General features: G+C 40.7%; 14 protein-coding genes across 19 annotated transcripts in view; 3 read left to right on the top strand and 11 right to left on the bottom strand.

Annotated features, from left to right (window-relative positions):
- Window positions 1-4,447: 4,447 nt before the first annotated feature.
- LOC111230096 (CD27 antigen-like) lies at window positions 4,448-10,771 on the top strand. Its single transcript, XM_022756677.1, has 8 exons — window positions 4,448-4,493; window positions 4,902-5,043; window positions 5,128-5,253; window positions 7,618-7,764; window positions 8,212-8,265; window positions 10,195-10,245; window positions 10,348-10,449; window positions 10,632-10,771. Exons 2-8 carry the CDS (start codon window positions 4,902-4,904, stop codon window positions 10,739-10,741), a joined length of 732 nt encoding a protein of 243 aa, XP_022612398.1. The 5' UTR covers window positions 4,448-4,493; the 3' UTR covers window positions 10,742-10,771.
- A 551-nt stretch (window positions 10,772-11,322) lies between these two features.
- On the bottom strand, window positions 11,323-17,401 carry LOC111230080 (tumor necrosis factor receptor superfamily member 5-like). Of its 2 annotated transcripts, XM_022756655.1 has the most exons (11): window positions 17,291-17,399; window positions 17,044-17,113; window positions 16,812-16,863; window positions 16,346-16,456; window positions 16,000-16,149; window positions 13,950-14,046; window positions 13,686-13,720; window positions 12,621-12,737; window positions 12,365-12,387; window positions 12,156-12,261; window positions 11,325-11,941 (listed from the first exon to the last, which is right to left on the bottom strand). In XM_022756655.1, the coding sequence occupies exons 2-11, from the start codon at window positions 17,110-17,112 to the stop codon at window positions 11,670-11,672; spliced, it is 1,032 nt and encodes a 343-aa protein (XP_022612376.1). In that variant the 5' UTR covers window position 17,113; window positions 17,291-17,399; the 3' UTR covers window positions 11,325-11,669. The 2 variants fall into 2 exon arrangements, with proteins under 2 accessions (XP_022612377.1, XP_022612376.1); XM_022756656.1 differs by lacking the exon at window positions 16,000-16,149 and having other exon boundaries at window positions 11,323-11,941; window positions 17,291-17,401.
- A 1,321-nt stretch (window positions 17,402-18,722) lies between these two features.
- iffo1 (intermediate filament family orphan 1) lies at window positions 18,723-30,684 on the bottom strand. Its single transcript, XM_022756604.1, has 9 exons — window positions 29,699-30,684; window positions 26,880-26,940; window positions 26,283-26,378; window positions 25,604-25,744; window positions 25,276-25,460; window positions 25,041-25,167; window positions 23,514-23,603; window positions 22,942-23,072; window positions 18,723-22,183 (listed from the first exon to the last, which is right to left on the bottom strand). The coding sequence occupies exons 1-9, from the start codon at window positions 30,682-30,684 to the stop codon at window positions 22,084-22,086; spliced, it is 1,917 nt and encodes a 638-aa protein (XP_022612325.1). The 3' UTR covers window positions 18,723-22,083.
- Window positions 30,685-30,891: 207 nt separating this feature from the next.
- LOC111230023 (opsin-5-like) lies at window positions 30,892-36,768 on the bottom strand. Its single transcript, XM_022756552.1, has 9 exons — window positions 36,648-36,768; window positions 35,485-35,635; window positions 35,172-35,311; window positions 34,641-34,779; window positions 34,361-34,475; window positions 33,038-33,118; window positions 32,428-32,956; window positions 32,127-32,326; window positions 30,892-30,960 (listed from the first exon to the last, which is right to left on the bottom strand). Exons 1-9 carry the CDS (start codon window positions 36,766-36,768, stop codon window positions 30,892-30,894), a joined length of 1,545 nt encoding a protein of 514 aa, XP_022612273.1.
- A 1,964-nt stretch (window positions 36,769-38,732) lies between these two features.
- On the bottom strand, window positions 38,733-43,604 carry gapdh (glyceraldehyde-3-phosphate dehydrogenase). The gene is made up of 12 exons (XM_022756659.1): window positions 43,542-43,604; window positions 43,008-43,053; window positions 41,516-41,615; window positions 41,164-41,270; window positions 40,917-41,007; window positions 40,667-40,782; window positions 40,328-40,409; window positions 40,003-40,154; window positions 39,805-39,883; window positions 39,430-39,513; window positions 39,246-39,343; window positions 38,733-39,156 (listed from the first exon to the last, which is right to left on the bottom strand). Exons 2-12 carry the CDS (start codon window positions 43,028-43,030, stop codon window positions 39,087-39,089), a joined length of 1,002 nt encoding a protein of 333 aa, XP_022612380.1. The 5' UTR covers window positions 43,031-43,053; window positions 43,542-43,604; the 3' UTR covers window positions 38,733-39,086.
- Window positions 43,605-46,515: 2,911 nt separating this feature from the next.
- Window positions 46,516-48,473, bottom strand: LOC111230107 (C-type natriuretic peptide 1). The gene is made up of 3 exons (XM_022756691.1): window positions 48,369-48,473; window positions 47,519-47,683; window positions 46,516-47,302 (listed from the first exon to the last, which is right to left on the bottom strand). The coding sequence occupies exons 2-3, from the start codon at window positions 47,615-47,617 to the stop codon at window positions 47,006-47,008; spliced, it is 396 nt and encodes a 131-aa protein (XP_022612412.1). The 5' UTR covers window positions 47,618-47,683; window positions 48,369-48,473; the 3' UTR covers window positions 46,516-47,005.
- Window positions 48,474-50,117: 1,644 nt separating this feature from the next.
- ncapd2 (non-SMC condensin I complex subunit D2) lies at window positions 50,118-70,615 on the bottom strand. Its single transcript, XM_022756567.1, has 32 exons — window positions 70,539-70,615; window positions 69,687-69,806; window positions 69,520-69,595; window positions 69,376-69,434; window positions 69,106-69,281; window positions 68,453-68,598; window positions 66,938-67,065; window positions 66,707-66,830; window positions 66,424-66,571; window positions 65,095-65,292; window positions 64,881-65,015; window positions 64,716-64,803; window positions 63,388-63,595; window positions 63,134-63,252; window positions 61,939-62,139; window positions 61,632-61,806; window positions 61,078-61,162; window positions 60,744-60,880; window positions 58,731-58,863; window positions 57,973-58,048; window positions 57,646-57,861; window positions 57,322-57,482; window positions 56,061-56,172; window positions 55,777-55,900; window positions 55,215-55,370; window positions 52,857-53,034; window positions 52,668-52,762; window positions 52,400-52,480; window positions 51,645-51,828; window positions 51,387-51,552; window positions 51,162-51,281; window positions 50,118-50,350 (listed from the first exon to the last, which is right to left on the bottom strand). Exons 2-32 carry the CDS (start codon window positions 69,802-69,804, stop codon window positions 50,268-50,270), a joined length of 4,206 nt encoding a protein of 1,401 aa, XP_022612288.1. The 5' UTR covers window positions 69,805-69,806; window positions 70,539-70,615; the 3' UTR covers window positions 50,118-50,267.
- Window positions 70,616-71,276: 661 nt separating this feature from the next.
- On the bottom strand, window positions 71,277-75,515 carry ing4 (inhibitor of growth family member 4). Of its 2 annotated transcripts, none has more exons than XM_022756668.1 (8): window positions 75,474-75,515; window positions 74,927-74,998; window positions 73,915-74,081; window positions 73,653-73,767; window positions 73,424-73,550; window positions 73,168-73,312; window positions 71,701-71,762; window positions 71,277-71,568 (listed from the first exon to the last, which is right to left on the bottom strand). In XM_022756668.1, the coding sequence occupies exons 1-8, from the start codon at window positions 75,508-75,510 to the stop codon at window positions 71,529-71,531; spliced, it is 765 nt and encodes a 254-aa protein (XP_022612389.1). In that variant the 5' UTR covers window positions 75,511-75,515; the 3' UTR covers window positions 71,277-71,528. The 2 variants fall into 2 exon arrangements, with proteins under 2 accessions (XP_022612389.1, XP_022612390.1); XM_022756669.1 differs by having other exon boundaries at window positions 73,424-73,535.
- Window positions 75,516-76,195: 680 nt separating this feature from the next.
- On the bottom strand, window positions 76,196-82,888 carry nop2 (NOP2 nucleolar protein). The gene is made up of 16 exons (XM_022756598.1): window positions 82,794-82,888; window positions 81,577-81,704; window positions 81,416-81,458; window positions 81,270-81,334; window positions 80,502-80,857; window positions 80,078-80,297; window positions 79,760-79,959; window positions 79,465-79,554; window positions 78,844-78,931; window positions 78,589-78,729; window positions 77,981-78,120; window positions 77,792-77,881; window positions 77,558-77,680; window positions 77,300-77,397; window positions 77,056-77,192; window positions 76,196-76,953 (listed from the first exon to the last, which is right to left on the bottom strand). The coding sequence occupies exons 2-16, from the start codon at window positions 81,680-81,682 to the stop codon at window positions 76,514-76,516; spliced, it is 2,337 nt and encodes a 778-aa protein (XP_022612319.1). The 5' UTR covers window positions 81,683-81,704; window positions 82,794-82,888; the 3' UTR covers window positions 76,196-76,513.
- A 500-nt stretch (window positions 82,889-83,388) lies between these two features.
- emg1 (EMG1, N1-specific pseudouridine methyltransferase) lies at window positions 83,389-84,980 on the top strand. The gene is made up of 5 exons (XM_022756678.1): window positions 83,389-83,557; window positions 83,699-83,800; window positions 84,058-84,199; window positions 84,346-84,551; window positions 84,634-84,980. The coding sequence occupies exons 1-5, from the start codon at window positions 83,408-83,410 to the stop codon at window positions 84,745-84,747; spliced, it is 714 nt and encodes a 237-aa protein (XP_022612399.1). The 5' UTR covers window positions 83,389-83,407; the 3' UTR covers window positions 84,748-84,980.
- A 132-nt stretch (window positions 84,981-85,112) lies between these two features.
- On the bottom strand, window positions 85,113-87,481 carry LOC111230022 (histone H1-like). The gene is made up of 3 exons (XM_022756551.1): window positions 87,241-87,481; window positions 86,120-86,418; window positions 85,113-85,821 (listed from the first exon to the last, which is right to left on the bottom strand). The coding sequence occupies exons 1-3, from the start codon at window positions 87,479-87,481 to the stop codon at window positions 85,270-85,272; spliced, it is 1,092 nt and encodes a 363-aa protein (XP_022612272.1). The 3' UTR covers window positions 85,113-85,269.
- Window positions 87,482-87,889: 408 nt separating this feature from the next.
- Window positions 87,890-94,752, bottom strand: LOC111230045 (kell blood group glycoprotein-like). 2 transcript variants are annotated; one of them, XM_022756596.1, is made up of 18 exons: window positions 94,659-94,752; window positions 92,812-93,112; window positions 92,423-92,722; window positions 92,192-92,313; window positions 91,407-91,565; window positions 91,223-91,294; window positions 90,931-91,119; window positions 90,671-90,831; window positions 90,448-90,565; window positions 90,250-90,348; window positions 90,051-90,149; window positions 89,883-89,960; window positions 89,588-89,694; window positions 89,419-89,508; window positions 89,003-89,070; window positions 88,684-88,844; window positions 88,502-88,591; window positions 87,890-88,415 (listed from the first exon to the last, which is right to left on the bottom strand). In XM_022756596.1, the coding sequence occupies exons 1-18, from the start codon at window positions 94,683-94,685 to the stop codon at window positions 88,269-88,271; spliced, it is 2,388 nt and encodes a 795-aa protein (XP_022612317.1). In that variant the 5' UTR covers window positions 94,686-94,752; the 3' UTR covers window positions 87,890-88,268. The 2 variants fall into 2 exon arrangements, with proteins under 2 accessions (XP_022612317.1, XP_022612318.1); XM_022756597.1 differs by having other exon boundaries at window positions 90,250-90,345.
- A 671-nt stretch (window positions 94,753-95,423) lies between these two features.
- zyx (zyxin) lies at window positions 95,424-113,003 on the bottom strand. Of its 3 annotated transcripts, none has more exons than XM_022756607.1 (10): window positions 112,787-113,003; window positions 105,233-105,468; window positions 102,804-103,066; window positions 101,792-101,887; window positions 100,371-100,934; window positions 99,961-100,102; window positions 99,016-99,185; window positions 98,429-98,607; window positions 97,768-97,888; window positions 95,424-97,674 (listed from the first exon to the last, which is right to left on the bottom strand). In XM_022756607.1, the coding sequence occupies exons 2-10, from the start codon at window positions 105,453-105,455 to the stop codon at window positions 97,561-97,563; spliced, it is 1,872 nt and encodes a 623-aa protein (XP_022612328.1). In that variant the 5' UTR covers window positions 105,456-105,468; window positions 112,787-113,003; the 3' UTR covers window positions 95,424-97,560. The 3 variants fall into 3 exon arrangements, with proteins under 3 accessions (XP_022612328.1, XP_022612329.1, XP_022612330.1); XM_022756608.1 differs by lacking the exon at window positions 112,787-113,003 and adding an exon at window positions 112,255-112,357; XM_022756609.1 differs by lacking the exon at window positions 112,787-113,003 and adding an exon at window positions 111,623-111,641.
- A 15,582-nt stretch (window positions 113,004-128,585) lies between these two features.
- The window catches only part of LOC111230020, a 15,005-nt gene continuing 5,914 nt past the window's right edge, over window positions 128,586-137,676 (top strand). The window contains exons 1-5 of the mRNA XM_022756550.1: window positions 128,586-128,811; window positions 131,372-131,409; window positions 134,969-135,071; window positions 136,681-136,905; window positions 137,099-137,239. Coding sequence (XP_022612271.1) covers window positions 128,586-128,811; window positions 131,372-131,409; window positions 134,969-135,071; window positions 136,681-136,905; window positions 137,099-137,239 — 733 coding nt within the window. The remainder of the gene's footprint in view (window positions 128,812-131,371; window positions 131,410-134,968; window positions 135,072-136,680; window positions 136,906-137,098; window positions 137,240-137,676) is intronic.

Below are 137,676 nucleotides of genomic sequence, written 5' to 3'. Positions count from 1 at the left end.
GGGCGCCTTTAAGTCTGCAGGTGACCCAGAAGTGCATAGTGCTCCTTATCCCAACACTACTAACACTACCCTAGATTTACATTCATTTATCATTACTTAATGACAAACAGGCATAAAAGTAGTAAACGGTGTAACTGAATAGGAGAAAACATTACATTTATATAATTAGAATTAAGATTCAATTCAATGTTATTTGTATTGCGCCAAATCATGACGTACAGTAGCCCTACATTATTCCAAGGCACTGAAAACGTCAAGACATTACAATATTATAGAGAGAACCCCAACAATTCACACCATGAGTTCTTGGCGCCAGTAGAGAGGATGCACTCAATTGTAACAGGAAGAGATATCCACAGAACCGGTCTGAGGGTTGGCGGGGGGTTGAGAGGAGAGAATTAAGGAAGAGGGAGGAAGGGGGTGGAGAGGGGGTAAAAGACGAGGAACAGCTGTAGGCTACATACCGCTGTATTCAAACACTAGCGAACTGGTTGTTATAATGGTAATAATAGAGATTATTATGTGTGTACTGCTACTACTACTACTACTACTACTAATAATAATAATAATAATAATAATAATAAGATTAATAATAACAATAATAATAATAATAATAATAATAGTATAATTAAGAATGATGATGGTGAGTGTTGAGTAGTAGTAGCAGATCTGGAGAGAAACATACAGTAGTGGTTACAAACATACAGTAGTATGTAGTATAGTGTGATATAAGTGCATGGGGCATGGGGCATGGGGAGGTATCATATCTATCGTATCTTTAAAATACAAAGGAGCTTGGTCATGAAGGGCTTTGCATGTACGGAGAAGGATTTGGGATTTTACAAGGAGCCAATGCAGAAAAGCTAACACGGGGAGACATATGATCTCTAATTCTAATTCCCTTTTTCTAGTGCTTGCGCTGCAGCATTTTGGATCAACAGGAGGCTTTTCACAGAGTTATTGGGACATCCTAATTATAAGGTATCACAGTAGTCCAGTCTAGTGGTAACACAAACATGGACAAGTTTTTTCAGTATCCTTTTGAGACAGGATGTTTCTAATATTCACAGTATTGTGGAGGCAATATTAATATTGCTATCATTGTACGTTGTTGTTCTTTTCTTCTGTGCTCTTTCTTGCTCTCTCGCTCTCTCTTTCTCTCTCTCTCTCTCCAACCCAACCGGTCGAGGCAGATGGCCGCCCACCCTTTGTGCAGTTCTGCTCGAGGTTTCTGCCTCTTAAAAGGAAGTTTTTCCTTGCCATTGTCGCCTTGTGCTTGCTCTCGGTGGGAATTGTTGGGTCTCCGTAAATAATATTATAATATGTTATGTGTAATATTATATATGTTGTGAATTGGCGCTATACAAATAAAAATTGACTTGACTTGACTTGAAGGGGGAAGAAGGCTATTGATTTATGTGAGAGGGTCAATAATGACTCGAGGGTTCCTCACAGTAACTGTATGATGAAGACTAACTTTTGTGAACATGGAAGAGTCATTAACATGAACAAACTGGAATCCATTGATAAAAACCAGCCTAGTGTAGCTCTTTTAACCCCAATGACATGTTCCAGTCTCTGCAATAAAATCTTGTGATTGATGTTGTCGAATACAGCAGTAAGATCTAGCATGACAAGTATACAGATGAATCCATGGTCTGAGGCCATGAGCAGATCGTTGGTAACTTTCACCAGTGCTGTTTCCGTTCTTTGGTGTTCTCTAAATCATGATTGAAAATCTTCAAACATACTGTTTCTATGCAAATAATTACATAATTATTTTTGCCACAGCCTTTTCAAGGATTTTAGAAATGGGGTATAAAGTAAATTAAAAAAGGAAATATAATAAAGGGTTGGACATGGTAGTTGGCTAAAACATCTGGATCAATTAAGGCTGTTTAATTAGAGATTTAATTGCTGCAACCTTAAAAGCCTGCTAATGATGACCATAAATAACCTTTTAAGGAAGGAGAAGGAATTTTCCATTAATTAAACTTAATTTCAAATCTTAAACTTAAAATCATTTATTTGTCCATTTAAGGGCATTTCACAATCTAGGCCACCAGGCCACCAGAGAACAAGTTGATTTTCAACTGTAAAAGATTCAGAATGAATCTTAGTCACAAAAAAAAAAAAAAAAAAAAGGCTAATCTATATCAAGATCGTTCATGTTGCAAACTACTATGAACCAATATGTGGTTATGATAGTTTTTAAAATATCAATATTGGTATCTGCCTCAAGAATCCAGCATTGGTCAGACTATGGTCATAAAACATAGTCCCACTTTAGTTTATACTTTAGTGGTGCAAAATTATTATAATTATTATTATTATAATTAGATGTCAAATTGAGGATGATCTGATGTAATCAGTCATAGATTAGGGATAAGCACTGAATAGAAATAATAGTTCTGTATGCATTAATTTTCCACTGAACAATCTGTTTTATTCACAAAATTTCATAATAAATGAAATTAATTAATCAACTCCTGAGTAAACCCCTTAATTAGAAAATTAATTAATTAGACAGAATAAAGTGTTTTGGGTTCATAGTGAAAATTTCCCATATCTTTCAGGTTTGTAGCACAGAGTGAGCGCAGGCAATGAAGTAAGTAGTAATTACTGACATCATAATAAAAACAGGTAATAAATAAGATACATTTTAAAAAGAGGTTGGAGTGAGACTTTATTCAGCAATCCAGCAGAGTGTAGCCTCATGACTTTTCCTGCTACAGTACATGAAAGAGCTCAGTCAGCAGAGCTCGACAAGTACTTCCTCAGAAAAACCACATCCTTCCTTTTCAATGAGCAAACAAAAAAAACGTGTCTTCATCTCTCTACTCCTCCTCACTCTCTTTCTGTGTCAAATCCCTACATTGGCACATTTTGTATACAGACACTTAAAGTAGGTCTTCTCATATGTGCACGTGCAAACACTCATTTCACACCAAGTTTCACACAGTATTTTAGGCCAGCAGTGAGGACTGGAAGGCCCAGCTCTAAGTCGGCGGATAAATTTAGTGTTTCTAGCCACATGAAAATAGTTTTGTTTAATTACCTGTTTACTTCATCACAACACCACCAACAGGTTCCTGGCAAAGAACCTCTTGAACTTCTAATCAAACGTACTAATCCTTACGGTCAAGCAACATTTATAGTGAAACCTCATGATAAGCATGACCAGGTTTGCTCTAAGTCAGTTAAGAGTGATTTTGTTGCTCAGTCATCTCTCTTCCAGTCATCACTGTACTCTGTTTGAGTGTTGCTGCTTGCGAAGAGCAAACATGGGGCCTCTGAGGCAGCCCCTTTAAGTCGCTACTTCTTCAGTCTTAGTCCCCGCTTCACAGTTGACAGGAGGTCACGTGTTGTGGTCTGGTTTCTGTGAAAACTGAGCTGAGGCAGAGACTAACACATTGGTGAGTGGATACAATATGACAGCTGAATGGTGGCACTTCAGCCTCTCAGTCCTCTTAATATAAGATGGGAATGTTGCAGAAGCCGTTATGGTTAAAACAAACAAACAAACAAAAAAACTAAATTAAACTAAAAAAAAAAAAATAAAGACACTGGCAAGTCAACTTAAAAAAGTATCCACAAGATTTAGCGTGTTTGTGTTTGGGAAAGACCTGCACACAAATGCAAGTTTTTAGTTTTTGCTACTTAAGTCAAAAAGTTGTCACTCCTACAAAGTTTGCACTGGAATTTCTCAGAAACTCACTTATTGCTTCTCTTGACAATAGTTTGGTGTAATTCAAATTCAAATTACATGACTTAACCATCAGAAGAGGTGTAACTGTGTGCGTTTTATGTCAGATAATAAAAGCATTAATTTTACCTCTCCTTTTTCTCACTACATCTGAGAGCAGAAATATCAGATTGTTTACGTTACATTTGATATTTTCACACTCATGATGACTAATGTCACTTTTTAATAAGGAATTTTGATCTTATCTGTGTATTTGGTATTGTTAAAAGCAATACTCCTGTGTGTCATAGAGTTGTTTCTTGGAATAATGTTTATCTTCGCGACAGCTCTGTGTAACAGCAACAGAATGTTTTGGAGTTAAATGAGTGGCATATGATATTTTACTAAAATGACCTTGTCATCCAACTCTGAGAAGGAGAGGAGGAGAGAAAGAGAGAGAGAGAGAGAGAGAGAGAGAGAGAGTGTGTATTAGAAGCTTTGGAGACAAAAGATTGATTTTGGATGAAACGAGAGAGAGAGATGGTGCCTGTGGAAAAAAGTGGAGGCTGGAGGAGGGCATGTTTTTGTGCACCGAGCCAAGGGGGGGTCGCGGCAGACAGGATGAGACAGACAGGATGAGAAAGCGGGACAGAGAGTATTCAAAGACACCACCGTCTAAGTGTTTCTTTCACATTGAGTCATCACTCATCATTTTATGAATAATCCCCTGACATACTTCTGGTCCACTGTTCAGTCTTCTACTCAGAGGGTCCCAGGTCACATCTCGTCTCACTGATACTCGTCTGCTGTAAGTACTGTAGCTAGACATTTTCAGCTATAGCTGTTGGTCAGACCTTCAGTGTCCTATCATGATGAATGTCAGTAGATTCATATAGTAATGTTCCTGTAATCTCACTTGCAGTTGGCTTTAAAGTCTGTAGAGTGTTTGGATTACTATAAGGCAAAATTTCTGGATCTACTATAAATATGTTATATATTTTTCAAATCTGAAATGTGTTTATTTAATTATGAATTAAGTGTCTATCATACTGTAAAGCACTACTGATGTCAACTTTTTCACCCAGTCTCTGTTGGTGTTATATGTGACTGTATCTGCCTAAATAATTGTTTTCCTCCTCCTCCTCCTCTTCCTCCTCCTCTTCCTTCTGCTCATCCTCCTCCCTCTCTTTTTTCTTCCTCGTTTCCTTTTTCCTAGATGCAGCCACTTTGTTATATTGCCTTTACTGCCCTGTGCAGTCTGTCTTTCCTCTCCTCTGTGCTTTCCATACACTGCAACACGACACAATATCCCTGGCCGATGAAAGAAGCCAAGTTTTGCTGTAAAAAGTGTCCGCCAGGTACGGTGATTTCCTTTCATCTCGTTACATTTTATAGTTTTAATGCAGACAGGTTATAACTGTGATCTTCTGTGTGTATTCTAGGTCAACGAATGGTTCGGCGTTCAGAAAACTCTTGTGACATTGAGTGTACCCTGTGCATAGGGGACCGATACAGTGACTCTGACAATGTGGATCCGAGTTGCAGTATTTGCACAACCTGCCTAAAATGTGAGTAATTTTAGAGCTTTTGTCTTGGGGTGGGGAGGGGGTACATGTGAGACCTGAGCTGTGTGACAGTTGCATTTAAATTTAGACCTGTAACAGGGACGGTCTTGGTAACAGCAATGATATTAATACAGTTTATATGATATTGTATTGTACAGCCACTGGTCACAGAGATCCAGGAATGCTTTAAAGGTATACAGATATACAGGCAGAAGAAGAGTTCTGGAAATCTTAAGAAATAGAGCTGAATCACAGGCAGATGGCATGTGGACTGGTTGTGATATGACCTAAATGTCTTTGACACACAATACTATAAAAAACATGTGTGTCTGTCTTTTGAGGATCATATGTGAGTGATTCATCGCTTCTCAACTCTATCTGTACATCATTATTTCAGAGAAGTTTGCCCATAGAAACCTCATATGCAAGGGGGATTTCCCTTTCTGTGTATCATGGTGGGATATAGTCAGAAAGAGATGAAAGAGAGGAGGGGAGGGTCTGAGAAACCCTCTATGAACCAGCTCAGGGGGGTTTAGAAGGGTGGGCTTCTGAAGCAGACATTCATGTTGACATGATAGCATCAGCAGCGCAGCCCACCAACAGTGGTAAGAACAGGAGGAGGCTGAAAAAATAGACCATCATCAAGCTGGTGGAAAAAAAAGAAAAACACAGAAAAGTGGTAAACATCGGAAAGAGCAGCAGACACAAAAGACATGTGTTATTACTCAGGTCTCTGCCCTGCTACAGGTGAGCAAACAGGCGGTTATGCTTATTTCTAAATGTCACTGTGGAAAACATAGAAGAGAGAACACACAGAAGTGAGAGAAAGTCTGAATTATGGGTGCATGAATGTTTTAGCATTTACTTGACTTACTGACTTTTAATCTTTACTTATTGTAACCAAAGGGCGGGCAATTTTCAATCCAGTGCTAACAGTGCAACTGTAAGCAGACCTTTAAAATCTGTCAATACATGCAGAAACCTTTGTTAGCTACCTTTGAACCCCTTATAGCACAGATATTTAGAATCTGGGGGGATGAGGGTGGGTGTTCAAAATGTCAAAAGCACATGCAGAGGCTTCGAGCTGATTAAAGGCTATGGAAAGTAATTCAGGTGGAAGTGATTCAACCCACACAAAAATCTCACACATGTATGCAATACAAGAATTTTTGTTTTTTCCAGTTGTCCTTTGGTCTTTGTCTGGGAGTTATCATTTGCAAGGATTTGGATGTGCAAACGGAGTTTCACATGCCACTTTATTACTAATATTTTCCCATACAATATCATTTTCAGTCCTCAAATCCTTTCAAATGACATCAGTTTCCTCCTCGGTTATATCTATTGATCTGAATCAGGCATCAGCCATAAACTTTATGCTTGTTTCTATCTTTTTCCAAGGGCTTGCATAGCCAGTGATAACACAATGTAGGAATCTTAGAATAAATGCAGTTTGAAGACTTGTATTATAGTGGATTACCATGGGACAGCAGAGTGAAGTAGTGAGTGGAGTAACAACCTGCTCAAACCCACCAACTCAACCCTGCTGAGGAGCAACAGAGTAAGAATCCCTGCCAGCTCCAGATTCCCCCGACTGACTGCTCTGTGGTGAACTGTGACCTCTGGCCTCCCAGTGAGGACAACAAGCTAAAAGAATATCAGTATACATTGCCAAATTCACTTCACCTGCAGCTTTTTTTTTTTTCTTGATAATCTGTTGGTGTTGCTTGTGAGGACATTTGGTTTCCAGCATTGGGAAACAGTCCAGTATAGCAAAGGCCAGAAGTCTGTGTCTGAGATTATGATTGATTTTGTACCAGTTCTTTTAGTGACAGTATATACTCTGTACATACTTCAGTTAATGTAAAAAAAAATTAAACTACTAAGATATGAAGTCTCTCTGAACTATGACCCGAAATGACGTAAAATTATAATTATGATTTTGACTGTTTTAGTTTTAACATTTTCAAACATTTGTTTTATGAAAATAAATGTGAAGTGATGACTATAAAAGATTCAATGAAACTCATAAGTAGTTTTCTGTTAGCTAATTTGTTGATCACATTGAACTATGCTCGTTAAAGCATCCTGTTAGGAAGAAACTGTTTAATCAAAATGAAATACTGCTTTCACTGAGACATAACAGTTGTGTCTGTCTCTAAAGTGATAATATAACCGTCTTATGACTAAAACTAGAAACCTTACCTGCCATGCCCAGTTTGTGAGTCATTTCACATTTTCTGATTTTTGTCATATTTGAAAGACAACCTTTGTCTCTGTGTTTGTGTCACACTCATAAGCATACTCAGAGTTATGATTATACTTCTTATAACGACAGCTGTTTTTTTAAATTTTGTTTTGTTTTTACAGCAAACATGGAGTACAAGTCACGCTGTAATGCCAGTCATAATGCTGTGTGCAGATGTAAAGCTGGCTACAGATGCGAAGACCAATCCTGCACCCAGTGTATGCCAATGCCTGAAACCACCACACCCACACTCCCTCCATCCACAATAAGTAAGATATGCCCACATTTCACATAGACCTGTTGAAATAGTGAAAAATTGTGTTAAAAATTGGTTTTAACACTTTGTGCATTAAAGACCCAGTTTTCCTCAAGTTAAATTGCATTACATTTGGAAGCTACCATTTGATTAACATCTGATTCACTCTGCATAAAACATACCATTTCTATCAATCTGGACATTCAAATCCATTTTTGTGGACATTTGTAAATACAAACTGTAAATGTGTGGAAAACACTGGGAAATTAACACCAGGATGAAAGGCTATCATAGAAATAACCATATTACCATGAATTATAACCTTTACTGTCATGTTTGAAAGACAACCTTTGCGTATGCGTGTGTTCGTCAGTAACACAAACATAAACAAAGGTTATGATTATACTTCTCATATTGACAACTGTTTTTTTGTTGTTTTTTTTTTATTTTGTTTTTATAGCAAACATGGAGAACAAGTCACGCAGGTCAACTACACTCCCTCTATCCACTACAAGTAAGACACCATTTCTGTCAATCTGCACATTCAAATCAGTTTTCATACACATGTTTGAAAAAGACAAACTCTAAATATAAAAACGTGAAAAATAACATTTTGGATTAGATGATCAAATAAATTCTATATATAGTAAAGGAAACTCTAGGAAATGAAGTTTACAACAGCATGAAAGGTTACCATAGAAGTAACAATGTGACAATAAATAGTTTCATTAAACCCTCTGGTTCAGCATTTGTTGCACCACAACCACTCACTCTGGGGTGTGGTCAGAAGTGTGGTCTCTTGCATTCATAACTTCATCTCACTCCGATGTGAGTGTGCAGGTTGAACCGGTAACCAAAGAAGGGCAGCAAAACCACAATTTTCAGCTAGTGTTATGTATGAATTGTGCACCTTTGAAAGGCTTTGGTTTAAATGAGATAAACAGACAGAAATAGATCTCTAGATTTTATCGTGATGTGACAAGATTATCCTGCTTATCACAGCTACTATTACTTGAGAGATGATAATGACTGTAGACCTAATGTAACTATATAAATTATTTTTGGTTATTTCATTCGAAAACGTGGCGACTCAGATGTTCAAAAGACTATTTTCTGAAAACAAGATGATGAGTGCATATAGTGGAAACAAGACATACTGTCAGAATGAGATTCATATATGATGCAAACAAGATCTATATCACAAACTTATTTCATTGGATGTCTATCAGCCAATCACAATGTTTCATATCACCTAAAATGGACTGCAGTAGAGCCACACCCCCTTCCTCAGCAAGCGTGGCCAACTGTGAAGCAAGGAGTTAGCAGAAGGAACATTTTAATGACATAATTTGTGTTTAAACTGTGTTTAAAGTAAGCATGAGTTGTTATATTACTTGTACATCAAAATGGCATAGGAAAAATTCATATAGCTGAATAGGGAAATACTGTTTCTATTTGATTTAGTAATGATACAATCAGCATCCAATTGATTATGTACACAGAATATTCAACTCAGGGGGCTCTGAACATAGTGCTTTTTGGAGATACTTGAGAAATGTTTTATTTAATTTTTGATAAATAATTTTGTTAAAATAATACAGAATATATATGCAATGTGTTTTAAAGCATTACTGTTGAAAAATGCTCTCAAGACTATTAAAAAATATCACATGATAAAGCATTTTAATAATTTCTATTATTGCTGATGATTTATGAGCTCATATAAGTTATTTTTTTGTGTTTGAAACATAATTAGGTTCTGAACAGGTTAAAGGACAGTGGAGTCAGCTGTCAGAGTTACCATGCAGATTTAGACAGTGTAATAGATGATAATAGAGGATGACTTTTGCACACATAATATTTTGCTCCATCTGTTCTATCATTTGGCACTACAGTGGCTCCATAAAAAGGGGTCATGGTTCTGTAAGGGTCCCAGAATTCCTAGTTATGCCCCTGTTCATCACACTGCTTGACCACAGCTATTAATTGTGTCATAGAAGAAAAAAAACCACAAGAACTGTCTGCAAGCTTGGCAATGTGTTGTAGTACTACACAGAATACTGCAACCATGGCAATAAGTTGTAGCACTTCAGACTCTAATGTAACTATAGCAACATACTACAGCATTCCAGAATGTCTGTTCAGCTGAAACAGTTACATGCTGACATAGCTACTAAAAATAATACAAACAGTCATGTTGATAACCTCCTCACATGCTGTCCCCTCAGTTAGTGACTGTTTGTTTACACTGTAGTATCCATGGAGTACGGTCGTGCACACAAGGTGACACAAGTTAATAATAAATCATGCTATGCGATTGTAAATCCTGATCAGAGTGATAAAAACAAGGGACCTTTATCTCCGACTAATCTGAACCATGAACAGATGAACTATTGATGCCCACACTGAGCTCATAATTCTTTTTTCAATCATTTCCTTTCAGCCTCCACACCCGAAGCCATCACACCATTGACACCACATAAGCCACTCAGAGGTAAAGTCAGCTAATGATTCTGCGCCTATGAAAGGATTGAACTCTCCCACCTGTGGGTGTTTATACATTTTCCAAAAATGTCTCTCTCACACATTCTCACAGATACAGTGTGGTTCCTGGTGATAATTGCCCTCCTGTGTATGGGTATTGCACTTGCTCTTGCAACAAAAATCAAGCCCTTCCTGCATTGGCTCACCAAGCATGGTAACTATATTATTGTTAGAAAACTGATAACCCTTCAGCAATATACCAATACGGGAAGTATATTGAGCATAGCACTTTTATCATTTTATAATGATGCATGAATGTATGTTTTTAATATCTAAAGTGAGTACTACCTCATATTTCAATCTCATTTCTTCAAAAATCTCTCTATTGTTGTACAGGCTACTTTTTGTCTGAGAAACAACCACTATCACAATGCTCTGTGGACGAGGATGTATCCAAGCCTGTTCAGGAAGTCTGCGGGAAATGCGACCAACCTATTGATGTGTGAGCTAGCGACCAGCCGGGTGTGTAGCCCGAACTTGGATGAGCAAGAATTTTATAGGCGGACAGTTAGTGACACATAGTCGATGCAAAATATCTTTATTTGCTTTGGATGTGTATAACTAATGGGGCCAAACATCACGCCAGTCCGTGCTGTCGAATGGGACCACAGAGGACGTAGTTTATGTTTCAAGTTTCAACTAATACGGTTTCTTGAGAGGAAATATGACTGTTTGACATCTGTGACGTTGATATGATAAATTGATGATAAAAAGTGTATAAAAACATGGAGAAAAAGAAAGTGGAAGAAAGTGAAAATACTGAGTGGGACACTGCAACTTGCAGGAGTAAGAAATTGTGCACTGTGTTGCTAAAAGATGGTATGTACTATGGTACACAAAGGTTAAAGATATTTCACATCTTTACATTTGTATGTATATATAATGTATATATAAATTCAATTTTTTTCTGCAGTTATTTAGAGTATACATATCCATATACATGAATGTTTTGTAATAATTTACATACATTTGTACTTAGTTTTTTTTTTCAAAATAAATTTTTATTGTAAATAAAAAGCCTAATATTTATTCAAAACATTAAACATTCAGGTCTAATACTTTAGAAAGATGACAGAGCTTATCAGAGAGTATTTACAGGATTTATTAAATTAAAACTTAGAAAATAAATCACCTTCCAGCTGTTCATCACGAAGTAAAGTTTCTGGTGCTTACCAACCACAAGTTTTCCCAGAACCTGCAGGAAATAAAGTTACCATAGAGCACTGCAATCCTTCACAGTTTGCCAGCAGAAGATGAAATGTGCTCCGCGTTCATTTGTAGTTTGACAGTTTTATGATTCCTTCCTTTAAAAGGATGTGTTTAGGGTCATAGTCATAACCACCAACACAAATCCCCTGGGAATTTTGCTATGTATCATAGCTCCTCCTCTTTGGACATGTGGCAGTCCTTCCCCTGCTCTTGGGAGGGGAAGAAAATGCTGTCAATCTCTCCACTCCTCTCCTCCTCGGAGAGATGAATACTGGGAGAGGAGGTGGGATGACACACAGGACAGTCTCTTTCGTCTTCTTCTTCACTTCCCACTGTCTCAGCTGCCTTCCCACCTTCAATGGTCGCACCAACTTGCCCTGTAAACTGGCTGAGCAAGCTGAAGATGACCGTCCCTGGATTGTGGACATGGACTGAACCTACAGAGACATTAACAAGTAAAGAGTGCACATAGAGGAATGTTTTAGTTGACCTGCAGAGGTGCATTAATATATAGTTTACAGAGTAGGTACAACTCAGACTCATAACAGTAACCCAGCTGCATCTTTTACTTTTATTTTAATTTTCTTAATGACCCAAAAAATGAGTCAACTCTTTTCTTCACATGAAAGTTTTCATTTCACTCATCAGTACCCAGATTGGCTGCTGAGAGAGACGGTGGCTGCTGCTTTGCACAGAATGAGTCTCTGGGGAACTGATGACTTGACTCCTTTGACTTGTGAGAAGCATCTTGCTTTCCCTAAAGAAGAACATGGCCATCAGTTTGCAGAAAACAAAGGAGAAATTATACCATATATGTAAATACACAATAGAATGAGTACCATGATCCTTTAGACACTTACCTCATTACAAATCTTTGCAATAGCTGAAAAAGAATAGATTAAGTAATGAGTAATGGCAATTGATTTCTTTACACATGTCCATCAATGATGACTCAACATGTATATGATTTACATAGGAAATAAGAGCTGATGACAAATCTCTAATAACAGTCATACACTTTTTACATAAAATGTTTTTTGTTTCCAAGAAGTGATGCAACCAAAAAAGTTTGACTGAGACACCAGACAACGATCCTGGATGTAAACGCCATCTTACCTTGCTTGAAACATGTTTCATCTCCTTGGTGACAGACACAGAAAAGGATCACAAGGGCAAGACATCCCATAATAGCCAGTGGACCCAAAATGGCTGCCAGCTGACTGCTCATGGCATCTGAGAGAAAGAAACAAGATTTCAGAGTCTATAGTCACATTCACAACTCTGTGAGGCTTATGTACAGCAGTGATTTTAGCTCCATGCTAATATTTTCACAACGACAATGCTAACATGCGGATATAAAACAGGTTTGCCAGTGTTGTTTAGCCTGTCTTCATGCTAACATATTCTAATTCGCAAGGCAGGTCATCAGTCTTGCATGTATTTGACCATATGGACAAATTAGACTTTTGACCTCAAGATGGCGCTAGAGGCGAAGTCTGAGGATCACCAAAACATTACAAAGATTCTAAGCTGAACATGAATATTGAGAAACAGCAAGTTCAAACAGGGGCAGCAGTAGCACCAGCTAGCGGTGGCACTTCCTGTGGAACTTCCTGTGGCAACCTCAGTTGCCACTGACATCGCTGCAGGAGATTGCTGAGGAAATGCCAACATCTGCTTGTTTGCGGCATCTGCTAGTGAGATGCTGAAGTTTATAACACACACATATATTATATTCTGGCTGACAGGGTGAGCAAAAATATTGTTTTAGTTATATAGTTGCCACTTGTACATAATATTATTTCAAAAGCTGACTAGAGACTAGACCATGATTTAATGCAGGATAGTTGAATAGCTTTCACTTTAAGCAGTGGGATGTGGTTTGCAGGGCTTGTACATGTGGTTTGACACAGCATTGTTAAATTGCATTGCCTCTAGTAGAGAGTGATAGCATGCTGTGTTCGTCAACTTGCTGCTAGCACTATAGAAGAAAAGTCAAGGGATCAGCAAAGTCAGCAGCATTCATCTTGTAGGACTGTGAATGTCTGTGCAAAATTTCATGGCAAAACTCTGTAGTAGCTGACCTGGTAGACTGACTGACCCACATTCCCATCCATAGAGCCATGCTGCTAGCATGGTATGCTCACATACACTTTTTTCCCCACACTCATACACACTCACCTGCACTGGGTGTCGGTGGGACTGACTGCTGGCATCTGTGTGAGATACAGGTGCAGTGTTAAGTTAGTTGAGTAACTCAAATATGGAACAAAGACAGTCTTTGATGTTTGCACCAAATGCTAAAATAATCTTAATGTAAGGCACTGCGACTTTGAGAGCATTTTAAGTCATCCAGGTTTTGAGAGTCATGTGAATCTAGAGTTTTAAAACTCCACTCCATGAGGTATTTATTATGTACTGTATCTCAGGAAATCAACAACTCACTCAGAAAATTGGCAGGGTTTGGCAGAAGTGATGGTATGTCCAGAGGAAACTGAGGAAGGCGTCTGCTTATCATTTCCTGGGGTCGGCGCTGTTGCCACTGGAAAACAAAAATGTCACAGGTTTGGTTTCAGATTTCAAAGGACAACCAAAAAACTGACACATCTTGGCATTGGTAACACCTTAGCAGTAACAGATCATACACAGGCACATGAGAAAAGTCTACGGGTGTGGGAGAGAGTCATCAGCTTTATTTGTTATTGTAATGATGCCAGTTTAAGACAGATAAAATTCAAACAATTAGGAGTGATCTGAGAGTTTAAAAGGGGGAAATGTGTTAGAATTGATAGCAGAGCAAGTACCATGTACAGTATGAGGCAGAAAAAAATGTGTGTTTTTTGTGCTGCAGAGAGATATCACCATGCACAAACATCATGGCTTATCATCCTGTTTTGAGGTACTGGCACTTGAGGATTTCCATTTTGTAAGTCTTAATACTTTGCACTTATAATTCTACATCACTACATTTTAGAGGGCCGTTTTGTTTTCATTTTAGCTGAATACAGCTGGATTTACCATTGTAGTTATTTTGCAAATTTGAATTTTACCTTCATCAGTCATATATTTGAATAACATGAGAAGTTGTGAACAGAACATATCATTCATATACCGTCACCAAGTAAAGTTATAATATGTAACTTGTATGTAACTATGAAACAGGGGTAAGCAGTCTCAGCTCTCAACCCTTCCCTGTCGTCTCGTGTCTTCTGTATAGCACTGACGAAACACTGACACTTAAAATCCTCCTCCAGTATAAGACTTTTTATGTTGAGCTCTTTAGCTCTGCAATTCATTTGAGAGACCTCTCCAGTAGCCTGTTGAACCACTTCTATTCTGGAAAGGAGCTGCAGGACATCTGGCCTAAAATCCATTTATAAACTGCTTAGTAAAATTACAGCTGCAGAGCTGATGGACTGTAGATCATTTATTTATGATTTATTAGAACTTATAATTGCAGGTGACTGACCAACATTTACTAATGGCTCAATAGAAATTGAGCAACCCAAGGCACGTTAGTCACACTAATATTTATAACTGCAAACCTGATGATATTTATAACTCTGTTGTTACTGAATGGAAACACACAGCCATGTTATTACCACATCATTTTATTTAAACAGGGCACACTGATGCAAGAGAGTCCTTATTCAAACAACAGACTGGGAACTTCTTCACTTAAAAATGCGATAAACACAGCTCTAACTATCAACATTTCACATTTTTTGTTCTATGCTCTCTACATCTATAGTCAAACTCTAATCAAAGATTATAAATGGATTCTGGTCCACATGTCCTGCAGTCTCATTTCCAACAGCCCCCTGTAATGACTTACAGAGCTCACTCAAAAGACCAGCAAAGTGTTGTGCTAGAGGAAGATTTTCCACAATCTGGCAACCCAAAAGTTGGTTTACAACTGATCTATAAAGCATTAGTAAATTATGGTTAAACCATCAAAAAAAGCCATTAATTACAGCTTATAAACCTTTAATAAATGGTGCCTTATCAGTGAGAATCTACTCAATCTGCATGTTACCCATGAATGTAACTGATATGAAAGCATGACATTTCTTTCATAGCTCTACAGTTTGGGAGACTTTCAATGTTTCATTCTTTCTTGATACCAGTGTTAACGATGTACATATTCATCTGACAGGGACCTTTCATCAGAACAAATACATTACTTTTGATATTTGATTAGATTTTCCTGTTAACACTTTCTAATGTTTACTTAACTGGAACTTAATGAAGGACTATTAGTAGTAATGGTTTATTTTCACATTGTGCTGCCCCCTAAAGTCAGAGTGGAGCACTGACAACATGTTTATTGCCGTCACGTGTAAATAACTGATGTATAGTCTTTGGTATCATTGTTGGTCATTCTCTTACAGTCAGTGAAATCCCCAGAAGGATATTTTGTTTATGGTGAGGCCCCCGGTTGGTTGAGCCCCGTCTAATCTCTAATCTGAGTTGAGTGACTGCACTGTTTAATTACCATTTCGGGGTGTTTCCGGGATCTTGACACAGGATCTACAGTTGCCTACAGTTGAGTATCGGACCTTGTCATTGCACTTGAAACCAGCCTCACAGACGCATTTTAAATCAGATGTGCTGGTGCAGTTCTCAACCACTTTAAGATGATAATCTGAGACGCAGGAAAACAGTGACAATTTTAGTTAGTTTAAGCAAAAGTTCATTTCAAAAAAATGCAGAGAGATCAGTGTTGTTATTAATATATTTTCACTTTATTATAGAAACCCATAGATCACTGCCATCATTCCAGTCCTGACAGGGACGGATGAAACCGTTAAGTTAGTAGAAATGACTCATAGTTTCTTTACCTGATCTGCAGTCTCCGAAGCAGCGATGGCAGCTGTCTTCACTGTTCCTGTCATTTGTGAAGCTGCCAGCAGGACAGGGCTCACACTCGGTACAAGACTTCTGAAACTCACCTGACAGAGCAGAAAGAAACAAATGAGATGAGAAGAATCGGATGACAAGAGAAGCAGAAACAGCCCGCTCTTCTAGGCTGCATATCAATGAAGGATGTGGTCATATGGCACAAACTAAGTGTGCAGCGTGCGTCATTTGTCATCAAGAGACGTGCAAAGAAAAAAAAAAGAAGAAAAAAAACAGGCAGAGTAAGAAATATAAATACTGTATGTCTCAGTGCCTCATAGTCATTTCCAAATACTAGTCATTGCTGATTCATTCATTGCAATCAGTGTGTCAAAGCCAGACATGGAACATATAGAAAAAAGATACAGAAATAAAAGAAGTTCATGACAGACCACACGATTTTCTTACCTGCAGAGCACATTTTACACTTTTTGTCGGTGACTAAAGTAGACCTCTCAGCCTGCGAATACATTAACACAAATAGACATGAACCACTAGGATAATTCGCACAGGTCATGTTTATACATTTGAACCTTTGAGTTATTTCTTCTACTTGAAAAGCAAAGAACCCCTAGGATTTGATTTTTCGGTAAGATTACACAATGATTTTAGATGAACTGAAGAGAAAGGGCATTGTTACCAGCGGAGAGGTGAGCACCACCTGTGCATACAACATCAAGACAATCACGAGGTATTGCACAAGTCCCATTCTATCGAGAAAAACATGGTAAACATGAAAATAAATTGCAGATATGAAACACCAGTTTGGAAGGAAGGGCACGTTCTGTAATGTTTGCAGCGCCAACAAAACTTCACATGATAAATCAGGTTACATTTAAATAATGTGTAAATTTACAAAAAAAAAAAAAAAACGAAACAATTATTACCTTCAATGTGATCCGTCTTTTGTTCTCCTCCTATTGTTTTGTTAACTTCCTTAAGTTGTGACTCTCTCTCTCTCTCTCTCTCTCTGTCTTCTCATTCACTCTGCCCATCCTCTGTGTCACTGTTTCCTTACCTGGTTACATCTTCCTGTCTTCCTGTCTCCCCCGCCTACTGAGCTCTACCAATCTGCTGCTGTCCTGTTTACACCTTCAGCTCTCACACACAGGACCCATCCGCACTCTGACTAATGTTTCTGCATCAAAGCCTCATCACTTTCCATGCAAACTGTCAGATATGACGAAGAATGAAGAGAAAGACAGAAATGTTCTCACTTAAGTGAACTTGTGTCAACAACAGGATGGAGGAGTAGATCTTTTTGATAGCGGCGGTTACAAATTTCCTGATCTGCAGTCACTATATATTTTCAGTCATATTTGACTAGTTTTCTTAGATTTCCTACAGATCGTAATTGTTTCCTTACACAATTTTTTAGTAGAATCTGAAGGCCGATTAAAGGGTTAGTTCACTCAATTTAAAACCAACGCCTATAGTGGTATCTGGTCTGGTAAAAGAAGTATTCAGATCCTTTTTGTAAATAAAAGTATTTATGCAGTTATGTAAAAATATATTATATCACAAGTAAAAGTCCTCGACTTAAAATCCTACTTGAGGTAAAGTACTATTAATTGCAACTGCTAATAAAAGTATTATCTGCTAAATGTACTTAAAGTAGCAGTGTAATGGCAGGAGGTGATTAATTGGGGGGAGGAAAGAAGAAAAAAAGTTTTGCTGCACAAATGTCAAAACGTGGGCTTTGTAGTTCTTTATACTATCCTAAAGCCTCTTGGGCAAAACTGTCAATTAGAATACATTAGCTAAAAGAAAGACAGGACAGTAATGCTATATAACTTGCTATCACAGGATATGTACAATGTATTTAGAGCACAATGAGAATTTAAAAGACACCTGGGGAAAAAAAAAAAAAAAAAAAAAAATGCTTTTAGTCCCATTTCGACTGGGGTAGTGGTGTACTTCAGCCTATTGTGGCCAAAATGAGTACTACAAAAACAAACTTTTTTTTTTTTTTTTCTTTTAAACTTGCCTCTACTTTTTTTTACTTCCATAGCTATTTTTGCCATTTCTGCCTTTTATTGTGAAAGTCTTAGTAGAGCGAGACAGGAAACGCGGGGGTGGGGGGGGTGACATGCAGTAGAGGGCCTGAATTTGGAACCTGGGCCTTGATATGTGGTTCACCTTACCAAGGCACCAGTATGTTTTTTTTCATTTTTTTTTGTCACCACAAAGAAATTACATTCCTGTCCACTTTTTTGTAATTTGGATTAGCTGACTTTTAGAGGGAGACTGGCTTTTAAGGAATTGCCACATATGTATGTTGCGTCTTACAAACAATCACACATTATCTTGTTGCTCAGTTGCATCTTTTATTCTTTCAGTCTCTCTTGACACATTACATACTGTTGCTCTGCAGTGAAGCTTTTTTAGCCAAAATTGCTTTGTCTTGATGTTTAAAGCTGTGAAGTCGCACATCTGGAGTATTCGATCAATACTCAGGATTATCATCAAATTGTTGTGTGATGCCAAATATGTTCAAAAATAAGAAGTGAAAAACCAAAAATAAAAAAAAAAAAACACTAACCACCGTACATCCTTTGAAAAGCTACGTAGGGCAATCAGGTCAATGTATCTTAATTGAAAGCATTTCAGGTGTGTGACTATGGACATTCTTCTTTGCAGTCTTTAAACACAAGTATATATTCAAAGCTATAATTTCCTTTATACATATAATATCAAAGCCATCATACAGTCATTTTGCTAAAGCATTTGCATTTCAGTAGTTCAATTTTTTTTTTTTTACTTGAGTTATTTTTAAATTGACTTTACTTGGCAACCACATACACTCATAAAGAAAGCCACTATGGAAAAAAAGAGCTCCATTGTCATCTGATTTATATAGTTACTTGTTGAGGTGTAATTGTCAAAAGACCGCTCAGTCTCAGATTTAACTTAAAGTTAAACAGAGGCGATACCAAATCGGACTTATGTTTTCTACTTCTTCATGTTGTACATTTGCCACAGTAAAAGTCTTTAAAAACACTCACTGTACAGACATAACACTCAAAAACATACACACTGGCACATGCATACATAGAGACTCACTCAGTGCATGAAAGTAAAACTATACAAAAGGGAAATGGTGTTTTATGTCGCACACAATATATCGCTGACGTCCTCGTCCTGTATTCAAACTGTAGTGAAACACTGAAATCAGCATCCAGCTGATTCCACAAAGCCACACATGCATCCTCCTGTTTTTATTACTGTAACCAAGTGTTGAAGTGTGAGTCGCAGCAGAAGCAGAGGAAATATAGTTCACCTGGTTCAACCACACATAAGAAACTACAGCCAGGACTATATTTAGACAGTGTCTGATAACAGTGATGTTTGATAGGGGGTGTTCCCCATTACAGTGACAGTTTCCAGCAGTATCCTCACACAGCAGTATGTCTGAGTTAAACTTGATTTTGAAATGTGCCCAGGAAAACATTAAAGTAAAAATGAGGTATGTGTTCATGTTAATTTATTATTCTAGTACCCCACCTGCAATATGTCAAAGATGAGGAAATATGAAGAGAAGAAATATAGTTCTCCATTTCCAGTGTTGACATTTTTTTGATACATGTTTTACAAGTAATAGTGCTGATTGTTTCATATAGTAAATTTCTGCTTTGCTCTTCCTTTCTATGTGCAAACGTTTATAGGCTCAAAAATAGGTTTAGTTATATACATCAAGCACCTTGGTGAAATAGCTTCAGCAGCTATATTTAGTCAGTTTTTTTTTTAGCAAGTTCCTGTTGATTCATAATATGACCACGTTCATTTAATTTTTGGCACTAACCGGCTAAACATCTTTTTGTTCTTTCACTATCCTTAAAATGATTCATCATGCAGCTCTGCTCTAACAATATAGGACCTTCACTCTAAACTAAGCATTACTGCTGAAAATAAAACTAATCATTAACAGCTCCTACCTGACACTTGGCTGTCGGTGCACTACAACACACAGTACTTTTCTTGTCTGTAGAGCAAAGCTGGCTCCAGATCAGCCTGTATGTTTCACTGCACTGGACAAAACAAACATGCTTCCCTCCGACACCGACAAGATCTTTCACTACTACTGTTGGTTTCTCATGCAGCACCATTTAAAGACAATACAAACCTCAGACAGACAGTCTTATCTGTGATGTCCAATGCATTTAACATGTTATTGTTTTCTTATGAAATGCTCTAATTGACAACATTTGTCTTCCAAGTTTCCTTCAAAATTCTTCATCTGGCTCAGCTATGTTATGTTGTTATTGTTCATTTTCAACATTTCCACTGAGAATTTGATGAGGGTGCTTATCATAGGATGGATTTCTCTGTGGATGAGGGTTGCAATGTTGGTGTGCTTTGCTCTTCCTAAGACAGACACCGTAATGATGCCAGTACTTACTGCCAATGCTGTAAGTGCTGCTGAAATGTATTACCTCCGCCAAGAAGGTAAGGTTTTCACCTGTGTCTGTTTATTTCTGCCAGGGTATGAATTTGAATTTTATTCTCTAAAGTCTGGTGTGTGTTGTTTGACACTGACCTCGGCGGAGATCTGCGCTCTCTGAATGCCATTCTATGTTTTAACTGTGTTGGAAACATTGTGACATGATGAGCTATTTTTGGCCATTTGTTCAAAAGGTTTAATGCCACATTTACCTCTAGGTCAGCCAGGAAATGCAAAGTACATCAGCAATAGACAACATGGTCAAACTGAATCCAGGTAGTTTACCTGAATGGGACCACAATCATGTCATTAGACCAACAAGATCAAAACTCTTTCAATATCATACCCAACAACACTGGCTAGAGGGACAAGGCATGTTGGTATGCAGAGACACAACTCAGCTGCTCAAGTTTATACACAGTTAATGTTTTGGTTATTTTTATAAATTTTTCCACATTATGTTTCACTAAATAAAGCACAGATGTTATGACTTATTGATGACTTATAGATGACTTTAGCTTCACTTTGCCCACAGTTTAATCCGTTTGTACTACAGATACAATGCAAGCTAATCTGCAGCCGCAAGGCAGTAAAATGCTGAATCGTGACATCGTATCAGACTTTAAAGACTCATCATTATCAATATCAAACCCATATTTGACGCTCATCAATGCCAGGTCAAGCTACCACCACTGCAGTGTTACACTGAAATGAATCTGCTTGCTGCTTTTGTTTAAGTTGGTAAGTGAATATAAATTCCAGGACTATTTTGTGGATTTGGCTCTAAAGCTGTCAGAGTTATTGTATGATATACAGTTATTTAAATGTGCTAGATAATTGTAAGATGAAGATGCCCAGGTTAACAAGTGTTTTGTTGGTGAGTGTGTAGTGAAAAAGTCATGCTATGCCTCTTTTTTTTTTGCAGCTTACAGCACTGCCCTGCCTCACTGCATCAGAGGGACACAGGCCGACTGACTCACAGTAAATTCCCCATCTTCAAGCGTCATCCAGCTCTACTACTCAACCACAGCTTCAGTGCTCAGAGCCTCCTCGGACCACAGCTGATTTTCGTGGACAGCGCAAGAAATGATGATATGAGTCAGTAAATGAGGAGGTTCAAATGTAAACATGGTGTTGCCATAGTTACGGGTGTATATTGCGTTGGTGTGGTACTGTATAGCTGGGTGCAGCGGAGGTCACATGCCCTCAAGCTTCCGTTGCTGCCGGGTTGAGGAGGTGTCAAGATCTCCCAGCACTCGAGGAAGAAGGCGGAGACGACGAAGACTTGTCGTTTTCCCTCTGGTCGCTCTCGTCGGAGGACACAGGTGCTGCAGGGTTACTGTGACAGACGGATACAGAGACGCGTGTTGGATAATGGGAGAAATGCGAAACAGTTCTGTCACTTGGTACGAGAAAATAACACTTTATTTTACAGGTCGCATAGTTTCCTATAAGTTTGATTTTATATTATAAATTCTTAGGAAGGGTCATTAGTAAAAATCACAGGGAGATGGAGACAGTGTTCAGCTGGTATATTTTCAATTAGTTGACGAACTCAACACAACTAACTAGAAACAAGCAGAGCTGTGCCTCTATTTTAGCAACAGTAGTATAATCAGCAGCGAGTCACATGCTTCTTTGTAGGAAAGGCAACACTTTATTTTAGCTTCCCCCTATTCAGAATTTATAAACAGCATATGAACAATTAAATGGTTTATAACACACTGTAGGCTGATATAAATGTTAACGTATTTGTACAGCTATAACCCCTCCTGTGGACACCCATTGGTGGCGGCTGGTGTATAAAGAGATAATAACACGGCTGTAATAACATAAAATATGTCCTGATAGTAGAAGGTATAATTGCTGACAAATACTGTAAATTAATAAACACTTAAATGATCTCCTTACCTCTACGCTACAGTTTGTTAAACAATTTATTTCATGTTTGCATACTGCAGAGAAATGCTGTGTGATGACTTTAAGTGTTACACTAGGGCTAGGAAACTACAGGGTAAAATAAACTGTTACCAAAAGGAGAAAATGAGAGTCAGAGAGATAAAGTAGACTGAAAGCCAGTGTGTGTATGTGCGTTACCTGTCTCCACTCTGTGTGATGAGTCTCCTGCAGGTCTCCATCTGAACGTCCAGGCCTCTCTTCATCGAGCACATCTCCATGTACTCGTGCAGGTGTCGGTTCATGTCACTCTTTGCTGTGGCCAGTTCCAGCTGGAGTCAGAAACGTACCAAATGGTAAATCACAAACACGACTCATATGCTCGTGCTGTTGATCTGGGACACCGTTACAAAATGTTGCATGGCTCGTTTTGAGAAAACTTGTAACTGAATAAAATGCATATGGCTGAAAAACACTCCTAAAGAATAACTAAAGCATTCACTAAAGCTACATTACGCATTATAGAAAGATTAAAAAAACAGAATAAATACATCTTGTAAATCATCTTACACAATGTTGCAGTATCACAAAACCTTACACACATGCACAAAGCTGGCACATTGCAATCTGAATATACAGTGCAAAGAACACGAGAAAAGAGTCGAGACAATAAAAAGAAAGAACAAAGTAGCATGTGACATCAGTGAAGCATGTATGAGCACACAACCAACTTGACATATTTCAAAGTACGAAATATTAAATAACTGTCTGACCTCAATCTGGTCAATTGTCTCTTGGTATTCCTTCTCCCGGGACTTAAACAGACATTCTGTGTCGTTAATCACCTTTTCCAGAGTGTCCTCCTGGTAGAGAGGTAGAGAGAGAAGAAAGACATTTTCAGTATGTTGTTATTTGCGGTTGGATTAAGTTTGGTCGGAGATGCGTGGCAGCAAAAAGAACGTATTTGTGTGTTAATCATCCAACAATCAGACACAAAGAGAATGAGGCTGCTGTTAAAGCACACAGCTGGCTTTCTGCTCCCATCAGCTCAAATTTCACTGACTAATGCAGCTCTTCCCTCTGAAGGGGCAGCAGACTGTTCAAACAAACACACAGCCGCTGAATGAAAACAAATACCTACATGCATTTCTTGGAAACAAACACACTGTACACCAATATGGGCCGGACATCGCATCTGTCTGAGTGTGTGCGCAGTGTTTTGTCCTGAAATGGCCCTCTCCCAGCAGAGCAGTGAAGGTCAGGGGACTGGGCTGCGAGAGAGCTCATCAACTCCACTCGTGAACCAACAGTATCAACAGACATGCACATGCCATCTGAAGGATGGCAACTGAGAAGAAAGCAGAAGCTGAACACGCAGATTTTATTTTCTCAGCGTCCCTCGCCCAGTGAATTACAGTGAAAACAGAACTGACTAATAAGATAGTATAATAAAATAACATAACATAATACAGGAGTAACTGTAAAATGAAGTCATGCAATCCAATACAACCTCACATGTACAAAAACATGAAAAATCAAACCTCTTTGATAATGTCAAGAGGTTTGATTCTTCCAAAGTTGGGCATTATAAGCTTCACAGTTTATGTTACAAGGCAGTTTTGAATCGCAATACTTTTTCTTTACTGTAGTAACCGGTGTGTGTGCAGGACCCAAATACAGCACACAGTTCAACAAAAGCACTTTGTAATGACCTTTATTTTTTACCTAGGCAGAAACTGGAGCTGGCAGGTAAATCCAAAAAAAACGGTTAAGAAATCTTGCCGGAGGCTCGGGCTGAACGAGCCAGCACAGGATCACTCAGACAAAGGCCAAAGCCACAAAAGCAGTTCTCGGGGTCAGGGACAGAAGGCTGACGTGATTACCAGGGTTCAGACGAGAAAGGCAAGTCGGGGACAAACAGGTTCGGCAAATGGGAATCAGTCCCTAGAAATGCTGGAGAGTCTTGCATGGAGAAAAAGCAAACAACAATGTGGCAAAGAAATGACTGGAAGGCTGATGTTTGTGTACTGGGTGAGTGTAATCAGGAGCAGCTGTGTGACCAGGTGAAAGGAATTGGCTTGATGAGGTGGGCGTGGCTAATGCAAGGAGGTGCAGGAGAACAAGGCGAATGGAAAACGACTGACTGGGAGCCAGATGACAGGGAAAGCTGAAGTGAGGTGGGTGACCTGAGATGCAGAACTGTGACATACGGTGTGGCTAAGTATAGATCTACGTCCAGTCATTACAATCAGAGCGTAAAAAAAGGCACTGAAATGACTTGCTATGTAGCTACAGCCTACCTCTCCTGGTGGGTGGGTGGGGTCAGGAGGCAGAGTGCATCCTGGGAAGTCCTCCCAAAGAAGCAGCGTTTCTTCAGTCTCCTCCCAGGCCAGACTGTCACAGTCATCCTCAAACTCACATTCACGCCTAGAATAAAAGTACAAACGCACACACATTGAGAAGTAATTAGTGTAAAGTGCAGGACTGAAGGACATGTCTGCTACACCCATCACATTTCAAAGTCAAACCACTCACAGTTGGTTCAGCATCCTCTGCATCTCCTCATTGATCTGATTGGCCGATGAGCCACAGTGGTCCTCGTCTTTGACCAAGCCGCCGTCACTTTCGGAGGTGCTGACGGGTTCGTCAACCTCGCTCCCATTAAATGACAGAGGGGTTTGTTTCCGGCGGCAGTTTAAGGATGACTGGTTGTTAGGAACCTATAGGGACGTATTCAGGATTGATCATTATCAATAAACAGGACAAACTTTCACAGCAAGCGATTCAGCGGACTTGATGAACACGTGAAAAATAAAAGAAGCAAGAGATGAGAACATAAACTGGTCAGTTGTAGTCCTTGTACCTGATACATCTGGATCACATCTTCACAGTTCCTCTGCTGAGCCACGTCACACAGACGAGCAGTGATATCGATCCTGCGGCAGATGTCCATGTCCACCTTCATGGCTTTCTCCTGGATCTTACTGTCCAGCTCTGACAAGTTCTGCAGAGAGGATGGAGGATGGAGCAGACAGTGGATATAGCACCCTTAATAAAGGATTTCTAATTTGTAAAGAATTGCTTAATTATAGTTAATTACTTATTTACTAATGTTTTATCATCCCTTAATAGAGGGTCACGTGTTTCTTTTTTTCTAATAAGCCATCAAGTCTAACGTTGGAGATGTTGATAGCTGCTAATAAATGGATTTAGGTCCATCTAGTTTCCAGAAGGTGAGTGGTCACACTGTCCTTTGGAGTGGTCTCTCTGATTAAATAAAAAGCCTACATGACTGACTCTTTGTAGGCTAAGAGTTTTGTTTTGATATGTTACACTCAAACCATTAATTGCAACTTATAAACACTTAATCTAGCGCCTCATTAGAAAGTGGTAACAAATAGTTAGCATCAAATTCATTTACTATTTAATGTGTTTCCTTTGAGAAATGTATGCTACAGTGCATCTGTTGGGACAGTTGATTGCTGCTACAAGCTGAAAGTCTTTATGATGGTATATGAGTGTGTGGGCTGTTCCGTGCTCACATTGCTCATGAGACCTTTGAAGAGAACCAGCTCTGCCTTCAGCTGCTGAACTCTGAGAGCCAGTTCATCCTGACAGCCTTCACTCTCCTGCAGGTCCTGCAGATACAAAGGAAGCCAAAAATGTAAGCACTAATTGCAAAAACGCACAGAGATGTCCTGACACAGCTCTCTCATTACTGGAAATTACAGCCTAGATTATGCAGGCGGGGGTCATCAACAAAAATAAAAGCCTTTACTTCATCTGCAAAGCGCACAGAAACATTGTAAATCCTAAATGCATAATCTCCTCTGGGGAGCTCTACATTTATCTGATGGCATCATAATTCTCTCTTCGCCCTGTTAACTTATTCATATGTGCCTCAACCCTGGTATGGCCCTCCTCAGTCTCAAATGGTGTTTTGTTGCTTGCGGTCTCCTGTTGATGTGACACTGCCTGCGAAATGGGGTCAGGTACAGATTCCTGGCAGTGGTACACGTGCACTCGAGTCTTTGATGTTTTGCTGTCAATTCTGAAGTCTGAACTTTACTTTCCCACACGCTTCAGTGTTGGTCTGCAGCCGTGTCTACCTACATACACATACACATAGAGGATGTTACCTCTTGTAGGTCTGCAATCTTCTGTTGCAGATCCATCCTCATAGTGTATTCCTCTTCCCATCTAAGAGACACAGACACGGAGAGGAAGAAGAGAAGAAGTAAACCATTAACAGACAGAACTAGCAGAGCAGACACACATTACATATACACATTAGTAGCTTGATTAGTATGAGGAATGTGACTGAGTATTTGGCCTCATGTACACCTGCTCAATTACGATGCATCTTCTGTACCTGTTAAACCTGCTGACGACCTGGTGAGAGCACAGGGACCATGCATGATTGTACAGAAGCAGCGTTCGCAAAAGCTCCAGCCAAAGTAGCTGCATTAGACATTAAACTGACAATGACACCTTCCCCTGAAATATAAAAATGTAATTTTGAAGCCACCATCAAGTAGGAACCAACTTCACAGGGTTGACGATTTGACCCCCCAGCTCCTCCTGTCCACATGTCTGAGTGTCCTCGAGCAAGGCCCCTAATCCCCGAGTTGCTCTTACAGGTTAGGCAAGTGCATGGGAGCTTGCATCTGGTGTGTGAGCATGTGAATAAACAAATTGCACAGTGTCTCAGATTCACACCTGTTACCAGGTGCTGGGGGTTTTGCATTCTACATGCATGAAAACTAGCAACTGACTTTAAATCTGGCTGAGTGACGGCTGAGAGAAGTGACAAAAAACATGTGAATGTGTTGAAGCGAGATCATATCAGGATCCAATCCAGATTCAAGCTGCATGTAACAGCAGGTTGTAAATGGGGCCAGTAAAAAGGAGAAGTGTGAGTGATCCACTGATTCACTGATGAATTGCCCGTTTGATGAATTGTGTGACACTATGATATTGCTCAGATGATTGGCCCATGAATCCGATATTTAATACATTTAAAAGCCTGAGCACAGATCCGTGTATGTGATCTCAGATTCTGTCACTTCACATAACACATGTGCCCTGGGGAAATCCACTCGCTGCAGAGACTGCAGCCTCTTTAATAAATGCTGTTTGAAATGCAGAATGCTGCGGCACATGGAGACCTATAGGGAATACTAAATCTGAAAGAATCTGAGTCATGAAACAGGAGTTGTTGTTGCCGTAGAGGATGCTTGTTTGATCAGTAAGGTGAGAGCGTGCAGAAAGTGCTTCCTTCTGCCAGCCAAGCCCCCATCCACCCAGCAGTTACAGCTTGCAGTGCATGCTGCATTGCAGATGCAGTGTGGAGTGTAGAGAGAGGGGGGTGCGCAGTGGGGGAGAGGAGAAACAGAGAGCATGAGAGTAGCAGAGGAAGCGTTCACTGTGTGGGACTGTGTCCGGTTTATGTGAGAAAAAGAACATGACATTGAGAGTGTGGTGGGCAGAGAGAGGGGCAGTGAAGGGTGGGGGGTGGGGTGAAGCAGGTGAAGGGGGAAGGAGAAAACTTATCCTTGACTAAAAGACGAAAGGTGGAATGGTAGATCTCGCACGCATGGGTGTACAAGCAGTAAAACAACAATGTCAACTTTCTGCACGATAAGGCCCCGAAATCATCCTCTCCCAAGTCTCTACATACAATCTTAATGTGTCTGATGTCACACACTCTTGCGAAGTCAGGGTCGTCCCTCTCCCTCATTCACAAAGAGCCCACTTCACTGTGGTCATCCTCCCCTCTGTGAAGAATGCATGGCTGCTCATTTGGAGATAATATGAGGGAATTCAGTGTTGAATGTGCTGGGACATGAGGCCCATTGTAGCTGACTCAGGACAGAAAAGACGTAATCCTATTACATAAATACTGTATGTAAATGTAAATATATCCTTCTGATCGGCTGCTGTCATCAGGTGACACACTGCTGTAAAATCGGTACACTGACTGTGAATAAGCGAGTGTGGGCTCAGGAAAATTTGGTTGGAGATGTCACATGATCCTAGGGCAACATTATTTTCATCATCGGTTAATCTGCCATTTATTTTCTTGATTAATCGATCGGTCGGATTTGTCTATGAAAAGTCAGAAGATGATAAAAAATAAATAAATAAACCCATCATAACTTCCCGCAGCCCAAGGTGACATTTTCAAATCACTTCTTTTTTTTTTCCATATGACAAAGAACGACAGCAAAAATGTAACATTTCAGAAGTTGGGACCAGTGAATGTTTGGTGTTTCTGATTTACAAAACAACTGAAACAGTCCATCGGTAATAAAACAACTGTGGTGAGTGGACTTACCATTTGTTTACTTAAACGTAGGATTTACAGCTGACAATCACAAATACCCATATATCCTGTTAAAGCATCATAGTGTTTCTTTCATTATTCACACAATGGCCAATAATGAAAGCCTCCAGGATTTGTCTGTAAGTGATATCATCATTCATTTCTTTCATTTTAAGACACATGAAAAAAATCTGCTGTACAGTCACCATGAGCTCTACTCCAGGATGGATTTTCCCTAATATTCCTGTAAACTAAACCACCCAAGGGTGAGTCAACTCTCTAGGGAGCGTCATGAGTGAACATTTGTGCCACAGACTGATCCTGACACGTCCCTGCCAAGCTTTGACCTTCATTCTTCTTTATATTTAGCCTGTGACGTGTTAATTTTTTGGGTGTATTTGTAGCAGCAGCACCTGCTTCTCTGGTCAGACATGAAGTGGATGCAGGGTCAGGCTGGAGGTGATGGATGGAGAGGCTTTGTGCTGACTCTGCTCCTGTTGGAGACAGCTGGTCTGCAGCTGCTTTACAGCTCTGCTCACTCCTCCAAAGTAGATCATTAATAGAACTACATTCCCATGCTCAGGCCCTGTAGGCCTCTTATAAGTGTAATAAAACATGTTTTATTCCATTTACCTGCGTTTATACTCGTCTCTCTCCCTCTTCACTTTGGCCAGGACATTATACAGGGCTCTTATCTCGGGGGTGATGGTATCGATCTGGACCCCAACTCCATCCGGGTGCACCCAGGACACTCCTGGGCTGGTCAGACGCTCCGCACCGGGGCCAAATTTGCGGGTGTGGTTGTAGGACCAGATGGTGCCCGGAAGGAACCGTGGAGGAGGGTTGGTGGAGATGCCCGGGCCTGCACTGTTATTGGGGGCAGTTTTAGAGCCAGGGGAGTCCACACAGGGAGAGGACTGGCTGATGGTGATGACTGGGTTACTGGTATTTGTTTGGGTTGAACTGGTGTTTTCAGAAGCTGCAGGTGGGGGAGCTGATGTGAGCGGTGGTGGGAACAGTGTTGTAGGCCTCCTGGCTGAGTTGTTGGTGTTATGGAAGGGGAGGGAACCCGGCCTGAGCGGTATCGTACCAACAAATCCGGTCTGCACACCTGCTTCCTGGGTATGCGCCCTGTTGTCACAACATCCTCCTTGACAGCCCTTGTTGGCATCCAGCGCCTGTTGCAGCTGCTTCTCTAAAATCTTATTTCTGCGCTCTAATTCGTGCACTTTGGCCAAAAAGCATCGGAACCTCAGATTGAGAGTCTTGAGGACGCTGATGTTGGATCCTAAGTCGTTTCTTAGTGCCATGGCTGCGGGGGGATGCGGTACGGCGCGGTGCTGATAGTGGCTGCTGTGGTTGTGGTGGAGGTAAGGTGAGGTCTGCGAGGGTGCGGTGAAGTCAGGCCCCGGCTGATCGGGCCCTTGGCCAGCCTGCTCACCTAGCAGAAAGGACGCTGGGTCTGCTCCACCGAAAACGGCGTCGGGCAGGAGGGCTGAGGGAGAATCCGGGTGTCCGGGCGTTTGGTTCTGCTGTGGATGCTGTTGGAGATGCGCGTTGGCCAACAACAAAGGATTCATGCTATGGTATGGAAAACTAAAGCGCTGCAGATCTGGCATGAACACGGACGGGAATTTTCTTGCTCCAACAGAATACAATGAATGGATAAATAATAAATGGCAGTTAAAGACCAGAAAGACGTGCGCGCAAAACGCCAGTAGTCAGCTGCTTATGTAACCGTTTCTAAATAAGAATCTTATCCTTAAAGCTGAGGTCTTAACGTCGGCTGATGGATCGGTGCCCTCTGACGGTCCGCAACAAAACATTCAGAAGCGACTCTTGATGGGATGCGAGGAAGCGGCAACGCTGGCTCTGCGCCTCGGCGAGATGTTCTGCTAAAATAAACGCAATTAAGCGAAGAAAAAGACGCAGAGCGCGAGTGAATAACAAAGAAATCCAGTGTCACCGCGTCACTGAAGTTCTGGCAACAAGATGTGACCGCAGGCAGGAGCAAGTGCTGCGGGATTGGAAGAGCACGGCTACCGTAAAGACGCGACTAGAGGAGCTCTGATCCGTTAACTGTTTGTTCTCCGTGGATTCGCCTGTAGGTTAACAGTCAGGATTATTACCGTAGTGTTTTCCTTAGGTTTGAACAAGAAATAATGCAGATGTGGATGATGGGAGAAAGTGGGAGCCAAGCGTGTATGATAAACACTTATTCAAATACAATCTTAAAATGCACAATGACAAACTGGACTGGAGCCAAGGCTGGATTAGGCAACGACCTTCCCCCGCCACTGAGCGCAGAAACCATTGGACCCAGAGGGTTCTTGTATTACACCACACTGGGCTGTTGTTCTGCTTTTAGCTGAACTGTAGTTTAAGGTTTAAGCCATGTTTAGACCTGTGCTGTCTAGGTCAAAGTCACATGATCATTCTCAGAAACTGTACCTGTGGTTTAATCTGGACCTGGCCACTGTGTCCTGTAGGAGCCGCCTAAAGTCCAGTAGAGGTCCCTGTTACTGAGGTTTAACTCCCAGACACGAGAATTAACTGAGGTTTAAGTTAATAAAACTCAGTATGAGGACAGATTTACAAGAGCTCAAATCATTTTATTAATTTATAAAATGTTAAATCTTCCATCGTGTATGTTATAAAAACTGGCAACTGTATCTACAATTAAAGGTGTCACTTGTTCCTCAGTGCATATTTGATGCCAGGAACAGAGTTACTGGGCATTTGACAAACATGACATAATATAAATAAGTCCAGAAACAACAATATTCATATATGTTTTGTGCCTGCGCTGCTTAGAGAGCTAAACTTTGTCACACAGTTCTCAATTTAAGGTATTTATTTCATTCATATGGTTGACAGCTTGGTAACATATAATAGACAAGTAGGCGTGCTGGAGGTTAGAGTGCAGGAGTCTAAACTTGATTTTTGTACTGAACCTGTAACCCGTACTAGTAGAAAATATTGGTTGCGTTTTTTATAAATAACAACATCTATCTATCTATCTATCTATCTATCAGACAGTGCTGAATGTTGACCCTGTTACATCTCTTCCCGTCTTCTTCCATGTGTCCAAGGAGGCAAAGTCCAGCAGATCAGCCCCCACTGATCTATCATCAACACAGGAGCCTGATCTGCCTCCACTACTGCTCCCTTGGCTCTTCACACTTTTGTTTCTCCTTCCTACAGACATAGAGTTGCTCCTCTTCCTCCTCCAGCCCTGGCAATAGGAGATGATGATGCTCCCTTAAAAGAGAAGAGAGAAAAGCAAGAGACTTAAAACTGGCAAAGCCTAAACATCTGAAACTTGTGACATTACGTAAGTTAAGTTTACTAATGGTCCTTACTTTCATATAAACTCTCCTTCCTCCTTTGCACTCGTCTCCTCTCTGCCTTCTCTCGACCAAACACCAGCACATAGACGTCGTCCCTGAACTCCCTGTTCATGATCTGGTAAATTAGAGGATTGATCATGCAGTGGGACTTGGCAAACATAGCTGGGATCAAAGTGACTACAGGTGGCAGACAGGAGCGCGGCTGCGGGACCCTGGTCATTGACTCAGCTTCCTCGCCAAGTGTGGAGCTGGACGTGCTGCCATTCAGGCCCGAGTTGGGATTCACGTCGGCCACATGATCCCATAATTCCTCAGGGTTGTAATGTGTTAGTCTATAATATTCTGTGGCTGTCCAGTTGAGCAGCGAGGGGACGTCCAGGATCTTCGGAGAGTTTGAAGCCATGGCAGTGGACTCCTCTACCGCAGTCTGTACAGTGCTTTCTGCCTCTTGGTCATCTCTGGGGATGAGGGCGGAGATGAGAGACACAGTGGCGTAGGGCATCCAGGCCAGGAGGAAGGTGCTGCACACCACCGCAGCCATCTGGAATAAACACGCAGTTTATTCTTTGCTTCAGGACGTGTATCAGGAAATGAAAAAACAAAGATCCTCACTAGGCCCTACCTTTGCAAGTCTGAGGTCTTTGCTGGTGTGACTGACAGAGGAGGACGGTATAGATGCTAAGGTGCGATTTGATCTGTAGACCTGAAAACAGAAGCACATTTATTTAGGAATATGCACCTTGTTTCATGTTAACTTTACATGGAATATGACCCATGTGACTGTTTTCCAGCAGCAGTTTTCCATTAAATTCAACTATTTCTTACAACTTTCAAAGACCTCCTTCATATCATTAGTTGTGGTGCATATTCCTCCGGGAAAAAAAAAATTGGATTAATCAAATGATCACAAATCAAATACACAGTGTATCTGGGGCCTTTAGGTCCACAGCGTCTTTTTTTGTTACCATCACAAGGAGGTGCCAGAGTTGCAATTTTCATATTCTACACACAGTGGCTTTACATACACTGAAGTTTTAGAACAGCCCCAGTTTCCAGTTAACTGATAAAAGTTCAGGTCACCAAAAACTAAAACATCATGTCAATTTAAGAGTTGTATTTCATTTTTTTTATTAACCTTTCTTTATTCACTGACAGGCAACCTCTCTTTTATGGGAAAGCACTGATCATATTCACAATGTTACCACACATTCACACCTGGAAGCTGCCCAGCAGTGTTGGAGACAGTTGGATAAGTGCTGCTGTTTCACTTTTTCCACCCAGATTTAATCCTGCTAGTATGGGGATCAAACAAGCGAACTTCCGATCTCAGGCTTGCTCCCCTGACTTTTAGGCCACCACTGCCCCAATTGTAAAAGTTTTAGGGATCGAGTAACGGTTTTACAACTTTCAGTTTCTCTGCAGAAATGGAAAAGGGCAGTTAGCAAAGGAAGACAGACTGGTTGGTCAGGGGTTTAACCAACAGCAAGAAAATGACCCAAAACATTAGAAAAACAAAAAAACAAACAGACAGTGGCTTCACATGATGGAAGAACATCACAGTCTCCAGACGTAAACCCCATGGAGCTGGTCTGGGATGATGAAGCAAACTAAAAGTGCAACACATTAGTGGGGACTTCTGCAACAGTGTCAGGATGAGCTTCCTGAACAATATTTTGATTTCCACTGTAGAAAGAACAACTCAAGTGTGTTCAGTTGCCGGATAAGTCAAAAATTCAAATTCATCAAATTTTGTTAAATAAAAAGATTTAATGACTGCTTCTTTTTAAAATGTCCATTACTTTGAGACATCAGACTATGTACATTTCAATAACAACTGGAAAAATTGAGGTGTTCTAAAACTTTTGACCAATAATATTTGTGTTTAATACATTAGACAAAGTAACGACAGAATACTTGTGGGTCAGGACGCGGCAGCTGTGCTCACCGTCAGCAGGATGGCCAAATATGAAGTGAAGATGGTGAGCATGGGAAATCCCAAGCACAAAGCCAGGATGAGGAAGATGTAGAGTCTGTCTTTTGGAGACACCCTCATTCTCCACCTTGAAATAGTGATACAGGCAGACTAGTTATCGCTCACATGTTTGTCTGCAAATGTTTGACAAATACAAATCTGGAAACACACACACAACACAACACAGATTTCTGCAGACAAATAAAGACAAAATAGGGCACCAAGCAGTGCAGTAAATTAAACCAAGGATTACCAGTCAATGGTGCAGCTGGTCCCATAAGGTTCTGGTCCGTAGCTCCCAAAGCCCAATGCAGGCAGAGAGGCCCAGAACAATGTGTAAACCCACACCAGAGCTATGGACAGCGATGCATGGCGCCTCTCGATCCATTGACCTACAGAAGCAAGATGCGTGCAAGCCACTTATTGAACTTTTCTTGCGACTACCCAAGCGATGTGTGCATGTGTGAGCATAATGTGCACTTAACCTCGGGGGAAGTCTTGACATTTCACTTAACAATTTTCTTGAAGCAACGTCAGATATAATTGGTCTTTTAGTGTTACGTAAGCAATCACTAAGAGACTCTTAAATCAATAAACTCTTCAAATCAATACGCTTGTAAAATAAAAGGAGGGTCTCCTACAGACTCATGCCATGGAGGTAGCCCGAGGTTTGTGTAAAAAGCTGTGTAACCTTGGAAGCAAGACACAAAATGTATCCAGGAGGAGTCAGATGGGTTCAGAGTGCACTTGTGTGTGTGTAGATTGAGAAGATCTCAAGACTTGCCATATCTTAAGCAGCAGATCTTTAGGCAGCGGTCCAGAGAGATGAGACAGGTGGTGAGCAGAGAGCCGATGCCAAACACAAAGCCCTGTATGCCGTACAGAAGGCACCCTGTCTCCCCAAACACCCAGGCATGACACAGGCTGACAGAGGGAGAGAAGGCTTTTAGTCCCCCTGCTTAATGGATCATCACCTTCTGTCCCTGACAAATGGCTGTTGTGTGTGTGTCTGTATGTTGTTGTAGCATCATACACAGTGTCAGCCCTCTGACTTTATGCCTCGGCCCTACAGTGGTTGAAACTGAGGAATTTCTTACCTGGAAGTGATGAAAAATGGTGCTCCCAAGAGGCTGAAACCAAAATCACAGAGAGCCAGGTTGATGGTCATGAGCTCTGGAGGTCTGAGCTTCTTTTTTTTCCTACAATAGACTAACAGCACCGTGCCATTCCCCAGCACAGATGTGACACCTGGGAAAAAGAGGGAAACGGGGAATGACAACAGAGAACAAGAGGATTCAGCTTTTCAAGTGAAGTAAAAGGAAAACAGGGACCGTCGTAAAAGTGAGGGAAGGAACAGAGGTCATTTTTATTCATCGTATCACAGTATCTTAGGCTTCGGGATCGGTGCACAATTATTCAGTTTCTTCTACATCACGCGCTGAAGGTCTAGCTGAACACTTCATCAACACGAAGCCCGACATAAACACATGAACAGGACTGACAGAGCAGAGCAGAGAGAGCATTTCTCTGTTGTTCAGCTAGACCTGCACTGTTCAGCTTTTAATGAAACTACTGCACAAAAAGAAAACTTGTATTATGTTATGATGTCCTCTTCCTTCTGAACATCCACAGCCTTGTTTGGCACATTTTTCCTCTATGAATCTTTTGCACCGCCCCACATTTATATGCGTATTTGCACACAATACAAAGTTGTACTGAATAGTATGGGCACAATTGTGACATATGCACTTTACATTTTAATAGGGGCCAATATAAACTTTAATATTTTAATACTTTAACCACTTGAGACCTATTATTCATCTGTAAGAAGCTTCAATTAAACATTATATCCATTCATTCTGACAGTGTGACATGCTCTGATTATTGTTGTTCCCTCACTTTATTGTAGCTGTATATTAATAATAAAAAGACATGAATATATACTGATTGATAATAACGATACGATTCATTCAGATACTAGACTCTTGTGGCTGTACTTTATATCAATGCTCTGTGACTTGTTGGAATCACGTTACATTCAGCCTGGAATGGCAAATTAATTAATTCCCAATTATACCAAATTGGAAATTTGGGATCTTGACTAACATTCAAAATACATTTCAGTGTGATTGATCATTGCTTGTCCTCAAAGCATGGGTTTGCATATGGACAAGAGTGGATCACCTCTTTTCACAAAACTGAACCAGACAATGACACAGCGATCGAAGCATCCTCTGAAAGTGTCTTAAACAATGTTTACCTGTGAAGGTAAGGAAAATAGCGACGGCCAGGTCTGCAGAGGGGGACAGCTGGGAGAGGAACAGCGGCTGGATGGACGAGGGCTCAAACCAGGAGCCCCTGTGTGAGCCATTCCCTTCCATGGATGTGCTGCGCTGACTCACAGTGGCATGCAGTGAGGAGAGTCTGCTTGTCAAACTTCAAAGAGCCGCTGATGACATGAAAACAGTTTTAATCACGTCTCTGCTCTTCATGTGCACACAACAATAACAGTAGGGCAGAAACCCCATTTAAACATCCAGCTTCAGAGAATCTCTCGTGCAGTTCAGTATCAATACACGTCTTCTGACAAAACATAACCACTCACACAACTGATCAAAACAGATCAAACACATCGTGTCTCATCATCTTTCCCCCCCGCCGGCCGTCAGTGAAGTTGTTTCGTCATTCTCAGCTTCATGGTGAAAATCTGACATTTCTTCAAATGTTATTTAGCTTTTCATTGGTTGTACATGTTTCAGGGTTATAACAGGGGGAGTGTGTTAAAGATAAATAAATAAGTAAAACAAAAAATGCTTGCTGTTGATGTTGCATAACGTGTGGTCATAGGGGAAACAACAGTGAATCTCCCCTCAATCATTTGCCCCTGCAGAAGAAGGGGTCAACAGAGGGATGAACTCAAAGAGAAAAAGATGGATGGAAAAAGTCAAAACAAAACAGAGAGGAAAAAATAACAATTCACTCAAACTAGAAGCGAAAAGCTTGTTTCAAAAAGCTGTTTTTTAATCCTTCACTTCCCTTTTCTTTCTCCATCCAAGATGCACATATGCAAACACATACCTGCAGGAAAACATCTGACACTAAAACATCTCTACTCACCTTCCTCTCTCTGTTGGTCAGTCGCCTCTGATGATCTCTCAGCTGGTCTTCAAAGATCTTCTCTTACATATATTTTTATTTTTTCATAAAATCTTAATCTTAACCCTTCCTCCGTAAATCCATTTGGAATTTCTCTGGAGAGCTGCAGAGAAAATTCGCTGTCAACAATCTGGCTTAGAAATGATCAGCGAGAGGCATGCAAACCGAGTGTGAACTGTGTGTGTGTGTGTGTGTGTGTGTGTGTGCGTGTGGGCCAGAAAGAAAGAGAGAGCAACAGAGAGGGAGGAGGCTATTGGAGGGTCTTTAACCTCTGTCTCTCCTTTTATCCAAGCCATCCACTGTCTTTCTTTTTAATCCACTGAATCCATATTATCCCCGTCGTCCGTCACTGGGGTCCATTTGTTTTTTCTTATATGTATCATGACCCATTCTCCAGCACTTTTACTGTGGTGCTCATTGAGAACAGGGACCTCAATTTTGAAGCTTAAAACAAGGGCAGAGGCAACGAAATGACTGTGATTATTATAAGATATGCATGCTGCAAAGTGAAATCTGGTGTCTGATCAATTTAATACTGATTTAAAAAATCACCTTGCTGATATCTTAATCAATTTGATTTGTTATTGTAGGCTGTGGTCTCATTTATATTAACAGCCTTTTTTTTTTTTCTTTTTCTCTTGAACTGCCATTCACACCTCAACATCCCAACACTTAGGTACCATATTAATTCACAAGATCTCTGTTACAGAAAAAACAGATGGGTGAGTGAGCAAAACTGCAAGAACAACTTGCTAAATGAATTTGCCACACACTTTCATTTTGTGAGAGCTAATCGCCTGCAGGCAAAAGCCTCAAATTGAATTGTAATAGTAGGTTGTTATCAAGTTGTATTAACTATGCTACGCTTCTCTCAGCCACCCAGATGGGCCAGGTATCGATCACGACCAAAGAGATCTCCAAAAATCATGCGACCGTTTTATAAAAGCCATGCGGTTCTGCAAGAATCGATGTGAGCGAACCTGCAGATACTATCCCCCACATTTCCTCCTTGTTAAAAGTCCAGGCAATTAAGAACTGTCAGTGTATTCCCACAGGAGGAAATCGATCAATGGACAGAGACCTCTTGTAAGTGTTTGTAGAAGTCAGTGACATATCATCATGAATCCCACTGGAGGGGTGTTGATGTACATTTGTTCTGTGCAGTGACAAAAGAGGAAAGGACGGCGTGTATCTCACAAACAGAGGACTTTATTCCACCTCTGACTGCAGCACCTCAGTACTACAGACAGACAAAGACTCTCACACCTTCACTCCATCTCACACAAGAACAGAACTGGGAATTTAACAAATAAAAAAAGTAATTGGTCACCAATTAAAATCTTTTCATTTGCTCTCTGTGGAACCTTTCCTCAGACATATAGTGGGAGGGGGGTTGGGGTGGGGGTGGGGGGGGTGTCGACTATCAGATGGAACCAGACAGAGTTTAAGATAATACAATGTCTTATTGTAAATTTGTAACTCTGGATTCAGGAAGATGTGGGTGATGTGGCATAGTGCAGTGACGGTTGATTGACCGGTAGCTTTACTCCTTGGAGGCCATGTGGGCCATCAGGTCGCAGACACGGTTGCTGTAGCCGAACTCGTTGTCGTACCTGGTGAAGGAGCAAGACAAAAAAGGAGTCGGTATGTATCAATGGAAACAAATATGAGGATATGAAAGTAACCCATGCCGAAGGCGTACCATGTGACCAGCTTGACAAAGTGCTCGTTGAGGGCAATGCCAGCGCCAGCATCAAAGATGGAGGAGTGAGTGTCACCGTTGAAGTCTGTGGACACAACCTGGGGGGGGGGGCAGAGTGCCATGTTAAAAAGTAAACTGATCGACAAATCACTTTAAAGATAAATGAGATAAATCAAGAATATACCTGGTGCTCTGTGTATCCCAGAATGCCCTTCATGGGTCCCTCAGCTGCGGCCTTCACAACCTTCTTGATGTCGTCGTATTTGGCCTGAGGGGAGAAGAGAAGAGGTTTTAATTTGCATTCTAGAGGCTTCTACTGAAGATGTAGGGCTAAATCTTTAAAAACAAGTCACAAATATGTCAATTCTCTTTTTCTTAATTAGTGAAGTACTGTAGATTTTACCGAAAGTAATTCAAACAGGAGGAAAGAGAGAACTTGTTCAGGACTATTTTCAGAGGCAGTTAAACAGTTTCACAGGATTTGTTGACAGTAAGAAAAATACTGATTATCAACAGACTTGAGACATATTATAAATGCTTCTGTTGCACTGTCACTCACGGGTTTCTCCAGACGGACTGTCAGGTCAACCACTGACACGTTGGGGGTGGGGACACGGAAGGCCATGCCAGTCAGCTTGCTGTAAAATATGAGCATACAGCAGAGATCAAAAACTTAATTCACTGGATTTACTGCAAGCCCTTATCACACAGAGATAAAGTATATATCTGCAGCACAATCATGTTTTTTGGCACTGACCCGTTGAGCTCGGGGATGACCTTGCCGACAGCTTTGGCAGCACCAGTTGAAGCGGGGATGATGTTCTGGCTGGCGCCACGGCCGTCCCTCCACAGCTTGCCGGAGGGGCCATCCACAGTCTTCTGGGTGGCAGTGATGGCATGAACTGTGCTCTGATGGACAAAGGCACAGAGAGGAAGAGAACAGAGGATGATTAAATAAAGCTTAACACCCCCTCCCCTCCTCTAACTTTGTGAAATCATGTTGGTGTTTTGGACTGTGTAAATCCGGTTTTAGGAGCTGCTTAGTGTTTTGCTGCTAGATTGTTCTCAGTTTTAATCCTCACCATCAGACCCTCAATGATGCCGAATTTGTCATTGATGACCTTGGCCAGGGGAGCCAGGCAGTTGGTTGTGCAGGAAGCGTTGCTATGGAGAAATTAAGAAACAGCATTAGTAAGATGAGGATTTTCAAAATGAAAGACAATGTCTCAAAATGGTTTTGTATGACGAATACAAGTTCAGCCAATTTTTTTGTTCATCATTAGCAGATGTACATAGAGTGAAACACTTCATAATAAAGCAATAGGTTCAAACTACAGTCTTCAGTTTTAATGTTGGTCATTTTAACCCACTTAAATTTGCGTAAACCAAACAAACGGTCTAAGATACTTTCTGATTCTTACCTGACAACCTGGAGGGACTTGTCGTACTTCTCGTGGTTGACACCCATGACAAACATGGGAGCATCAGCGCTGGGTGCAGAGATGATGACTTTCTTGGCACCGCCCTTCAAGTGAGCCTGAAATGTTTTGTTGAAATCCAATTAAAATCTGCATCGTTTGGTTGCCAACTGCACATCACACACATCACAGTCTCAGAGGTAATAAGACAGTATTATATGTCGAAGAGTATGCGACAGGACTGAGTACGTACAGAGGCCTTCTCGATGGTGGTGAAGACACCAGTGGACTCAACCACATAGTGGGCACCAGCATCACCCCATTTGATGTGGGTAGGGTCCCTCCTGCAAAAAAGTGGGAGAAAAGGAGTGTTAGTGTCACAATAGATGCTTATTCAGTTCTTCCTTTTGTGCATATTTGTGAAATTGGATTGAAAGTGACATGCTTCACTGTATTAAAAGCCTGGATAGTTTTATACAAAAGACGCCAATTTAACGTACTCGTGGAAGACTGTGATCTTATGTCCATCGATGACCAGCTTGTCACCCTCAACCTTGACCTCACCGTGGAAGCGGCCGTGGGTAGAGTCATACTTGAACATGTAGACCTAAAGAACAGATGAGAAGACAAGATGAGGAGGGGAATTCCTGAGACAGCTGCCACCCAAATCATTACAGCTGACAAGTGTGCATAAACACAAGATAAATTTGTCAAATTAATGCATTAATTCCTAATCTGGACAGAAAAAACATGAACAAATAATTTACACAGCATTTAAAGTCCATGATATCCCTAAATTATATTGATTTCAAATCCCAATGCCTTTTATTTCAAATGATCTTCTTGACTCACCATGTACTCCAGGTCAATGAAAGGGTCATTGATTGCCACAATCTCCACCTTCTTGGAGTGGAAAGCAGCACGGGTCACCAGACGACCAATGCGGCCGAATCTGAAAATGAACAGTGTTGTTTCTTAGTCTGGCCTCTAGATGGTGGTATGACACCACATAACTCTGACCAAAGTCATGGGATGATGTGATCAGAGACATGCCGCTGAGTTACTGTGAAAAATTGAGCCTCAGATGCTTATTAAGTGAACATAATCAAGTTTGAAAATCAATCATTATTATGTGAAATTGGATTTTTAACACTTCAAGCCTCAGCATGGCCTATTTAGATTATGGTTCTGTCTTTTTCCCCCTTTGTGCGGGATACATAAAACCTCCCCAGGAGACCTGAAACCACAGCCACAGAAAGGCCAGGGTTCAGGAGGAGGGGCCGAGGGAGGTGTGTGTTGCAGAGCTTATGGCTGTATAGCTCTCGCTCTCCTCTCTTCGGGGCTAAAGTCGAAAATGAACCTCTAATGTGGTAATGCTAGTGACGGCAGTGCACTGTTTGATCAGTGGCTCAGTTACTTTTTAACCACGGGTCCAAAATCCTGGCACAGATACACTCTGTCCTTAGACATTGGGGGAGGAGGAGGAGGAAGAGGGGCGGAGGGATAAAGAACACATCCACGAGGCAGATAGGTAGACTTTAACGTCAGATTATGTGTGTTCAACAACATTTAAATTACGTAGGTGCCCTTCCACTCGCTCCACACAGCAGAAAAACAATCCCCTGCTGAATGGCCCCACTGCCCACATTGTTATCTGCCGAGGGCCAAAGTTCAAAGATCAAGAAAAACATGGTGACTGCCCACAGGTTAGTGTGTGTGTGTCAGTGCATTACAAAACATTTTTCCGTTCCTGAGAAGCCATATAGTGTCACCATTAATTAGTCACAGAGGCTGCAGTTTGTCCTGCTACTCAGGTCGAGAGGGTTAGGTCTTATCCAATCATAAAACACCAGCTCCCCTGTACTGAGCGCCTTGAAGGCTGTGGATTCTTTAGAAGTGTTTTATAGCTTCAAAACTCTCAGCATAAAATACTGGTAGTTTACTTTTAACTGTCACAGTATCTACAAACTATCACTGGTATCCATTAACATCCTGCTACATAGTCTGAACATCATCTTCCTCTGTGGTTCAGTAATGGGGTTAAATTCTTATTTGGATACAGAAACACAGTTTTGTGGAAGTCAGTCTTACATATTGTCGATCATCTTGTTTTTCCTTTCTTAATGTGCAGGCAAACAAAAAAATAAGTGTTTAGAAGTGCAGATAGTGCATTTTGAAAATTGAATCAAGGCAGCCATTATAATAAATCGCAGTTAAATGCTGTGTGTGCAAACATGAGAGGGGTGTGGCAATGTGAGTTGGGGTGCAAAGAGTGAGTGTTGAAGTGTGTGTGTGTGTGTGTGTGTGTTAATTTTTTAATGTGAGGATAAAAATGTTCTCTTACCCATTGATACCGACTTTCACCATTTTGCCTGGGTTGGGTTAGTCCTCTGCAGGGAGAAAGCAAGAAGAGAAGAATGATAATAATGAACCAGCATTTATGGTGGCACATTTTTATGATGCCATATATTAACATCCAATTGATGGTTTGGATTGTGTGTTTAGATAAGCAAAAAGTTCAAAAGAACATGCAAAAAGTATTCCACTGATAAGCTATCTGTGACCACAATGCAAGAAAATTTCAATGAAAGCTCTGCCTGCAGTTTATTGAACTTTCCCTGCAAGTGTAGATACGACTGCAAATCTGAACAGAATTACAAATTTAATCATCTTCAAAAGCAAACTCACATTTAAAGCAAGAACATCAAGTGAATTTCTCTGCACTTTATGACCCCAATTACTTTAAACTGAGGCTCCGTCCAGCCCATGCAGACTGTCCCCAGGTGATCTAAATCTAGTTATTCGGTGCTGCAGCCTGTTGCTGAGGCCCTGCAGCTTCCTCTCTGACTCTAATGATTTCATTAGAGAAGGTATTTACCGTTTGTGAGACTCCTCTGTCTGTCTTGCGACTCCGGGTGTGAGTGGGGAAGAGCAAAGTTAAGCTGTGTGTTTTTATGATTGACCAGAGTGTAAAGCCACACCCCCCCATAATGGTCACCGCTCCTCGCTCCGCCCCCTCTGAATGTCAAGGTCGGCAGCCTGCAGGGAGGCATGCAAACTGGCCTACTTCACTTAATGTGATTGAAACAGACTAGAAAATTCTCTCTTATCATCCCATGTCTGCTGCAAATTATCGGCCGAAAGCCTTTGAAATACTTTTGCTTAATTCACATTATTTTATTTGCAGCTCATTTGCCATCAAGGCTGACTTTGAGCGGCCCCCCTTAAGAGGCCTAGATATTGATACTCAGATATTAGAATCCTCATATAGTGGACTGAAAAAAGAGAGGGGTCCCTCACTGACCTTCTCAGTAAACACAGAGCTTCAGACACAGAGGGAGCAAACGAGGGATCAAATCTCTGTCGTCCGACTCTGACATTTAATGTCCAAAGACCATGACCCTTCACTTTCAGATGCTCACCTCCATCTCCTAAAGGCAGAAGTCAAAAGTTGAGTCTTGGTTACTCGACATGTGACCATTATGCATGTGCAGAGGAGGTGTCCTCAGTCCATCCGAGTCTGTTTTCTCAGTCAAATTGCTGCTTTTTCAGGTTATTTAGAAATGACTGACTCTCAAGACAGAATCTGGAAACAAAGAGACATTTCACTGAAAGATAGGTTCCTTAGTCTGAACAGAAGTGCTGTACTCAAGGTAATGGTAATGTGTTTCTCTGCTGCAAAATTAACGGCCTTCTCATTCATTCATTGCACACAAAATATGACAAGTCTCACACGTGTCCTTTTCTTTTTGAGTTTTGACTCATTTGTCAGGTAACAGTGTTTCTTTGAAAGGAAAGCGCTGCTGGGGATATTATGAAATGTTAAATTAGAATAATGTAATGAGGACATCAGTTTAAACCAGAGGGTCATTCAAGTTGAATCTTGTTGGAAGTGTCTCTCTGGCTGCATATACTGGGCCTTGTCACTGGGTAGCCCTGACAGTGAATTGAAACCTTACCCAGGCATCTAGTCACCACAGCAGACCATGAACGTGCAGCACATTTTTAATGAAACTGGACCAAAGATGGCATTCGGTGTCTTGTATTTTTCAACTCAGCAGATCATGTGGTTAAACACGTTCTGCTGCAGGCTAGCAGACATGCTATTCTGCACCAAAACTGGACAGTGCTGGTGTGTTTTATGGCTACAGTCCAATGGCCTGGGCATAGCTGAACTTCCACAACCCTGAGTGCATGCGTGCCAGTCTTGGCCTCTGCTTTGCAACTTAAGGTCAAAGAGGGGAAGTAAAGGTCATGCTAAGATTAGACGCTGCCTGGCTAGTCAACACTCGGGCCATGTTGTACTCTCAGTACTGTAAATGCTGCCTCATACAGATCACATGTTCTTTATGTATCACAACAGCTAAACTAGGTATTAGGCCTCACTGTAGAGAGAAGATGGTGGAATAAATAATAATAAATAATCTGGGGAAATGTATAATTAGTTCAGTGGGAAGGTCACTGTAAAATGAATGAAATTTATTTGAAACAGCAACAATCACAGCAATGTTCATTTAACTTAATCTTATTAATCTACTCTGAGTATATATTTTCAAGTTTTCTAATAGTTTACTCTGACAGAAAGTGCAGTAACAACAAAATGTGTGGATTTCAGTTTGGTGATCTGTGCACAGCCATGTGTGCATGTAAAGAAGGGCCTTTAGCTACATTTATACAACTTCTATCCTGTATTAAAGTCCAGTACAAAGTCCATGTGCTAACTGTATCAGCAACAAACAAACAAATATAGACTCAGACTGACATCTAGTGTTGTGGTAGAAAACTGCAACTAATACATATGTAAATTCAAAATGTATTTACGAAATTTAATCCAACTACCAGAATAAATATGAAATAATACATCAACAACATATTTTATGAAATACTTTTCATTGTTGTAGTGCTGCCATTAACAATTGTCATTTTAATTATTTATTTTAATCTGTCAATTATTTTAGTCCATACGAAAGTCAAGACAGTAGTGAAAAACTACTGAGGTGACATCTTCAAATTATTAATCCAAAACCCGCAGATATTCAAGTTACAATGATTTAAAACACAAGGAAAAGCAGGAAGCCTTTGAACTTGAGTGTTGAAGCAGCGAATATTTTCCAAAACTGTTGACCTTTAATTTCCATTTAAAAACTTCCACGATTGTCACTTAATAACTAGCAGTGTTAAACAGATGTTCTGAATAGATCCTACAGTTACCAGTCAATGAAGCAGTTACACTGTCTCACATTTTATTAACTAAGATTTTGAACATTTGTAAAAATCTGTGTAACTTCTCTCTGAATTGTTTCCAAGTTTATTTTTTAACTTGGATGTAAAATACCTACAATTATTGTGTTTTTGTTTTTGTTTTGTTTTTTACCACCAGAACCTTTTGCCTCCAAGTCAGAAAAAAGCTGTTCATGTCATGTTTTCAAACTGGGCACATTGCTGGTACAAGGACTGCCAGTACGACCATTAAATATATGATTGCATCATATTTACATATTCTCTGACTAAGATGCCAGAATATTTATTTCCGTTTCTCTGTATGATGCTTCGAGATTTTTTTGCCCTGGGATCTTGGCTGTAATGCCAGAATAAAAAAAGCAGCATGAGGGTTTTCGTACATACAGCTGTTATTAGGATTGGTCACCCATTCTCCAGAACGACTGGGGAAGAAATGTAACCCCCTCCAACATCCATTGGAAGATTTAATAAAGCAAGTCAGGGGAATTTGAAGCTCTACTTTGAGGGACAAATTGAGATGACGTGTGTCATTAGAGAGTAAACAAAGTGGGATGTAGCTGTGGGATAGAGGTGAATGATGAATCTAACAATCATTCAGACAGAAAAACAGCAAATGTCAAATCCATTTATTCATGCAAATCATAAGTAGACATAAAAAACAATAAGCAGGAAATACAGGTGCCACTGTTTTTGGACATCACCTGATTTTAAACACAATCTCCTGGCCACAAAAATGTACTGTACTTAGACAAAGCTAGAAATACATAAAGTGCCAATTTACTTTTAATTTAAAAAAAAAAACAAGCCCGGCAATCAAAGATGATCATATGATGTAAACATAGCTCACATGTTCTAATATTCAGTTTAACACTTCAACATGGAATAATCTACAGCTCCTCTGTTAAACAGCCACGATAGTGTGAAGCATCTGATCTACGCTGGATGAAACCGCATTAGCAACACTGCGAGTGTACACCATACTACATGTAGTCTACTGGCATGTCAACATCCTTCACTGCAGATGAACACCTCTGCATGTGTGTTTTTCCTTATTATAATCTAAGAAGGATGTCATCAGTCTTTATTCCTCACCTCTCTCCACTAACAGCCCAGTCCACTCATGGACCCGATCCGATCCAGTTTCAGCCCAAAGCAACCCCGGTTCCACCCCCTCCGTGACCGGTCCGGTTCTGCGCGTTTCTGATTGGCCAGGGCACCCTTCAGCAGGCGCAGCCAGGGGGTCTCGGGCTGTGTTTGTGGATCAGCCCATTTGGGGTACTCGGCCGCTTTGGCACCAGAGGAGAAGGTGGACTGCTCCTCTGGTTGGCTGTTCAACAGGTTCTCCAGGTCGTCCAGGGTCAAAAGGTCATTATAGCGTTCCAGAAACTGCTCCATAAACTGCGGAGAGGAAAGAAAGATTCAATTTAATTGTCAGGGAGTGTACGAGGGAGAATAATTCAATCAGTAATACATTTCATTACTCTCCCGTCCTTCTGGACTATTCTTTTGTATCCACTATTCATCCACTCTGAATTCTCCTCAGTCCACTCTTTTTCTATCCTCCCCCTCCTCCCTTCCCCTCACCTCACCTCACCTCCCCCCTTCCCTCTGTACCTGCACAGCATCAGGAGAAGGATGCAGAGCGCGAGCCTCTGTGATGTCCAGGGGCGTCAGAAGGAGGAGAGTGGCACAAAGCAGCACAGGACACAGCATGATGGCAGAGAAGAGGAGCAGGAAGGGCTGGTGCAGGAAAACTGGAAACACACTGGCTGCAAACACCTAAATACACATTCAATTACATGGAGAAATTAAAATTACTCATGATAAAAAAAAGATTTAGTTTTGAAAATTCTTTTATAGAAAATTATTTGAATGGCTTTGATATAAATTAGTACTGTGCAGTTTAACCAATCTTCAATCAGTGTCTTCAGGATTTTAACAAGAGGAATATACAGATAGACAATGTGCTGAGAAGCAATGCAACAGATGGAATATATCATTTACAGCCCCTGTCCCCAGTTAGGCTTTTAGATCTGGATTAAAAACAGCCGAACAAATTAGTACATAAAACAGAAAAAATGTATTATATCATTTCAAGAGGAAAACTTTCTATCATATTGAATAATGTTTCAAAACGTACTAAACGGGTGTTATCACTTGCAAAATCTACAGGATTCAATAATTTTTTATGGTAAAAATATCACAATAATGAATATGAGCTTTTTAAAAATGAGATCAACACCAAATTTAATTTTTATTACACATAAGGCTGCTGTCCAGTTTAAATAAAATATGAAATGTGGAAATAAAAATTCTCCAGCTCCATTTGTGGCTTTAACCAACATTAATTTAACATGATTCATTTTTTTATTCCTGTAGGAAATAATTATTGTAATGAGCAAAAACTGTGGAATAAAAAGTCTCGTTTCAAAATGAAAATCTAAAAGAAAATTTGAGTGCTCACCTGTAGGTTTCTCTCAAGGCTCCGGGTGTCTTCTGCTCTCACAGACTCTTCTCCATCTCTTGTTCTCGGTCTCTCGGCTACCTCTCACTTGTTGGCACCTGCCTGGAGCATCACTATCTCACTTGCCTGACTCCTCCTACTCGCTCTGTGATGGAACTAAAAGGATGATTTTCTTCCTCTTGCGTCTGTCCTCTTGGCAGAAGCTGAATGTTGGGGCATCAGCTGGGATGCTGCAGGCGTTTTGTAGAGCCAAAGTTGACCCCCCCCCCCCAAACACTCTCCTCCTCTCCCATTCTTTGGAATGATGTCATAGCCTTGGAGAATGATTGTCATCGCCAAGGTGACTGTGTGTACTGTGCACCATACTGATGCCACTGTACTGCACAAATCAAGGTCAGAGGGCAGTAGTTAGCCAGTGCTTTGTCAATGAGACCAGAGAGCTATGAAGTGACCTGGCTGAAAAGGTTCACGTTGTTTTATGTCACGACTTGATCTGAATTATACATTTCCCGTGTGGCAACAATGCTCCTCGTGCCATGTTAGCCTCTCTCTCTCTCCTTTGTCTCTGTGGTCGTTCCCAGCATGCACTGACCTCCCCTCTCTGTTGGGTAAGTTACAGTCTGTCAGTGCCATCTGCTCCCTGTACCCCCTGCCACCAAATTACAATACTAGCAGGTGCTGTGCAATCTAACACACAGACCTCAAAGTTCAGCAGCCTCTAATTATTTCAAGTAAATAAACCCCTGCGATTACAAATGTGCATCACATACTAGCCAGGGATTCATGTCCACCTCTGTCAATTACATCAATTAATGTTTTCTTTTAATTAAGGCATCTGCAGTGCATAAAATGTGGGATGAAAGCTTTCATACCCAGCAAGCAGAATTCATCTTTGTACAGCACTAAATAAAGTTATAAACAGGGCAAATATACTCATATTTGCGCACTTAGCACCCACTGCACTCAGATAAAACCTAACCGCTGGTGCAATTGTATTGTTAGCCTGCTGTTGGTAAAGTGTCTTTACATAACATATCAATCACACATACAGAAATGCACCCCTCTCATCTTTTCGGAGAGGACAACGTGTGGGAGAAGGAGTAGGCGAGAAGGAGAGAGATTAGCGATGAGTGGAGGGAGTGGGGGGTTAAACTACCGTGCATGTGATGTCAGTGAAGAGAGGAGCGCTGTAGGAAGAGAAGTAGGCAGCGAAGAGTAGGAGGAGGAGGATAGGAGGGAGGGAGGCAGGGAAGCACTAGGCAGAAAGAGGAGGGAGACCTACAAAAGAGATTGATTACAGGAGAACAGAGGCGGCCAACTAGGCAACAGCAAATGTTTCAGACAGAACAGGAAAGGAAAAAAAAAAAAAAAACATGATTGTAAATAAACATGCAGCCACGCTCATGGATTTTTCTCGTCTGATAAGAATCTCTTATGACAGAACATGACTGTAAGAAAGGAAAAAGAAAATTGAAAATGAAGTGGAGAAGCATGTGGGATAGTAATACTGTCGGGGCAAGCTGTGACAACCCATTAAACACCACTGTGCAAACACATAATACAAGCAGACATTCAAAGCTGCTTGTAATGATGGTATAAATTTACTTGACATAACCCAGCACACACCCAACTCTTCACACATTTGCTGGTGTCAGCCTCTTGGGTGTTTTTTTTCCAGTGTGCAGAAGCCAGTGAGTGACACTGCTCAAACCAACACAGAAAGCCTTGAAGTTCTTATCAAAACCAGAAACAAGTTTATTAAAAACATCTTGACTTTATGTCATCAGATTACTATAGTTTAGTGCCTAGTGCTAGCATCTTTTAAAAAAGATTTAAAAAAGAAAAAAAAAGAAAGAGAAAGGGGACACAGAAATAAGACAAAAACAAGGAAAAATATGATCAGTTTCTGAGGCGAGCTCGTCTGGATGTGCGGGCGATGGGTGTTGTCACTTTAGGGGTTTCACTCTCTGCCATTACAGCATCTGATGGAAAAAAAAAAAGATTTAAGATTAGAAATTGATTAACCCAGCAAGACAAGTCAAGTGAAACAGGCTGCAGAGCTGCCACACAAAATATTGCCCAGGAATGGTTTCATGTTTTCAGTTTTAAAAGAAAGTGACAGTATGTCAATGTGTTTTCTATCAACTCTAACAGGGAAATCCTCAGATGTTAGATTAGTGCTGTTGCAATGCACAGCTCACTTTTAAAAAGGAGCTCAGGTAGGACAGTTTTAAAGCTTCTTAGAGAGCCGGCTCAGCCCAGTGGTCCCAACTCAACTTTGTTGCATCGATCCAAAGTATATTACTGACTGAAAAAATAGATTAAATTTATCCATAATACCAACACTCTAAGTAAAATAAATGTAGAGCTGAAACATTTGATTATTGGACTGATAGAAAAATAATCTGTAGCCATTTTGATAATTTATTGTCATTTTCAATTAATAATACCAAACATTCCTGGGTTACACCTTCTAAAATGTGATTATATGTTGCTTTTCCTTGTATTATGTGATAGTAAACTGAATGTTTGGGAATTGTACGTTTGGTCAGACAAAATGGGCTATTTGAAGACATCACTTCGGGCTTAAGGAAATTGTCATTTTCTGTTTTTCCACAATTTTATACACCAAACGCTTAAATTTAGAAAATTGTCAGAATCAATTATGATAATTGCTCTTTTTATTTTTGTATTTCTCATAAAATATGATGCTTAATAGACAGATGAAGAAAAAAAATCATGTTAAATTCCATTCCAAGTATAATAGTGCATGTAAAAAGTAGCTACACTCACCCTCCTCATCCTCCTCCTCATCACTGCTGAAGGTGATCACAGGTTTCTTGGACTTGCGAGATTTCTGAGGCGTCACAAAACTGTCATCACCTTGGCTAGAAACTGAAGGCTTTGTTTGACCTGGGTCAGAGAGAGAAATGTTAATTTGTCACAATCAAAATCAACAAATTGCTTTGCATTCACAACCATCAGGGTCCTTGAAAGTCAAAGCCGATGAGTACTGACCTCTCCTGGTCCTCGGACGGCCTTTGGTGGGCAAAGGTGTTCGCATGACTGTCTTCTCACTTGATCCTTCTTTTTGGTTCTCTTCCTCCATCTCAGGGCTTTCTACATTCTCCAGCCCCCGTGTGTGGACTGCAGTCAGCCGCTTTTCAAACTCATCGACCTGGGCCTGGTAAAGAAAGTTCCCATCAATAAACACAAACAAAGGTAATGCCAAAAAAAAATAAAAATAAAATTAAAAAAATCTGAAAGATATTGTACCTTAAACTGGGGTTTGGCCCCACGCCGAAGCTTGGCGGTAATGGAGAGCAGAGGCTGGTAAACTCCAGGCTCAGTCAACTTGTCACTGTAGCATTCCCAGCACTCCTGCAGCCTCTTAAAACCACGCTCACACATGGACAGCAGAGACAGAGACATGGCCAAGTCACACCACTGACGCTCCGTCCTGAGGAGAGAAGCAGAATAAGAGTCAGGAATTAGCGAGTAAAAACTGGATTTGAAACAATGTGAAATGCATAGTAATTCAAGATCCTTAACAAAAAAGTCCGTTAGCTCATTACTCATGAATATGGCTTCGCCCTGGCATTTGGACCAAATCTCATTTTCCAGGAAGCACTTATATCTAAATTCACTTTGCCATTGTGTAATATAAGATGCCCTTCCTTTGAGCTCCGAATATGGATGGAGTATGAGTCAGAGGCAGACTGAAGCCAGGACAGGCCAATTGTTCGTCTACACTCCTCAGCCATATGGGAAGACAGTTTCCATGACAAAATGAGCAAATAAGATGTCAGAGTGTAGGTGATAGGTGAGCTCTACTGTGAACTCACTGTAATTGTCGATCCCTCTTCACACAGTGAAAACACCTACTAATTATCCACATATCCACCCCTGCATCTTTCACAAATTAAATACTGCAGGGCAGACATTAGAAATGAGCTGGTAAATTGTAAAGAAAAGAAGAAAACCGCCGGTCAGAGGTGAAGATGGGAAAAAGGAGGTGGAGATGTACTCACTTGGCAGTCCTAAAGCGCTGACACAGTTTCTCTACCAGAGACTCGGTCTGCCTTTCTTTGGTGATGTAGGAGAACAACTGTCTGAAAACACACAAAAATAATAGAACATCTAAACAAAGCTCTCAAAATAGCAAAGATGTCAACTTTCCCCTTCAAACAAGTCACAATTTGTCCAGGGCATGCAGAGTCCTGCACAGTGTGGACAAATCCCATGGGGACAAAAGCAGCAAATTAGAGAATACACATATTGTGAAGCCGCCAAACTCACTTCATGATGGTGTTGAAGTCCCCTGAGCTCATGCCTCTCTCTGGATCAGACAGGCGACTGATTATGTCTGGAAGCAGATTGTAGATCGCATTGTCCTGATGGATGACACCAATGACAGTTAAAAACCTTCCCAATTACCCTGGGTCCAGAAAGGGCTCTGAATGTGTGTTGATGTGCATGTGTGTGTACCTTGGTGGCCAACTCATTGAAGAAGTTCAGGGCAAGGCTGGTAATGTGCGGCTCAGGGTCAATTAGCAGCACAGCCACCTCACTGACTTGACCTTTGACCTTGAGCACATCCTTAAGCACCAACTGAGTAAGAACTGTGACAGCTGTCTGCCTCACTGAGGGAACCTCATCACTGAGCCTGGAAGAGAAGAGGATGTTAAATTAACAGCTAGTTACTCGTCAACCACTTTGGTACCGACACTAAGACACTACAGCCAACTTAGCATGCTGACACATTAAACTAAGACGATAACATTTGCTAATAAAAACAGAACAGAGCGCAGCTGAAGATGATAGGAATGTCATTAATTGTGCAGGTATTTGATCATTAAAAATCAACAAATTGATATTCACTGATTTTAATTATAAACAAATTAAAATGTGGTGTGATGAGAGCACAAAATGAAAACCTTCAAATAGCTTCTTACTGTGAGTAACAGTTTGTTATTTCTTATTTGTCTTTTTGTCCAATCTTTTCTCACTGATTTGAAGGTATTGGAAATGTAGTCATGAATATTTTATGTTATAGAGAAATACTAAGATTTGAAACCAACTTGTCAGGGGCTTTAAGGGATCGTCAAAGTCATTACAATTCATCCTGACAGGAACATGAACATTTGTATCAATGGTCATGACAATCCATACAGTAGTTGTTGACATTTCACTGAAAACCACAAATGTGAATGTCACGGTGATGCTAGATGAAAAGTCAGGGGAACACCAAAGTCATTCAGCCACATCCTCTCATCTATCCAGTTGATGTTGAGATATTTCACTGGTTAAATTAAATCTTTGACCTGCAGGTGTTTCTCGAGGGAAAGTCAGTGGATGACTAAGTGATCACTAAGTCAGTAGGATTCATCCTCTGAAGAACCTAAATATCGGTACAAAATTTAATTGACTGAGAGTCCAACACTGCCATTCCTTGAAACGCTCTGCTAGTGTGACTAAAAATGAAAGTGGACGTAAAATGTCTTGCCACCCGGACATTTGTTATTTTCCAATCCTGGTCAATTAAGCTTTCTGTAAAGACTTGGAATTAGCCAGAATGTTACAGAAACCAAATGACTATTTCAGCCTTGGCTGAGCACAATGGGATTGGATAGGCTGTGTGGCAGGGCAATCTGATAGCATTCTGAGACCAATTTAGATTTACCCTCATCCAAAACCACAGAACAAAAGAAACTCATTAACCATTTCTCATTTATGCCAGAGAGCAGGACTCCTGGCAGAGGATCACACACTTGTACATGGCACAACCACATGCCAATGCAGGAGCTTACAACAGTAAGGAACAGGGTAATTAATTCTTAATGCGCTTATCAGGAGGCTACAGGGCACCAGCCTTGAGAACAGTGGAGGTGTTGCTGTGTGGGAGACAATTAGGGGACACTATGAAATGCTTATCAGGTAGGAAACACTAAGAGGGCAATGGCGCAGTATAAAAAGAACACAATGTTTTACACGTCTGAAACACCTCAATGTGAGCATTGTCAACCATTATAATTAAGACCACACTTCATCAAAAAGAGCAACTTCAGCCTCTGAGTTGGCTAAAGAGAAACTGTAACTTTGTGCAGGGGAAACAGATAGAAAGCATGAAGTGTTTTTTTAAAATGAAAGCATACCTACAAGCGTAAACCCTTGCAGAACCTTTGACTTCACCCAAAATTATTCCCTTCTGCTTATTCAACCGCTCTATATAATTACAACACACTAGTCATTGATTCTAGTCAGAATCCGTAACACACCAGGAATTAAGCTGTTCGTTGTCTAAAACTGCCCTTGTCTGAGGCGGTCTTAGGCTCCACCCCAGTTCACCAGTGGGGGGTGGGTTTTCTACAAGCCATGAAGCGCTGGCTGGTTCCCATAGCAACCGCAGAGAGCAAGCTTCAAGGCAGATATTAGAGTTCGCCATCATAGATCATCTCAAAGTTTCCCCCCATTAAAAAGTCGTGACGGAGAGAGTAAACTTTTTCCATCATGTGGCTCAGTGGAGCATTGCGACAGCGGCAACACTTCAGTGACAGAGGAACAACACACAGACGTGTTGGTGGAGGGATCTGGATGACGATGGCTCAAGTGTACAAGCATAAGGTGAACATTGGCTGAGATGAAACGTCATTTGCAGTACAGTGTTCCTTATCTCAGGGGGAAAAAAAACAAAACAGATCTACAAATATTATGATGATGTGCCTCTAATTGGATGAGAATAGTTGGAGGGAATGATAAGCATGAGCTGTTACTGCAACAAAACTTATATTTATTTATTATACTTTTATTATTGGGCTCACAAAATCAAATATGTCATTACATTACCTGGCATACAGGTTCTGTGTCCAGGGCTCACAAATGTTTGGGAAACGGACAGTGAGGTCTCCGAGGGCTATTATGGCATTGGCCCTGACAACAGGAAGAGAAGAGCGCTCCAGCACTGTAAACATGAGGCGGATGTTCTCTTCACACACCGATGGGCTGACGTAACGGATAAAGAAATCACAGGATTAAAAGTTATCTCAACAATTCAGCTAGGTCTATTTAAAGTCATATATGTATAGTACTGAGACTAACAAATATTTCCATTAATCTCCAAGTTAGTTTCTTAATTTAGTAATTTATTGTTTGGTCCATAAAATGTCAGAAATCACAAGTCATAATTTCCCACAGCCCAAGCTGACACATTCAGATTGCTGTAACTGTTCAACCAATATAGTACACAGACCAAAGAGAAAATAAGTTCAATGGCAAATATTCCCACCAGTGATTTTTTTTTAATTAATGGATTTAAATGGTTGCAGATTAATTTTTGTGTTGACTCATAAACTGCTTAATCAGCTCTACGGGTGTATATGGTATACATTGGAATAGGCACTGTATTTACCTTATCATCATATACTGAGAGAGTGCCAGACAGGCAGCTGTGGTGAGCTGTGGGTGGGAATAGCGACCCGGGGAACTGCACACTTTCACCAGCAGGGGAAGGAATGCACACAGCAGGTTCTCCTCTAAAACAGAGAGAGAGTAGGGTTGGAAGAAGATGTTGAAGTAGTGCATGAAAATGTGGAACAAGCAAAATCTATGTGAAGCACCGAATGTAGTGGATGGTGAAGAGCGGGCAGCTTAATGTGAGAGAGAAAAATAAAAAAGCCAAGAAGTTTTCATTACCTGCCAGCAATTCAGTCTCACAGATCTTTCTGATGAGTTCAGCCTCCGTATCTTCAGCAGAAGCACCGATCAACCCAAGTTCCTCCTCCATGGCACTCTCATTGGCTGCTTGCTGTTGGAAAACCATTAAAGCTTTACAAAAATAGTCACTTCTCTCTCCAACAGTGTCTGGCCAGCTTGAGAGAGGGAGTGAGACCAACCTTTCTTTTAGGAAATACCCTTTGTGTATATTCTTACTTGATAACTAACAAAAGAGAAGAGATAAGAATGAGATGCTGTGTGGCTGTGATGTTAGTGACAGTAAATGTCTGATAAAAACCACTCTTTCCACACCTCATGTTTACAGCCCTATCTCCTTTTGGCTTCACCAAGTCAGTAAATCTCCCATGGTGAAGTTTAGTCTTACAGCAGCTTAAAATGATACTTGACTCAAAATAATTTTATAAAGTCTTAAATCACTAACAACATTAAAAAAAGGCTACAATGGATGAAAAACAGATAACTCTTCTCAAATTACTAAACTGAGGCATTTGTGTGGAGTATCCCAAAAAAACTAGTGTCCAAACTATTTTGTTATATGCCACTTTGCCTCTGTCTGTCTCTCTGGTTATCCAAGAGAAAAAAAATAAAATGAACAAACATTTTAATGCTAATTAAGGAGACATTTATCTTCCTGTTCCCCGATGGGTTGAACAGTTATGAGCCATCACTCATCTGACTGTGTCACTAAAATAAATCTCATCAAGTTATCCTGCTGAGACTCGGCCTGATTGTTAAGATGCTTTTTGCCACACAGGGGGTTGTTTTGGCTCCATTTGTAACATTTAAGTATCTGAACAAGTACTTTTAGCAACAGGCAACTGATGTTTTGACATGGAAACATTTAGTTGAAAAAACAAAAGAAAACAAAAAAAAAAAACATCTGATCAAGTTTTTTTTTTTATTATTTGTTTTGTCTATAAAACCTCATAGAATAGTGAAAAAAATCCCAATTCCCAGAGTCCAAGATGATGTATGCAAATTATTTTTGTCCAACTCACTCAACACCCACTCACAAAACGTGGCAGCAAAATAACAAAAATATAAATGTTTGTACAAGGAAATCATCATAAAAAAAGCTATTCCAAATTTATTTGTAAAGAATCACAATTTCATTTCCACTTTAGCTAATGTATTATTACTGGCCAGTGTTCTAGACTACTTTACACACTACAGTACAGTATATACAGCTGCTGTATACAGGTCTGTGCAGCCTCATTACCTTAGCTTTGCTAGACGGGCCCTTTTCTTTCTCCTCCCTTTCCTCTGTCTCTCCTCTCCTCCTCCGCAGCTCAGCGCTCACACTGCGCTCAAGGTGAGACACCTGCCAGAAAGCCACGCAGCCACACAGAGCCAACAGCTGGGCCAGACACACACAGTTCACTGCAGGAGACAAAGACACGTGATTAAGAGGATGTTGACAAAGCTAGGTGCACTGGGACAGGTTACACAGTGTCAGAGTAAACATCTGATTATGCTAATGCTAAATTACATTACACTTAAAACTACAAATGACTTTTTTGGGAAGAGACATAATAGGACTCGCCTTGTTCACCCTGCTCACTGGACTCTTGAGATCCATCTTGCATTTGACCAGGATCTTTGTTGACTTCCCCACCTTCTGCAATCTGATCTAGTAATAGGCGAGCACTGCGCTGGAGCAGCCGTGAGCACAGCTGGTCAGGAGATTCCGCCAGGAAGTAGATGAGACGGACAGCCTGTTCCATGAAGCTCTGCCAGTAAGGGTCTTCCATCACCACACCTGGAGCAAGTACCAACAGGCTCAGTCAGAGGAAGAAACTACAAGTGGTGCAAGCCAAGACAGACAAACTGGGAATATTTCTAAGCAAAGGCCACATTTGTCTGCATTTACCTTCAGCGATGGCCTGTGTGAGGCAGGTGAAGAGCTGATGCTCCTGGGGCAGTCTGAATGGAGAACCTTTTGATTGCTGGTGAAAATATTGAAATGTATATTAACATTGTGTTGAACTCCTCAGTACATTTACATACTTACATAAACTGGATTTGCACATTTAATGAAAGTGACAAAATTCTGAGATTACAAAAAGAAATAAAAAATTAACTGTAACCCTTATTATTAGGGTTATATTTCAAGGGTTATATATATTGTCTTATGTTATATGGGATGGACACAAAAAAATATATATTCCTTTTGTTTGCCAAAAAAGTCATTTTCAAGTAAGGAAATGAGCAGATCTTTTATGATCAAATTATTCTAAAACTGTTCTCAAACTGGAAAATTACTGTCAACACAAATCAGGATATATTACATTTATAGCTGGGATCTCTGCAATCCATATAGGACTTTGCTGTAGCAGACTTACGACACATGCCATCAGTTGATAATTATTTTTCTAGGCAATTCTCATAAATGTAGGAAGGATGTAAGTAATCAAGTATGAAGCTGATAAGACAATGGTAAGTATGGTTATGAGCTGTTAAAGGGAGCTCAGAGTCTCCAGAACATTACAGTTAATTCTTATTTTCTAAGAAAAGATTTTAGACCCTGCCACACTGACCCACTGCATCTCTAATCAACAGGCTCAAGTCAGTGAGGCCCTGTGGTTATCATGAAATACTTGAGGCAAGCCATAGTTTATGTTTTCTTACCCTGACATGGTCAGTGATACTGCAGATGGTTATAACTGTGTCTCTGGCCAGAAGGAAGTCTTCAGTCACTTTTTCTCCAAGAGCCACAGAACAAAGAGTGTCCAGATTACTGAGAACCACTTCCCTCTCTGCCCTGTTATATTCACATACATAAAAAAAATACAGTTTTACAAAGAGGCATAAAATACATATATATTTTTATTCCCAAATGGTCTCGTGATTATGCAAAGTAAAGTAATAACATCTCTGCCCTACATCACCCTGACTGCTGTGTGCTGGCCTTGCCAGTGCCAGGCTGCTGCCCAGATAATGCGTGTAGGAGGTTGGGTTAGGAGAAGCGCATAAGATTTAATAGGTTATGAATGCTGCTGGCTGGATGAAGAGCGGCAGCAGTGTGGGTGGACTGCAGATAGTCTCTTTACTCTCTTGCTCGCTCTTCCCTACAGCAGCGGCAGTCTTTGAGGTAGATTGAGGGGGAACACTAAAAAAATACATATATTCAGTGAAATGCACTGGCAAGGAGCCGAGTTATATGGTCGTGACTTCGATTACAATGAAGAGGAGCTAAAGCTGAGCTTGAAGTCTGACTAATAAGGATTTGCTGAATGTCAAGTAGCTGAGGCAGGACCAAAATGTTATGTGGTGAGGAATATTACAGATTTTACATAATAAAAAAAAACAACCCTGTGCAAACTCAACTTTCCCCTGTGTATAAACATTGGGGTTAATTTTAATATACAACTTGGAATGATGTTTGGTCTGAATCCAAATAAATTCAACTTAATCTTAAAATCCAGTTTACACCTGTATAAAAATGCGGCTGTTATCAGGATCTGAAGAAGTTCATGTCTGAGGAAGGTGTTGAGTAGGGACAAAAATCTTTTTACCTTGAGATTGTTTCATTATGTCAATCTTTGCTTCTCTGAATATCAAAGTCAGACCAGGATTTACAATGAATTTAATCAGATCTAATTTCTTTCAATTTTCAATAATAATAAACCAAAATGAGGTTCATGGTAAATATTTATCAGAATCCATGGTAATACAACTTACACATCATTTGGGATTAATACTTCCACCTCACTGAACATGCAAGCAAATCAAACTAGAAAGTCAGTTAAACTGAGTTTATTTACCCACACAGTTCTGCTGCGTTTCATGATTCAGACCATGACAAGTAAACAGGCTCAACTGAAAAAATACTGTTTCACACCTGCACTGCTCAGTACAAAGTATAATGGGAATATAATAAGATTTTAGCAAGCCACATGCAAAATGTAAATGCAATTTAAAAAAATTGTTGGTTGAGAACTGCTCAGTGTTGCAGAAACATCATGACTCAGTCTGAATTTGACATGCACGTCAGAGGAGGCCCAGTTATATCTGTTCTCACCAGTCAACACACCTTTCCCTCATCCACAGTAAACAAGTCATAAGTATATACACAGCACCTGCAAGCACGGCTGTTGTTTAGTTGTTTATACTACCTTTTACAAAGCTAGAAAACAAATACAGGCTGTACAGCATCATGTCTAATTATCCTACAACTTGGTATATTTGTTTGGTTGACATCCCTTCCTACTCCACTGCACTACATGGTGTGTGCAAAATAAATGAGATCAGTTCACAATGTGGACAGAATGAGAAATTGAATAAACAAGCTGTGATAGGAAACAAATCAAAATATCAGGAGTAAATCAGGACTTAGATTATTTACTGGCATGGCTGACTGAATTTTACATTTCACTGCCTTGAGCACAAAACAAAAATGTATACATGCGGCTGTGACCACTTATCCTTGTGTTGCTCTATATGATCAGAGTAGGTAGGGCTGCGGCAGCCCAGTCTGCCTCTTCAAATGCCTGCCTCTTCAAATTTTACCAAAATTACCAGCCAGTCAAAGGCAGGAAGAGTGAAACCACCATATTTGGTTAACTTGTACAAACCCTTTTCTTCATCATGTCATAAGTAATTAATTTCCTAGGAACATAATGAAAGTGGTCCGTGTCTTACCGTGCAGCCATGCCCAGCAGTAACACTGCAGCTCGCCTGTGTAAGCCAGAAGTCTCCCGTTTTCCAGTAAACCTCTCCCACAAGACTTGCACTACAGTAGACTGGAGATTGCTGTCACTGCCAAAGAACTCCTGGACCTACAGATATAAGTTTTAGTGGTTAATGCTCCCCGCAAGCCTTGTTTCAAGGTATTCCAATGCAAATCATTTAACACCTTAAGAAGGTGTTAAAAAAAAAAAATATGTCCTTCAATATTCTGCATAGCTGTTTCTTTAATTGACCATCATAAAGAGAAATTCGCAATATGAGAATAATAAAAATAATAATTACTCACTATTTCCTCAAGACACTGGATTGTTCCCAGTGATGCATCAACCATCAGCTCGGAGAGACTGTCCACAAGAGTCTGGGCTTTCATCCTAATAAAAGATGAGACAGCTGCTTTAAGATGACAACACAAACATTTTTTTTAGATTTATATACGGTAAATAATTAAACAGAGTAGATAAATTATTAAAATTAAGTTAAAGTGTTTTTAGATATTATGTGCATAAACAAAATGGTATTTATCATTAATATTGGCTCAGTTGTGTGTATACACAACAATGCACCAAACAAGCTCATCAAGTAATTTTATATTTTTAAATTCATTGAATGTTTTATGAGCTTTTTTAATTACTAATGTTAACCAGCAGGGCAGGCAGCCTAATGTCACTGTAATCCTCACAGAGGAGACTTTGGCAATTGACTTAATAAGGACCCAAAATTAATTACTAGCTAATGTCACATTAAATTGTTTGTCATATTTCATCACACTGGAGCCTGAACAGGACATGCACTTGTTTTATAAGTTAGGACTATTCATTTTATCAGGTATGTTCTACAGACCTGATGGTATCTCCGTGAGGGTTCAGATAAAGGCGCCTATAGGCCTGGACAACAGCATCTTTAATGGCAGTGTCAGTTGACCAGACAAGAGGCAACATCTTCCTCACGCCACTGACAGAGTTGGCAACACTGAACTCGCACACTGTCACACAGAACTGCACAGCCTCCTGGACCACTAAAAACACACAGAAAAACTTTTGTTGTAGGGTGTACATATATTTTCATCTCACTACTAAGTAAATTCAAACACTATATGGAAATGTACAAGTTTGAACAGGTTTAGCCTCCGGCAAATGCTGCTTGCTACCTGAAGTGGTTTTCCAATACAGCATGGTGTTGATAACATAGATTGCTCTCTCCACTTGTAAGGCGAAGGTCTCTGTATCTCTCAGGTACTGCACCAACATCTCCTGCTTCTTCAGCTCCCCATCCTCACCCTCCTTCTCCCCCTCTTTCTGTGGAGTTGGAGGCAAGTTCTGGCTGAGCTCAGCAGTGTCCTCATCAGAGCCTGAGGAAAACATCAGGGGCCATATAATGTAAAGTAAGTTAGTACCATGAAGGAATCACACAAGAATTCAACCAATAGAAATCATCTTTCCATTGCTGTTTGATTGCTTAACATTTCCTGCGGCTGGTGCACAGAAATGAAGTTAGAGTTGCTCTCTTCGCTGTAAGGCTTTTGGTGCGAGTAAGGAAATTGCCATCAAATCCTGATTACCTTTGCACACTAGTAGAAGCTCCTGACTGAAATATTGTTGGAAGTAAAATGGCAAACCAAGATTGAATATGCTGTGCTTGAAGTGTGGGCAGTAATTAACACACAAAAATGTGGTCCATGCTTATATTTTCAATTCCATAATCACTTAGGTACCACCTTGGACTGAGATTGGTAGAGAAAAACCCTGCACTTCACAAAAGTCTTTAATTGCTGTGCAGCTGAATGTTGTGTCCGTTGCAATTCTGATTTACAAATGCCTCTTTCTGAACTGTTGATATATTTATCGCAACAGTTGATAAGTCTTAAACAGTCAACACATTAGAAAGACAAGGAAGGCCTAGATCTGAACAGCCATTTCCAATTACAGATAGTATGATAGAAACATGTTTGTCAACTGATTTGAAGAAGTTACTCATTTCTTTTATGTGAGGATAGTAAATTTTGTTAGGGACTGAATATGGTGATCTCAGCTAAGTACAACATAGTGCTGGTGGAGGTTATGTGTCATAGTCATCAAGTGTTATGAAAAACATTACGAATGAGACAGCTGGTTTGAGAAGTGAAGTGCTCTATGCTCTAAAATACATCTTCACCTCACACTCTGGTAAAGGCATATACATTATAGACCAGATAGTTTTAATGAAGTGACACTGAAACATAATGTGAAATTAATTTTCTCCAAAGAACTGAATCTTAAATGTGTTCAGCCTTGCCTCCGTGGAGAGCACTTTTGATGAGCATATCTTGATGGAAATGTCTCAAGTGAACCAAGCTCAGGCATTACCTTTAAAAATCAGAGCCAGTGTTTCCATTAGTGTGTCAGGGGTGACAGTGGACAGAGAAGCAAACATCTCAGATTGAGGGAAGCAGCTGTGAGCTCTTATACAAAGACGCACAGCATTCCTGTAGGGAGGGAACAGAAAAGACATCTCACATATCAAATTATTTGCTAATTGACAGCATGGGATAAAAGCAATCCTTCAGGTAGTGACACTTGAGTCAACTTTTACCCAGGCCAACACTGGTGATTAGCATCACCTGTATTTGTTGACACGGAGGTACTGAGCAATCTTCACTGCAGTTGCCCTGTCATCTTCTGCCTCCTTTTCTTCCTCCACATCCCTTTCATTCTCGTCCTCCTGCTGCTCCCTCTCTGTTTCACTTGTGGGCTCCAGCTCTGTCCTGACAGTAACGAGCAGCTCAGGCTCCATAGCGGCCCACAGCTCAGATGCTTTTATCACCGCCACTGCCAGGAGGGAAAGGAGAAGGTGAAAAAGAAAAAAGTCAAATCCAACCAGGATTAGTCAAGTTAGAGCTATAAAGAAAATTCCAGCAGAACAATTTACAGAAAACTATTAAAAGGGGGAATAAATTAGTCAAACAGAATAATTGTTTCCTGGGGTTAAAAATCTAGATTGTAATGCTAGGGACTAGAGTGCCATCATTTGATCATATTTTGTAACTTTTTCCTGGTGTGCTACTGTATTTTCCCTTTTACTAGATATGGTGTTTTTTCTAAAGCTAATTAAAAAAAAACTACGGTTTAGGCATTTTTATTTTTTTCATACTTGTTATTGATCAACTAGCGAATTGAATCCGAGAGATCTATTTAAAAAGGAGGCTTGAGGGTTTACTCATCAATTTGAAGCTGAAATGTTATTATCAATAATGTATTCAAGTTATATTGAAAACTCAAAATACTGACTTTTGTTATCATATTTTACCTAGATTCAACTCAAGTTTTTTTTTTTTTTAAACCTGCATCTTTTTTGCATGCATCTATAAACTACAGTACTTTTGACATCTGGCTCAGTCTTACTTTTGATAATATTAATTAATATTAAGAATGAACTTCTAGTGCTTAATAAAAATGCATTTTTTAATATTCATGTGATATGGCTGAAAGTTACAGGTGTGAATTTTGAGACAACTTTTTCAGGGACCAGGTCTGCTGAGTTCAAATGAGTTTCTGAACTTGGCCTCAGATTACCAAAGAAGCAACTCATGGCTGACTGAACAGCAAAGAGAGCTGGGTGAACTCCTTGCCTTTCACACATGTACACAAATGTAAACACACACACACGCACGCGGACACACATACAAACACACACACACACTGTCAGCTTCATCCCTGTGATTACTCCATTGTAACTTTGAGGGAATCATTTGGGTCGAGCCAAATCACTGTAGGCAGGCCCTTACAGCAGAGCAGGAATTCTCCTCTGCACTGCCAAGATTACCTGCCAGTCAAGGCAAAGAAGAACCCAGCTCTCATTCAGTTAGCTCGTATTCGCCTTGGTCTCATCACTGGGCAAAATATGAATTCAACATGAAGATAAATAACTTTTCATAGGGTTCATCCGCACCTGGTGCTTTTCCCTCCAGTTTCTCTTTCATCTCTCTGAGTTTAGCGGTCTCTTTCTCCAGTGGCTTCTTAAGGTCTGCGCTGCTCAACTGAAAGAAAATTTCTGAGAATGTGAAACCTGAAAAAGTCTACTACTCCAGTTTTAAATCATGTTGATTTGAGTTACCTTGCAGCTGTAGGGGTTGTGTGCAATGAAGGCTGCCAACAACTGAATAGCACTCTTCACAGCATTTATAGATTTGTCCATAAGTCGCCCCACAGCAAGCTCCATCACTTCGCTGTACCTACACAGAGGGAGTGCCTAAACACAAACGGTCTGTATTACCAAGCAGGGCTAATGTCATGCTTTTACAAATATACTATAAGTCCAGAAAACATACTTTGCTGTTCACAATGCGTGTGTAGACCTGCAACACACGTGCCCTCACGTGGGAATGTGTGTCGTGCAGATGCTCCTGCAGTGTGTCAAAGAATCGGTCGCGGTCAGCTTTACCAGACTCATCGAGGCCATCACCACACAGGACCCGAACAAGGATCTCTCCAAGCACTTCACACACAGCAACACGCATTGTGTGGCTCTGGAAAACAGGGAAACAGGGAATTAGGCTGTGTCTAAGCATGCTCTTGTGTCATGAAGTACTAAATGAGAAGTGATGTATTGTAGCATTTTCTCAGAAATAGGTCATAGGCCCTCAGATTACCAAAGAAGAAACTCATTGCTGACTGAACAGCGAAGAGAGCTGGGTGAACTTCTTGCCTTTTACACACACAACACACACACACACACACACACTGTCAGCTTTATCCCAGCAATTACTCCACATTGACTGTTGAGGAATAATTTGGGTCGAGCCAAATCACTGTAGGCAGGCCCTTACAGCAGAGCAGGAATTCTCCTCTGCACTGCCAAGATTACCTGCCAGTCAAGGCAAAGAAGAACCCAGCTCTCATTCAGTTAGCTCGTATTCGCCTTGGTCTCATCACTGGGCAAAATGTGAACTGAACAGTAAGAAAAAAAAAACTTCTGTTGAAAGGAGCCTTTACTAGAACCATTTTACTGCATCAGTAAAGTACCACATTTTGATGCTCAAGTCCTAAATGAGAAGTGTTGTGGTGTGGCTTTGTCATAGCAACATTTACAGGCATAAGTGACAATGTGCACTGGAGCAAATAAAATGGCAGGAATTTATCCTTGAGTACAAGCATGTTACTCATTCCACTTAGAGTAATGCAATCACAATGTAAAATTTAATTGGTGTCCCTGCCTTGTCTGAAAATGGACAGTGTCCTGTGGTCTGTTACCCTGTGAAACGCAAAGCAATGTGGTCCTTTCCAATCACAGAGGAAAAGTGTTTAAACTAAAAAGAAAGATGGCCATTTCTTCTTTTGTCATCTTTTTCAATATATGTTGACATTGCTGCACAAGCCAATCATGACCTATGAATCTAACAGCTTAGTGCGGAGTCCTCCCCAGTCTGGCAGCAACATATGAATAGCTACACAAGAAGTCTGAAATGACAGAAAGAGCAATGTGGGAATGGGATCTGCCTCTGCCAAGCTGGGTGCGTGTGTGTGCTCACATAGGGACTTACAGTTACTTCTTCACAATATCACATCTTTTATTAGATCAAAGTCACTGGGTTTCCCATTCAGGGGCTGGAAATTAAGAATTTTAATTAGCAGGATGAACATGTACAGGTGTATATTACCTCTCCTTCCAGATGTGTGATGAGCACACTAATGTTGGGGATCATTAATTCAGGCACCAGAGCACTAAGTTCTGAGAGGAAGCAAGCAAAGGCTTTGACCCCTGACCCCTCTCTGGCAAGCTCCTCGCTTGACTTCTGACCAATCTCCCTGCAGGAGGGGGAAAAACAACAAGGCATGAACTTCTGTGTAATTTGCAGCCAAAGGATAATATTTCCACAAAAAGTTTTACAAAGAGGCCTGGTTGTTGAAAACTTAGTACGCACACAAATTATGGGCTCTGACCTTATTACTTCTCCTATGATAGCTCTGATTCCATATTCTGTGATCCACACAGACACTGCTTGGGCAAAAACAGATGATAACTGCTCAAAGTGTTGCAGCAGCTGGATCACCTTTACACTTGCACCTGTAAGAGTTTGGAGAAAGTATATAATTAAAACTGAATGCAAAAGATTGATGTGTTCCTTCAGTTATAAATTGCGCTCACAGGTTCTACATGAGTGAGGGACTAACCCAGGAGGTGATTGTACTTCTTGATCAGCACCCCCAGTAGGTGAATTATACAATCTCTGGTAGGTTTGCTCTTCACATGGCTGATGGTAGGGTTCTCCAGTAGTTTGTAACAGCAGCAGGTCACACAGCTATGGGAAGAAAGGCACAGAACAAAAACTTTAAACTTTGTTAATGTTAGTGTACGCTAAAGTCTGGATTCAAAGGCAACTTGGAACCTGAATGAAATTGAACACATTCATGCACAAGGCTTTGTACTCATCAGAAAAATGTGCAGAACTGTACAGAAACAATGTTTGTAAAGGTTTTTGAGGCTGTGTGCTGTTAAGGGAAAAGTTTAAGGACTGTGAGTATTGAAAAACTGGAACACTAAAAACAAAAGTCATCTCTCCTGTGGGAGACACTTCTCTGCTGAAAATAATAATGCTGGGAGTGTGAGGAAATGTTCACAATGGAAAAATTAAATGAAGCAATTGAACACAGTTCCAAGATCATCTAAGTTTAATAGGTTCAGTGTGACATTATTAATGAAAGGGCAAAGATAATTTTCATATAAGTTCCAATTAAGGCTACAGTATTATCAGTGCTAGAAATGTTCTGAATGCTCCGTTTCTTTTCCCTCCCGATTCCAGGAGTAAAAAATTTGAACAGCTTTATAGTTCTAACCCTTTATGGATGTGATATGATTGCTATTATTGTTGTATGGAATGGCTCAGGTTAAACCCTTTGAAAAACATGAACAGACACATGAATTACAAAGACTTTCTTTTTCTTTTTGTTTTAATCTAATACCAGTGAATCACTGTAGAATAAAATTAAAAAAATAAAAATAAAATTAAAGCCTCACATAGTGTAAATGTGTTGCCTTTTTACTGGTGGAACTTTACAATGTAATATATTGCCAAATTGCTGACATTTTGCAAATAGCTAAGATTACACTATTTACCGAAAATCAATTCTTGTTTGTTGCTCTAAAACAGTAAGTTGCCAGTGGCTGCACAGCTTTAAAGCAACAAAGAAGATTTGATTTCGAGGAAAACTACCATTTTATATACAGTATGTGTTTAACTATTAGGTTCATTAATAAAGTATGTGGTATCGGGTTGGTGCATAGACTCGCCAATAGCCAATACAGTATTTTAGGCAGTATCTGCAGCATTTCTGATACTAGTATCGGTATTGGAAAAAGTCTAATCAATGCCGGGAAGTGATCTGGATAAGAGAGTGGGAAATTACACCAATTTTTTTCCATTATTACAATTACAACAGATAACAGTTTATAAATCTCTTCTTAAAATAGGCACCTCTTTTCCTCTGCTTTTGACACAGTCTGAGATGTTGTCTTTTTATTGACTAACTGTTGCTTCTACGCGTTTTATGTCTTTTTTGTATTTACTGTTATTCTACAGCACTTTGGTCAACAGTGTTGTTTTGAAAAAGTGCTTTATAAATAATATTGGATTGGCTTGGAAGCCTGATACTGTACTATTGCCCAGAATGCCCCAGACTGCAGAGTACCTGATGAACTCTTCCTCCACCAGAGAGAGGCTCCAGAGGGAACGGATATCCAGCTGGAGGAGCTGGACAAGGGCCTGCAGCACCTTCTCTCTCTCTGAGTCCCACTGCAGCAGCCCCTCTCCACCAGCTTTACCTTTTTTACCACCCTGTGCAAGACAGACAAAATGATTATCAGTTAAGCTTCATAGAAAATGGACTGCAAAGTAAGACAATAAAATTCAGTTAAAATCAATATACATTACATGCCCTCAGATTACCAAAGACAAAGTTCATATCTGCCAAACGAACTAGAAAGAGAATATAGTTCTTGCCAGCTGATACATAGGCATTCATACAATTCACACACAGACAAACAAATATCCACACATTGTCTGGCATCTCCTACCTATCCCATCCCATTGCTCTTGGGGGGCAGAGGTTGTAGAAAGTGACAAGTTAACTGTGGGTGGGCCCTTACAGCAGCGCAGTAAAACTCCACCACACTACCAAGACTACCCACCAAACAGCAGGCTAGACACCACAATCTCTTGGTCTGACTGGATCATAAAACTTGCCATGATCTCATCAGCGGGCATTTAAAATGGTTGAACACAGAATAATTCACTGTCATTGCCAATCACAGTATTTCTTAGCAATGTCATTATTAACCATACCTTCCCAGGTGCCGTGACAATACTCTGTCTACAAGAGTAACTCTCAAGGGTCTCTGTGAGCTTGCAGAGCAGGAAGACGCTCATCTTAACAGCATTCAGGTTCTCTTTGCGCTCTGCAGCCGAGACAGAGGTGGAGACGAGGATTGCCGGCAGGGAACCAGCCAGGCCACTCACCACTGAAAGGAAAAGAAACCAGACAATACACGATCATCACAGTATATCAAGTTTGTATTTCTGTGAGTTTGAAGTTAGAAACATAAAAGGACTGACCTTGTACTAGTATTTCCAGAGTATCCTCTTTCACACCCAGCTCCACTGAGTTAAATTGCCTACAAAATAAAGATAGTTTTGTGCTCCCACAGCTCTTAACAGTAAGCACTAAAGCAAGCTATACTGTATATGACCAGTACTTACTGTAGCACACTGTAGCCTGTGTCAAAATGTTCCAATATACACAAAGGCCCCTGGCTTCTCAATGCAGCCTTGAATCCTGTGTGAAAGAGAGAAAATCCTTAAGCTCTAGCGAAAATGTCTTACAATGAGCAGCTCCAAAATTTTCAGAATTTGTAGTAACTACTTACTACTGAGGTATGATGGCAGCTGTTTTGGGGAGACCACATCCTGAACGACATATTGGTTGATCCCGCCGGTCTTCACCAAGTCTCCTATGCACACAGGTAAAAAGAAGTCCCACGACATCGCTGCCTCACAAAGAAACGATAGATTAGTTTACATGCATCTTTAACAGTCAAGGTTTGCATTCTAAAGAATATGAAGTTACTTATACAGTGTATCATTGAACTGTACACAGCAAAGCAGGATCTTTGATAATTATATACACAAGATATTTTAGACTTAAGACAAGACTGGTTGCTATGACTGAGTTTTGAAAATCAGGCTCGATGTAGCTTCACCAAGTTATATTTAAGACTTTTGATCCTTTCAATACCAGGCCCATTGAATTGTTTGTTTCAGAACCTCCCATCAGTAGTTCCCAATAAAGCCTAATGATTCATTAATTTAATGCCAACTGGACTCTTATAAGAAGCAGACAACTGAACAGCCTGTAATCGCTTAGCTACAGAAACGTTTTAGAAATAACATCACTGCCTACAGTAGCCAAGAGACAAGATTTAAGACGTTTAAATACCTTAAACAACTTTTTATGAGGAAACTCTCAAGACTTTTCATCCTGATACCCTGATAGTGTACCGATTTTATTTATCGTCAAACAGTACAACTTTATTGTTGTGAATTAAGCTAGCCGGGCAAGCTAAGGTAGCAAGCTAACTAGCTTAATGCTAGCTCGGCTATCTAGATTGCGTAGACCAACTTGTCAGCCGTTACGGTTATTGTTTAATGGAAACATTAGTAACAATTGTAGCTAGTTAGCTAACTACTGTATTTTACAAATTTAGAAATATAATGCTTACCTGTAACGTCTGCAGTCCCGTTAGCCACAACGTCGACCTGTAATAATAGAAGTACTGGCTGCTCTGCCTACCGTCTGCAAACGGTCTGATTCAAATTTGTTTGGACATCGCGCCAAAGCGACGTTACTATGACGTCGAATATATGCGCCTTCTTTACTAAGGAGTTTGACCAACAGCACCACCTATTGGAAAAGCACAGCTGCAAGACTATAACTGATTAAAACCATATACTGTATAGTGTAATAAAAAACACAGACAAAAAGGACCACACAAGCACTTTTTTGAGGTAGTAGCTGTATTCAAATGATTGACAACACAATCACCCCCTCTCCCCTGTACCAATGTTTCAGCTACAGAAATGACAATACTTTTCATGAAATGTGTTACTTTCTATACAGCACTCAATCAAATGTTAAAATGAAATGGTTTAACTCACTACCACAGATGACTAATATTGTCAGGATGCAGCATTTGTCTCCATATTCTTTTACCCTCTTTAAAAAATAAAACTAGTGTTCCAAGGCTAAGCACAAGAAACTAACCATACAACAAAGCAAAAAATATTCATGGCCAAACTGTTTTCAGAGGAAATACTTAAATTTTGAATTCATACATGTGAATACGGTATAGAATATCATGGAAACGTGACCTGTTAAACCATGAGGGGCAGTTGTAGTGTTCATTATTCACTTGTAAAACAAAATGTAAAAAAAAAAAAAAAAAATCACAATAAGAGCACCAAAAGTAACTAAAAAAACAAAATTATTGGTAACCGTTACAAAAAACAAATCAATATTTAAATATAATTGTAACCACTTGGCTCCTTCACACACTCTGCATCAGACCAAGGCAAATTACATAAACCAAAAAAAAAGCACCAAATGTTAAGGAAGATGAGAAACAAAAGGTTCTAGTAACTAATGAAGAAATATTCTTCTCATTCTCCATCTGATCAGTGTCCACATTGTATTCCAGGACAACCAGGTGTTTTTATTTTCTCTTTCTGTCTTGGGAGCATCGTGGGCAATACCTGCATAACATGAATAAAAAATGACACATAAGTAATTTGCTTGAATGAGTAGCAATTCACACTTTTACTGCACACATTGAGAACAGCATAGTACATTACAGCCTCCATTTCAGTTGCAGTTCAGTTTCTTACCATTTTCCTCTTGGTTTGGTTGTCAGGCCCACACATGCAAAATGGAACCACTCAATGGAGCACTGGAGAATAAACAAAAATGGATAACATACTGTTAAGTGTCCTGCAAATGTAGCACTTAGTACAAAACAGCATTATTCAAAGTGCATCATCAAAAACAAAATCAATCTTTTCAAGGGGAAACAATGCATACAGTATATGTAGCGTGGTATTTCTTGCTCTGCCATCTGTGACCTTATCCACTAATATATATATATATATATATATATATATATATATGGGAGAGAGTGTACGTCTACTGTATTTATAATAAGTGATTATTCCAATGTAATGTTATTACAATTTCTATTTTTATAATTAATCTTATTTAATCCTCTCAATGTCAGGACAGTACCATAAAAGTATATTGTTATGACCTTTGTGATACATGAATGGCATTTGATGTTAATGTTATTTAGATAAACACAAACATAAATAAAATTATATTTTTGCTGGAGAGGCAGTCACATTTTCTGTGTTTGCTTGTGTTCTTAATTGTACTTTTCTTTTATGCAAAATGTCAGAAAAGGGCGATTTGGAATATATTTATACCAAAATTCCATCTTTCTTCTCCCTGAAACCTATCATCATTTTACTGATGGATCATACATTTGGGAATGTTTACAAATTTGTCATCCAATAAAATATGACTATCCACTTTCAGGCAATGCAATTGACCAGCAGTAGGAGAACAGATGCAGAATCCACAAGGTACAAAACTACATAAAATAACATAAACAGACTTTGGTTTGTACAAATGAAAATTCAAATGTGTAATGATGATGGTCACTATAATAATTACAATTTTCTCTAATTATTGTCTCGACTTCATAATTGTCAGATTTATTTTAAGGCACTTTACATGGTTAAGTCAACACCTTACAATATTAAAGAGAGAAACCCATCAGTTCCCACAATGAGCAAGCACTTGGCGACAGTGGAGAGGAAAAACTCCCTTTTAACAAACAACCGGTTGGGTTGAGGAGAAAATCAGCAATGTGCTGTGAGTTCTCATCATTTTTCTTTTTTTTTCAATCATCTTTTATTCCATTTATCGTTATTTCTTTTCCGAATATTTACAGTTTCCATTCAAAACATTCCAACGTCAATAACTGTAACTGTAATAGCTGTCTCTTTTTGCTCTTCAACAAGAGGCCTAAACAGACAAGGATAAAATATTCTCCACTTTGCCCTCCACCGCCTCTTCCATGAGTGCACCTGATGTAAGGCATTAAATTATTCACAAAAACAAAGACAAATGTCAGTGCCCTTTTTGTGGCATTTATCCTATCTACTTTTAAATTCTCAAATCAAATCCTTCACAGTATTAATCCCCATTTCCAAGATATGGGAAAATGACAATCCCAAAGACATTTGCACATTTGACCACTGACTGAGACAGAAAAGGGGCCACAAAACAAAACTCACATCAGTGTTGTCACAGCCGATCATCTCGCCATAAGAGACCTGATGACATAGACAGTAGGTGGGTTCGTTGGGGTCCACTGGCATGTCCAGCACATCAGACGGGTGCACATTCCCAAAGTTGGAGGAAGGGCTGTTGAATTCTCCTCTGATGATGGACCAAAAATATTTTAATGAGAACACAAGCTAACTCAGAATTATTAACTTCAAGCATGAAAGTAAACAACATCGGGAGCTGGACAGTAGATACACAACATACGGTTGAAGGAGTTTGACTTTCTTCTGTGCACTCTTGGGACTGCCATCTTCATCTGAACTTTTCACTTTGGACCTTGTTTTAGCCACCTTCTTTTCCTTCTGTCTGGAGTCACCTGGAATGGCAGCCACTTAAGCAAATATACAACTAAGTATGGATTTAGAAAATCTTACAATACAGAAACTTCAATACAAAAATAAAAAGACATGTAGCAAAAATAATGGACACACACCTTTCTTCCCCTTACTGGAAGTGGAATCATAGTCTGTGCTCTCAATCTGCTTTTCCTTCAGGTCAGCCTCAAACCGAGCCAGGTCTGTGTCAAGGCGTCTGATGTGCTTGTCGACCTGCAGAAAACAGAACTTGAGTAGACTGATTGTGGCGCATTTGTCATGTACATTCAACACAGTGGGTCTATATATTAAGTTCAGTTATTCTACTCATATGATCTACAGATGTATGTAAAACATTGGGTTTATTTGTAAGATACTAACCATTTCATAGGTCTGCATAGCCAGTTGCACCTTATCATCTCCGAACTCCTTGCATTTACTGTAAGACTGCTGAATCTGCCTCAGTATGGACAGCTTTTGCTCAGAGGAAAGAGTCCGGGCGTTGGCTGTGTATTCTTTAGCCAGAGAGTCTATCTGTCCTTTTAGATCTAAAGAAGTGACAAGGAGTAAAACTTCTAAAACAAGATACAAATGTAATTTCACTGTTTACAGAAATATACAGAAAATAATTGCAATCGTAATATATTTAAATATTAGGAGCTTGATTTTTTTCTTGTTTAACAACCACGGGCATTCATTTCATTTATGGCTATAAACAACACATGTTGAGCAATACAAGAAATAGCTAGGGTACTGGCTAAACTAGGTTGTGTATTTAAACATCGCTCACAACTTATTATACTGAACTGACAAAAGTTAATTATGACCTCGGGGTTGTTCTATAAAAATGTTTACAAACGGTTAGGGAGTTTGATTTACCAGAATTTTATTATTGGTCAGTGGAGTGGTTCCCAAATTGTTTGTCTTGTGACCGCCAAAAATTCAGTAATGTCTACTTATGACGCCTCATCATAAGTTCTGGCATTACTGTGGACATAAATTGTGAGCAGTTCAAAACAAAGATTGTCTTTTTGGAGAACTTTCAGATACCTGAAAATGTAAAATTTTTTGTGTATTTCACAAAAAATATAAAGAAACCCAAAAAGTAGAGAAAAGTCAGAAAATAAACTTAGTTTTGTAAACAAAACATTTCTTTCATATCCCTTTAATCCTCTTGTGACACCTAAAACTTAACTTAGGATACCTTGGGGGTCCCTGAGCCCTCGATTGGGAATCACTCAATAGATCTTATTGACCATAGTGTTACAAGATGAGAAGTGGCGTTGCGTTTAACAGCTTTATTTTCCCAAATTGGGTGCAGATGACTTTTGTTTTTACATCACTTCTGCTTCTGAGTAGACATGCACACTTATTTCAGATTTCTTTGTCTTACCCTCTGTGCGTTGATCTAGATCCCTCATCAAATTGAAGTTTCTCTGCAACTCGAACGGCAGGTTTTCTATGCCTGGTGAAATTAAAGGGAAAAGCAAAGCGTTTAATCCCACTTTCAGTGAGATCAACAGGAAACAATAATGGAAGCAGTATAGCTAGCAATATTTTATATGCGGACTGATGCTCCGGCTGCCATTAACCATAGCTTTTAAATGAGCTTTCACAAGTAGGTTATGGCAGTAAAAAAATAAGAGGCACAAAGGCATATAACTCTGCTTGTGAAGTTAATTTAAACTAAGTCATAATAGCTGGTACAGTGTGTATACTGTACACTCGCAGAAAGCATCCTTTCTTCGGTACAGTTCGATGCGTTATTCCAGCAAATAGACTGAGCCTAAACCCGCCGACCGTTAAGAAACGGTTACAGCACTCTGTTCCACTGGCGGGTTAACAACGACGTACAATACACAATGAAGCACACACACGCACAGCGTGTCAAATAGGTAGAAATATTTTCCAACATGATAAAATCATGATTAGCAGCTTACTGTCCAGATAGTGCTCCAAATACATCCCCGCCGCCATCTTGGAAAATGTAAACAACACAGCTTCCTGTCTGAAATGGACCAATCTGACTGGCTGTTTCCACACTCTTGACAACACTGGTGGACTTCCCAGCACAAATTCCCATCCTCACTATTGGTATGTAATTTAAGTGTAATATGTATCAATTACTTCAAATGTAATAAACACTAGCGCTCACATGGAGAGCCCTTATAACATAGACTGTATAGTACATGTGCAGTTGTGACCAGTCAAAACTTTAATTCAAGATAAATCTAATTTAACTCTGACTAATGTCAGTGGACCATTGAGTTCTATGGAGAATCAGGTTTAAGACAGCTAAAGTTCAATTTAGAATATCTGAAATTTACATTATGACTGATCAGAATTCAAACTAAGATATCTTCAACATAGTTCTGACTAGTTATAATTTCAATTAAAGACAGATTTTGGTGTTTAAAAAGTTACTTCTAGTCAAATTTCCATTGCGAATATCTGAAACTATGACCTATCAAAACAAAACTGACAAGTCAGAATACATTTGTAGATGTCTAAAATGTAATTAGAGATGATGATGAAACCTATTAGATGTGAACTGTTTTTCATAGCTCTATAACATTTAGCTCTAACCAAACTGCTGAGTTGCACCTCAAGTTGTACCTAAAAGGCAAGTAAAAATTCCCACATTAATAATGAATCAAACAAGTGATGAGAAAAATATCTTAAAAGATTTATTGTCTCACAGATTTCTTAAAGTTGTCCCACCCTGCAATTAAATCATCAAACACAATGAATATTCTGTAATACAAATACAAAAGGGAGGACTAAACTTAAATGTGAACATCATTGACCAGTCCAATCCATCTGTACATGGCCGTGTTACAATCATATTTGACACATACAGTATTGTTGCTCTGAAAGAACAGAGCACACCAACTTCGACTGAAGGGACGAGGATTTGGGTCTGTAATGAAGTTCTACAAAGCTCTTACATTACCTAGTACATTTTAAACTGTGTACAATGTCACTCTATGTCTTGTTTTTGCAACATGTGCTTCAACTTTCTGAATTTATTCTTTCCAATTCTGTTCTTGGCCTTCATGGGTGATTTTATCTTTTTGGCCTGCTTTTTCTCAAATCTGCTCCCTTCCTTTTTGCCAGCCTTTGATGCTTTAGTCTCCTCAGTTGTCTTCACTGCGGGCTTCTTGGCCTCCGCCCCTTTCACAGTCTTTCCATCCATCTTGGCGATCTTTGCCTTTTTTGGTCCAGTGGGTAAGTTCTTTTTGCCTTTTGACTTGATGTTTGCTTTTTCCTTGGCTGCTGTTCCATTGGTTTGGCCTTTTTTCTTTGAGCTGCCTGCCTTACCGGGGACCGTCTTGTTCGCCTTGTCACTTTTGGACGGTTTCTCCTGAGAAGATTCTGCAACTGCTTCCACAGCTTCAGGAGCTTCAGAATTCTCTTCTTCTATATGAGTGACAGAGACAGACGGTTAGCTTGTGATAAACACAGTAGCTATCAGGAAGACGGCTGTGCATTAGTCATAAAAAATAAAAAAAAAAATGTTACCTTTCCCTGCTGGTGTGGTTGGAATTACATTGGAGAACTTCTTCAGTTTGGCAACAAAAAACCCATCCATATTGTGGGAATGAGGGTAAAATCGCCGAGTGAGTCGCAGAGAAGGATGGAACCTGCGTTCTTTGAACCTAAAAGAATTGAAAAATAAATGTAGGGTTAAAGAAGTATTTGCATTTCAATAACTTGATTTTAAATTAACTTAATAATACTTGGTGAAAACAAACATCTCATTTACCTGGTGAAGCCTTCCTTGCCAAAGTCAAGTCCTGTGGGAACTAATTTGACGTTCCTTTTCTTTAAAGCATAGTCCACCACCCATTCATTCTCCTCCACCTAGTGGAATATATTTTAGATAAAAAGATAGATAAATGTACTTTACTGATCAAAATGGGAGACTGCATCATTAGCCAGGCCTTTCTCCTACATAATCTAAACTATGTTCATATTTAATGTAGTACACATGGCACAAAACTGATTCTGCATTTACACATACCATTATTGAACATGTGCAGTAGACCAGATATCCTCCTGAAGGTGACTCAGCATTGACAGAGTCTATGGCAGATAGAATCAGCTCTTTCTGCAGGTGAGCAGAGCGCTGGATGTCTGCCTCATCCTATCAGGAAGCAGGATCAGAGGACCACAGGAACAAAGTGTTAAAACATTATTTAACATCCAAAGTATATATCTATATGGGTGTATACATAAATGGTGAATGGTGGTTTACCTTGCTGGTCTTCACAGCTGGATCTTTAGCGATGACTCCTGTGCCTGAGCATGGAGCATCAAGCAGTACTCTATCAAACCCACCCATTACCTGTGGGCAAAATTTTCAACAAGTCAGTACAATTGATAAAACTCTGGAGTCAGTGTAAACCTCAGAGATGATCTTTTTCTAAAGATGTATAAATGTTACCTTTGGGAACTGCCTGCCATCGTAGTTGCAGACCACAGTGTTGGTGACGCCCAGACGGTGGATGTTTCCCACCACACTCTTCAATCTTTCAGCGTTAGCGTCATTAGCCACGATCGTGCCTGTGTTTCTCATCAGCTGAGCTAAAGGTGGAACGTTCACATATATCATTAAGTAGATTTAATTTGCACGTGAGAAAAGTTTGTATTTGCCTTCATTTATACTGGTCTACATTACAGCTGAAAGGATCTGTCAATTTATCAATTAATCGATCCATGCAAAGCTTATTTGCAAACTATTTTGATATTCAATTAATGATTTCAATAATTTTTCAAGCAAAAATCCACTGGTTCCAGCTTTTCAAAAGTAAGGTAATGCTTCTTTTTTGGGTTTTGAACTGTTAACTGGATAAAACAAAGCACATAAATGTGTCATGTTAGGCTCTGGTAAATTGTATAAGGCACAAAACAATGAATCCAATTTAGAAAATGATCAGCAAACTAATCATTGATGAAAATAACCAGCCCTAGTTGACATTAACACAGTTTCAAACACCTCATAAAATTACTGTAATCGTCAACTACACAATGTATAACTGCAGCACATCTTACCAATATAGGAGGTCTTGCCTCCTGGAGCAGAGCTCATATCCAACACTAACTCTCCCTCCTGTGGAGAAAGCGCCATGACGGGCAGAAAACTGGAGGCTCCTTGCAGCATGTAATGACCAGCCAGGTACTCTGGAGTTGCACCTGTTGTAAAATAACAGTTAAAGCTGGTGAGGCCACAGTCGGTCTGCGATATTTTCCAATAAAGATCCTTCATGACACAAGTCAGATCCTTGACATTTATGTACTGAAACTTACCTACAGGTACTGAGGAGTCATAGATCACCAAACCCACTTTAGACCATTTCCCCAGTGGATCAAGGTTCACTCCTCTGTTGATGAGGGCCTGAACAAGGAAAACATAGACCAACACGTTACACATGGGAGCACTTGAAGGCAGCATTTGACAGTATTTGGCAACAGTAGTCAAGTCACTTGATAAGCAGTTTCTCCTGGAGTTCATTGGTCTTTCTACATTAATGAAATGATCAAAACTAAAGCCAAAAAAAACAAAACAACTTCCATTGATTTAATTTACATTCCAAGTTCAAATCAAACCAGATGTATGATAGGTCTTCATATGTTTGAGCCAAATGCCCCCACTTCTATTTTTCTAAAAATGCTACACGGAGTATAATTTTTCTTGTGACTGCGTTTATTAAAGCAATACTTCGATGTCATTTCCTTGGACAAACAATTTCCTTACATCCTGTAAAACACAATGCTATTATCATTTCATCTGAGCTTTTTAGTGATTTGACCGACAAAAACCCAAACGAGCGTGAAACATATTATGCATTTTGTGAAAATATTGGAATTGGCAATTCAATCCATATCAACCAATCAAATCAATCAACCAATCCCAACCCGAGCAGTTACCTGTGCAAGGTCCCGCCTCCTCGTTTTAAGTGTGTTGGTCCGAATAGTGACAGGTCTCTGAATTTCATTGGCCTCAAGGAAATCAACCAGCTGTCAAGAAGAAAATAAAGACAAATGAAGCGAATAAATGTTCTAGTCATTTTAAATCAATCCACAATGTCAACTGGGTCTTGACGACAGCCACACGTTTAAATTTGTGTAACTCTGTACGTCATTCAGTTGCTATCGTGAGGAGAACTTCCAAAGAAAAATTTCCGAGCACATGCTTTCTTTAGCACCACAGGAGAACACACACCTCTGAGAGAGGGAAGAGGTCTATTAATTTCTCAATGAGGAAGTTGTTGTAGCTGTAGTAGGTGCAGAGATCTTTCTTCAGGAGCGAGATGTACTCTGCTCTCTCTTTGCCCTCCTCCCTTTTTGTTGAGAAATTACAAAGGACATCAATGTTGTCCTTTATTCTCTGATGAATTGTCTTCAGGTCTAGAGGCAAGACACCTTGAAAACACAGATGAGAAAAAAAAAAAGCTTTGATTGTTTGCAGAACAGTTAGTGTAAATCTGCTGCGGCTTGTGCTGCTTTAAAAAAAAAGAGGAGATAACTTTAAATCACTCACCTTCCTTCTCAGTGTCCTCTGCCCCAGGTAGCCTAAATTTGTCCATTTCATCTATGTTGGTTTGTACTGTGTCTTCTTCATCCATGTCAGCATCTGATTTCTCTTCATCATCATCATCATCACCTTCGTCGTCTTCCTCCTCATCATCGTCATCACTCCCTAGAGCCATGGTTTCTTTCAGCTTTTTCTCTTTCTTTGCTGCTCGCTCAATAGGAAGGAGCTAAAAATGTGAAATAAAAACCAGGAATAGTAATCACTAAATCATAACAATTACATTTGACAACATTAACAACCCTTAAGTTTTGTAAGATTGGTTGATTTTGTTGTAGCACCAAGTAGCAGTGGGAGGAAATCTGGAGTCTGGATTGTATCTGCAAGATTGTATCATAATTCTTGCCAAATTTAAAGTGGTGGTTTCACATACTTCCTCTCCATCACTTTCTTCTTCTGCTGCTTCATCTGCACTGCCGTCATCAAGTGTGCCGTAGTCATCAACCATTTCTTCATCATCATCATCATCATCATTGTCATCATCACCATCGTCATCATCATCCTCCTCCTCCTCCTCCTCCTCCTCCTCTTCCACTCCTGATTTTGCACCCTTTTTTCCTTGGTCTTTTCCTCCTTTCTTCTGCTGCTGCTGCAGCAGCAGCTCCTGTTCCTCCTCCTCGTCCTCCTCTTCCTCCCAGTGCTCTTCACTGTCATCCTCACTTTCAGGTTCATTCATTTTGCGCTTCCTCTTTGCTGGTTTCAACCATTTACTGTTCTCATCAGTGAATCCTTTAGAGGAAAAGAGAGGAACAAAAGGACTTGCATTAAATGTCTATTCTCATCTATTTTTTGTTTGTTTTTATCATTTCTTGTTCCTTAGAAAAAGAAATCTCACCAACATCATGAGTTACAATGTTTTTTTGAACCACAATTCATAGATGTCAAATTTCTGGAGCTGGATAATCCATCACAGTAAATATGAAGCCTTAATATGTTTTTGTCTATATCATATTTGCACTCCTATTTCATCCTGGCCAAATGAAATGTCCTATTGCATCATCATCATTTGTTGTATGTTTATTATCTGGGACATCACTTAATTACAAACCAAATATTGTTTGGTTTGTAATTAACATTCACAGAATGTCCTGCGTGTAAAGATGCCAATCTTTAGAATGGACAGAAAAAATGATGTGGTTACCTTTCTTGGGCTGTTCCTCTGCTACATCTTTTGGCTTTTTCAAATTCTGGACTCTCTTTGCAGCTCTGAAAAAAATGACAATATGAATGAGTAGCTTGTAAACACAGTAATGTTATTTCATGTTATGTGATCAGTCAACCTCCCACCTTTTCCTGCCTCTACTTGACAGACGTTTTGGTCCAGTTTCCTCTGCAAAGGAGTAAAAAATAGAACATCTTGATGAACAAGCCTAGATAATGTTTGGTCCATATTTACACAGTGAATACATGTTTGTTAGGAGAGCTGACAGAAAGGACACCATAGTCACCATCAGTTATAAACTTGGCCAACTCGGTCTCTGCTCCCTGTTGTTTCCTGGATTTTTTCCCTGGCCCTCTCTTCACCTTGTTGGTGGGATCCAACTTCCGACCCATGACTCCGAACTACACAGATACCCTGAAAAGCAAAAGAAGGCAAGTCCCTGTTCATCGTCTATTCAAAATAACAATAATGTCAGTGTGTAATAGCAGAGGTCATTTAGACCACGTTCTGTTGTGATGGGACTCATTTGCATGGGAAAAAAACAACTGCAGAACATCATATCAGGGAGGACTGAGTGAACCACAAGATGTGCATGATTTAAGATACACTTGCATACCTTTAAAGTTGCAGCATGTTGAGCTAAATCTAAAAGAATTGCAAACTATCCCTGGGGCACATTGGCCATTAATATAGAGAAACCTGACCAGTCACCACAAAAATATGATTAGGTGGTGTTTAACTATCTCACTAAGTTTTAAAGCATTATATATTTTGAAGAATACTTTAGTTAAATCTCAGGGAATTTATGGAAACATTTGTCAATGTGAATAAGACATATGTTATGGGTATATGGGTAAATTAAAAAATGTTTGTGATTTGTTCGATTGGAAATGGCCTACATCTTAATCCCTTTTATTAGCCACACATAGCACAACCCCAACAGACTGTATATGAGACTTATGATGATGCACTGGCACTTTTTAGTTTAGAGCCCCATTAGGATGTGAGGGGATCTTGATACTTAGATCGAATTCTTTGGTTCAAAATTACGAGGCACACAGCAGAAATGTCAAAAATGAAAATGTAAAGCAGATTAAGAAGGGGAAAAATCTGTGCTGAACTCAAGTCAACTCGTTGCCACAGCTTCAACTTTAAGACATATTCACCATGTTATACCCCGCGTGTATTTAATGTTTTCTATACAAAAACATTCATTAACATTCCTGAGGTCATCATACTCGTTACTTATATTCCCCAGTAGTTTGTGGCTATTCATTGCTAGAGACACAATCACCCAAATGTTGAATTATAACACGGCTGTTAATGAACTTTGGCAGTGACGGAGTAACGTAACAAAATAAAGACCATTTGCACACCGACTAATAGTTGACCCAACTCCACATGCAGTGTTTGTAAGTAAAAGCTAAAAGCTCCATTGTTAACACTGACTGACCGAGTCTTTTCCCTCTGAGTGAATCTCTGCATCAAACTTCACATACTCACCGATTAATCTGTCACTTTTTGTTCCAACGTCTGGCTGTACGGTGGAAGACCAAAAAATTTCACACGTGAATCTTCCTTCAACACGTTGTGGACAATCATCCGGCGCACATGGATGACGTAACGGTGGTAGCGACACAGACACGTGCACACGCATATGCAATTGAAGAGAGTTTTAAAAAAAAAAAAAATTGCAGTTTTTAATGTAGTTATCTACATTAACACACAAAACACAAAGTAAGCAGTAGTGGTCATTAAAAACTACATTTATGAATAAAAAACGTCCCAGAATAATCATTACATTTACTATATAAAAAAACAATCAATCTTGAGGTCTTTACACTCAAAATATATTATGGCCTATTTAACAGAAAGTTTAAAGTTGTGTTGATACTGACAACTAAAATATCGACATAGAATTTGTTCACAAAGTTAAGAGAAAAAGAGAAACTAAAACATTGGCGGGGTGTATGTTTTGTTTTTTTTATATGTAAATAATATTCATAGCTATATAGTCTATGATCTATGCACGTACCTCAGTTAATATAGACACTGACTCGTGAACGCGCACGTCTGCCATGACGCAGACCGTCTGCGACAGTCCTACAGGAGGCATCATGGCGGCACCTAATGAGAAGAAGCGTGGTCTTGAACATTTGGACGAATATGAACCTAAACCAGCCAAACACCTCCGCAGCCTGCACGACCGTATGGCAGAGCGGAGACTGGTTGTTATTCTGGAGGGAGCATCGTTAGAAACGGTGAAGGTAAGGCGCCAGGGGTGTGTTAGTGTGTTGTTGTGATGCCTGCTACATGAGGAAGTGACATCAGTAACCATACCTTTAAATTATTATTTTTTTTACAACAAGTCGGTAATAGACAGTCCAAATATGTTTGGTTTCTTCCAGGTCGGGAAAACATTTGAGCTGTTAAACTGTGACCAGCACAAAAATATGATCGTCAAAAGTGGAAGAGATCCAGGACACATAAGACCAGATATCACACATCAGGTAATCACTTATATATGTAATGTACTTCAAAAACATTTAGGTATAACTGCTATTATATTTCTATTTATGTCTGCAGGTCAGTGTGTTGTGCCTTGTTTAGTTAACATGTGTTTTGTGTTGCTGTACGTTCACTGTAGTGCATTATGGATTAAGGAGATGTAGGTAGACGTGACAACACAGACAGAAGTCCTGAAAGATGGAATTTTGTTCATCACAAACAAAACTTACTTCTTAAATATCTTATTTCCTTTCCCCAGTGTCTGCTCATGCTGATGGACAGTCCGCTGAACAGGGCAGGCCTGCTGCAGGTTTACATCCACACAGAGAAAAACGCTTTGATAGAGATCAACCCGCAGACCCGCATCCCAAGAACCTTCACCCGCTTCTGTGGCCTCATGGGTAAACTACCACCTCAGTTGTGTGTTTTTTAATTGTTGTGCAAGCAAAGTACAAAACAGTGAGTCTTACACCTGTGTCATTGTTTCGCATCTGCCTTCCTTCCTCAGCTGTTCCTAATCTTCCTCTTTTGTCCTCTTCCATCTTAGTTCAACTGCTGCACAAGCTGAGTGTCAGAGCCGCTGATGGTCCACAGAAGCTTCTGAGGATGATTAAAAACCCAGTGTCCGACCATCTGCCTCCTGGCTGCCCTCGCATCGCCACCTCCTTCTCTTCAGGAGAGGCCGTCTGCCCCCGGTCTGTGGTGCCAGAGGGACCAGCTGCTGTGGTGATCGGAGCATTTGCACATGGAGCGGTGAGGAATGGCTCTACACGGTGGCTGATCCACTGCTTTAATCTTAAAATATCTGTGTTACTGATCTCTCTGTCTCTATTAGGTGAATGTGGACTACACGGAGAAGACCGTGTCAATCAGTAACTACCCGCTCTCTGCAGCACTGACCTGTGCCAAGATGTGCTCTGCCTTTGAGGAAGTGTGGGGGGTCCTGTGACAAACAGGTGGTGGACTACTGAGGAGACAGGAGACTACACAGACATTTTTTCAGTGGACTAAGAATGGATATGCTGAAAACATGGCACCAAATGTCTGTTTCACTAGTGAGGCCATGTGGACTACAAGGATGATGCTGTTTGGCCGCCATGTGGAATACTCATTCATTTTTGTACCCAATCTTCCTTTTCCATGTTTTGTACAATTATTCATTGTAGTAACCAATTCCTGGAGCTATGGATCTCAATACAGTTCCATTAAAATGTACAATTAAATAATGTGTGGCTTGGTTTCATATGGACTATAGACTACATATGGCTATAGTTCAGAGGGAGGTGTCAGTATAGCACACTGGAGAAAAACCCTTACAGGGAGTGCTTGGATCTTCATACCTAACCTAAGTGTTCGTTATAGTGTATTAGAAGACACATTTTCAGACCAGCTGTCGCATAAAAAGAAAATGTACAATTTCAGTTTGCTTAAAAGGTTTCAGTTTATTAATCCTCGCTTCAAATTGTGCTCTCTAATAATAGTAAGCCCTTCTCCTGGCAATCTGACGCTGCCGTGTTTTTAATCGTGCTCTTGTTTTAGGAAGTCTCCGTCTTGATGGTTGTCTTTTCTGGGCAACTTTATACGGATGTTGGTTTCTCTTTGGTTGTCGTCTCCGAGTCCTTTGAGCCTTCCTCGCTGGCTTTCGAACCCGTGAAGGTTGGTTTGATGAAGGTCTGCGTTTCTTCCCTGCTGGCTTTTGCGACTTTTTTCTTGCTTTCGGCGTCTTCCTTCTCGGTTTGTGCGATCTGCTTGCTCGTTTGTGAGTCTTGCCTTTTAGTTTCCGTGATTTGCCTGCTGGTTTGCGAGTGTTGCCTCTTGGTTTATGCGATTTGGCCGCTCGTCTGCTCGTCTTGCCTTTTGGTTTGTGTGGTTTGCCTCTTGGTTTAGGAGTCTTTATGGCTTGTTTATGTGACTTTTCTGCTCCTTTGGGAGATTTGCTGACTGCTTTGCTCTGCCTCAGATCTCCTTTTGGTTTTGGGGATTTCACCGGGCTCGTCCTCACTCGTGTTGTGTCCGTCTTTTTCTGATTTTTGTAGAAAACAAAGTATTGAAAATTTCAAATAATTTACTGTTGACAGGACAAACCTGTTGTCTAACATTGAAATTTTGAAGTCAGGTCAACACTGAATGACAAGAGGGGAAAAATCTGCTGCTGTTCTCAGAAGGTATTGGCCACATCCCAACGTACCATATGTATAACATGTACAGAGCAGCAGCAGCAATTATCTGTCCTACTGCATGCCATTCAGTGTTGTATTTCCCTTTTAACCAATACCAATGTATTCACAAGTTACCAAATTAAACAGGCGAATGCTCTTTACCTTAGTGTTCAGCCTTAACGATGCATTTCTCGTAGTTTGGACGAGTGTGACATTATTAACCAGCCTTTTGGTCACCACGTTCACCCGCCTGTTGTTCTTGGTGACATCGTAGCCTCCAGCAGCCAGCGTCTGCTTGAGCTCCGCCATAGAGATGCCACCTCGGTGTTTGCAGTGGGAAACCACGCTGAGGATGAGCTGGGAAACCTGATGTGAGGCCGGCTTTGTCTGTGCGGTGTTTCTCTTGGATGCATTGTCAGCCTCAGTTTGAATCTGATACTTGAAAAGCCGAACGGGAGTCTCTGAAGAATTAATAAAGATGAGAGAAGGTTGTGTGACATTTTAAAACAATGAATAAACTAAATTAAATAGCGGATAATAGAGAGAATACTCGATTTGTATCTCCAAGGTCCTTATTCAAATCATGGCTTCTGTGATGGGATAAATGTAAACTACAGTCTAATATATATTTAGTCATAATCTGTCAGTTAGAGCTAATATTGGGGAGGCTGAGGTTGAATCTACATTCTACAAATAAAATCTCTACATTGTGAGTATTTTCTAAGTTGATTCCAGAAAGTTTTTTTTTTCCACTCATAATATTTGAATTTGACCTTTCACCCTGTAAACTGCAATTGTCCAGTCTATTAAATGTTACAAAATATTTTTAAAATCCTCATCATTTTTCCCTGAAGCCCATGTGAACATACTCAATTCGCCCTGAGCATCAGTTAAAAACTGCAAAGATGTGGGGTTTACTGTCATAAAAAAATTATTTAAATGATGAATCCTTTATCAAAATTGTTGCCAATTAGTTTTCTGTGAATTAAGAATAATCCACTCAGTAATGTCTGCTGTAGAGCACTGGCTGGTTTCTGGGTACCTGGGGAAATAATGAAACTATGCTCAGTGGGGGTCAATAAGGGTCCCAGCAATAAACCTTTCCCTGGGAGGTTAAACCAGCTGTGACCTTCATGTTAGGAAATAAAAATTTACATCAAGTGTCACAGAGTTAAATACAACTTACACATGTCTTAATTAAAAAGTGTCAAATCAGTGTATCAAACTAAAAGCTATAAGCTAGCTACCATTAGCTAGAATAGCTGTATTTAGCTGTTACTCACTTGGCACAGACACTTGTCCCTTCTCCGCCGGCTCCTCCTGGTCCTGGATGGCCCGTTTCAACAGCCGGCCCAAACGTTTGGCTCCTGCTTTTCCGAGGCCTTTCCCAGTCGGAGGTTTAGTAGTTCTGCCCACTTGTTTAATCAGCCTCAAAGGTGTATTTTCTCTTGCTTTAATGTTGATATTAACATTTCCCTGAGCAATCCTCTCTGAGGCTTTTTTGGCTGTGGCTTTACTCCGCATGTTTCCTGTTGGGCTGTTTCATATTTCAAAAAGAAATCTGAAATCTGAGAACTCTCCAGCTGATTGTTGGAGAGTCTGACAGGCACATGATATGGCCTGATTTTCAAACAGCAATTTAGTGATTTGATTTTGAAAAATAACAGTTCTTAAGTTGCTGTGGAACTGCTGGAACTCAGTGGTGGAAAGTAACTAAGTACATTTACATCGCTACTTTGTATTTCTACTCTTCTATTTTCATCAATATTGTATTTTTTTCACTGATTTGACAGCTTTGGTTACTAGTCACTTTATAAATCATTTTGTTTTGTTTTAAATTAAACTGTCCAACAGTGTAAACATACAAGTAGAGCTGAAACAATTGACAGAAATGAATTGAGAATTTATTATGATAATCATTTAAGTCATTTTTCTTGCAAAAAAGCCAAATCCCTCCCTGAATGCAGGACTTTCATGGAGTATTGTTAAATGCTTGCATTGGTAGTGAAGGCTCTGGGTGCTTTTTTTTCCAAATGTCTCTTTTTTTATTTCAATAATTACTAAACAGCTTGTGCAATTAATGGAACATGCAAACACATCTTATAAACAATTAAGGCTAATACAAAAAACAAACATCAGTGTTTCTTGGGTTGTACATACTGTTGGTATTCTATATTAACTTTCTTTGTAACAACAGTTTGCCAACATCCACAGCGTGCTTGGTTACAGCACCACATGGATGTGAGTATCTTGTCAGAGTAATATTCAGTAATAAAAAGAAAAAGTGCAGCCAGTCTTCAGAGGAGTCTCTTCAGCATGTTTGTAATGTTTGTTGCTGGGTTTTACTGGGACACTGTAGGCGTGAAGGACACAGGTGAGATTTGGCGCAAATGACTGTAATCAAAAAGGAGGGCTCCAATGGCATGAATCCATGGTAGGGGTCAAAGTCACAGTTAACCTGGAAAAGAATACATTAAGACCATGAGATGCCTAGCTGAGAGGAAAAGAGATCAGAACTTAAAGAAAATGATTAAAGTATTTTACCTGAGAAAAAGATGAGAGAAACAGGCGGGTGTGTGACAATCCTGAGATGGAGGTGTCCTCCGGATGGCTCTTTAGACTCTGACGATAAGCCTGAGGAACGAGGGAGGATGAAATGTGGATGTGTGAGTTTAATGTTGCTGTCACACAGACACAGAGACTAAAGCCTGAAGATAGCTCCTCACCTGCAATGCTATCTGCAGTGCAGAATACTGCACCCACACCTCCTGCTGCTGTGCTGCTGAGAGAGAAAATGCTCCACCTCTGCTTGTTCTTTCTGCCACAGTGAGATAGTGAGCCCACACACATTCCCCCACAGCACGCACTGTCTCACTCTGAGAGTAAACTACAACACAACAGAGACATGGACATGATATTGCAGTAAACAATCTCACTGGAGCGTAGAGAATGCAGTTTTTATGTCTGAAAAACCACATATTTTTATGGTAATTTATTATATATGTAATCACAACAACAAACACAACAAATGTGAGCATCTCTTACTGTCAGGCAGAAGCAAGTGGAGGATATCTTTGGCGAGAAGGAAACCCATCACACCATAATTCATTGCCCTGTTAAAAAAAGAAACCGAAGAGCGTACCATAATGTTCAGTCATTATAATAATATAAACTAGAATTACAGCCTCGCGGTTGTATGCCTCTGACGACCAGTCCAGAGTTAATTTGCTTGTAAATTCTTGAGTTACGGCCAAAGTTGTGTTTTCTGTGGTCACAGTCACCAACAAAATCTAAGTAGATCACCTTTGAGCTTGTACCAGTTTGTACCAAATTTGAAGAAATCCCCACGGGGTGTTACTACGACATTGTGTTCTCAAGACTGGGACAGACGGACAACCAGAAAACATAATGCCACCGACGCGGAGGCATAAAAACCATGAAGTTAAAACAGTGCTCTTTACCTGGGATAAGTTGGATGGAAGAGAGGAGGGACAAACATTCCCACGGGAAAGAGGAGCTCATTACCCAGGAGAAGCGGTGTGACAGACAGACTAAAAGAAAATGAGAAAAGATTAAATACATTCTTAAAACAGTCATATTCTCATTTTTAAGAACAGAGCCGGCACTCACACATCGACCCTCTCGGTCTGCTCAGTCAGGAGTTTTCTGCGCCTCTTTTGCCACAAGGACAGTAGCTGGACATAGTTGGAGAAGAAGCTGTGTGTGTTCACTGACACCTGAAAACACACAGGCTGTGGAGTCAGTGGTGTTCTTTGTTTTCAGCTGCACTGCATTTAGCAGTAGCAATTTATTAGACAAATAGTTAAGGGAGTTTAGGTGGGTATAACTAGGGAGCGCGTCAAATAAAGAAGTCAACATCTTCATACACCTTATCTGATGGATCCGTTGGAAGTGAGTAATGTACCTTAGAAAAAAGCAGATCAAGCTCAGCTTCACTAGAGATCTCATTTGAAGTCCAGAGTCTTGGATTTAAAGAATGAACCTGGAAGATGACAGACGATCGATATCAAAATCATTACAGAATACTGTTAAAAAAGAAAAGTGCAGTATCAATTCTTGCTTCGTATGTTACCTTTTTCATAACAGACTGGGGAGACGTCTTGTCTGTCCATTTGAGTTCATGTAATTTGGACTTGAAGGAGGAAAAGATATTTTGAATCACCTCCTCTGCCTGTTGAACAATAAAAACCTTTAATACACCGCACAACAGCTTCATAACCTTAATCACTGCCGACCTCATGTTGTCCCGAATCCCCACAATCCCTCCTCACCTCTCGGCGTGCCGTCCTTTCACGCAGAAGGTGTGTAAGAACTGAATCGAATCCTCTCTCGGTCTCCAACACACAGTGTCTCCAGCGAGGAACCACCTGCTGAAGAGTCCCACAGAGAAGACGTGACTCAAACCAATCAATTCACAGGCCCAAAAAAAAAATGTTAGTAAAATGTTATGGTTCAATGTGTGGCCTCACCTCTTCAGTGTTACCCAGAGTCACAGATAAATTCTTTGCTGCTTCAGAAAATCTGGAGTCCAGGGCCGGCATCAGGGTGTGCAGCAGATTCAGGACCATATAAGTTTGAAGGGGGCCGCTGAGTGGAGTCAAATGAGGCAGGAAAGCGTCAGAAAAGAAAAAAAAAGGGGGAAAAAGGTTTTTACATGTTTGATTGTGTGTTTTTCCACGTCACTTACAGTACCTGCTGCTCAGCTCATGCTTGTTCAGCCATTTCCCAATGATGGGGGTCATTTGCACCATGTAGGGCAAGTTATGCACAAGGACAGGATCGTCCTCCATTAGGATCAGTGGATGGAAAGCGGCCTGCAGACAACCCAACCAATCAATGGCAGGGGCCTGGATCTGTTGGTGCATTTGACATGAAGAAAATCTATTACTACAGTGAATTCAGACACAGCGAGCATGTACGTATAGCGACACAGACTCGTCCTCCTCCGGCACCTGGAGCTCTTTGATGGTCATGCGCTGATAGAGCTGTCCTTTCGACAGGCGATATTGCAGCGGTGAAGTAGCTACAGCGAGCTCAGAGGACAGAGACATGAACATGCCCACATGGAGCATGCTGCTGCTGGGCGGGGCCCCCAACAGGGCCAGGTATGTCTCACATGTTGCCAAGAAACGACGTAGTGTCTGGACGAGAAGAGACAGGAGAATGATTCAGGGATGCATTAGTGGGATGGAAGAATATTGTATTGATTAAAAGGTATTTCTGTTGTCGACAGTGGCCATCAACCTGAGCTTTAGCTTGAGACTTCTGTGTCTTGGTGTTCCACTCAATCGGGATCAATAGATCTGGCTGATCAATCTGTGGACAAAAAGGAGACTTGAGTTAAGTAGTAGCACAAACCCTGCTTTGCTATGGCAGTGTCCCCACCAGCATTTTAGGCATGTTAAGGTTTATCCTAACGGAAACTGGCCTGTATGTATCTTTTGGTTGAACCACGGGCAATTTCATTTGGGTCTTTGCCCACATAGAGGTTGAAGAAGGGAAAGGTGGCATAGTCTCTCATCAACAGGCTCAGGGTGGAGTTGAAATCAGTCTTATTCCATTGGCCTGATGCAGCCCAACCTCCCAGCTGCACACAGAGAGAGAGAGAGAGAGAGAGAGAGAAGAGAGAGAGAGAGAAGAAGAGAGAGAGAGAGAGAGAGATTAAAAACAGAGGGATTATCAGAATCAAGAGCGGGCCACAAACATATAAATAAACAAAACAACTCACGAACATGTGTCTCTCACAAATAATGCATCTGCCATCTGAGACAATCAGCTGCAAATATGCCCAGTGCCTATCACAGTTTCCCAGAGGTGACAGCCGTGTCTCGGCCTTAGTCCAAAAATATTCAGCAAACTGACGTGCAAAACAAGGGAAAACAGCAAACTCTCACATTTGAAAAGTATCAAATATTTGAATATATATATATATAATATTTGTTTGTTTGAAAAAATAACTTTTCGATGATCAAAACGGCTGACGAGTCACTTTCTGTCTATCAGTTAAACAATTAATCAACTTCTCATTTCAGCTCTAGTTCATTTTATGTGCAACAAGAAGAGCAAAGAGGGAACCGCCACTAAATGAGCTTCTTTTTTTTTACATTACCTCAGCTGAGTTGTTGTGACAAATTACTACTTGTAACTATAGCACCGCCTTTTAGAGGACTGTCAGCCTGGGGCCTGCTTACAAAGGGTAGATGAGTATCATACTTTCTGGATGAGTGTGAGGAAGGGCTCCACTCCAGCTGTTTCTATGGCTCTTGTGTCCAAACAGGAGTTGTAGAATCCTTTGGCCTTCTGCACTGCTGAACTGCCGCCTCTGTTGTTCGACTCTGACAGAGAGATACAAAGCGAAACACACAATTCAGACCGCGCAGTGATGTCACAAGCTCACTTATACACCAAAGTGATTGGATGAACCAGTACAGTCCAAACTCCTACCCAAAATCTCCCTGAGGTACTGCAGCAATACAGTTTTCCTGTCTAATATTTTTTCCTGTCTCACTCCTCTGTCTTCTCTCTCTTTACTGTGTCCTCTCCTCTCTGACCACACAGACTTCCCATTGTAGTTCTGCGGATGTCCCGGGATGCCCTGTCCTCTTTGTCTGCCCCCGCTGTCTGGTGAGAGTCTGTCAGATCCACATGTGAACAAGAAGTAGTCACAGGGCTCCTTGAAGGGATCGGCAGATGTGGAGAGATGGGCCGAGGCCCTCTGACAGGCTGGGGAAAGACACGGAGTCGCTACAGGAAAGAGTGAGAGAAAAGTTAGACGAAATGAAAGTTCTGAATTTATTGTGTAATTTTGCTGAGTCATTGTGTTTCAGGCCTACCAGCGCCTGTCTGGTTATTGCTCCTACTCTGAAGATTCTGGTGCTTATAGTAAATTAGTCCCAGAAAGGCAGCACATAAGGAGAACCCCCCAAAGAGGAGGAGCAGCCTTCGATGTTTTATCCACAGTGGCTTTGCTTGGTGCCGGTGCTCGGGGTTAGACTCCGACAGCTGTACCTCAGGCTGGGACTGGGTTTGTTGATGGGTCTCAGAGGGATCTTGGGTGGGGAGTGGCAGCTGAAACACAAGTGGAGACTGAAGCCCCCTCTCAAGGCCTGGCTGTGACGATGGCTGGATTGATAGCTGAGGGTGGAAGTGAGCAATTTAAAACAGAAAATAACTGGATATACTGAAGTACCATGACATTTTTGGAAATATAGTTTTTTTTTAATGTAGTTGCTCAAAAATGTTTACAAACAGTAGAAATACAGATGATTTGTTATTGACAATCCAGAATGAGCCTTCACTCACCCCCAGTGCAGATGTTACAAAGAGTGATATAGCCTATTGTTTTCAACCTTTATTGTAGAGCTGCATTCATTAGTTGATCTACAGAAAAATAGTCTTTAACTATTTTGATAATTGATTAACTGTTATTTTTTAAAGAAAATATGTCATAATTATCTGGTTTCCTAAATATGAATATCTTCTGGTTTCCTTAGTCCTCTATGATAGTAAATTGAATATATTATGATAAATAAAAATAATATTTAGTTACAGCCCCTTAGATAAGCCATGTTCAATAATGACCCCTCGTCACAGGAGCAGCTGCGAGCAAACTTCTCTTCTCAGGGTGTTTCCTTTTAAAAATCATTTCCAGTATTTCAAGAAAATATTTGAAAAAAGCCAGAAAAATTAAGTTTTTCTTCCTTCTTCTTTTTATAGGGACCAGATCCTCAGGTAGGGGGGGTCTGTGATGTAACTATTTCCTCACAAATAATGACTATCATATACACACATATTAAACAACAGGCTATGTGATCATATGTCATCATAAATCTACAGGACCATCACACAAACATCACGATTGATGGGCCACAAAACGTGCTAAATATGTAAAAAGAAAAAAAAGTGACCACGTGAACGAGCGCTCTGGTCTTGTCCCGTCCCTGATCTTTCGTCTACCAGCGGACACAACAACTCCAGAAGACTTAACAGTGATTTCAAACACTCCAGAAGCCACTTCTCTATCTGCCTCTACCATAAACACATCCCTTCTTAATCCTTACCACAGATGAAATAGCTCCCGCTGCTCTGCACAACACTTAGAGGCAAATATTTCTACAAAGAGACATTCAGAGAATTTCTCTTCTCACCATTTTCAACATTTCACTGCTGGCTTGTAAGAGCCCACTCTGATCAGACAAACAACCAACAACTGATATGATATCAACAAATGTTATCAAGAGCTGCCACATGATAATAAACTCATTACAAAGTTACGAATTAATGTATTTCATTTAACTTAAACATCCCCACTGACATATTCAAATATTACTTTACAGTACAGTAGAATCATGATGCATGTTAATATCAGCAGCATGTCTACAGTGTGTTTTCGTCGTCTTAACTCTAACATTTGCCAAAGTTACTGGAAAATGCTGATTGAAACAATATCAAATTGCCTTTTGGCCTCCAACATTATATTCAGCACAGTGTGAGCACACTGCTGACCTCACTCAGGGACTTCAAAACCACAGAACTTGAATAATATAATTTCCCAGCAACATGAATGGCTCTGATCCAGTTTCCAGCAACTAAAACTCACATCAGTCTCGTTACCATGTGAACACGGTAAACACAGCCTCATAACAACATGGCAGACTTTTTGTTTTGGTGAAGTTCTTACCTCAAGCTCTGTTGGCGTTTCACTCATTCTTAGTATATGGATGTCTTGCTTTGTGTTTCTCCAGCTTGTTGCATCCTCTGTCTTTTACGTTTGATGTTTCTCGTGTGCACCTCCTCCTGCTGCCCCTCCAAACAGCTGTCATCTCAGCTCTCTATCTCTTTACATCACTCACTTCTCTTCTCATCTGACACTGATAAAAACAACTCTAAGCTACGTCTTACTCCGCTCTCTCAAACCCAGATAATCAAGTAAAGACTATGGTTTCACTCAGGGACATTCATGGGGATGTTTTGTAGTTTGTGAACTCACAGGAAACTCAACATGAAGATTCCAGCTTGTACTTTCACTTTTCCACCCGTCTGCAGGGTCAAAGGCTGGAGAACAAAAGGCTAGGACTGGTAAGTCAAGGCCGACACATTGATTTTGGTTACACATTGTTGCATTGCATTGAATGAGGGCAAGCACTTCTTCCTGGAAAGTAAACACACTTAGACGTACATGCAGACATGTCCAATGTCGTCATTATCAGTGCAACACATGGCTGGCAACAACTGATAGAGCGGTTTGGCGTCCTGGAGGTCATGTAACAGCGTAGCACATCATTAACACGTTTAATGGATGTCACATGGAAGCCAGCCAAAGAGAGAATATGGTGGCACAAATAAGCACGACAAACTCTTTAATACACTATTTCAATACTGATATATTTCATGTATCGTGTGAGTTCATAACTTTATAATTGTGCTGCTTAAAGATGAGAAAAACTTGTGGTATTTAGCATTTTATTTATTTAGTTGTTTATCTTTTAATACAGCCAGAGGAGTGAGGGGTGGGGCTAAATAATGTTTTTAAACATATACACATTCACACATATCAAACAGGAATTTATAAAAAAGTTATATGAAAAGACAAGGCATCTGCATGTAATACAATGGGACATAACATAACAACAAAACGCCAGATATATGCAACTGTGAAGGCATCATCGCATGTATAATATCACATGGTGATGATAACGGCAGGGCCATGAAGGTGGAATAGTTGGTGCAAACAAAAGACATAATACTAGAGGAAATGCCGCCACCACCGCCTACACAGTTATCATGCAATGCTGAGTCACTATTGCCATGTTTTGTTAGTCATTCTGGTGTTATACTGCACCAGGCTCAACGCAAGCACAAGTAACAACAATTTTCTTATTGAGGAATTCATTTCTGAGGCTGCAAATCAGGCTCAATTCAAAAGGAACAATGGAATACAAGAGAGTGGAGAAGGCACATTGCCAGGTTAAAAATGAAAAATAATTGTAGGCATGTATCAATGAAATACAGTACAGTAACATAAGAATAATAGTATATAACCCCCATGAGCAGACTGAAGTACAAAAGATGAATAATGGAAAGAATAGTGGTATTTACTGTATCAACAGAATAGATCAAGACCAAAAAACGCAAAACGGGCTCAAACACAATAAAGGTGATTAAAAAAAAAAACGCACATTAATGTCAAAACATTGAATCCCGTGTAATTGTTTTAGTATCTTGCAAAGGTTTTGGTCACTATGTTTTAACATCTCTTACCTAAAGCTCAAATCTACCACCTCTACTGATCTACTGTCCGGTTATTTTAGCACTGGTACACATATAACCTTAATACATAATAGAAAAAAAAGTCCTTAAATTATATTATTTAAAGCAAAGGATTCCAAGAAAATGCATATCAAAAACTACACTACTATGTTTCTAGATGGTGTGTACTAAAAATGTATCATGTGCAGGGGCTTTAGAGTCAAAGTGACGCTAAAAAGGGTATTTTATTTCACTATGAAACTGTGCAACAATCACATAATAGGTCCTGTTTTCAGCCATGCAGCTGATATGTTTAACTACACTGTTTTTAAATCATGAGATCCCTGGAATGGAATCTGTGCGTAGCAAATCTGTGCTAATCTGTTTGTTCATAATTTCTGCATCCAAAAAGCATGCATCTAAAAATACTTAACACTGTTCAATCAGCTCTAAACTATTTTTGAAAAGAAAATGGCAGATTTTTTTCTAATCTTGCCCTTATACAGTATGATCAGATAATGAAAAGCAACAAGACATAATTCAATACATGCCTGTAAATGATCAGTCACATCACAAAAAAAAACCTAGAGCAACATTCACTGTTTTTATCTTTTTTGCAGTCAACGTTTAGCCCTAGATGACTTTAAAATGCTATCAGAGTAGATTGGCTGATATAAAGCAAAGGGAAGCATCATTAACCATGCTTGCAGGCACAGCAACAGCCAAAGTGGAAAGATATGCTCTATCAACAGCCAACCAGAGTGGTGAAATCTGTGCAATAGTCAAATGGGAGGTTCTTGATACTCCTCACCCTATGCTAACAACCTGTCTCAGTGACATCGGCATAGCTACAATGTTCACAGGGAAAGAGACCAGCCAGTTAAAGTCTTAAGATGGAAATATCTCAGTAAATGGTGCTACTAACAATATTTAGGCGAGAGATAAAGAAAGGCAACTGTATATTTATCAGACTGCTCTTTTGACCAAACTGTTCTTGTGCAAGTTCTGCTGGAAATTTTAGAGTAAACATAGAATTGGCACAAAAAATACGCTCTAGCTCACAAAGAAGGCGAGATGGGAGATTAGAGACTTGGAGATTGGGAATAAAAGATGATGAGAGTCTATTTCAATGCAGTACATTACTTCTGCACTGAAGTGAACACAGACAAGGGAATACTACACTGTATCTGCATGCAAACATTTTCACTCAGCACATTCACATTCACACCTGCGCACATATACTGAGTAAAGCCCAAGGCAAAAACGGTAGCTGAGTGAATCCTGTGCTTTTGGATTTGGTTCATAGTTAAACAGAGCGATGCTGCTTCAGCCAATCACTGCGCAGCTCGCTTGGCTCGCTGGGTGTGGCACTTCATACACAGGATCCTACCATCCAATGGATAGCAGCCATTTTCATCGGCTTCTATGGAGAGAGGGCGAGCGCAGTCCTGCAGAACAAATCGATATATTTATGAACAGTCTTTTTAATACACTATGTGATGAACATTTAGTTAAAGGTTTTGTATAACAAAACATCTTACCTCACAACGGTAACACTTGAGGTGGAAGTTCTTGTCGAGAGCCACCACTCTGACTGTTTCCTCGCTGCCCGGGGCGGGAACAATAGGCTCGTTACAGCTCACACACAGAGGGGAGAAACGCCTGGAATACAGAGGAGGAAAAGTGGCTGTTAGTTGATGGCCTTCTGTCACATTCTCACACATTCACTTTCAGAGTCACTGAACACCTAAAGCAACATATTCTAATGTGTTCAACATATTCTGGGCCTAATCTGGGCCCTTAATCAACTTTGTCAAACCCAATTATTTCATCCACAGTTTAGCAAGCTGTGTTAATGTTTTTAATCAGCAGGAGATGGAGAAACAAGTTTCTGTTAGTGCAGACAAAGTGAGGAAGAAGCGCTGCTGTTGCTGCCTCTTTCCTCCACAGTAATCCTGATAGGTTAAATGAAAGGGAAGAGTGATAAAAATGATTTGTCCTTGAAACACATGCTTGGCCAGTTTATGCTTCCTTGTGCTGAGAAATTATGTAGATGAAAATCAAGAAAATTGCAGTTCAATTACCATAAACTATGGCAAACAGATTGCATTGCATAACGAACTAATTGCTTTGCATTAGAAATGAATAGAGATGTAATATTTCATCAGGCTAATAACTGAGCAATCAACAACCAGTACCCACCTGTGGTAATCCTGGACACAGTAGGGGTTGTTGTTGTCATCAGTGATGAACGGCGCCCCCTCAAGTACACAGGAGCAGGTGCTGCAGCGGAAACAGTGGGCATGGAAACACTGGCCCACCGCCTTCAGCACACGGTCTGTGATCCTCTCCCCACATCGGCAACACACTGCCAGGGAACTCTGAGGAAGAAAAGAAGGAACATAAGATGAGATAGAGATATGAAACAAGGTAATAACCTGGAAGCACACTGGGAGTTGGTATAGTAGCTGTGTGAACATTGTTTAGCACTTTCTAATCACTTTAAATATGGACTGAATACTTGGTGCTTACTTAGAATTATGTAGATTGAAACCTGTTTTGTTTATTTTCAAAGCTGAAGTGTAACAAGAAAAAAGATATTGTTGCTTTCATTAATAGCTGTATACAAACATAATGAAACTGAAAGTTTGTAGCTACAATAAATACTAAAACAAACAGAATTATTTGGTCAAAGTCCCCTAACTGTTTTATGTTCATGATAACAGCAACACGAAAAATGATTTGGTTTTTTGCATGTGCAATAATTGTCATGTTGCTCGTGTCCTCACCATGTAGCAGTCCTCACACTGAGGTGAACCATCCCTGTCGTAAAACTGCATGCCCTGCAGGGGGCGCTGACAGCTCATGCAACAGAAGCAGTTGGAGTGGAAGAGTTTATCCATGGCCCTCACTGCTGGTTGAGTACGGGACAGAGCCTCGCCACACTTCCCACAAACCTCTGAAACGGGAAGAAAGAGAAGCAGAGAGAAAGAAGGTTGAAAAGAGTAAGATTATTTACGAATGCATGCATCTTCCTACTCAGCTCCGCTTGTGCTGATTAAAAGACAATTACCCTGTATTAAAGTAAGCAATTTCCACAGATAATAAACTGATTGTTATGGATTTGTCCAGTTGTACAAACTCTTTGTTGCAGCATCAGTTCTGTTCAGACATCATATAACAGATGTAGTTTAATGTATGTTAAGATGATGCATTTGTAAGCAAACAGTGGATAAGGAGGAAAGATCATCACTGCAGAGATAAATAAAAGCCTATCACACTTAAACTGTAGAGTATGAAGAATAAATAGTGAATAAATCTTAAAGTCCATAATGCTTTGCATTTTGCAACCAGTCAGCAAACTGACAAGAAAATCATTTCTTTCTCTCTTTTGTGTATTGAACATTTCCAGTGTGGGATATTAAAATGTTATTGGCAGTACTCCATTTTTTTCCCTACATTAATTTCACCAAGAATATTACAGTCACCAATCAAAAAAGCTAAGCTATTACTCCCAACTCTTGATTATTTTTTTTGCAAAAACTTGTGCGGGTTGTGCATGCAGGCAGTTACTTAATGACCGCAATTAGAAGCCCTGACATCTATCATTAATCTACATTAGTACTTAGGTTCATGGTGCGAGACAGAAATGTGCTCAACAATTCTCTACTAACCATATGAACGATATAACGTATAGCTGTATGAGTGGTGGAGTGAGAAATGAATGTGTGTACCTGTAGGAGGGGAGGTGATGACAGGTGCGTGTGTGTCCATGTCTTTAATGAAGTCCTTGGTCATCCTCTCTAACTCCTCCACTTCCCTCATGTTCAGAGGAACGCCTCCACCTGGGATGAGAACTGGGCCAGGAGGTGAGGGCTGATTACACGCACACACGCGCACACGCACACACACAAAAAGCCATTAATACAGACCTATACATTATTTACATTGTTTCATACAGCATGCCTTATAGAGCATTTTGTTAGTTACGATTGAGCAGTTTACCTTAAAAACACTATTAGTGCATGTCCATAAAGGCATAATTCTCATCTGTTGTTTTATTTATTTGTACTTCCTGGACCTTTCTATTGTTTATGCAATGCAAATATAGTCTCTTGGTAACCAAAATAAAGTTTGAACATACTGTTGATGCAGAGGGAGATTTTATTGGTTGAGAGGGTGGAGATGCCATCATCTTAGGTTGAGGAGGAGGCACAGCAGCTGGAGGCTTTTGGTTTGTGTTCACTTGACTGGCAAAGGGAGAACTCTTTATGTGATTAGACGCTGGGGAAGCAGCCATGTTGTTTGGTGGAGCAGGAGGTGCAGGCGGAGCTGAAGGAGGTGGAGGGAAAGAGCTGGTGGCAGAGGGAGGGGAAGGTTTTGGTGCTCCACTGATAGGGGCTGGGGTCTGGTTCAGATTCTGGTTCAGTTTTTGTGCCAGAGAGGCAGATGAAGTTCCCACTCTTCCTCCAAAACCAGACTTGGGTGCCACTGCTGGGGCCTTAGAAAATGGCTGAGCAGCAGAGTTTGGTGCAGAGTTGTGATTGGCTTGACGGTTCGTTCTGGCTTTGAGTTCCTCGGCCCAAGGTGCTGGAGGTGGGCGGTCTCCCATCTCAGGAGGTGGGAGGAAGGAGAGGGCTGGTTTGGGAGCAGTCGGGGGAGGAGCTGAAGGCTTGGGTGCTGGTGCTGAAGAATACTGGCTTGGTAACTGAGGATAAAACAACATTCGCAACAGTAAAATTAGCTTTTCACAGATTCATTTACCTCAAAACTAAGTACACAAAAAGACATGCTAAGTGTGAGGCTGTTCTGGACAAGTGTTGCATTTATTCAGTTACATAAAACTTCCATTTAGCATAAACTAGAACTCCACGGAGGGATGTTCATATCTAGTGAATAACATGTCGTGCTGAAATGCTGCAAGCATTCACTTTTATTATATTGAATGAGGTACTTTGATTAAAGTAAACACTGGAAGTGCTCCACAGTTTCAGCTTATCAGAAGTGCTTCGTCTTTCTGACATTTATTTTGCGGTTTGGAGCCAACATTATTCTGCCCTGATCCAGTACCTCCCAGTTGGATAAAAACACTCTCCATTTATGGGCCTCTCACTGGGTCTCTGGCAACACACTCTGGCTTCATCACACTCGCATGCTCCCCACTCTGTTCTGTGTGCATCACCCTTTCTCTCTCTCTCTGTAGGTGTCTCTTCTCTCAGCGTGAATCACCAGCTACCTCACTTTTTGTTTTCTCTTTTGGTCTGGTGTGCTGTGTGTGCAGTTCACTTATCATTGAGCTTTCAACCTGAACTGATGAGGAACGACTAATAAAACCAACCTGGCATCTCTCCAAACTACCTCCACTGACCCACCTTGCCTTTTCACTCATCCTACCTCTGTCTGACTCATTCTCTTTCTCTACAGCAAGCCTCCTGTGAGTCAAAGTCTGCTGTCATTTTCCATCTCATGTGCTCTTTAGTTCTCCAGAGGACATAGGTTTTTCTAACTGTGTCCTAATGCCATACATTTGTGATACAGTGTTCCCCATCCCTCTGTGCTTTGTACCTTAGGGTTAAAAGGTCCTCTTGTCTCCATCTCAGACAGCAAGTCGGTCAGAGAGTCAAGTTGTTGATCGAAGCTAGTCTGCTTCTCCATCAGTCTCTGGCAGAGGAAGGCCAAAGGAGAAAAGAGTCATGAAAAGTACATTTACATTAATAAAACAAAACAAAGACGCATGGATGAGTCAAGAATGGAAAGCTGGATGAGGATGGGGAACTGTTACAGGCTGTATATACATATTAGCAAGATGTTATGTTTATTCATCTATGTTTGATTGAGACTCCAGAGTGTTTGATTCTTTTTATCTTTTCCAAATTGCAGAATGAAATATGTCCAAAATGGTTCAAAAAATGTTTGTGCTTGCACAGTTACCTGGAACAGTGACTAAACAAACAAACTTGATGATGTGATTAATGATGACTATGAATAAATGAATGACATTTGAATTTTATTTCCCTGCTTGGATGAAAGAGAATGAATGTTTAATTATTCATTGGGTTTTTTGCTGAGAAGCATTTAAAAGCTCTTTGCCAATTTAAACATGAGGTATGTTCCTGTCAAGATACTTTTTAATTCTGTACTTTTTTAAACTGGCTGAGAAAAATCAAATTCCATACACGGATGCATTTGTAGCCTGGCAAACAATTGCAAGTGCAATTAATGGAGTCCTACAATAAACATATTTACAATAAACCTATGATTGCATTTCTAAAAAACTGTTTCAGTGACATAAATGTGCAATGATCTTGCTAGAGGTGTGAAACTGGGCGATTTACCCCAGACTAATGCGAATATAATTTGTGGGAAAATCTCACAAAACCGTGTTCTTTTATATCTTTATATATCTTTAATATACATGGGAGTGTTCCTGCCAATCCTCCACAGAGTCTCTTTAGTCCCATGACTATGTCTCCAGTGTCCTCACTGGTTACCAAATTACAGCTAAATGCAGTGACATGCAGTGCTAGGAAGAAACATGCAGACAGCCAAAGCAAATTTAGATACCATGGTGACTTACCTGTGGGTTCCCAACAGCACTGGCGATACTGGTACCGGATGCAGGGAGAGGTGGGGGGGGTGGGGGAGGAGGGGGAGAGGGGCAGGTGGGGGGACAGGAACTCTCTTCAGGGGGAGCTGGGAGGGGCAGGTCATCTGCCACTGGAGGTGGAGCAGGGAAGGCGGGAGGGGGGGCGTCAGAGGCAGAGGGTGTGGTATGGCATTCAGGTGGGGGTGCTGGCAAATCATCATCCAGTGGAGGAGGAGGAGGAGGGGGCGGGAAGTCTGACAAAAATGAGGAGGGTTGATTGGTTAAAAGGTGTGACAAATGGATGTCTTTACTCTCAGCTTTTACTTATAACCGTCAATTAGGGATGGGAATCAAGAACCTGTTTCAGTTAAGAGCCGGTTCCAAATTCAAAATCCAAATCTAAATCTCTTCCTTTTATTGATGCCAGTGTGCTTTTCTGACAGTTGCATATTGCAAGACAACGACATCAAACTCATCTGTCTACCCTTGCAACAAGAAGGCGTTGTGGCAAGTCGTTTCAAGTAAGGCTGGAAACACCAGCTATATCCTGAAACATTTTTCTACACAGCATGGTCTCAAATTCCAGGGATGCCATGTATTTGACACCCGATTAGTGCCATTAGTGCCACGCAGGCAGGTTTAGCAGATTTTTTTTTTTGACTGAGAAAATCTAAACGAAAGAGGTTAAACAGTGGAGATTTTACAAACTTGAGTCATAATTATGCCTTTTTCCTACTCTGTTTCTGTCACTGTGCTCAGACTCAGAGAAAATAAAACTGCTCTGTTTAGGCTGAAAACCTGTGTAGACTTACTTTTTTTCCCCCACACAGAATATTGATTAGGATAAATATTGATTAATGGAATCGATAAAGATTTGGACTGATAAGCAGAATCAATAATGGGATCGGTATCAATAAAATCCATCACTACTGCCAATCATCTACCAAATATAGTGAATACTTTAACAACATCATGCGTTCATAGCAAAAAAGGAAAAAAAAATACAAAAGAAAATACAAAAAAACTGTGGGGAAGTTTTGGCCAGTTTGAGACATATTTGATGAGCTTTAGCTGTTCCTCTGATGGGCTCTGAAATTCAAATGTCTCGTGAGAACATGACTCAAAGGGCGAAGCTGTGTCCTGCCTGGAAAATGTGGGTTTTTGTCCCTGCACTAAAAAGGTACCCAGTGGAGTTTTCATATAAACAAAGAAAAGTTATGTTTACATTCAGTGTTTCTTACTGAAATACATCTAACAAACACATCAACAGCATTTACTTCCTTAGAAAACGTTTGGAAAGAGGATTTTAAATCTAAGATCTTAAATCCTGCAGTTTACATTCCTGTTTGCAATCTTCTTCACAGCATGACTGTCTCTGCAATCAAGTGATGATCCAAACAGTGTGAAAATAGCAGCTTGAATGTGAATATTTGTGTCTGTGCATGTGTGCCCTCATGCATGTGCACAGTATAAAACAGACCCACTGAACAAGATGAGGTCAAACCTAGTATATAGCTGGACTGCGACATAGGCCATTTGCATTCTGCCAATTGTCAGCCGGTTTCAGCTCTTTCTATCTTCAGCTTTATCTGTTTGCTTCTCTCCTACTCTCTGTGCTCATGGATACAGTATTTTAATAGAGCCGAATTTCCAATAAAGCTGTTCTCATTTACATGTTTTTCTGTTTCTGTTACTGTTGTCAGAAAACCGAACAAGTATGAAATAGGAACCGAAACACTGCTGCTGCTCTGCACTGCAAAAATTCTGATATTGTAACATGTATGTCGCCTGAAAAAAAATCACCATACACACAAGTTAAATACAATAGCGGTGCTGTGACCTTGGCTATATTTACTTGTTAAATGATTACTCAGGGAGAACATTAAAAGTTAACGTCAGAGAGGTGTGCCTGTTGAGGGAATGCCCAACCTTGCACTTGCAGGGCAATACTGGCGACTCTCTTCTAGCTGACGTTTGTCCAAAAAAGTCACTAGATTTGATGGCCGGTGGTTTATTGAAAAAAAGAAGTCGCTAAAGGAGTCTGAAAAGTTGGTTGATCTAGCGACAACACTGGCAACACTGCTTGTTCGCTCCAATTAATTTTCAAAGCGCAACAACCAATGAGGAATCTCCAACACTCAGCCAGCTGAAAACTCCACGGGGTGCCTTTAATACTTTGAGGTTGTCTGACTGTGTCCATGAATTAAATCAGCTCAGACATCTAGTAGTACAATTATTCACAGCTCTAAAAGTAAAACCACAGTACCACACAACTAATGTGGTTTTTCATATACTCAACTGTGAAGCTCAGCATGCTCTAGCATAAGAAGCAGCGGGAGGTGGGATAGGGAAGGGCTGCTCACTGAGTGGATATAACTCAAGATAAATGGTTCACAAAATAGCTTAAAAAATGCAAATACCATCACAGAGTGAAGGGGGTGGTGGAGGCAGATCTCCCACTCGACCAATCACCCCTGTGCCTATTGGTGTTGGAGATGGAGCTGATGGAGGTGTCTGGCTTTTGGGTCGTGGCGGTGCCACCGAGGCAAACTTCTTTGGCTGGTTGTAGAAGGACGGGGTGGTGACTTTGAAGTTCAGAGAGGATGTCACCATGAATGGCTTGCCGTTGTTGGAGTCCTCCATTTTGTGTATTTATCTGAGGACAAACACAAGAAACATTATGGACAACAGTTAGAAACCACACAGGACAATATAAATTCTTATATGAAAGGGTGTCTCATTACAAAGGTACAAAACACGTTGCAGTGAAGCTCAAACAACTGCAGAGTCCTACTCTCACACCCCACATGAAACCAACATTAATCAGCTGACTAAAGTCAAAGGCCTTGCATTCTTTGGCAGCGTATGCATGTCGGGTCTTTTGCTGGAGAATTAGTGGTGATGACACATCAACAAAACATTTGGCCTGTCACAATTCCAAACTACACACTAATTATAACCAGGTTTTGAGTTTGTAGTGCCTCCACACTGAAAAAGCAGCAAAATTATCTACACTCAAAAATGTGAGTATTCATGCAGACTAAATTTTGGATAGTGTTGATGAATATCTGTTCGCCAGTGCATTGCAAAATGGAAACAGAAGAGCTACACACTGTTAAATCTAAAACAAATTGTGGATGGTGGTGAGGCGGCTGCGGAAACAACTCAGAAAATAACAAATAAGAGTAATAAATCTTGGGGAGAACTTTTTTTCTTTCACTCTGTTAAGTTTCCAGCTTTAAAATTGGCTGGAGCTTCCTAAAGTTGCAGTGTAATTCAATCTGTGCATATTGTTTAGCATTTCCTATTGGTACAAAACATTAACTTCTGCTATATTAACTGCCAAAACAGTATACTATCCAGATTGGTACCTATTGTACACTTTATAACTGGGGCACAGCTGTCTTGACCCCTGAAGTCTTAGCAAAACTAATTAAATGGGGTTTATTGTGGCTCACATTGTCTTTTTTGACTATTTCTGGATTTAGAGAAATAACAGCAAAAAAGAAAACAACTGCTGGGCATTCTGCAAATCCAGTGTTACCGAATCCCTTTATACACAAAAGCCTGGGCAAATAGTCTACAGTACAATGACAGAAAAGTGTGTGAAGATTTCCTCAGGCCATGTATAGAGAGCCAACACAGTATGCATAACGGCACTCCCAAATGCCACAGACAATTTACAATATTTAACACATGGCTGTTTACAGTGACTTAAAACTCATTGATACCAAGGTTTGTAAAAGAAAGACTGGTTTGAAGCAGGAAAGGTCAACTATCATAACATTTTCATGTGAGGTGCGTCAGAAAGAGGGTGAGCTCAAATATTTACCTCACACATGCTGGTGGCTAAACAAATGTTGATACTACTTCAGTGTCTCTAGAGAGATTCTTCACAAAGTCTGGACACATTTCCCTGAAGGCCAACTAGACCCCGAACATGACCTTTAGTCAAAAGCACCGTTGTTCTTACTAAGCCCACAGCCCAAACCCAAACCCACATCTGTACTCATATACTTCGACCCTGATGCTCTGAAATAGTTGCTCAGTGATAAAAATGATTAAACCTGTGGCAACGATTAACACAGCAATGTTTGGACTATTTAAAAAGCCTTTAATGGGCTGTAAAACATAAACGTCATGCAGCCACAACATTTAACCTGTAACAGAATGAGTTGCAGGTGGTAGGAATTAGACAAACTGGAGATAACATTTACCAGTGAACAATTATTATGTATGTCTTTGTTGTGTGGCATTTATCCTCTACACCCTGATGAAGGTTCCACAGTGTACCTTATTCAATGAACCATTTTCTCATCTATAATTCAAGAGTACTTCAATAAAAAAAATTAATTGTGTTTGCTCTGCTAAAGCTTTACTGGGAAGTCCCTCCTAAAAGATGGGTCTGCAGCTAGAGAGACAAACAGTTAAAGTTGTGTTTTGATACAGCTTTCTTAACAACACCACAAGCTTTCTTAGCTTTAATATTTCTGCCACAGCATAGTGGTTGATGTGTGCAGTCTTCCCCGTTCATCTTTGTCTTTTCAAGTTGCTACACTGACATATCCCCTGTTCACATAATGCTGGGTAGTTGTCAAATAGACCCCTCCAAAAGGCCACAGAAAACTATGATTGTACCAATTTAGATATAACTGAGTTAGCATTAGCAAAACAACCTTTCCATAAAGAGATCAAGTCAAACATAGCCTTGGAAATTATTATGTACATGGGGCCCAGCTCAGAGTAAAAGCTAAACCAAGCAGGAAAAGTTTGAGTGTTTCATCCTCATCACTGCTCTTTGTTGGGACACACAGGCAACGATTCAAGTTCTGACAAGACAAAAACCCCTTCAGCTCCTGAAAGTACCTCTGATGCTCATGACATCACTAGCTGCTCTGATGAGAATGCAGCACTTCTGCTTTTTGAGTCAGCTTCCTTCAATGCAAGTTAAACTATTTTACCCGTATATGTCCAAGCCAAGGCCATTATGAGGTGTCAGCTGTTGCATTGTGTCATGACACAGTCTAAGCTGTCCCATTACGATGCACAAATGTATTAAAACTACTTACTTTAACATAGGCACACAATTGAGCCTTTGTTAGAGTACTAATTATGCATTTTTATTCAATAGCTCTATATGTGCATGTACAGTATGTATGTAATGCTATGTATGTTTTGCCATGTAATTAGGTAAGACAATGTATTCTTCATTGGTTTTAGACAAACACTAGTTAAAATTGGTTGTTTTGTTGCAGTTCTCAACCTTACTAGACAAAGTTTGACTGAAATAATTCCTGATGATACATTTAACTACAACAGCATGATTGCTCATATTCATCAGAACAGCTATGCCACAAGACACAACTCGCTTTAACCATGTGTCATTACACAAAGCAGTGGAAAAACAATCTAATGACACAAGTTTCACACTCTGTCGCGCTCAGAAAATTGCTGACTGAATCAATACAAGAGGATGGTGAGGCTCTTAGTGGAGATGCAAACTGTTGTGCTTTTGGTCTAAATTTTGCTATGCTGATAATCTGCAGCAATGGAGAAATAAAAGTAAAAAAAAAAGGAAGAGAGAAAAGAGAGGTGTTTGAGTCTTTTGGAAAATAGCTGGCTACTTATTAACCCAGCCTGCTTCATGCTGAACGAAGTGGACTCTTAATGCAAAAACAGATTGACTGGTCTTGGCCTGAAATGAGGTTCGCACATCTGAATATCAACAGAGTACTCCAAACGTAACACATGGATCTATAACGGCTTTCTAAAAGGAGTGCTTGACAAGGGTGAGTGCAGACTGTGATTTAGTCTTTTCATTACAGCACTTCAGCTACCTTCTTTCTAAGAGATAATATGCAATAGTCCTCTCAATTATTCAACAGGGATGATAACTTGTGGTCAGGTTCCATCTGTTCCTTGATACGGTCCTGAGGGATTTAATACGGTGAGATCAGCTACAGACTCAGCCCCAACCGTCCCACTTCACATCTAGAATCTTGAAACCTGATGCTTGAGACGAGAGAGACCCTCAGCTAAGGAACGCATTTGGCACTACAACTCAATGACATCATCTTTTTAGCTTTTTTGGTTACACTCCAATCAGCCCCCTTTCGCTACATTTCCTTTTTGTCATTTTTTGCTTCCATAATGAGGACCTGTACTTCTCTTAAATTCTGGCTTACTCTCACTATATGATGTATAGACTTGTGCTCTGTGGCTGACCACAATCATTTTTGTCTCTTTCATTCTTGCGCGTTTCCCAACTTCTCATTGATCTCACACCCACCACTTGAACTGAATGACATCACTTGAGGCTGCATTTAATCATTTCTACTTTGCAGCTAGGATGGAGGATGACACTGTGTAGCCTTTACAGGGCCCCAACATATATCACATACTGTAAGCTGTAACTTTTGAACTTTCTATAAACTCCACATGGCTTTTACAGGCTAGAAAATTGGTCCTCAACCCTGGTTTTGGCACCACAGCCCAGTTGGTTTTCATTGCATCTTATCAGGGGCTGATTTACACATGGGATAGAGGGAGAAACTAATAAGTCTAACTTCCTTGTAGGATATAAAAAGTAGCAGGGTAGTGGCACTCAATGACGTGGTTGGAGAATCACTTCCCTAGAAAACTGTGAGGCTTCTTCAGGACATGAAAACAGGGACTGACTTGAGACTCTGCTCATGTACTATTAAACATCTCAAACAAACAAAAGTAAAACAAAGCTCTTCTGTGGCACACCTTCTATTATCTTTTGTGTTTTATCTCAGTGTTGATTGATTTACATGAAGGCACAGACTGTGTTGTTGAAGTTTACCACACTTTTAAATAAACTGTTTCACTCAGCAGTGGTTCTTTGTTTTGTGATTATAGAGAAACTAAATTTGATTTATATACTCTACTACTGCAGTTTAAAAGGCCATATGGGGAAATGTTGTAGCATGCTGCCCAACTGAATCAAAGTCTTCTTTGTCCTTTTTTACCAAAAAGCAACACTTACACATATGCAGGTAGAGCAAGTTCATTCAGCAATTGTTTCTTTATAGTATTGCCATGCAACACAAAGATTCAGTAAAGACATTTAGGAATGTCCCTTTTTGAAAACAACTCTGGTAAAGATCCCAAATATGTAATAAGCTCACAATTGCATTGCCTGCTATATATCTATGCTCAGAAGTACAAATAATAATAAAAACAATAAGAAAAGAAAAGAACACAAATGTTTTTCCATATAAGCATGTTCCTTATCTCTTAACCTAATAAGAAACTGAATTTCTTCCAGTAATTCCTTCCATGTCTGGTCAGTCCTTATATCAGTGACTAGTGTGTTGTTTGTGAAACTCTCTATTGTTCTGATGTTAATAGCATACACAGTTTCTGGGAAAGCGTGTCTAGGCCGGGGGTCACTAATGCGGGTACAAACATCCCTTTTGAGGCCAATCTTACAGGTCACTGGACATGCATTCAGCACCAGTGTTATGCTCCCTCTCAGACTGCAGTTAGATGAATGATTGGACATGCAGCAATTCAAAAGTAGTAATAACATCAGCCAATGGGCTCTGTGTCAAACTCAAGACAGTGAGAACCAAAATCAATGAGCTAGACATGCAGTGATTTGAGGCAAAGGGATACCCTAAAATAGCTTGTGTGTCTTGACTCATGGAGGCTACAATTAAAGGAGGATTCCTCGTTACACCAGTCAGAAAGGGTAGCATACAGCCATTCATAGATCATCTTCATTCACAGATTCTCATTTGCCACACCACTTCAATGAGGCGTCAGTGACCACAGCCCCAGTCTGTTCAAACAGATGCACCACACAAACCTCAGACTAGAGCCTTCTCAATATAGGTTTTTCTTAAACACAGCTGATTGTGGCCATGAATTGAGGCTCCCCTCCTATATAGCTGATGAAAAGGCAAATCAGAGAAGGTAGGCACAGCTATATGGCTAACACTGATAATCACAGGATTTCCACATCCTCAGAGTTGTAGTAATTATATGCTTAAATTGCCTTAATTCTCATGTATACTACTAACATCCTTTATTATTCCAGTTTTGACTTTTATTCTGGTTTTGATCATATTCAGGATACAGCTTTTACATGGAACATGAGAAACGTGGTGATTCATGGTTATTCATCCCTGTATACATGGTCATTGCACCATCCAAGTTTTTGATCATCTGTGTGCCATTGTGTCTTGATTTCTCACCATCTCAGCCAACAAAGAATGTTCAGAAACCTGAATGTTATTAACGATTATTTTCATTATCAATTAATCAGATGACTACTTCCTCGTTTTGTGGAGCAATGGTTTGTCTAAAGATGTCAGAAAAGGGTGGGAAATGCCGATAACTAATTCCTAAAGCTCAGTGATATCTACAAATGTGTTGTTTTGTACAACAGTCCAAAACCCAAATATCTTCGATTCACTTAGATACGAGACAAAGAAAAACCAGAAGATATGATAAGTGAGAAAATGGAACCAGGGAATCTTAAGAAAACCTCAAAAACAATTTATCAGTTATCAAAATAGTTAGCGATAGATTTTCAATCAATTAACTAAGCAATTTATTGACTAATCTCTGCAGCTCTATTGTTTACACGCCAGTGTCCTGGTTTTTATCGGAGTACCTTAGGTGGCTTATCCAGGTTTCCCACAGGACAGAACCGTATTTTAGGTTTCTGGAAGCGAGATAAAATAAACATGCGCAGCGAATAAGCAAAAATCCAATAACCAGGATACTAGTGCGCATGTAAACGGTGAATTTATGAAGACGATTGAAAGAGCCATACTTACAGGCCTCAACGAGGGCACAACAGAACAGAAAACCGAACAACTAATAACAGATTTCTATTTCCTTGGCAGTATGAAGAAGTTACACATACTGTAGCTCGGTGCTCCACCCACCTTAGCACCCCATTGATTAGATAGGGTTAGCCAGTGTTAGCCAGCGCTTTGACAGCTGACACCAATGGGTGAATGGTCACAACCACGGCCAATGAAGACAGACAGCTAGGGTTAATTAACCCTTCATCACTCTTTAGCAGGTTTCTGGACGATTTCTAGCTAAAGCTACCCAGAAAAGCTAACGTTGCTTAATCAGTTGAACGTGGTTTATGCTAATATTAACCATTAGCCTCCAGAACGTATTCAACGTTCAGATAACGTTAGCTTAATTTAGTTCGGATTGAATCATGTTCGGTCAGAAATTACACCCACTAACAGCTGAATGACAACTGCCACTCACCTTAAAAGTCTAACCAGCCACCGTGTGTGTGAGAAACGTTATCGTTACCACTCGGGCTTATCATCAATCACACCATCGGTTATGTTAGCTAAAGTCGGATCACTCGCACACACCCCTACCACCTCGGTCAGCAGCTAGGTGTCGGTGGCAAAATAACTTAACGCCGCCCCACTTTTCTTACCTCATACGGCCTCTCTTAACCGTGCTGTCATCAAGTTTAATGTTTGTTACTCGCTGCTCATAAAAGCCTACAGCTGCTAGCTAGCAAGCTTAGTCAACTTTTACACTGGACTTCCTCTTAGCGCTTCCGCGTAGTTCAACCCTTGTCATCGGTATCCATCAGCTGGTGTAGCTACCTCCAGTACTTTGATGGAGATTTATTCACATTCACTTCTGAGTTAAAACTCAGCCAGGGAGACAGCGGAACACCGCCCTCTAAAAGGTATCTTTAAACCAGAGTGTACAATAGTTTTTACATGTCATGTCAAGCGCTACACGAGCTGCCATGTGACAGATTCACAAAGGTGGCGTTCCCTGAGGTGTTAACTACAGTTCCCATTGAGTAATCAGGAAATATGTGCTATGATGATTCTTGCATTGACAAAAGACTTTACCTTATTAGGTAACCTGAAGCAGTCTACCCCCCCCCACTCCGTCCCCCAAAAATTGGGAAATATGCCATTACCTCATGTTATACTGGTGAAATCACTTACCCTGTTAATGCAGCTGCAGTGTGGATCTCCCTTTTACTCCCCCACTATTCCTTTTGTTCTTCTCTTTCTCTAGGTCCAAGCTGAGTAAGAGTTGTCTGCAGTGCTAACTTCTCTTTCTCTCTTCCCCTCTCCAGCAGCTATTAGACCCTCCCCCTGTGCTTTTCGGTCTGGAAAAGGAATGACACCATCCTTCCAAACAAGTTCTTTCTTGTTTGACTTTGGCTCAGGACTTGTGTATTACTATGTAAACAGCACCTCTCTCTTTCTCTCTCTCTCTCTCTCTCTTTCTCTCTCTTTGTGATTTTGTGTGTGTGTGTGTGTGTGTGTGTGTGTGTGTGTGTGTGTGTGTGTGTGTGTGTGTGTGTTCATAAACTGTCCAGTCAGACATCAGACCCCTCCTCTTTCTCCTCCTCCTCCTTCTCTCTTTTCTCTCTGGATTCTTGCAGCATTCTTCATTCAGTGACATCAACCCTGTTGCCTCTCCTTGTAAGGTCAGACTGAGGGAGTGAGGGAGCCAGAGGGAGGGAGAGATAATGGGGCTAGAGGCCTGATTAGATACAGACTAAAAGTGGTCGGAGGTTTAAACACAAGGAGGTACAGTGGCTGAAGAAAGTATGCTCAAACTGAGCTGGCCTCTGGAAAAGGTTGACTGTTTGTGCTTTTATTTACTTTGAGGAAAAAAAATTAAAGACTTTTTGTGTAAGACATTTTCACTTGCCTCAACAAGAAAGCTGAGGATCAGATTGTAAAGGCATTATTCTGTCTGTTGCCAAGTGGGCTACCACGTCGTTATTTACTTTGCACAAAGGCAGTAAGAATGCAAGGAGTTACACTGCTTCTCTGTACACGTGATTACACATTTAATGGCTCTCTCTCTCTGTTGTTCATCCTGACAATAAGGATGTGATTGCCCTCAATCTGGCATGAAATGACACCTCCCATCCTGCACACCAGCCACCTCTATCATATAATAGCCTTTTATGCCTCTCACACACACACACAACCACACACACACTTTGCGTCTCATTTTATCATGCAACAAATCTTTCATGTGTATCATTGAGTCCTTTTGACATAAATTTAAACATCATATTTATTATCATAGTTTCAGTTTTAAAGATTTTTAAAAGCAATTTCAAGTGTTACTTTTGCACTTTAAAACCTTATTCCGTGCTTAGAGCTGAAATTATCAGAAGAATAATCGCGTTTATTCGCGAGAATTTTAAGCGTTTCGAATATCTTTAGGTTTTGGAGTATTGTTCTGACAAAACAAATAATTTCATGACATCACTTTGGGCTTTAGGAAATTCTGACATTAATATTTCACTTAGTGAAAATAATTATTTTTATTTTTGCATTACTTGTAGATAAATAAGGGAAACAATTTCAGTTATCTCAGCCGACTGGCAAATGTTTTGTCTTTGTTGAAAGCTAAATGTGAGACTAGATAAGTTGTCAAAGTATATATATATATATATATATATATATATTCCGGTTGTGAAACCAAAGGTACAGTCTCGGTTGAGTTCTATTACATGCATACGTCTGCTGTAGCGGTTGTGTAACCTTTTGTTGCCTGATTCATGTGTGTGAACTACAGGGAGTGGTCATTGAGGTCTTTGATAGCCTATTGTCCCACAAGGAATGTTTCCAGGCTCTCCCCACTTCCACTGGGACAAAAAATGTGTCGAATTTCCACTCAGAGCTTTCCACAGAAACCCTGGTGCTGTGCTGAGGAAAAAAAAGTGCACCCCATCCTGTCTGCGGGTGACATACTCATATGAGGAGAGGTCCGTGTTTGTGTGTCATTCCAAATTCCAGCCGATCCCATGAGCTTGCTCTCTGTTTAACCAGTGGAATAAGGAAGCTGAAGTGACATATGTGTACCGCTCTTCTGCCCTCGTTCATCCAGCTGCAAACACTGGGTGGTACCATGGTGACTGAAGTTTGGAAAGTTTGGATCAGGCAGGGAGAAGGCAGCTCTAGGGTCCAGTCAGTCTGAAGGTAAGACAAAAAAAAACAAAAAAAAAAACAGGAGGCCGTCAGAATCAGAGCCAGACAGCCTGGAATGCAGCCAAACCTAGGAATGAACAGTTCCTCTCCCCCTCCCTCTCCAAAGTGCCATATTTCCCTCTCTCCCTGTCTTTCATGCTGCATTTTTTTCACCACTTTTCTCTCTCAATCCTTCCATTCCTCAGTCTGCCCTTCATTCTCTGCACTTTTATTTCCCTTCACATCTTTCTTTCCTCTCCCCCCTCTTCACCTCCCACTGCTGATGTGAGTCAGTACCTGCTCATAATACCTCTGTGAGTTAATATCCTAATTGTGGATCATTTACGATTCAGTCTCTCTCTCTCTGTCTCTCTCTCTTTGAGAGGCCATTTCAATATAAATTAATGTTTTTAATTGCTCACACCCTAGCAAATGCATTTAAATGCTGTAGACAGTATAAAGCAAATTTGTTGTGCTCTATCTGAGCAGTGACAAATTAAAACTTTTAATTGCTTTCCTCTTTTGATATAATATGGTGTAGGCACAAGTTTTCTGATTTGAATAAAATACACCAAACAAATAAACCCACTCAGTTCTAGGCGCTTCCCACCCACCCCACCCATCCCAAACACACGACAAGACACTACAAAGTTAGACAAAGATTATTATGTTGATATTCTTTTTGATATAACCAACACTTATACTTTACTTAATTATTTCAATTTTTGTTACCCTGTGCTTCTACTCCACTATGAGGCAACTATTATACTTTATTATACTCCACTATATTTATCTAATAACTCTAGCTACTTGTTGCTTTGCAGATTTGATTATAATACAAAATACACTATAATCAACAAATAAATTCTGATCTATTATTATAGGTTAAGATAAGACTATTGATTCCCAGGGGGGAATTCACAAGCTATCCAGCAGTGTATAAAGTAGCCCCACCTTTACCAGCAGCAATATTAAAGTGGTGTACATATTAATGCATAAATGATTATAATCCAAATATCATATAGGCTCAGTTCCAAGTTTATTAGACACAGCTAGCTAAAACGCATGCAGTCAAATACAACTGCTGTGCAATAAATCATACCTTCATGAAGGTGAACTAAACAGTATACTGTTCAGTTTGTGTTTCAAAGAGGTGTCGATTCTACTTTATGGTCATTCTGGAGACTCTAGTTTATGGTGCTTTTGAATTGTGTTGTGTTATACTGATGTTTCTGTTATTTTGTCCACCCCATTTATATCAGTGAGCTAAATAGGTTTGGATTTATGTAGCATCTGGGCTGTGAGATAAAGCTGATGAAGGATGTTATGATGTATGTGCACAAATCTTCTCCCTTATGGTATAAACATAAAGTGTAGCCTGTGGTGGAGGTGCAAGGTAGATAGCCTTGCAGAAATAAAAAACCATCAGGAAGAAATTCCAGGCATACTTGAGACATGATGAGAATCTGCATACTCGTGACAAGACATGGTCTCTTCACTCAGCACCCAGAGGAAAAATGTTTCTGCTGCCAAACTGGCTTCCGTTCAAAGCCAGCGTGAGACTGCAGTACTCCAGTTCCCCCAGCAGGCGTCAGACTGATACACATTACAGTGCCACACACAGCCAGACTAAAATGCCTAAAGGGAAGAAGATTCCCCCAGAATCTCTGATGGCAGGGAAAACCACTTCAACAACAAAGAGACTGATACGCTTGTTGAGGAGAACGGACGCACCAGAAACAAGCTGAACACAGAAGCATCACTGAGGATAAACGGTGAGGCAGTGGTGACGGTCTAGACGAGGAGGGCGAGAGAGAGAATGTAGGGTAATTGCAGGAGAGAAGGAAAGAGAATTGTAAATAATAGAGGAGAGTTGGGAACTCCTCGTACGCAAGGTTTTTGCCTTATGAAAGAACTCTCAAGTCATGAGTGCCAGAGAGACCCCCATAGCACCCACACTACACCCCCCCCCCCCCCCCCCAAAAAAAAAAAAAACATGTGCTGAGGAATTCAAGTTAGAAATTGTAGCCCAGAGCATCTATTAATACAAATGAACTCCATCTCCCACTGGCTAAAACAAACCTAATCACATAAGCATGACCACTAGAGATCACCTTATCAGAGACTGCTTCTATTCACAACATTTATATCTCCCCCTTGTCCCCACCCACCTCCTGCGCCCTCTCCCTCCTCAAAACAAACCACACAGTTTTCCCTCGTCTTTCTTTTCCTCCTTCATCATTTTCTCTCATCTTCTCTTGCCTCCATCTACTCCTCCCTCACTCCTCCTTCCCCACTTACATATTTTCTTTCCCTCTGCATATGTGAAACCCAATGCAAGCTGGCTGTCACATACAACCCCCTCCTTTTCTCCTCAAGACACACAAGCACACATTTAGTCTAAGTAACTTGGTGGCTCCTTGAGGGCAGATGCGTAACATGTGGTTCCAATTAACACATATAGTAACAAAGGCTAGCAGCAGTTGGATTCAGCAGGGCAGAGAGTAAAGGCTACATGGTTACCTATATAGAAAACACTGGACTGTGACAAAATAGAGACATTGGGGAAAATGGTATATTTATAATGGTAGTGACTTTGGAAACAGGCATTTTCTATTCATCAGCGCAGAACGTCTTTAATGTGCCTGAACAAGACAGTATTAAAGCTGTTATTCATTATCCTTGAGGTGCATCCGACATAACAGCCAGGAGCTGATAGACAGATAGTGACAGGTACATGAAAGTCACTGATTACAGGAATAACGTGTGTGTGTGTGTGTGTGTGTGTGTGTGTGTGTGTGTGTCCAAGATAGTATTGAGCAGTCGCTGTTGCATTTAAATTCAGTGCAGCATCATCACCCCAGATAAGAAAACAAGAGATGTGCTGACAGGAACATGGTAGAAGTCGTCTGTGTCATGTGTTGCAAAGCGGTTTTGTGTCATGGTGCATGCTTTGTTAGCATTGATGTGAACGTGTGTGTGTGTGTGTGTGTAAGAGTTAGAAAGGAGCGGACAAAGACGGTGAGAGGCAGTCATCTTTGTGAATGGCCCATGTATCATGAGTGAGATTAGTGTCAAGAATTTCTTCCCTCTGTGGTTGACCTTGTCTTGCATTGATGGCCCTTATCATAGATCACCACGTTGTCACAGGTATATACATTATGAAGCATGTGAGTGAGTGTGATAGGGCTGATGCTGACAATTATTTTCATTATTGATTGATCTTTAGATTACATGCCCAATTAATCGATCGATCATTTGATCCACAAAACATCAGAAAACTGTGAAAAATGCTGGTCATGATTTTGTAGAACTCAAGGTAAAATCATAAAAATGTCTTGTTTTGTTGTTTTGTGCAACCAACAGTCCAAAAACCAAATGATATTCAGTTTATTGTAATGTTAATTTCCTGTTGATCGGCTGATTACAGCTCCAGTGTGTGAATATGTTTATGTTTGAGTAATCTGACCTAGTTTGTGCACAGACTTAAATATGTCCCACCTTTGATAAAGAAGAAAATGAGACCCAAGCATGAATCATATTGACAGTGAAAAGCTGGTTAAAGCAGCACAGATACACCAAGAGTAACTAGGGATTCCAGCAAAACACCTTGACTTCCTGTTGTACTGTGAAAAAAGAGAGACTGACTGAAGCATTATAAAGACGTCCACACAGTGGCTGACACAGTGATGGGTAGATGGAGGGGGAAAAGAGAGCCAGAGATGGAGACATGGGCCGTAGACATTAGACTCAGTTTGCTTCAGAAGCAATTACACACATCAACAGGGAGCAGTGTTTTTGTTTTGTTTTTAAAACAGGCTCAGGGCATGTGAGTGAAGCTGGCCCCTACGACAGCATATAGCCTCATCTTCTCTGCCCCAGTGGGAAACCAACAGAGAACTAACACAGATCTATATATAAACCCACAATGCAGGGATATGCTGGATTATGTATGCTTTGTTATGTCTGGCAAGTCACAGATCCACTGTAAACCCTTTATTGCTACACACATATCACATCCATGGCTATTTATCTCCCTTTTTTTTTGCATCTATTCAATTTCTAAACCAAGTGACTAGATTGTTTGTCTTTTTATTTTTTGTCCAAATATTCTGGAGTGCTAATTTTTTTTAATTTCACACCGTGTCATCTCCACACCTCTCCCGCACATGACTCAACTGTTCTTTGCTTTCCCTCCCATCACTCTCCCCCATCTGCCCATGTCTTTTTCTTTGTGTCCTTCCATCTGTCCTGCTCGCTTTCTTTCTTTTTTCTTCGCTGTGTGTAAAGTCAACAGAACATGAGTGACCACACATGTACCCTTTTCCAAACATACTCTCTGTGTCCAGACTGCACTTGCATCATTTGCAGGGCAAACACTTCCAGAAACAGCACACTATAAATTTGTAATCAGCAAAGAGAGGGGCTGGGGGCTGCCCAGAGTGAGGAGTGATATTGGTAAGAAAAAGACAGAGGTAGGATGAAAAGAGAAAAAATAAGAGAGCAAGTGTTGATGTAAAACTGTGAGTGAGACAGGTGCATTGATAGCGAAGGTGGAGAGTTTGGGTGTGGTGATGTTAAGAGATATAGATAGAAGTCAAATGAGAGAATTGGATAGGAGAGATGATGATAAAAGAGCCACTCCTCTTATTTTTTCCCCAGGGAAGAATGGAGTGTGGTGGGGAAAGAGGCGAAAGCAAAGAGAGGGGGGTAGAGGAAGATCTAAAGGTGTGATTCACAGCAAACAGAAAGGCGCAGAGATGTCTGAGGGGTGGATCAATAGAGAGACGACAGAGAAAGAGGTGGAGACTCAGCAGCGGCTTGACTCTGAAGGAAAACCCTCTGCTGTTTTTTCTCTCTCTCTCTCAATTGTCTAGTATTGGTGTATGTGTGTGCAAATTTTTTTGAGCGATCAGTGTGAGAGAGGGATGGCTGGAAGGAGGGAGGAGGTGGAGGGTGATTGAGAGGGAGATGAAGAGGGGAGAGGCGCGAGGAAACCGCTGCAGTGTATTGTTAGGCTGAGCGCACACAGGAGAGGGAGACAGAGAGAGAATCCCCCATTTTAGCTCAACAATATTACAGCAGTGCAGAGATATCTTCAACAATGGCAGACTGGTACTCTCAGCACTGTGCTATTGATCTGCTAGTGGCAACCCAGTACACACAAAGTCAATCTAATTGTTCTTTTAACCTCTCATTAGATTATTGCCTGTGGTTGTTTTGCTCTTTCTGGTTTAAATGATCCAATCATATTATCAGTGTCAGTCTCAGTAACTCAGATTGTTCAAGTAGATGTGATAATTGCCACAAATTGAATTGGATATTATAAATCTAATGCTACAGGTAAGATATTAATAATATTAATACAAATTACGAAAAAAAAATATGACATATGTGTTTTAAATTAATGCCTCACGTCTTTATTTAGTCCTAATCTATTTCCCTCAGGCATACTGACTTACTAACCGGATCGCTTCTAAGACACTGCACCGGAGAGAGAGAGAGCAGGAGGGAGAGAGAGAGAGAGAAAGAGAGAGAGAGGGAGGGAGAGCAAGTGATCGAGCAAGCGCAGCGAGAGAGGGAGAGAGAAAAAGAGAGAGCACAGGAGAGCAAGAAAAAGAAGCCAAAGCCGAGAGAACGAGAGAGTCGCAGGAGGAAGAGGGAGAATGCACGGTGTCTGGGTAACACTTCCACGCTTGTATCCAGGGCCTTTGTGAATACACCATGGGATGCATCGGCTCCAGGAGACTGAGTAAGCTCCCGCTTCTCTTCCCTTTGCTCATTGCGGGCTAGAGAGAGGGGGGTGAGGGGGTGGGTTGGGGTGGTGGGGTGAGGTGAGGAGGAGGACGGGGGGTCCTGCAGGAGCGAGGGTTTGTGTAGAGACTAGGGACAGGCTTTATATATGTGTTTGTGTATGTGTGTGTGTTTGTGAGCCTGTATATGCAGGCTGTGGATGTATGGTCACAAAAGCTGTCTACAGTGTACATGCAAGATGTCAGAGGCGATATGTGTTAAAATGTGCTACTGAGTGTGTGGTTGAATACACCACCTCCCTCCTCCCCTCCCTCCTCCCATCCCTTGATTTATGATGCTGTTTGGCAGTATGTATATGTGTGTGAGTGGGAGGTAGAGAGGGATGGAGAGGAGGGAGAGAGAGGCGGGAGATGGAAACGCTGTGATAGTGCTTATTTATAGGGCGGCATGGCTTGGAGAAAGAGAGGAAAAAGGGAAAGGGGATAATGCCATTGTCAGGGGCGATTTCCCAGTTTGTTATTATTTGCATGAATAATAGGGATAGAGGGGGATAAAGAAACGAGCAGCAGAGGAAGAATTTCAGTGCAGGCAGGCAGGCAGGGAGGAGGGGAGATGGACGGATGGCAATGGAGAGAGGGGAGAGGGAGGGGCAAATACGTGCAAGCCAGGGTGTGTGGGCTTGATGGGAGTTTGCAGGTGAGGACCCTCCTGGATAAACCCATAGATGACATGTTAAGTAAACCAACACCAGGAATGCTGCTAAGTGGGGAGAGGCTGGGAGGAGAGGGGTTGTACAAATGATTATTTTAGGTAAACAATCAATTTCTGATTGAATATGATTGAAAAATGCAGTGCACATTCAAGTCCTGCATGACTTAGTATGTAGCATGAATCACGCTCAAGGTAAAAATAAACACAGACTTCCTTTGGTGTTAAATATTAATGAGCCACTTAGCACATGAGGCTCTTAAACATATTTATGGCAAAGCATCAGTCTGAACACATATTCAGTGTCACTCTGAGGAAAACATCATCTTTACAGAGGTCATGAATGTGAAAGCCAGGTTACAGACAGGATCTCAACTGTGCTTCTGCATGTAAATACAAATGTAAATCCTTGATGGAAGATTTTTAAAAAATATCTAAAATACACAAGTGCAGAGGAAGAAGAGTACTACGTGACACAGTTAGGAAGGCAGGTGTGAACTGAATACAGCAGAAGCAGCAGCCCTGGCTCTCCAGATTACAGTATTTGACACATGGCAGAGCAGGAGAAGAGGTTGGGATCCTTCTGTCAACACTCAGGTCAAGACAGGAGACCCCACACGCCTGACAACTCCAGCTGCTGCAAGTAATGTGGTTGAAGTAGATACAAGGCTTTGAAAAGGTGCCTCATTAGTCTGATTGTGAGCCACCTGAATACTGATGTTGATTTTTTTATACGTGATCACAGAAGCTTAAGAATCTGATAAGGCAGCTGTGCTAATAGCAGTTACATTTTCTAACCAGCAGATAAGTGATGAAGAGGTGTGATAAAGGTGAATATGCACATCCAAAGTACACTGTATGATGTGAGAATATTTCTCTTCATTTTGCAAATGTTATCCTAAGCTGTGAGCACTATAATCTAACATGAACGTGTAAACAAACAGTACTTAAGAGGAAGTAAGCTCACTCGTTTTCAAGCAGCTTGTGTGCCTGAGTCTGTGATTCTCTTGTAAGCAACAGAACCAGCAGCAGCACTGCCGGTGTAGAGGCGTGGTTGTGTTTATCCTGGGTGAGAATGGCTCTAGTGTGTGCTATTGATCGGCCTTCTCAACTGCAGTCCACGCTGCCAAGCAGAGATCAACAGGAGGAACAGCAGGCGGCAAGACTGGATCTGTCTCTGCACGGGAGTAGCCCTGATGTATCTGTCTGCCCTCTGGTAACACTATCTCTCCCAGCTCTATCATATCTGGGAGTGTGCTCCGTGGTCAGGCTCTTATATCCGTTTATACCTGCACACTATAGTATGTTATCTATTCCTGGCAAAAATCATGGCTCTAGGCAGGTTGACATGCCACATACTGCATGGTGTCCTGCAGGAAACACTACATTTGGATGTCATGAGTAATGTGACACCAAAGAAACTAGTGTAATATTTTCAGTAGAAGCAATATTTATAGAAAACTTTATTATCCCCTGTTAGGACAACGCATTACCCATCATTAATAACACTGATATCACTTATTAGAGGTCTGGAGGTTTAGATTTATTTAAAGCAGGATCCTGACAAATGTTGCAGACACATCCAAGTTGTTAATTCACACCCAGTAGTAAACTGAAGGCTGACATAAATGCCAAGGTTGGAGTTAGTTCACTTTTACCTTCAGTGGTGCAGAGTGTATTTTCTTTGAGAGTTGAAAACTACTCTGCTTGCAGCCAGTGTGGTGTACATTCCTGGTTATTTTGGGTTATGCTTTACACTGATGGAATAGGAAAGTTATTGACCCCAACCCTTTTTCCTGTAACGTCTGGTTTAGCCCCTCACCACCGCTGGTAGTGTGTCAGTTGAAGCCAGACAGTGATATACAGGAGATGAGACGTCTGCATCCATCACCCCTTTCAGAGAGCGAAGGCCTTGAGATGCAGTTGATGGGAGGTGCACAGAACAACAAACAATATTTTTTCTCTGTGAATCAGCTTGTGTGTAGTTCATAACTTCTTGCTTCATTGAGGGCAGATTCCTACAGCCGCCAGACACAGTGTTAGTTAGACTGTCACAATGTTGGATCACATTTCTAGATGTAGTGTCGATAATGGTATTACCCATAATTGTGCTACAAGCTATACACATCAGAAGCATTTTCTATATCCAGTTACCAGACCACACTATACCTGTGAGTGCTGGAAACATTAATCACTGTGTAATTTAGGGCATTGTGTGCAATGTGAATATAACTGCTACGGCTCAGGTTGCAGCGGTGAAATTATAGATGTGAATGTGGGACATTATGACAACTCACAACTGTTTGTTCAGCCTGTAAGCAGACTCGTCATCTCTTTTCACTTCACGTAACTTAGCTTTCGTAAGATGCTACTTTTATATGACTTTTATTTAGGCAAAGTTAGTAGCCATTTGTATTGGTATTGCAGTTTGGTAGTATAGGGTGATTCTAAATAATACTGAGCCCTTGTTGTGTCTGTTAATTTGTGTATGTGCCTGTATGTGTACATTTGTGTTTATTTATCCACCTGTGAACGACCTCCAGTTTGCATCTGCCTCTCATATGATCGCGCTTTTGCTGCTATATTTATGTGCATGTAGGCCCATGTGTGGGCGTCCCATCACTCCGTTTCCGCTCCTGCATTACTGAGAGGGATTCCCTGCCATTAAATTAAAAATCCCAACACCCCCGCTGCACCATGCCTTTACTCACATTCAGTCAACAACTGATACCATGTCCCGGAATTGCCACTTCTCAGTCTGCCTGTAAACTGGCAAATCTGGCAGACTGTGGTGGAGGGTGATTGATTGGCTCCTGTGCAGGTTGGAAAAGCCTTGTGCACATGAACACATTCAAGGTGAATGACTCAGTGATGTAGTATCTCAGAGATAGGGTGGGACCTGACGACCCTTACCTGTGTGAGTGTGTGTCAGGATGTGTGCACATACTCATACAGCCAAGGACTCCAGTGTAGGGTATTGTATAGCATAGGGTCTTCACCTACAGATTTATATGTGTGAGTGCCTGTGTCACATTCTCTAATGTGTGCTATTACGGTTTGCCTTGTCCTGGATACGAGGTGAAAGCCTGGATCATTATCGGCAGAGAATGGATTAAAATGTATATACTTGTGTATGTGTGCATGTCCTTGTGCATATCATTTTCAGCTTGTACGTGTATGTGGCAGATCAGAAATAAGAGGCCTGTGTGTGGGCACACGATGGCAGGCATTTCTGTAAACAGTGTGACTCAGCCACAGAGTGACTTATGAAACTGAAACATAATGCTGTGAAAGAGAGAATTTCACCTCTACAATTTGATCTCCATGTGTGCATGTGTGTGCATGTGTTGGTATGTGGGTGTGTGTGTCTTTATGGGCATTTGTGGATGTACTCAGCATAAGTGTGCGACCAGCACTGATTGTCTCAGTGTTATCTGCATCTACTAACAACTTCAGTGCTGATAAAGAAAAGGGCCATGTTCTCAAAGACGGGAAGTCTCCTTTGAATATCAAAGAGCAAGAAAACAAAGATTTCCTGCATACAAAGTGCTATCTGCCGCACACTTAACTGGTTGATTTCCTCCGCCTCTGCAGGCTTTCTTCACTTCATTTTAACAGAGAGAAAGGACAACAGGATAACCGCATTTTTTTTTCCATTTCAGGTCTAAATGTTCATTATATATTTAGCAGGCCATTAGGATGTTTGTGGGAGTGATCAGGTTTATGATGCTGGGCTGCTGCAGCCTGTGCGGAGATGCTACATTCTGTATGTTTTTAGTTACCTCAGTCAGTCCGGCGGTGAATGCTGTAACCTATTTACCTGGTATCTGCACAGGATGGCAGCCACATTCACGCCTAAGCAGATTAATGAGGCATGTCAGGCCTGCAACTGACAGGGGCATGTAGACTGGGAATGCCATTTCACCAAGTTATTGGCAGCAACTCATCAGGTGTACACGAGACCTGCTGCATGTGTGAGGATTATGTCCTGAAACACACTTAACTCCATTTCCTTTACCAAACTCTCCCAACCATCTGGGCTCTGGTCCTCAGCTGTGTTCTTGTTGAACTTTGGAGCCGAGGCACCCAGCATCTGCTCATATCGTTGTAAGAGGGCTGCCATCCAAGCCGGTACCCCATCGTGGCAACCAGCTTCACTGCAGCTGTCACGGTAAACAAGCACCAAGCCCCCTGGTTCCTTGCCGTTATTGCTGCAGGGCAACGGGAGTAAAAAAGACAGATGATGCTCAAATGCTTCCTACTTCAGCGGGAGCCGTCAAGCCACTCCAGTCAGAGCTGGACTTGACAGTGCAGCCGCTGCAGATCTTTGGTTGTTCGTTACGCATAGCCGCGCTGCTCCCTCTTTTTCCTCCTCCATCTCCCTGCCCTCCCTCACTCCCTCCCTCCCTCCTCGCTCCTTCTCCTCAGCTGAGCTAAGCCTGGCTCCCCTATGACCGCAGGGGGGTATCCAGCGCCGTACCGATGTGTGTGTGTGTGTGTGTGTGTGTGTGTGTGTGTGTGTGCGTGTGTGTGTGTGTGTGCGTGTGTGTGCGTGCGTGTGTGTGTGCGTGTGTGTGCGCGCGGGGGAGGAGGGAGAGCGCCAGGGGAAGAAAAGATGGCTCAGAGCTCTGGTCATGTGCTCTGTTGTTGTTGCTGTTTCCTCAAGTAGGGATCCTGCCTGTCTTCTCAGGAGCAGAATTACGCATTTGCTTACTGTACTGCTGAGAGCCCAAGAGCATCACCTACCAGAGTGCAGAAATACTGTGTGTGCCATGGTTTAAGAAACCACTGAGTTGCTGGGTAATGACTACTGACCCATCATCTATACAGCTATTCTGAGAGCTATGAACAACTCTGACTAATCACAGCATGATATAGACATCAAAGCTTTGATGTAATCTCATAAGAGGCCCTCACACAGTAAATAATACACATACAGCCACAAAGGTACACAATCTGTACTTAATGTTTCTGGCCCGTTGTTGTGTGAAGGCTGGAGGGCTTCCCAATGGTAGTTTGTAGTGCTGCAGTACAGAGAACTCTTGAGCCATATTGTGATTCATGTGGGGAGAGAGAGTGACTGCTAATCTACTAATTGGCCAAACGAGGCTGAGAGATGGCGAGAGCAGAGACTGACAAAGTGACAGAAAGGGAGAGAAACAGAGGAAGAGAGGTACAGGCATTGTGTATGTGTCTCTACTCATTATACTGTATGTTGCTGGAGGCCTGATGTATGTGGGTGTGCATATATGTTCATGTATAGTTTGTGTTCGCAGGGCAGATTTTTTAACCCACATGAAGAAGAAATCTGGGACACTCTCTCCCACCCGGGCAGAAAATGAGACATTTCTCTGTCTAACTGATTTCAGCCAATAAGTAACCATCTCATACCGCAATCCACAGTGCCAAAAATCGAACACGCTTGACTGTTCTTTCTGAGGTCACACAGAGTTCATTTCTAATAGTGCTGCTTGAATAGAAATATGTCCCTCCCCTCTGAAAATGGCAAACCCTGATGCAAAGTAGTGTCTTTACTTCTACAGTTGGGGGCGTCCATCAGCTGATCCAAACCCCTTTCTTTTACTGAAATGCCTCATTCACACTCACATAGGATCGCACAGTTTCTCACAGTGTCATAGAAAAACGGTGGATTAGCAGCGGAGCAGCGAGTACTAACAGCTGCTGTTAGTGCCCTTGAACACTTTTAAAGCACTTAGAGTGTCAACACAATAATTGGCTGTGTACACAACATTTACTGCAATATTTTTGCCTTTGAATGGTGTATTTCACTTTCAAAGATAACATTATATTTCAAAAACAGCTTCACTTCAGTTTCAAAGGAAGAAATATTTTCAATCTAAACAATGTTACATTTTAATGTCAGGTCCTTAACATAAATAAGCAAAGACATGTTTGTCTCACCATTTTACAACGGTTGACCACTGAAAGACTGATAAAAGAATATCAGTTTCTTCACTGAGACACCCTTATGGACCATAATGCAAAAAAAGAAATGTTCACTATTTTAATGATCTTGTTACATGTAAAACTGGAGCCAAGTTTGGTTGACATCAGATTCATTTTACCAGTTTCAGTTAACTTGGAAATATGTCCGACAAATATTTAATATTAATGGGGGCACTCCAGCCATTCCAGCAGCAGTATTGCATACCCATAAAATTGTGTGACATAATAAAATGATACCCTGACTTTTTGACCCAAGTACAGGTTAAGCTCCAAAAGAAAATCAATAGCATCTTTCAACTAGATCCAACTTTATTATTCTGGTGAATGGACATGTCTTCTGACAGTTTTGTATAAAAGGTTTTCCCTGTAATACCAGCAGAGCTACAGATGACATTGTACATCTGGTTTTTCAGGCTGTGTAGCACTCCCCTTGACTAGGAATATGGCATTGACACATAAAATCAGTGGAGTGTCACTTTAAAGTAAATTTACCCAGTTAATGTAAAAACCAAACAGCTGTTTATACATGCAGCGACTTCATGTACCTTTTGTTGTGATGTGGAGTTGCATAGGAAAACTTATAGAAGAAATACACAAAGCGAGTGGAGTGAAACTGGATCAAACAAAACGGGAAATAATACATGTAATAGGAAAAATTCCACAAAAAGACCACAAACTGATGATAAAGAAAGATGTAACACTGTTCTACTCACTGGTCTTATGAACAGCGCCTAGTTTCGTTAACTTACTATCTGTGTAATATGTCTACTGTGTAAATAGACTATAACATTATGTGTGGTCTCACTTTTACTGCCCCTTTAACCCTCTTTAGCTTTCACCGAAACTATGATAATTCACATTAAACCGTCTTCAAGTCATAAAAATAAAATGATTTATTAAACCAAAATTAGGTCTGAATAAGAAAATTTAAAATATATATATCAATGACTGCACGATTATAATATGGTTGTGGCCTAAGCACGTTGTATAGGAAAATCTCAGTAAAAGCAAACAAATACAGTCAAATTGTTCACCCTCTCCCCTCTATTGGAAGGTATAGATTCAAATTGAAGTTAACACTGTTATTCAACACAAAACCATGAGTTGAAGCACATAAAACACTCTATCCTTTAATTACTCTGTTACTACTTTAATTATTCTTAACTCCTTTACCTTTACTCTTTTAGTAATTCTAAAATACCTTCAACTACATATTGAACCTTAAAACATTCAAACCATAAAACAACACATTCAATAATTGTGGGCCCACACTATATAAAAAGAAATGACAAAATGCGTGGAGTGTATTAAATTAAACCTCCCGATGCAAGCCTGTAAGTGGCGGGTGTGCGTTGGGCCACGTTAAAGATGGCGGCCGATGACTATGTCCGCGCTTTTTGACAGGGTTACTCACCCCAGTCCAGTCTACCTCTGTCCTGTAAGAAACCGGGCGGTATGCTCCTGTCACCAGTCCTTGGCCGTGGATGGTCTCTCCTCCCTCGTAGCCAGAGGTGCAGCTGGGTTTTACCTGGTCACCCAGTGCACTATCTGGTCTCCTCTGGCTCGTCGTCGGGATGATGATATCCACCGAGGTGCTAGCGAGGGTTAGCGCTCGAGCTGAATAAGTCCGAAGTCCGTGCGCGCTAGCCTAGCGTGCTCGTAACTCAGACGAAACACACTTATTTCAACACGCTAAAAACGCGGTAGTTAATCAAAATGTCACTGACTTTAACTCACTGAGCTTCGTTATGTCCATACTACACTCTGTGACGCACAATGACAACGATAACACCTCGTTAGCCTTTCTTCTCCGCTGTCTTGCCGAGCAGTGACGAAGCAGCGACATCTGATCAACTGCTCTCACACATCTTTGCGCCCCACAGCTTGCTGTTCTCCCGCCCCCTGACCAATCAGTAACCAAGGAACTTGACGTTGCTTTATAAATGACCAATAGGAAGTTAGGATACAACATAGCAATATAGTACGTGAGAATAAAAGAAACAGGTTAGATTTTCTCACTCTCTTCACCACGTGAAGGCGACTGTACCTTACGGACAAACTTTTATGTTGCATTCAACGTTATAATTGACACTACTCCCCATGTAAATGGTTACTCACATTTAAGCACTTTATAACATATTATAGGATGTTACGTAACTATACAAATGGAAAATAAAGGACAATATCCTAGGGTTTATGAACAAAATCACCCAGGGGGTTACAATGACAATCTTTGCCAAAGAAGAAACTGAAATTAGGACATCTGAGGTGTGAATACTGTATTAACTGTACAAATGAAGCAAGGTGGCCCTGATTTGTAGTTGGCACACCCTTCCCGTGCGCAAGCAAAGAGGGTCAATTTCTGGAATGAAGTCTGTCCCTCGTCTCCTGCCCTTGCAATGAGCTGATGCGACTGGATGGAGTTCAGAGGGAAGGGTAATATTTGAGAGCCCAACAGAGACAGAGTTGAGCTGATGTTTCTGAATCACTGGGTCAGTGGGTCAGAGACATCACTGGACATCCAGAGAGCCATCAACTCTCTGTGTTTCTCAGAGCTCCAGAGAAATTGCTCACGATTGCCAAATGCAGCTGTGGAAAACGTGATTGGCTCAGCAACACACTCACACACACACACACACACACACACACACACACACACACACACACACACACACACACACATATATACAGACACACAGAGTGCTGATACAGGAGTGAGCCCCTCAGAGACTTGCACACATAGAGCACAGACCCTCTGATACAGAGAGCAGGCACCTAGAGACTACAGATGTGTTTAAACTCCATTACCAGTACAGTCTTTCTAATTAAACCAATGTTTTAATTAGGATTTGGACAGCCAGGGAAGAGGAGGGATAATAACATTCATTTATCCAACAGAGAACATGTATTTCAGATGACTGGATGGATGGTTTTGTGTATGATCATCCACTTACTTTGGATAGGCCATTATTAAGCAGTGTGCAGGTGTCATTTACATGTAGAGGAAGAAAGGAGAAAAAGACTAAATAGCGATTAGACTCCATCAATGGAGAAAGCTTAGACTCATGTCATTATGGAAACTCTCAGTTGAATCTCCTAGACATCCTGGAGGTCATGGTGATGATGGAGGAGTGGTGAGTTGTAAAATAGAGAGACTGTCTGACTGCTGTAAAAATGACCTTATAGGTCATTTGTGCAAGCAGCTTATTATGGCCCATGGTTATGTTTTGTTGTTAAGCGACAGACAGCATCAGTCATTTCAGCAAAAGCCCCAAAATGACATTTACATTCAATTGTCACATCATAAAAACAACAGCGATTTTTAACAGTTTATCTCTGGCATCTCCTGCTGCCATAGGGCTATTTCAGGAAATAATCCGATGTGTCGCATCAGAGGGCACGGACAAACAACGTATATGCACTTGTTGAGAATAGTTAGTGTTAAAGACAAAATGACAGAATTTCAGTCATATTTAAAGAACGGTATTCAAGGACTGATGTGCTCAAGGAATGCAGCCAGAAACATCATTAATCAGATGTGGTGATTTCACAGATGTGAATAATGAACAAATCAGAACACAATAATAAGTGTATTGCACTTTGTTGAAAGTAATCTCCCCTCTGTTTTTCTGTAGTTTAATGAATTGTTACATTGTGTTTTTTTTTTGTTTTTTTTAAATATATGCAATTTTAGGAAAACCTCTAATGAATTTTAATACATTTGGGGTTACCTGCTAGATTTCATGGAAAAACTAATTTGTTGTGTTTATTGTTGTTCATATATTTATCTTAATAAGAAATATTTTGGGTATTTGCTGTTCTTTTTTGGGAGGAGTGTTAAACATTGTTAAAAATAAAAGGGAAAAAAGAAGAGGGAATGTAGGGATTTTGACACTGTGGGAAAAGACATGTCACAGAGAGGATTAGAACAGAGAGACACAACAGAAATTCACTCAGAGGAATAAAGGCTGTTCAGAAAAGGAAGCTTTTATCTAGCTTCCTTTCTGAACAGGCTTCATGGATGTTAGGAGTGGTAGATTAGTGGCAGCAAGGCTCCTTGTCTGATTTGATTGAAGATTTGAGTTAAATAGAAAGAGTAAAAATTGACATTTCTTCTCTCTCTCTGTTTGTCTTCCTCTCTCCCTTCCTTTACCCTGCTCTCAGCGGCAGATGGCGTGCCAGTCCAGAAGGATGGGGAGCAGGTAAGTCCTCAGCGATGCCTCTGGCTCACCACTCTTGTTGACTTCCTCTGACAGTGGACAGTTGCCGCTCCACCTGAGGAACCAACATGGCCGCTGATTGAAAAGCAGTTACACAGGCAGCTACACGATGAGCTGCTGCTTTTAGAAGCAGCTCACCCCACTAGCTCTCTGTAACTCAAGGTGCTTATGCTAGTAGATTAGTAGAGGAGCACACATCATGTCAATGTCAATCGCTTACCTTCCACTACACTACCCCAAGCCATGATGGGGTGGTGTTGCTGGAAGACTGAACAATTGCTGGTTTGGTTGGCTCATTGCTGTTGCTATTACGTCTGTTGCTTGATGTTCATGGACCGTGCTGGTTCAAAGCAAAACAACAGAGGCATCACTCCCTCTTTCTCCAACTTCTTACACACCATTATATATCCTCTTCTGTTCTCCTTCTCCTCTCCTCTCCTCTCCTCTCCTTTCCTTCTCCTCTCCTGCTGCTATACTGATCCCATACTCTAAAACTGATCCCTCTGAGACAGGACACAGGACAGGGAACCATTTTGGACTAAAACGTAGAGAACTCTACTTTTCCACCAAATGCACTGTGGACTGATTCAATCATTTATTTATGCATTGTGCCCTAGGATGCCCTTCGGTCCTACGGAGAGGAAAAAAGAAAACAGCAACACACACACATCAGTATTGTCAGGGCTATCGGAAGGAACATAAGAAAAGCTGCTTGAGGGGGCCCAGCTCTACCAGTCAAGTGTGTAAAATTTCTCATCACACCCACTCCTGTGGAGGGAGAGGAAGAAAACAAGTGAGAGAGAGATGAGCGAAGAGGCAGAGAGGGAGGAAGTGGGAGCAAAGAATAGAATTCCTTGAAAAAGAAGGAGTGAAAAAAAAGAACGGAAGGAGGCTGATATTGATTAAGCTGAGTTATCTGTATACATGCAGCATGTAGCTGATCGAGATAGTGAACACTGCCCTGGTAGTCTCTTTCCCTCATTATGTCATTCAGCATTAAATTACCTACTCTTTACATTTTACAGTCTGTTGACGGGTGGAATGAAGTATTAAACACAATTAAGTACTAATGTATTTACACTTAATGCTCCTTCGTACTTCTTATAATTCAGAGAGAAATATTTCACTTTTTACTCCTGCTACATTTATTTGAGAATATTAGTTACTCTTCAGATTGAGATTTTACATAAAAAGTAAAAATTCAGCATAAAAATATGGTTCATTAGAGATCAAATTACAGAACAATATATAAAGTATTTAAAATGAGCTCTGTGGCAGCTACAATGTTAAAATGCTGCCTACACGTAACAGCACTGGTAACAATACAAAAATTACATAATAAATATAATAATATAACATCATGAGTACTTTTGCTTTTAATACTTGAAGTACATTTTCCTGATAATACTCAAATTTTGAATGCAGGACTTTCACTCGAAGCAAAGTATATTTTACATTGTGGTACCTATTTAAGGGAATAGTTTGAGATTTTTGGAAATGCTCTTATTTGCTGAGTTTGCTGAGAAGATCGACACCACTCTCATGTCTATATATGGTAATATGAAGGTACAACCACCAGCTGGTTAGCTTAACTTAGCATAAAGATTGGATACGTGGAAACGGCGAGCCCAGCTCTATCCGAAGTTAACAAAATCCACCGACCAGCACCTCTGAAACTCAGTAATTATCATGGTGTTTCTTCTTTATTCTGCACAAAAAAACGGTGGAAAAAAGTTTAAAAACTTCATGTTTTTGTTTTTTATGGGGTTTATATGCCAAAGTCCAGACTATTTCGGGGTCGGACGCAGAAACTGTCTGTCTGCTGGTTGCCTGGCAAACTAACAGTGATGATAAGACTCCAGTTAGAAGGCTTTTGTATGGATTAAACAAATGAGATGTATATATAATGTGCTAATAACTTTTGACGTGCTGGTAAGTGGGTTTTCTTTGCTTTGGACAGAGCCAAGCTAGCTGTTTCCCCTTGTTTCCAGTCTTTATGCTAAAATAAGATAAGCTAAGCTAACCAGCTGCTAGTTGTGGCTTCATATGCACAGTACCGACATGAGAGTGGCAACTTGCAAATGAGCACAAAATGTCAAACTGAGCACATGTTCCACCTCTGTAGTTTACATTGCAGAGATTCAAATATATGGAGATATGGGCGCCTTTGAGACAGAGTTTAAACTAATTTGAGTGAAGAAAATATAGTTTTAGAGAAACGATATAATAAATGTTGGGGGCGAGTGTTATATTTCCATCAAAGTTTATTCACTCATTTATTTTTGCTCAGCCTCATCTGTCTGTTTATATGGACAGGAAGGTGAAAACATTTCAGCACAGGCACTAACCCAACAATGTCCCCGGTCTAGTTACTGTCAGTCCAGCTGATAGAGAGAAGTGTGTGTGGCAGAGGCTGCTGCTTATCTGCTCTGTCCCCAGCATCTGCCTTCAAATACACACACACACACACACACACACACACACACACACACACACAAAGACACACACACACAGACAGACATACACATAAACACACACACTGCCCACAGTCCCTTGTCTGTCTGTTGCATCAGATACTATTCAACACAGCGCTGACATCTCCCTCTCTCTCTCTCTCTCTCTCTCTCTCTCTCTCACACACACACACACACACACACGATTTTTCCGCTGGCTTTCAGTGTTTTTGGCAGCACATGTAACCAGAGAAGACGAGTCATTCATCTGTAGCGTATTCACTCTGCTATACATAACTAAGCAAATATAAACTGATCCCTGTTTAATCCCCTCCCTTCTCCCTGTCATTCTGGTCCTTGACTCTTGCTTTTCCTCGTTCCTGGAAAATCCTGTGTATCTGTCTCTTGTTTTTTTCCCCCCTCTCCTTTCTCTTTATTTCTTTATCTTCCTCTGCATGTCCAACGTGCAACCCACCAACCCCCCCCCACCCCTCCACCCCCACCCCCGGCCCCTCCTCTCTTTGTGCCTACTCCCATCTCCCCTTCCATGCATGTCAATGTTCTCTGTCCTGTCACTCTCTTACTCTCTCCCCATCCCTCTCTCCTCCTACTTCTCTCCCTTAGCATGGACGTTCAGAATTTTCATGGGAAGGAATCAATGTAAGTGTTGTGACACCATTCCTTCATCTACTACTTTTCTTTCTCTTTCTGTTTGTTTCTTTCACCTGGTTTGATTTAACTCACCCTTTAGCAATCAGCTCTCTCTTTCCCTTCACAACCTCCCTCCACCTTGGCTTTACACTCGATCTCTTTCGGTTTTATCGTAGTGGTGCACGGTAGTGAGCACAATCAGAATCACTTATTGGGACAGAATTTTAAAACGAACACAGTAAGTTGGAATCAGGATTTGGGTAATGCAGATTTTTATCTTTTGTAATAACTCAACATCTCCATCACTTCTCCTCTCCACTCACCCCTCTTTAACACGCACCGTCTCGATGTCTTCGTGTGCTCTGTCACACCTGCCATACTATCCTTTTCTCCACACTTTTTCCCCTCCTCCATTCCTTTCTCTTCTCTTCCCCTAGCTGTCTATGGAAGACACCACATCAATTCTGCCGAGGCTCAAGAGGAACTCAAATGCCTATGGCATCGGGGCACTGGCTAAGTCTTCACTGTCAGGTGTGTCAGGTGTGTGTCTGTGCTGTAACTGGTAAACTGACCCCATGTTGGCTCCGTCCTCGGTGGGCGCTAGAGTCAGCATGGTACCCGAAACGGGTTCCCCTGAATCACTTCCTCTTCACACTGCGATAACATTTGTCAATGGCTCCTCTTGAGTCATTGATGGAATTAATTCAGCCTGAATAACACAACACACACAATGCATCATCATACAGCTTGTTTCTCTAAGAAAAGGTGAGTGGTGAGCGGGAAGTGTAGTTTCTTTACATGTTAAGTGGTTGTGAAATTGTGGTGTAATGAACAAGTATTACTATGGATGTTTTGAACTGTGTAAAGTGCTGTGTTAAACAGAATTAAGTACAGTGTAGTGTTTCCTTTTAGTGCAGTGTCTTTGGTTTAATCCAGCTGTTTTGTGCAGTGCAGTTTATTTGAGTGCAGTGAAATGTATTGCAGTGCAGTGTAATGAAGTGCAGTTGGTGCACTGTGTGGTGTGGTAGTGATTTGTCCTATAATTTATTCCTATAATTTATTCATAAATCTCATCTCCATGCGCCACCATCAGAGAGAATCAAAGAACCAGGGATTTACAGTATGTGTCATCATATGATGATCACATGAAATATGGAGCGTAGCCATTATGCAGAGACATCAGCTGGTATTTGCTTGGTAGCAGGAAATGAATTTCTTCTTTAAAAAGAAAAAAGTATGAACTACAGTGATTGAATGAGTTAAGTTCTCAGACAGACGGCGAGGAGAAAGAGAGCAGTTTTCTGCTTACCCAGCTCAGATTAACAGAGGTGTGAAAGCTATCATGTCAACACGGCAACCTCTCATTACTCATGCCACACAGCCACCTCACCCCAATTAACCTACCCCATCCCATGATGCACCCTTGTCAGACAAGACACATCCATTGCGTCCACTCCTCCATGTAGTGTGAACAGGCGGGGGCTTAGTGTCATTAAACATGTGAATGCCACCTCCACAATCCTTGTCATTTAGCTAATCCATGTTCATGAAGACCCTCATTAAAAGAACAGGCTTTTGAATAGTAGGATTCGACTGATAATGTTTTTTATTTATACAGATTTGTCTTTATTTGAGGCTGCCAATAGACAATATTTCATGCAAATATTCAATATATTTACATTTCTACAAAATGGGAGAGTAAAATTCTTATTTGAAAAACTGTTGCTGATAACACTTAATTATTATCATACACATCTATGCACACGTGTGATTAATTATTAATAATACAATAACAATAAAATGACCTGCATCATAGAGGTCAACACTCACTTCCTATTATATCAGCCATTTAACTCAGACCCGTTCATCAGTCCAACCCTACTGGATGTCCATGTTTTCATTGGTCATCACAGCTCCCATGACCAAAATGTAATATAGACTTGATAATAACATCTATGATATTTCTCTCCCTCCCTTTTCTTTCTCCTCAAAACCTACTCCTTCACGTTCTTCTCCATTTTCCCTCAAACTCGTCCATTCACCCTTGTATCAACCTTTAATCTTTCACGTCCTCTAATCCTTCCCCTCACCACACGTGTCCTTCCTCCCTCTGCTCCCTCCTCTGTCCCACTTCTTTCTACACTTCCAGGGGTGACCCGCACCATGAAGGAAAGAGTAACCAAGCCCACAGCCATGGCTCAGGGTCGTGTCGCCCATATGATCGAATGGCAAAACTGGGGTATGCAGACGGTGGGTGCGGGGGGCATCCCCCAGTCCCGCATCACCACTCAGGAGCGGGAAAAGGAGCGGCGGCTGGAAAACGATGCGTACAGTGACCTCAGCGATGGAGAGAAGGAGGCCCGTTTCGCTGCAGGTTTGGAAACACACACGCACGTACACACACACGCGCGCGCGCGGCAGGCACCCCACAGAGCGTGTTGACCTTCATCAGCAGAATTATGTGCTCACCACCTCACTGTGTGGGATTTACGCCAGTTATTCAGCCAATTAAACATGACGCAGGTCCTCACAGTGGTCCTGACTGACCCTTTGAATTCTGACCTCAGGTATCCTGCAGCAGTTTGCCATCTCAGAGGCAACACTTCTAGCGTGGTCATCGATGGATGGAGAGAGCCCGCGGTCCGGGTCAAACCAGGGCAGCGTGGCTCATCTGAGCGAGGTCAACCAGGATAGCATCACCAGTCGAGGTAAAGGACAACAAATATGACTGCAGCCTAAACTAAAGAATCTAATATTCATTAATTATGTTGTAATATGGTACGTATTTTAAAATAAATGGACAACATGCTATAAGGAAATATGCAATAGGCTACAGAAGAAGTATTAAGATGTTTTACTTAAGTGACTGTAGCATGTTCCACTACAAATTAAAGCCTTGCATTCAAAATTTAACTCGAGTTAACATACAGTAGTAGTGTAACCAAAACAGCAAAATAACCCCCATCAGTGTATATTATTATATTATTATTATATATTATTGTTATATGAATTACTTAGAATGCAGGATTTTATGTTGTAAAAACAAATTTCCACTACTTTGTCTACTAATGGGTCGTCAAATCTAAAACAGTGAGTCATATTTTACTTCATCAGGAGTTAAAATTAGAATATTTTCCTCTGCAAA

The sequence above is a fragment of the Seriola dumerili genome, unplaced genomic scaffold (genome assembly GCF_002260705.1).
Source record: "Seriola dumerili isolate Sdu_G_001 unplaced genomic scaffold, Sdu_1.0 BDQW01000258.1, whole genome shotgun sequence".
Taxonomy (NCBI): Eukaryota; Metazoa; Chordata; class Actinopteri; order Carangiformes; family Carangidae; genus Seriola; species Seriola dumerili.
This window is presented reverse-complemented; position numbering and strand designations above follow the sequence as displayed.

What these genes read in the sequence shown, in the direction of transcription:
- LOC111230096 (XM_022756677.1), top strand. Translation starts at nt 4,902, where the DNA reads ATGCAGCCACTTTGTTATATTGCCTTTACTGCCCTGTGCAGTCTGTCT. An exon ending in CTGTAAAAAGTGTCCGCCAG is followed by an intron (nt 5,044 to 5,127) that starts GTACGGTGATTT and finishes TGTGTATTCTAG; the next exon opens with GTCAACGAATGGTTCGGCGT. An exon ending in TTGCACAACCTGCCTAAAAT is followed by an intron (nt 5,254 to 7,617) that starts GTGAGTAATTTT and finishes TTGTTTTTACAG; the next exon opens with CAAACATGGAGTACAAGTCA.
- LOC111230080 (XM_022756655.1), bottom strand. Translation starts at nt 17,112, where the DNA reads ATGGGACTTGTGCAATACCTCGTGATTGTCTTGATGTTGTATGCACAG. An exon ending in TGGTGCTCACCTCTCCGCTG is followed by an intron (nt 16,864 to 17,043) that starts GTAACAATGCCC and finishes ATGTATTCGCAG; the next exon opens with GCTGAGAGGTCTACTTTAGT. An exon ending in TGAAACATGTTTCAAGCAAG is followed by an intron (nt 12,388 to 12,620) that starts GTAAGATGGCGT and finishes ATTCTTTTTCAG; the next exon opens with CTATTGCAAAGATTTGTAAT.
- iffo1 (XM_022756604.1), bottom strand. Translation starts at nt 30,684, where the DNA reads ATGCCAGATCTGCAGCGCTTTAGTTTTCCATACCATAGCATGAATCCT. An exon ending in AGAGACGAGTATAAACGCAG is followed by an intron (nt 26,941 to 29,698) that starts GTAAATGGAATA and finishes TGTGTCTCTTAG; the next exon opens with ATGGGAAGAGGAATACACTA. An exon ending in ATCACACAGAGTGGAGACAG is followed by an intron (nt 22,184 to 22,941) that starts GTAACGCACATA and finishes CGTCTGTCACAG; the next exon opens with TAACCCTGCAGCACCTGTGT.
- LOC111230023 (XM_022756552.1), bottom strand. Translation starts at nt 36,768, where the DNA reads ATGGAAGGGAATGGCTCACACAGGGGCTCCTGGTTTGAGCCCTCGTCC. An exon ending in TATTTTCCTTACCTTCACAG is followed by an intron (nt 35,636 to 36,647) that starts GTAAACATTGTT and finishes TCTTTTTCCCAG; the next exon opens with GTGTCACATCTGTGCTGGGG. An exon ending in ATTTGGCCATCCTGCTGACG is followed by an intron (nt 33,119 to 34,360) that starts GTGAGCACAGCT and finishes TTCTGTTTTCAG; the next exon opens with GTCTACAGATCAAATCGCAC.
- gapdh (XM_022756659.1), bottom strand. Translation starts at nt 43,030, where the DNA reads ATGGTGAAAGTCGGTATCAATGG. An exon ending in GTGAAAGTCGGTATCAATGG is followed by an intron (nt 41,616 to 43,007) that starts GTAAGAGAACAT and finishes GTTCATTTTCAG; the next exon opens with ATTCGGCCGCATTGGTCGTC. An exon ending in CCACCATCGAGAAGGCCTCT is followed by an intron (nt 40,783 to 40,916) that starts GTACGTACTCAG and finishes AAAACATTTCAG; the next exon opens with GCTCACTTGAAGGGCGGTGC.
- LOC111230107 (XM_022756691.1), bottom strand. Translation starts at nt 47,617, where the DNA reads ATGCTGTGTCCTGTGCTGCTTTGTGCCACTCTCCTCCTTCTGACGCCC. An exon ending in CTTCTCCTGATGCTGTGCAG is followed by an intron (nt 47,303 to 47,518) that starts GTACAGAGGGAA and finishes TCCTCTCCGCAG; the next exon opens with TTTATGGAGCAGTTTCTGGA.
- ncapd2 (XM_022756567.1), bottom strand. Translation starts at nt 69,804, where the DNA reads ATGTCGTGGGACTTCTTTTTACCTGTGTGCATAGGAGACTTGGTGAAG. An exon ending in GTATCACTGACCATGTCAGG is followed by an intron (nt 58,049 to 58,730) that starts GTAAGAAAACAT and finishes TATTTTCACCAG; the next exon opens with CAATCAAAAGGTTCTCCATT. An exon ending in CAGTGAGCAGGGTGAACAAG is followed by an intron (nt 57,483 to 57,645) that starts GCGAGTCCTATT and finishes TGTCTCCTGCAG; the next exon opens with TGAACTGTGTGTGTCTGGCC.
- ing4 (XM_022756668.1), bottom strand. Translation starts at nt 75,510, where the DNA reads ATGGCGGCGGGGATGTATTTGGAGCACTATCTGGACA. An exon ending in AAAGTCAAACTCCTTCAACC is followed by an intron (nt 73,313 to 73,423) that starts GTATGTTGTGTA and finishes GTCCATCATCAG; the next exon opens with AGGAGAATTCAACAGCCCTT. An exon ending in ACCAAACCAAGAGGAAAATG is followed by an intron (nt 71,569 to 71,700) that starts GTAAGAAACTGA and finishes CATGTTATGCAG; the next exon opens with GTATTGCCCACGATGCTCCC.
- nop2 (XM_022756598.1), bottom strand. Translation starts at nt 81,682, where the DNA reads ATGGGTCGGAAGTTGGATCCCACCAACAAGGTGAAGAGAGGGCCAGGG. An exon ending in ACCTCTTCCCTCTCTCAGAG is followed by an intron (nt 79,555 to 79,759) that starts GTGTGTGTTCTC and finishes TCTTCTTGACAG; the next exon opens with CTGGTTGATTTCCTTGAGGC. An exon ending in ATGGCAGGCAGTTCCCAAAG is followed by an intron (nt 77,882 to 77,980) that starts GTAACATTTATA and finishes TTTTGCCCACAG; the next exon opens with GTAATGGGTGGGTTTGATAG.
- emg1 (XM_022756678.1), top strand. Translation starts at nt 83,408, where the DNA reads ATGGCGGCACCTAATGAGAAGAAGCGTGGTCTTGAACATTTGGACGAA. An exon ending in CCGCTTCTGTGGCCTCATGG is followed by an intron (nt 84,200 to 84,345) that starts GTAAACTACCAC and finishes CTTCCATCTTAG; the next exon opens with TTCAACTGCTGCACAAGCTG. An exon ending in GAGCATTTGCACATGGAGCG is followed by an intron (nt 84,552 to 84,633) that starts GTGAGGAATGGC and finishes TGTCTCTATTAG; the next exon opens with GTGAATGTGGACTACACGGA.
- LOC111230022 (XM_022756551.1), bottom strand. Translation starts at nt 87,481, where the DNA reads ATGCGGAGTAAAGCCACAGCCAAAAAAGCCTCAGAGAGGATTGCTCAG. An exon ending in GGGACAAGTGTCTGTGCCAA is followed by an intron (nt 86,419 to 87,240) that starts GTGAGTAACAGC and finishes TTAATTCTTCAG; the next exon opens with AGACTCCCGTTCGGCTTTTC. An exon ending in CGTTAAGGCTGAACACTAAG is followed by an intron (nt 85,822 to 86,119) that starts GTAAAGAGCATT and finishes TACAAAAATCAG; the next exon opens with AAAAAGACGGACACAACACG.
- LOC111230045 (XM_022756596.1), bottom strand. Translation starts at nt 94,685, where the DNA reads ATGAGTGAAACGCCAACAGAGCTTGAG. An exon ending in CCCAGTCTGTTATGAAAAAG is followed by an intron (nt 89,961 to 90,050) that starts GTAACATACGAA and finishes GTCATCTTCCAG; the next exon opens with GTTCATTCTTTAAATCCAAG. An exon ending in TTCCATCCAACTTATCCCAG is followed by an intron (nt 89,071 to 89,418) that starts GTAAAGAGCACT and finishes TTTTTTTAACAG; the next exon opens with GGCAATGAATTATGGTGTGA.
- zyx (XM_022756607.1), bottom strand. Translation starts at nt 105,455, where the DNA reads ATGGAGGACTCCAACAACGGCAAGCCATTCATGGTGACATCCTCTCTG. An exon ending in AATCTCCCTCTGCATCAACA is followed by an intron (nt 100,103 to 100,370) that starts GTATGTTCAAAC and finishes GCGTGTAATCAG; the next exon opens with CCCTCACCTCCTGGCCCAGT. An exon ending in CATCACCTCCCCTCCTACAG is followed by an intron (nt 99,186 to 99,960) that starts GTACACACATTC and finishes TTCCCGTTTCAG; the next exon opens with AGGTTTGTGGGAAGTGTGGC.